The sequence below is a fragment of the Lithobates pipiens genome, unplaced genomic scaffold (genome assembly GCF_037356315.1).
Source record: "Lithobates pipiens isolate NorthernLeopardFrog02 unplaced genomic scaffold, aLitPip1_a1.2 Scaffold_16, whole genome shotgun sequence".
Taxonomy (NCBI): Eukaryota; Metazoa; Chordata; class Amphibia; order Anura; family Ranidae; genus Lithobates; species Lithobates pipiens.
Genome location: NW_027507748.1, coordinates 292,470,884 through 292,615,062, shown reverse-complemented (window position 1 = coordinate 292,615,062; position 144,179 = coordinate 292,470,884). Strand labels below are relative to the sequence as shown.

The 144,179-nt window shown below is 43.4% G+C and overlaps 1 protein-coding gene across 2 annotated transcripts; it reads left to right on the top strand.

Moving 5' to 3' along the window:
* The first annotated feature begins 53,231 nt into the window (after window positions 1-53,231).
* LOC143982648 (protein phosphatase 1H-like) lies at window positions 53,232-141,396 on the top strand. 2 transcript variants are annotated; one of them, XM_077481546.1, is made up of 12 exons: window positions 53,232-53,414; window positions 56,141-56,259; window positions 62,372-62,928; window positions 96,383-96,518; window positions 99,871-100,188; window positions 105,313-105,425; window positions 108,281-108,365; window positions 118,279-118,397; window positions 126,331-126,394; window positions 132,220-132,327; window positions 135,909-136,060; window positions 140,958-141,396. In XM_077481546.1, the coding sequence occupies exons 3-12, from the start codon at window positions 62,675-62,677 to the stop codon at window positions 141,100-141,102; spliced, it is 1,494 nt and encodes a 497-aa protein (XP_077337672.1). In that variant the 5' UTR covers window positions 53,232-53,414; window positions 56,141-56,259; window positions 62,372-62,674; the 3' UTR covers window positions 141,103-141,396. The 2 variants fall into 2 exon arrangements, with proteins under 2 accessions (XP_077337672.1, XP_077337673.1); XM_077481547.1 differs by lacking the exon at window positions 56,141-56,259.
* Window positions 141,397-144,179: the final 2,783 nt, after the last annotated feature.

The following is a 144,179-nucleotide window of genomic DNA, read 5'->3' as shown; positions in this document are numbered from 1 at the left end:
AAAGGAATTCTCCACAACTCTTCTGCTCTGGCCAGCCAGTAATTAAAAATCCTCTTCTCCGGGGTGAGGGTCCTCAGGGGGAATGGCCTCATCACGTGATTGCCCAGACCAAATGCTTCCTCAGCAAGAAAAACAATGGAAGTCCTTCCATGTTCTCTTTCGCAGGTGGCAATCCCAAGCCAACGCTCTGGAGACGTCCGTAGAACTCGGTATGGGCAAAGACTCCACCATCTGACATCCGGCCATTCTTCTCCACGTCCACATATAGAAACTCATGTCGCCGACACCACCGCCATCAACACAATACTATGAAACCCCTTATAGTTAAAATAGTATGACCACGAATGGGGTGGTGGGACGATGTGGACGTGCTTCCCATCTATTGCCCTGCCACAGTTAGGAAAGTCCCAATGATGGGCAAAGTGGGATGCCACAGTCTGCCATTCCTGTGGTGTTGAAGGAAACTGTGGAATCAAAACAGAAAAAAAAATTTGTAATTTTGCACATAAACATTGCAAGCAGATTAGACACATTCTTGGACAACATCAGTATAACATTGATTTTAATGCGTATTTAAAGACAAAAAAATAAGGTCCACTTATCAGATTCTTCACCCATTGTCCAAATTTTAGGGAGTTCTAAGAGTTTGTGAGCCCAAAAAATGCCCCTGACACTCTGCATGAATTTAAGGACAACTAGGCTGTGTATGGTGTGTGTATGGGCCCAGGATAGCATGCTGGGGAGGTTAGTGAAGGCAAATATGCATGTAGGACAAAAAAGGAGAATTAAAAGATTCAAGCATGCATGAAGACAAAAGGGACATTCACAGCATATTACAATCAGGGTAATTATGGAATGATGAAATAAATACAAAACATTAGCAAACATTAAATATATAGAATGTGATGTTAAAGGATACAACTTACCCTAATATAGTCCTTCTGCAGGACCTGAATGATGGCAGAATAGGTCTTTGGAATAATGATCCCCAGAGCCTGGGGGGTGATGCCTGTAGAGAACTTGAGGCCCTGTAGACTTCTCCCAGTCGCCAAGTACCGCAAGGTGGCAAAAGGAGAAAATTCCTGAAATCATCAGGGTTATTCTCCTGGATCTCACGTAGCAGAGGCATATGAGAGAACTGGTCACGCTGGAGTAACCAATTCTTGGTCCATGAACTCCTCCTCGCCCTCTTCATGGACTGAGCTTGTGTCAAAGTAAAAACCCCAACACCAAGCCCCCATATGGCACAAACTCTACGACGAGTACGTAACGACAACATAGTTTCAAAATGGTCGGCTGGTCACAACAAACTAACCAAGCGCACTGAAGAACAGCAAGGTCTGTGAAGAGCGAGCTGAAAAATCAGAAACGAGCGGACAAGAACGCGCTGAAAACCAGATACAAACCCACAAGCACAAATTTAACAGCAGTAAAAAGGGTGGCACACTGGGTCTTGAACTTCCTTTTTCTAGTTCCATTGTACGTGTTGTACGTCACTGCGTTCTTGACAGTCGGAATTTGGTGTGACCTTGTGTACGCAAGACAGCTTGAGCGAAATCCCATTGGAATTCTGTCAGGAAAACCATCAGAGCTTTTTCCGACCAAAATTCCGATCGTGTGTATGTGGCATAAGAGGCCGTTTTGCAGTACTGCACATGCGCCGCCGTTGTGTGCTTGACGTCATTCAGTGACGTCATTGAGTGGCACCTCGGCTCATTGCTGTGATTGTCATTCAGATAGGAATCAGGTGTACATGGCTGTATTTAATGGGAGTTTGTCTCTGTAAACTTTCTCTGTGGCAGTCTGCATGGTGGTGGAGACGTCTTTTGGAGTGGCTTGAATGGTATGCTTAACCCTTATTTCAGCTGTTGATACAATGCTCATATATAAACTATATATCAGCATGCTTGATGGGATGCTTCATCTAATTTAGGTACTTTGCTGGACCTGCTCTGTTCTTGGAGGTGCTGACTGATGGTTTTCATGCTTGCGTTTATTGAGTGCTGGGCCTTTGCTGGAGTCTTTGGCGGTGGGAACTTTATTTATTTGTGACCCCAACACTAAGAAATTGTGATTCCATCCACACCCACATCTTTGAATAGGTGAGTGTTTTTCTGCAGTTATATATTAGATGATTCTGATGTATATGAGCATAGATGTTTTAACAATCCTTGCTCCTTGGTGTGTATCTTTTGCCTATCCCATACAGAAACTCAACGTTGATTTTAGGCAACTGTAATCCACATTGGAATATAGTGCCCTTCTGGACAATCCATACTCCCTGCCTGGCTTGATATTTTTGTAAAGATGTTATAGGTGTGTAATATAAACCCTTTTTTTTCCCTTTGCCTTTTATTTCTATATTTTCTATACATAAGAAATGTTTTACTGTTGATTGCCCTGATAGGAGTGGGTGAGAGATCTTTATTTCTGCCGCATAAACCCCTAAACTTTGGGAATCAGTTCTAATAAGATACACTTGTCTATGTTTTTAACAATGTATGTTTTTGTATAATAAATTCATATTTTTGTAACCCTATTGTGTAAGTCTATACAGCTCCACTTAGTAGCTATACTGTGGTATTTTCCTGAAATACATCAATAAAAAAATAAACACATCATGGCCACCTGATGAAGCTCATGATCTGCTGTCAGTAGGGGATTACTGACTCACAAGTCAGGCAAAATGAGTAGGGGGACTAAAGATAAAGATTTTACATCAATTAATAAAGGTATACAGCGCACATTCACTTTCCAACTTTGCGGAGGACACATTGCACTTTAACTGTCTTTCACTCATGAACTTTTTTTATGGATGTTTGATTGATTGCAAGATTGTGTTTATTATTACTAAGATTTATTTAATTATTTATATATATATATGTATATATATATATATATATATATATATATATATATATACTTTTCAGAGATTTATTTATAAAAAAATTTGAAAAACATTTATCATTTTCCTTCTACTTCACAAGTATGTGTCACTTTGTGCTGGTCTTTCACATAAAATTCCAATAAAAATACATTTACGTTTTTGCTTGTAACCTGATAAAATGTGGAAAATTTCAAGGGGTATGAATATTTTTCAAGGCACTGTACATCCTAGGAGTCTTTATTAGAGGTTGACCGATATGGGTTTTTCTCTGGCCGATGCCGATATTTAAAAATTGCAGTGGCCGATGGCTGATATATGATGCCAATTTTTTTGGGCTGATATGTTAGGCCAATTTTTTTTTCCCTTCATCTCATAAAATCTAACAGTTAGACCCTTTTCACATTGGGGCGTTTTTCAGGCACTTTTGGGCTAAAAATAGCGCCTGTAAAGTGCCTGTAAAATGGCTCCCCTGCAGTATCAGTGTGAAAGCCCAAATGCTTTTATACTGAGGCAATGCGCTGGCAGGATGTTAAAAAAAGTCCTGCAAGCAGCATCTTTGGAGTGGTGTATACCTCTCCTCCACCACTCCTGCCCATTGAAATGAATGCTACACAGGCGCATTTAACCCCTTTATTGACCGCTAGCTGGGTTATAAGCGCCCTGCTAGCTGCCGAATAGCAATGCTAAAATGACGGTAAAGCGCCGCAAAAACTTACAGCATTTTACCGCCAACGCCTGCCCGCTCCAGTGTGAGAGCAGCCTTAAAGTGGATGTAAACCCACACTCATGCTTTCTAAACTAGTGCAATATTGGTTATCTAGACGGATATACATCCCTCCTGCATGTATACTTATCTGTCAAATGTCTCCCCTCTGTCTGCTATGAGACCTGAAAAACTGCAGATTTTGTGGGTGGGTCTGTTTTCCAGGGCTCAGTGGGTGGAGTCGTGATGTCAGTAGACTCCCCGCCCACCTCTACACTCCCCTTATCAACATGCATTTTCTCCTGTGTATTTCTTACACTGAACTTCTGCTATGATCACTAACATCCAATCAAAAACCATGACTTCAGCATGCCAAATCATGCTGAGGTGTGTAACAGCCAATCTTTGCAGAGCATCAGAAGGAAGGAGTGGGAGGGAATTAAAAAATAATGCATGTCTCTTAGGCTAGTGCACGAGATATGTAAATCACCTGTCACTCCCAGCAAGGGGGAGGATTTGACAAAGTTTTTCTCTGTTTGTCAAGATTTATCTCAATGAACAATAAAAGAGGATTGCTCAGAGCTGGATTAACTCTTTGTGGCAAGACTGGGCTCAAATGATAGGAAATCTTATACTCTACATTATGACATCAAAAAAAAAATCAGGTTTACATCCACTTTAAGTAATAAGTGATACAGACAATTTCTTACATTTAAACATTTATTAAACAAAACAAACCTCCAATCAGTTCACTTCTATGTATGATTTTAAAAAAACTATATCTTAAATATTAAATACACAAAAACAGGTAATCAAAACTTTTGGATGAAAAAAAATGGGCTAACTTTACTGTTTTTTTTTTTTTTTTATTCATTAAAGTGTATTTTTTTTTTAAAAAGACCGCTGCGCAAATACCATGTGACATAAAATATTGCTATTTTCTTCCCTAGGGTCTCTGCTAAAAAAATATATATAATGTTTGGGGGTTCTAAGTGATTTTCTAGCAGAAAATACAGGATTTTTATTTGTAAGCAATAAGTGTCAGAAAAGATTTACTCTTTAAATGGTTAAACTGAAAACTCCTACATAGTAGCTTCCTTTCTCAGACTTGACAGGCTGCCCAGATAGGAGAGACAAGTCTCGGGAAGACTTCAGGCAACTTGCATTGACTTTTATACAGAAGTCATTTGCAAGTCACACTGCAGTTTTAAATCTGCCTTTTTTAATAGCACAATCGGCCAATGCCGATTAATTAAAAAATGCCAAAAATTGGCCGATATATCGGTTGACCTCTAGATTTTAAGGTATAGTGCTTACCACTGAAGGAGCTACCTAATTCTTTGGAGCGCTCTGTCCCTGTGCCCATGACTCCGGAAATAGCACCACACTCTCTGACACATCTAGGGGTCTGGATATACACCCCATTGACTTAAAGTGGATCTTCACCCTCAAATAAAAAAAGTCAACCCTGCCCACCCCTCCTCCGCTCCACTTCCTGAATATCGGCTTTGTTTTTATCCTATTTTTATTTATTTCTTCCAGAAAAAGAGTTTGGTCCTGTCTCCAATACATATCAAAGGAGGAGGGTGGGCCTAGCAGCGCATCATGGAGAGGGGCGCAGGCTGAATCCGGAAGAACCAGCATGCTTCCTGATGACCTCAGATATTAACAGGATGGCGCAGGACCCAAGTGGTAGCTGCTGAGAATAGGCTATCAGCAGGACAGTGAGTATCTAAACTGTGTAGAACCTGCCACAAAGTCAGCCACAGTATAAAAAAACAAAAAGAGGGGATTGGGTGGTGAAGATCCGTTTAAGAAGTATAGGCACCCGGAAGAACACAATAAATGGTTAAACAATAGCAAGAAGTAAATTAAAACCAGATAAACAGAGGAAAAAAATGTAACATACCAGGTAAACAGTAAGCAAGTTCTTCTGCAAAGATTAAACAGTTGGCGAAGCACCCTAATATTATTAAACAAGGGCAAAAATGTGCTGCAATCACAATAAGTACGAAACAAAATCCCTTCTGCACTGTATTTCTGAGTAACCCTAACTGAAATGAAGAAATAACGCACAGTCAGTTAAGCAGTCAGTAGTAGCCTACTGTACTCCTTCTGCTGGCTAGCTCGTTGGGGCCAAACATGTTATGTTTTAGCACTGGGGGTAATGTTCCTTTAAGAGCTGATGCCATCAATAACACAGTGTTTCTTGCAGACAGTTTTGCCCCTCTGTTATAAAGGTGAAGTGGGAGGTTGACCAGCCGCCTCTCACCAGTTCCGTGTCAACAGGATACTGCCTTCCTTTCATTAGGCAAGGTGTCCCCTTCTGTCAACATCCTCCCTGTTCTCAGCTCCTACCACTCTCAGGTACCACCATTCATTGCTGCTCCTCAGCAAGATGTCTTTCCCCAGGTACAGCAGGTCTACCCTAGTCTCAGTCTCTCTTCAGAATGAGAGTAGGGGGAGCATACTAGCGCCCCCTACATATGGGAATAGGGACAAGGGAATTTCAGTTAGATTTTTTAACAGTAATTAATTGGTTACTTACCTGGTCACCTGATCAATCCTCCAGAATATTCTACAGTTACATCAGGTGACCCAACGAACCTATGAAAATAAACAGAAGGTTATAAAAGGAAAACGACCAACGAATTTCTTCAGAACGACGGTTGCAGCAGAAGAAAAAGGCACCCCTGCACTGTTCTCTTACCTGCAATGGATTCTCTGCTGCGTCAGCTGATTGAGAGGGCCTCTGCTCCGGACGGCGATGCTTGGATGCGATTCTGTTTATCCTCAGGCCAGTCTCCAGCTTCTTCTCCAGCTTTGCCTCCTCCCTTTCGTGCCATAATTCAGGGCCTTTCTCCTGCTTCCTCCGCTCTCCCCTCTGTCGTTCCGCCGCCATCTGTTTCAATTGCGGAAGATACAGTGGCTCAGCTGTCCTCTCTTCCTTCACAGCCCCTTCCTCCTATGGCTCCTCCTCCTGTGCATCAGATAATTCTCCCCTCCGGAAACTCAGATGTTGGCTTGGTTCCTCTGCAAATGAGTGCCTCCTCCACGGCAGCGTCATCTGTTGCTAGGCAGACTTCGGAAGGCGATGCTGGAGCATGCGCAGTTGCCACTGGACGTCCACAGAGGAATAGACAGAGGCCGGTTCGCTGGATCGAATCCAGGTGCCAGCCTGTGAAGAAAAAAGCAAAGCTTAAGGGTAATAGTAATAGCTCTCAATTTCATTGTAATTCATCTTTTAATAATGACTTTTCTATGCATTCTTTGAGAGTAAATGAGCAGGTTGCTGAAGGGATGGAAAATGTTATTTCGTCAGCTGTTCAGCTTACTAATAATTCATTCGCTGATAAAGGTGATTTATTGCCGTCTGCTAATTTGATTGGTACTACACCTTTGCCGAATATTTCTGTGCATGATGTTCCATCTCCTTCATTTTGCAATGTATTGCATTCTGTTTCTTTACCCTTACCTGATACTTTATCTGCTGTTTCTCATTCCACTCCTTCTGTTACAGAATCGCATAACTTATTAGCAAATTCTGCATCGCTTGCTGATGTACAGCCAGGAAGTTCTGCACAAGTTTCGTCTTTGACGACTGCATCTTCTCAGACTGGTGTACAGCCTGGGGATAGAGGTGAGTCTGAACAATTACGTTCGTTGTTGTCTTCGTTTAATTCCTTTACGGATTATTTCAAGCGTTGCATTAACAATTTATCGGTTAATTCTGACTCTTCATTGTTGCAAGCTTGGAAGGATGTTGCTCCACCTATTTCAAATGTTATGCGTTCAGAAGTTTTGCCTTCGGCGTTTTCTGCGCCGGCTGTTACTCAGTTATCGGTTCCTTCAATCCCTGAGAGTTGCTTTAAAGAAGCATTGGTTTGCGAGTTGTCACCTCTTGGTTTTCATTTGTCAGCAACTGTTAAAGAGAAAATCTGGAAAGGTGATTATGTTGATATTCTTTCCCTTCTCCCTTCTTTTAAAGAGAACCGTTTAGAAAAGAAAGAATCTGAAGATGACAGACGCAAATCGGCTCCTCGTTCTTTTAATAACTGGCTTCAAGCCTTTTGCATTTTTGCGAGCGTTATGGGTGAAAAACACCCTGAATTGTGTTGTGGAATGTTTCAACATGTTGAGATTATTCTTGAAGCTTTTAAAAAATTTTCTGGTCTTGCATGGTTCTATTATGATGAATCGTTCCGTCAAAAGTTGGCAATCCATAAAAATTTGAAATGGGGTTCCAAGGATGTTGGTTTGTGGCTCAATCTCTTGATTCCTAAGAAACAATTGCTTCCTTTTCCATCTTTGCAACCGGCTCCTTTCAGGAAAGGTCTCTGTTTCGGATTTAATGAAGGACAATGTAAATGGCCTAATTCTTGCCGTTACAAACACGAATGTGCCATATGTTCTGGTAATCACCCGTCTTTTCGTTGTTTTAAAAAATCGGCTAGTAATGTCCCATCTAATGTACGGGATAATTTTCGTACTGGCGGCAACTCCAGTGAAGCTAGTCGAAATGTTGCCATTTCTGCAAATTTGGCCAGATCGTCTGACAGCGGATCTCATAATTAATGGTTTTTCTCACGGTTTTCGATTGCCAATTTTTGACGGCTCAGGTTGCATCTGTCATGAAAATCTTCCTTCTGTCAAGCGTTTTCATGGGGTAGTTGCGGAAAAAATAAGTAAAGAAGTCCGCGAAGGCCGTGTGGCAGGGCCGTTTTCTTCCCCACCTTTTACGAATTTTAGAGTGTCCCCTCTTGGTTTAATACATGAAAAAGATAAGGGTAGTTTTCGTTTGATACATCATCTTTCGTACCCTCTGGGCGCTTCGTTGAATGATAGTATCGATCCTCTTGATAGTTCTGTTACGTATTCGTATTCATTTGACGATGCGGTTTCTAGGATTCGTCTGTTTGGTCAATCCGCTTTGCTAGCAAAGGCGGACATCAAGTCAGCTTTTCGTTTACTGCCTATTCATCGCTCTGCATACAGCTCCTTGGGTTTTTGCTTTGAGGGTGCGTTTTATTTCGATAAAAGTCTTCCAATGGGTTGTTCATTGTCTTGTAAATATTTTGAAGCTTTTGCTTCTTTCCTTGAATGGGCGGTTTAGTTTCAAGCTAATTCCACTAATATTATTCATTACTTGGACGATTTTTTATTTTTTGGTCCCGCTGATTCTTTGCATTGTTTTTATTTGTTTAGTGAATTCCGTGTTTTATGTGCACGTTTTGGTATTCCCCTGGCGATGGAAAAGACTGTGTGGCCCACTACCTGTCTGGAATTTTTGGGGATTACTATTGATACTTCTTTGATGGAATGTCGCCTCCCTTCTGAAAAACTTGTTAAGTTGCGTCAGTTAGTTTCCTTGGTTGTATCTAAACGAAAGGTCACAGTGAAAACGTTGCAATCTCTGTTGGGAATGCTTGCCTTCGCCACTCGCATAATTCCTATGGGTCGTGTTTTTTCTAAAAGGCTCTACAAAGTCTTAGCGGATTATAAGTCGCCATTTCATTTTTACATAGTTACATAGTTAGCCAGGTTGAAAAAAGACACAAGTCCATCCAGTTCAACCTTAAAATTTTGTTCGTCTCTCCTCTGAGCTGATCTCGGATCTATTGGTCTGGGATCAATTTTTATCTACCTATAATGGTTGTTCAATTTGGCAAGCCCCGTTTTGTGACTCTTCAGCTATTTCGCTATATACTGATGCGGCTGGGTCGATTGGTTACGCCGCATTTTGGCAGGGTCACTGGTCTATGGCTTTTTGGCCTACTTCTTGGGTCGAGCAGGGTCTTACCAAAAATATAGTTTTGCTTGAAATTTTTCCTATTTTGGTGGCCCTTGATCTTTGGGGCGATCGACTTAGGAATTGTCGCATTCTCTTTCACTCTGATAACAAGGGCGTTGAATATGCAGTAAATTGTTTGACATCTAAATCATTACCAGTGTTGGCAGTTTTGAGGAAGTTAGTTTTTTATTGTTTGAATTATAATTTATGGGTTAAGGTCAAGTATATTCCAGGTAATATTAATTTAATTGCTGATTCTTTGTCACGTTTTCAGCTCGATCGATTTCGCAGTTTGGTACCCGAAGCGGATCCAATTGGTTGTCCTTGCCCGGAAGCGTTGTGGTCAGTGGTTTGCCCTCCGTAGTTTCGTCCATTTCCAATTCTTTGGCACCTTCCACGCGGGCGCAATACAACGCCGTGTGGTCACTTTGGTGTTCCTTTTTAAATTCTAAAGTCATCGATGTGAATCAATTTTCTGAAGCCTTGGTTTTAGCCTTTGTTGAATTTATGATGCTTCATTCTTATTCATATTCTCATATCGTTAAAATATTGGCAGGCGTTTCCTTTTTTAATAAGATGAGAGGGTGGCCTCCTTGCACTCATTATTTTTCAGTCGTTCAGGCTCTTAAAGGATATCGCAAGTTGCACTTCCGAGTTGATGATAGAGTTCCTATTACTTCGATCATTTTGAAACGTCTCTTGGTTGCGTCCTCTGTCATTTGTTTTTCGGATTATGAATCCATTCTTCTGCAAGTTTCCTTTTGCCTTTGTTTTTTCGGTGAATTTCGCATTTCCGAATTGTTGCCTAAATCTTCTTCTGCTTCAGGAGGTTTGTTGTTGTCCGATGTTTTTATGAAGGAGGATCACGTGAAAATTTTATTACGCTTCAGCAAAACTGACCAGTTGGGGAAGGGTCGCTGGATTGTAATTCATAAAATGAGCGATTCCCCTCTTTGCGTCTTTTCTTTGTTGTCGAAATTTTTATTGTTAAGTCCACTACACGGTAGCCTTCTTTTGGTACATGCTTCTGGCATCCCACTTACACAATACCAGTTCAGGGTTATTTTGAAAAAATGCCTGATATTTTTGGGATTGCAGCATTTGAAAATCACCACCCATTCCTTTCGCATCGGAGCGGCAACTGAAGCAGCTGCGCTGGGTTTTTCTTCCACTGCAATTAAAAGTTTGGGTGGTTGGCAGTCTAACTGTTTCAAATCTTATGTGAGACCTAATTTATGTTTTTCTGCTTTGTAGGGGCTCCTTGTGTGGTGTGGATAATCGGACACTCGTTCGTTTTCTGGGCTGAAACCAGGGCGTCATTGCGCTACTACGGCCTCAACCTAGGTCTTGATGATTCCTCCTATAAAGTACTTTGGTTTGGATGCAGAGGAATGTCGTGGTTTGAACTTCAGTCATCAATTCGTGCTCGGCTTTCTTCTCACCCTCACCCTTCTATTATTATTTTACATGTAGCTGGTAATGATTTAGGTTTTGTTAAAACTTTAGATCTGGTTGCGCAAATGAAAACAGATCTTACTCTTCTTCACGATATTCTGCCATCGACTGTTTTAGTTTTTTCTGAAATTATCCCTCGGTTAAAATGGTTGGTTGATCCAATGCATTTCTTTTTAGAAAAAATTCGTAGACGTGTAAATGTATTTCTTGAGAAATTTATGCCTTTGATAAATGGACTATCCTTCCGTCATGTCGATTTGGAGGGTGGTTTGCCTGGTTTATATCGCTCAGATCAGGTGCATTTATCTGATATTGGCAATGATATTTTAAATTTGGATTTTATTACTTGTATTGAATTGGCCGTGGCCCGGGTGGGGTGCCAGGCTCCCTGAGTTTAAGGAGCCTGGCGTGTGGTATAGTGTTTTGTTATTACTTTATGGGTTCGAGCTTTCAAAGCTGAACCTTTTTTGGTATTTTATAATCCAAAGATGATTATAAAGGTTATATCGTCAATGTGTGCATATTTTCAATGTTAAGTTGGCTAATATGTATATCGTCATGCCAATAAAATAAAGGGCCGCGGCCATTCATACCACAGATGTGAGTTATTAGCTTTATTTTATTTAAAGTCATTAAGAAATTAAATTTGTCCTCTAGTCCCATGAGAGTAGGGGGAGCATACTAGCGCCCCCTACATATGGGAATAGGGACAAGGGAATTTCAGTTAGATTTTTTAACAGTAATTAATTGGTTACTTACCTGGTCACCTGATCAATCCTCCAGAATATTCTACAGTTACATCAGGTGACCCAACGAACCTATGAAAATAAACAGAAGGTTATAAAAGGAAAACGACCAACAAATTTCTTCAGAACGACGGTTGCAGCAGAAGAAAAAGGCGCCCGCCCTCCCCTCCCAATGTCGCGGTCCTCCCCTTCCCTCCCCCGTTTTTACTTGGTAGCCATCTTTTATTTTTCATTGTTGGTATAGTGTTTTGTTATTACTTTATGGGTTCGAGCTTTCAAAGCTGAACCTTTTTTGGTATTTTATAATCCAAAGATGATTATAAAGGTTATATCGTCAATGTGTGCATATTTTCAATGTTAAGTTGGCTAATATGTATATCGTCATGCCAATAAAATAAAGGGCCGCGGCCATTCATACCACAGATGTGAGTTATTAGCTTTATTTTATTTAAAGTCATTAAGAAATTAAATTTGTCCTCTAGTCCCATGCCCCTTCTTCCTTTTCTTAGTTCGGGAAATATTTAAAAATATTCATCTTCCTGCCCACCACAGTGTAACTGGGAGTTGGAAGTCCAATAACAAATTATTGTAAGGTTAAGTCTTTTTTTTTGCATTTCCCACAGTCCTTTCCTTTTCTCCCCAGACTTTCCTGCAGCCCATGTCTTCAGTGTGCAAACTAGTGGATGGAGGGCAGTATAATACTAGCTGCTCTCTGTTCTGATACAGCAGCCAGTCCTGCAGCTATACCTGTAAACTGTCTCTTTTCCAAAGATGAGCAGAAACAGCATTGTACACAGAAAACTGGCAGTCGGGTCCTTGTTGTTATTCCACCCCTGCCAGTTCTGCAGACCGGGCCACACTAGGCACTTTTTTTTTTGTTTCATCTTGTGGAGGGAGTTTCTCAGCTAAGGGCACCTTCCTGCCTGCATGCCTTAGTTAGGGCAGATAGATTCCAGGAAGTAAATATTGAATAATCTTCCCTTACTCAAGATGGCCACGGCTAGAAAATACTGGGAGGTGTATTTAAAAGTGATTTTTCAACAAAACAAAGCACGAAGACATGGATGGATGATTGAATTTGTATGAATATAAAATATTTATTAAATAGCACTTTTGGTTTGTGGTGCTCAGATAGCATATAGTTCCCCTTTAAGAAGAAAAAAACAAATGAAATGAAAGCTGCCACCACATCTAAGAATTGGTTAGTTGCGATATAATACATTTTTTGCTTTTGGTTTTAATACTGCTTTCAAAAAATTCTCTGGAGTGAAGCTTAAAAAAAATACACAAAACAGCTAAAATCTATATGCCATATTTTTAAGTACTTCTTTGTCTACCTAAAGAATGTTCATCTAAATGAAGACAAAATAAATATATGATGAACGTAGCCCTAAATTTAGCAGGAAATTTCCGAACCATCTTCAATATCTTCCTGGGCTTTCAGTGGTATTGATTTGCAGTTGTTTCTCTTGTAACACAGCCAATTTCCCTTGAATAAAAAAAAGATGATGCTAATTTTTTCCTTGAAAAAAATATTATATTTACAGTACTAAGAGGTTTCTGCAGCTAAACCCACCAGGTGCTTCATGCAGGCAACCCATGTACATCTATGGGGATGCAGCGGCTGATCGGACACAGCCATTCGTCCTAATTTGACAGGCAGGTGGATACAGGTGAGCACCCCCAAGTGCAGACAGTTGTGTATAAATAAACAGCCAATGTATGGTGTAGAGACCTCAGCGCCCATTTGAATGAGGTCTTGGACAGTTAGCTGTGTGGAAGACCATTTGTGATGCAATCACATTTATTTACATATTTCAGCTAGTTGGTAATCACAACCTTCAGCACTGTCTCTAGTTGTAAATAAAATGGGTTAGTGAAATCCAGATTTAGAAAATGAAAAGGAAACACAGAAAATATTTTTTTTTCTAAATATCTCTGTACAAAATATAACCATATTCCCTGGGATACGGGATACCTCTCTATTACTTGTTTGTCACTTTACCCTAACTGACGAGAGCATAACCCGTGCCACTGTGCGGATGATGTCAATTGAAGCCTCACCATGGAAACCGACACCAGCTCCGGCTCCTGAACTACAGAGTTTCTGAAAATGCTCTTGAACACTGCGTTCACAGTCTCCATTCACATTTTCAGCACTTTAAAAATGGCCACAAGAGCCCAGGCTGACTTTCAGGCCATTCACTGCATTTTCCAAGGAAGAGCGACATGCTTCCGTGCTTGCCTCATCAAGGCCTCAACAAATAGAGAAAGGCAGGCTTTAGATGCTTCACATCGTTATCTCTGAATGGATAGAGCTTGACCATCTTGCTCAGAAGGGAGATATATCTCGCGACCTTCCTCCACTGATGTCCCTTAGTTCCGTTAGGAATGGGAAATTAGAACACTCTCTCTAGAAGTGCTTAAAGAACTTCCTCTTGCTTTGCAGGAGACTCTACAGGTTCTATACATGTACAGTAAATGTCCCCATCATTTCCTTGACCAAAGTCATCACAAAGGCAAAGTGACTCATCTCCCTCTGCCTCACTGTTTAAGGTCATCATAGATGAATGGTTTGGTTGGGACAGTTCCAGATCTTCCTGGCCGTTATTAATGGGAGAAAACCCTGTAACGTCTGTTGGACTTTGTGCGTGGCTTGCAGTGATGTAAGTAACTCAGTTAAAATAAACGGAGTTACTTAACGCAGTTACTTTAGAGGGTAACGAGTAATCTAACTGAATACTCTTCCCCTCATGGTAACTCAGTTCCCATTACTTGGGCGGCGTTACTGCAATTACATCTACCGCACGGGAGGCCTGTGGCCGCGCTGCCTGGCCGTTCGTTCCGCTGCGGGGAGGGGGCTTTCGCCCGCTGAGCTGAGAAGAGACTGAGACTCAGAGAGACTGTCTGGACCGCCCCATCCCGCTCCGCCTATCCAGAGAGAGAGAGAATGTAGGGAGGAAGGGTGGACACTAAAAAATTAAATCAGCTGACCAGCTGACACCAATCGAGTGAAAGGGGAGGGCCTCCCCATGAGGAAAGGCATTCCTGGAGGCATTCAAGTAAGTGACTGTCTGACAATTCAAATTGCAGTGCAATCGATCCATCCCAAGTCCTTCACCACCTCTGCTTCTTACTGATCCTAACCCTATCCACCCACCATCACTTCTACAACAGGGGTGATAGGGGGGATACGGTAGGGATGAGATCAGTGGTGGTGGGGGATGGGATCAGTAAGGGGCAGAGGTGGTGGTGGGAGAGGATGGCACCACCACCGCTGCCTGTCACCCCCCACAAGTACACCACTGCTGACACCCCCCCCCCCAAGTACCACCGCTGCCACCCCTCCAAGTACTGTACACCACCACCACTCCCACCCCCCCAAGTACACTACCACCGCTTCCACCCCTCAAGTACCACTGCTGCCACCCCCTCAAGTACCACCACTGCCACCCCCTCAAGTACCACCGCTGCCACCCCCTCAAGTACCACTGCTGCCATCCCTGTCAAAGTTACTTTGCTGAGTAACTAATTATTTTTCCAATGTAGTAACCGAGTTACTAACGCAATTACTTTTTGGGAGAAGTAATTTGTAACTTAACTAATGACTTTTTTAAAGTAAGATGACCAACACTGGTGGCTTGTACCCCACTCTTTAACCACCTCAATACAGTGCACTTATACCTTCCTGCCCAGACCAATTTTCAGCTTTCAGCACTCTCACAGTTTGAATGACAATTACTCAGTCATGCAACACTGTACCCATATGAAACTTGCGTCCCTTTTTTCACACAAATAGAGCTTTCTTTTATTTAATCACTAGAGGGTTTCTTATTCATTGTGCTATAAATAAAAAAAGACTAACTTTTGTGAAAAAAATGCTTTTTTGTTTGTTTCTGTCAGAAAATTTTGCTAATTAGTAATTTTTCTTCATAAATTTTGGCCAAAATTAATACTGCTACATATCTTTGGTAAAAAACAAAACAAATTAGTGTATATTATTTGGGCTTTGTGAAAGTAATAGAGTCTACAAACTATGGTGCCAATCACTGAAAATTGATCACATCTGATCAGGCCTTCAGTACATCAAGTGCATCTCAATTCTTGAGACACTAACAAGTCAGGAAAGTACAAATACCCCCCAAATTTCCCCTTTTTAGAAAGTAGACATTCCAAGGTATTAAGGAAGTAGCATGGTGAGTTTTTTTAAGTTGTCATTTTTTTCCCACAATCCTTTGCAATATGATTTTTTTTTTTACAAAATTGTAATATTATCAGGTTATTTCTCACACACAGCATATGCATACAACAAATTACACCCCAAAATACATTCTGCTACTCTTCTCGGGTATGGCGATACCACATGTGTGAGACTTTTACACAGCCTGGCCACATACAAAGGCCTAACATTGAAGTGGCACCTTCAGGCGTTCTACAAGCATAAATGACACATTTCAATTGTCAACCACCTATTAGATTTTGAAGGCCCTGGAGCACCAGGACAATGGATTTGCCCACAAAATGACCCCATTTTGGAAAGCAAACACCCCAACGTATAATCTATGAGGCAGAATGAGTCTTTTGAGCTGTTAATTTTTTTCCTGAAGTTTTTGTAAAATGTGGAAAAAAAGTTGTCAATTTATAAGATATTTCTAACAAATAGCCTGTATATAGCAAAAATAACCCGAGTATGGGGATACTACATGTGTGAGACTTTTACACAGCCTGGCCACATACAGAGGCCCAAAATTGAAGTAGTACCTTCAGGCGTTCTAGTAGCATCAATTACACATCTCATTTCATTCCTACCCATCATACTTTTGAAGGTCCTTGAGCACCAGCTCAGTGGAATTACCCACAAAATGTCCCCATTTTGGAAAGCAAACACCCCAACGTATATATTCTATGAGGCATGGGCTGCAGATAGGTACTCGGGTACTCTGATGGGCTGGAGACAGGTACTCAGGTAACTTGATGAGCTGCAGACAGGTACTCAGGTACACTGATGGGCTGGTGACAGGTACTTGGTTACTCTGATGGGCTGGTGACAGGTACTCTGATGGACTGGTGACAGGTACTCGGTTACTCTGATGGGCTGGTGACACGTACTCGGTTACTCTGATGGGCTTGTGACAGGTACTCGGGTACTCTGATGGGCTGGGGACAGGTACTCGGTTACTCTGATGGGCTGGTGACAGGTACTCGGGTACTCTGATGGGCTGGTGACTGGTACTCGGGTACTCTGATGGGCTGGTGACAGGTACTCGGGTACTCTGATGGGCTGGTGACAGGTACTCGGGTACTCTGATGGCCATGTAACAGGTACCCGGGTACTCTGATGGCCTGGTAAAAGGTACTCGGGTACTCTGATGGACTGTGACAGGTACTCGGGTACAGTGTAATTGGTGTACACTGTAGGCGGTAACAAGATGTTACCGCAATCTCCTTCTCATACATGATCGTGTGCGAGGAGGAGAACCCGGTAACATCTTGTTACCGCGGTTTGTTGACATTTAGTGATCGGCTGTGAAAGTATCACAGCTGATCACGTGATAAACAGTGGCTGGCCAATGGCTGTTTACCAGAATTGGTGACAGTGTTCCCGGGAATAGAGATGGACGAACTTCCGACGGGACATTTCGAGAGCGCGAACCGCGAACGCGGCCGAAAGTTTGCGAACCACAAAGTTCGTGGCAGACCCCATTGACTTCAATGGCAGGTGAACTTTAGAAACCTACAGGTCATATTTTCAGCCACAAAATAATTACTAGCTGTGCACACATAGTCCCACCACATGGCCACTGACATAACACATGTATGAAGTGAATCTGGGATCGACAACTACAAGCATTCTTTTTTTATATGTGAAATTTTGACAATTCAGGACTCAGGAGCGCATGAAGGCAATGGAAGAGAGTAAAGGTCAGGATAGGCTATGAAGAGGGTGCAGGAGATGATCACCAGCACCGTGATATAGAGCACTGACACCAGCACCGTGATAGAGTGCACTGACACCAGCACCGTGATATAGAGCACTGACACCAGCACCGTGATAGAGTGCACTGACACCCGCACCGTGATAGAGTGCACTGACACCCGCACCGTGATAGAGTGCACTGACACCTGCACCGTGATAGAGTGCACTGACACCGGCACCGTGATATAGAGCACTGACACCAGCACCGTGATATAGAGCACTGATACCAGCACCGTGATATAGAAAACTGACACCAGCACCGTGATAGAGTGCACTGACAGCAGTACTGATACCAGCAACTCGCTGCTGGGCCCCAAAAATATGACACCGCTTAACCTCTTCAAACAGGAGGGTACGTGCATATAGTACGGTGTTCTTTTTTTGTACAAGAAAGTGAGCCAAATGTAGAAAAAAGGTCTGTGTGCTCGATTAAATAAATAGTTTATAGAGATATACATAGACTACGGTCACATGTGTTGAATTCCTCCGAGATCCATGCCTCATTTATTTTTAGAAATGTGAGGTAGTCAACACTATCGTGAGCTAGGCGCTTATCGGTCATGATCCCCCCTACTGCGCTGAACGTCCTTTCGGACAGGACACTGGATGAGGGGCAAGCCAACAGTTCCATTGCAAATTGGGCAAGCTCTGGCCAGAGGTCAGGCCTGCCCACCCAGTAGTCCAGGGGTTCGTCACTCCTCAAAGCTTCCACATCGGCCATTAACCCGATGTAGTCGCACACCTGTCGGTCTAGGCGTTCCCTGATGCTGGATCCAGATGACACCTGTCGATGGGTCGGCTGAAAGAATGACCTCATATCAGAAGTCACCAACACATCGTAAAACTGCCCTCTTCTTGCAGGTGCTGTTGGATTGGTACCAACTCTTTCTCTGGGAGTGGGAATTCCTCCTCTGCCAGCGCACGCAAAAGCAGAATGCAGCATTTCTCGAAGCAAGGCCTGCATGTGCTCCATTCTGACAGCCCTCTGTGACGGTGCTAACATTTCCGCCATTTTGTGTTTGTACCTGGGGTCTAAGTACGTTGCCACCCAGTAGTGGTCCTTTACCCTTATGCTTTTTATACAGGGGTCCCTGTTAAAACACTGGAGCATGAAGGCCCCCATTTGCACTAAACTGGAAGCGGTGTGGTGGCCTTGCTCCTGCTCATCATCCAGGATAATGTCGTCCTCCTCGTTCTCCTCTCCCCATCCACGCACAACAACAGGGATCCCAGAAAGGTTTAAAGCATGCTCTCCTTGCTCCTCCTCATCCGCCCCGGCACCATCCTCCTCTGGCTTCTCTTCAGACTCCTTTTGTTGACTTGTCTCAGATAGAGTAGCCCCACTGGGAATTCATCTAGCATTGCGACTTCCTCATCTTCCCGCTCCTGCTCCTCCACGGCTTGATCAATGACACAACGCAATGCACGCTCCATAAAGAAGGCATAAGGTACCATGTCACTGATGGTTCCATCGCGACGGGCAATCGCAAATAAGACATCTGACCGGCAGATTGCGTCGCCACTGAATGTCAGCAAGGCGAGCCATGGCCGTGTAAGATCTTCTGAAATGGGCCGAGATTTTCCTTGCCTGCCACAAAATGTCCTGGACCCCAGGGTATTTGACAACGAATCGCTACACGACCAAGTTTAAGACATGTGCCATGCATGGCACGTGTGTAAATTTTGCCCTGTTTCAATGCGCTAAGCTTTGGAGTATCGCTGCAAAACCGCTCAGCAGTCACAATGCTGTACATTGGAATTGCACTATACTATGCTTTCTATATGTGCACGTATTTTATACGTGTACTACACACCTATATACTGCACACCAAATAGTACACCTATACCAGTCCTTACAAGGACCTTTGTGGACCTAGTAGCTAGTGATTTGCAGAATGTACCTCGGTCCCTACACTGATAAAAACTGCTGCAGAAACCAGCAGTAATCTGCAGCACAGCCCTGCACCAGCACCCTATATATTGTACACCTATACCAGTCCTTACAAGGACCTTTGTGGACCTAGTAGCTAGTGGTTTGCAGACTGTTCCTCAGTCACTATACTGATAAAGGACTGCTGCAGAATAGGGAAGTAATCTGCAGCACAGGCCTGCACCAGCACCCTATATATTGTACACCTATACCAGTCCTTACAAGTACCATTGTGGACCTAGTAGCTAGTGATTTGCTTACTGTAGCTCAGTCCCTACACTGATAAAGGACTGCTGCAGAATAGGGAAGTAATCTGCAGCACAGCCCTGCACCAGCACCCTATATATTGTACACCCCTACCAGTCTTTACAAGGACCTTTGTGGACCTAGTAGCTAGTGATTTGCAGACTGTACCTTAGTCCCTACACTGATAAAAGACTGCTGCAGAAACCAGCAGTAATCTGCAGCACAGCCCTGCACCAGCACCCTATATATTGTACACCTATACCAGTCCTTACAAGGACCTTTGTGGACCTAGTAGCTAGTGAGTTGCAGACTGTACTTCAGACCCTACACTAATAAAGGACTGCTGCAGAATAGGGCAGCAGTCAGCAGCAGTGCACCAGCACCCTATATATTCTACACCTATACCTGTCCTTACAAGGTCCTTTGTGGACCTAGTAGCTAGTGATTTGCAGACTGTACCTCAGTCCCTACACTGATAAAAGACTGCTTCAGAAACCAGCAGTAATCTACAGCACAGCCCTGCACCAGCACCCTATATATTGTACACCTATACCAGTCCTTACAAGGACCTTTGTGGACCTAGTAGCTAGTGATTTGCAGACTGTACCTCAGTCCCTACACTGATAAAAGACTGCTGCAGAATAGGGCAGCAGTCAGCAGCAGTGCACCAGCACCCTATATATTGTACTCCTATACCAGTCCTTACAAGGATCTTTGTGGACCTAGTAGCTAGTGATTTGCAGACTGTCCCTCAGTCCCTACACTGATAAAGGACTGCTGCTGAATAGGGCAGTAATCTGCAGCACAGCCCTGCACCAGCACCCTGTATATCGTACACCTATACCAGTCCTTACAAGGACCTTTGTGGACCTGGTAGCTAGTGATTTACAGACTGTACCTCAGTCCCTACACTGATAAAAGACTGCTGCAGAAACCAGCAGTAATCTGCAGCACAGCCCTGCACTAGCACCCTATATATTGTACACCTATACCAGTCCTTACAAGGACCATTGTGGACCTAGTAGCTAGTGATTTGCAGACTGTACCTCAGTCCCTACACTGATAAAGGACTGCTGCAGAATAGGGCAGTAATCTGCAGCACAGCCCTGCACCAGCACCCTATATATTGTACACCTATACCATTCCTTACAAGGACCTTTGTGGACCTAGTAGCTAGTGATTTGCAGACTGTACCTCAGTTCCTACACTGATAAAAGACTGCTGCAGAAACCAGCAGTAATCTGCAGCACAGCCCTGCACCAGCACCCTATATATTGTACACCTATACCAGTCCTTACAAGGACCTTTGTGGACATAGTAGCTAGTGATTTGCAGACTGTTCCTCAGTCCCTACACTGATAAAGTACTGCTGCAGCATAGGGCAGTAATCTGCAGCACAGCCCTGCACCAGCACCCTATATATTGTACACCTATACCAGTCCTTACAAGGACCTTTGTGGACCAAGTAGCTAGTGATTTGCAGACTGTACCTCAGTCCCTACACTGATAAATGACTGCTGCAGAATAGGGCAGCAGTCAAGTATAATATTCTTTCTATATTTGGAAGAAAGTATATTATACGTATACAACCTTATATACTGTACACTTATACCAGTCCTTTAAAGGACCTTTGTGGACCTAATAGTAATAGCTAGTGATTAAACTGACCGTCCCTGCTCCACACAGCGTTCTGTCCCTACACTGACTAAAGACAACTGCAGAATCAGTCAGCAGTGCACCATAACCCTATATACTGTACACCAATACCAGTCCTTAAAAGGACCTTTGAGTACCTAATAGTAATAGCTAGCTAGTGATTAAACTGACTGCCCCTGCTGTACACAGCGTCCTGTCCCTCCCTACACTGACAAAAGACAGGCTGCTGCAATCACCAGCACAGCAGTGCACTGAACCCTATATACTGTACTACACCTATACCAAGGACTTAAAAGGACTTTTGTGGACCTAATAGCTAGCGATTTGTGTCACTACAGTCTCTCCCTGCTGCACACAGCAACCTCTCCCTACAATGACATATGACAGAATGTAAAATGGCCGCCAGATCAGGTTTATTTATAAGGTAGGGGGAATGTCCAATTGTCCATATGCTGAAATGTCTCAATTGGCTGTCCTGTACCCCATGATGGATGTGTCATCATGGCTCAAAGTCCTTTCACACTGTAAACACAAATGTCCGCCGGGCGAACAGCGGCAATAGTCTGCCGATCGGGCGAATAATGAACACGCAAAATTCGCCACAAAACGTCCGCCGGGCGAACACTTTGGCCATCCCTACCCGGGAACACGTCGCCACTGATGTGCATGCACAGCGTGCTCCCAATTGCGCGTATGCACTGTGCAAAGTGGGGCGGTACCACCTGTGATCGGCCGTGCACATTCCCTGTTTAAATGGAGGGACGTCATATGACGCCCTCCCAGAACGAGAGCCGCGCCGCCTGGCCATCATATGACAGCCGGCTGGTGGCTAGTAGTTAAGGCATTCTTACGGGGGAAGCTTTCTATGGGGGCACTTGGCGGGGGGGGGGGGTTTGGGAGCCTAGAGCATGGACGGGTGACCTGAGGAAAAGAGGATTGGGGCTGTTGCATAGATCAGGTAAGTATAACATGTTTATTATTTAAATTTAAAAATAAAGCTTTACAACCACTTTAAAGCCCTTTGAGAAAATTATTTCTGATAAAAAGGGCCAGTTCGGAGCTATGCTACGTGATGTCATCGTGAAACTGAAGTGTCCCCAGAGGCTGAATTTGGCCAACTTGTTATTTATTTATACAGTTCTGCTATATTTTATACCTTATATGTGAGTGCACTTTTTTTTTATACACTATGTGGCGCATGGGTCTCAATTTGTTTCTTTGAGCACATTTCTATGGGATGTTGGAGCAAGGCTAAAACATCTAGTGGTGTCCTGTTTGGTGGCTTTTTGTGGGTATCCTGGCCCATATGTATATATTGCAATTGCAAATCTGAAAGTGATCCTGGGCCCAGCTTATAACCAATTGGCGTTCCTTAAAGCATACCATTTGGGTGAATCTAGGTTGTTCCAACCATCTTGGAATAATATTAACTGCTTTCTCCTCTACCACCATTGTATGGCTTCACATCATTCAGTAAGCAGAGTAAGAAGCAGGGCCCAAGTCCTGCGGGAACGCATGGGAACGGCGTTCCTGTACTTTTTTCACAACAGGAACTCTGTTCCCGTTAGCAGCCGTGTCCTGCAAGACTTTGAAGCATGTGAGCTGTGTGGCAGGTGCTACACCAGCAGCTGCTGACACAGCTCGCAATAGTAAGTGCTGCACACCTGACCATTCAGAGGATGCTGGGACTGTGACATCATAATAGGTGGGGACATCATCCAGCGATGTCCCTATATAAGTTGCCGCACGCCCGGTCCCCGTCATTGTGAGCGGAGGGAGCGACGAGGCAACATCTGAAGAGAAGAACAGAAGGCGGCGATGACAGCAGTGACGACAGCGGCAACAGAAGACCGGGCCACCGCCTGTAAAAGAGCTAGAAGAAGGCGTGGTGGCCCGGCAGAAGAACCGAAGAGGGGGACAAGACCCCCGAAGTCGGAAGAAGAGGGCGGCGGCGGCGAGGAAGAAAGCCGGGCTCCTCCGCTAGCAAAAGAGCTAGAAGAAGAAAGCGGAGGAGTCCGGCGAGATGACCCCCGAAGACGGAAGAACCACACAGCTGTGCAATAAACTATTTTAACCCTTGTGTGTTGTGTTTTTCTTTACTTTTTTTACAGGTGAATGGGTAGGGGTACATTGTACCCCATACTCATTCACATAGGGTGGGGGGCCGGTATCCGGGGGCCCCCTTATTAAAGGGGGCTCCCGGATTCCAATAAGCCCCCTGCCCGCAGACCCCGACAACCAATGGCCAGGGTTGTCGGGAAGAGGCCCTTGTCTATATCAACATGGGGGCAAGATGCTTTGGGGTGGGGGGGCCGCGTGGCCCCCCCTTCCCCAAGGCACATCCCATGTTGAGGGCACGTGGCCTGGTATGGCTCAGGAGGGGGGCCGCTCGCTCGTCCCCCCCTTTCCTGGCCGGCCGGGTAGCGTGCTCAGACAAGGGTCTGATGTGGACCTGGGAGGGAACCCTATGCTGATTTTTTCAGCTTGGGGTTCCCCTTTAAGTTTATACCAGGTGTCGGGGCCAGCGACGTCTCCTTCGCGGGCCCCGCCTACCTGGAGACGTGCTCAAAATGAGTGGACTTTTCTCCACGGCCAGATTGTCCGCCGAAATGCAAGTCCGGCGGGAAGATTGGAGTGCAGAACTACTTTCTAAGTCCGCCATACTTTCGGGTAAAAAAAGTACGCCGGAGGCTACACACGGGGGATTGTCCGGCGGACTTGAGTTTACCGGACTTTTCCACCCGATTGTTTGATCGTGTGCACGTGGCATAAGGCGTGATGTCTTTTCATGTGGAATGAGAACTACATGAAGCACATAGCACAAGAGACGCACCAGAGTGTGGTGTCCACTACATCCCTCAAGGACAAGATAACTTCTAGTGTGCAGTGTCTATACATGTGAAATGAGAAAGGAAACGAAAAACTGCGCTCAGTACACAGGACAAGAGAGGTGCTAGGGCACAATGTCTTTTTATGAGAATGAGTGCCAAGAGCTGCACCAAGCACATAGGGCAAAATAAATACCAGTATGTAGTGTTCATTACACCCAACACAAATGGCAAGAAAACTGCTGGTGCGCAGTCTCCACTACATCCAACACAAAAGGCAAAGAGGCATCATCCATAGTTAGACAATCTGAACCAAGCAGCACTGCTCCAGACACAGATAATCATCCACCACAGCCACTTTGGGTGCCAGAAAGGGAGCCCACCCACTCTTCTAGTCAGTGGCGGCTGGTGAAGTTTTAGGATGGGGGGGCGCAAGACCACGCCCCCTCAGATTTGGCACCTCCCACTTCTCACAAGCCACACCCCTTAGCGAATCAACATCATATACCAGGCTGCACATTATACACTGGGCTCTGCTAAAGCAGATGAATCATGCCTATCTTGTGTATAACCACATCAGGCACCTTTTCTGCAACCTGTAAATCGCACATATTTGAAATCTGCAACCTGTAAATCACACATGTCTGCATTCTGCAACCTGTAAATTGCACATATCTGCATTCTGTAAATCGCACATAACTGCATTCTGCAACCTGTAAATTGCCCATATCTGCATTCTGCAACATGTAAATCGCACATATCTGCAGTCTGTAAATCGTATTCTGTAAATCGCACATATCTGCATTCTGTAAATCACACATCTGCATTCTGTAAATCACACATTTGCATTCTGTAAATAGCACATATCTGAATTCTGTAAATCGCATTCTGTAAATTGCACATATCTGCATTCTGTAAATCGCACATATCTACAACCTTTAAATAGCACATATCTGCATTCTGTAAATCACATTCTGTAAATTGCACATTTCTACAACCTGTAAATCGCACATATCTACAACCTGTAAATTGCACATATCTACAACATGCAAATCGCACATATCTACAACCTGTAAATGGTACATATCTACAACCTGTAAACTGCACATATCTACAACCTGTAGACTGCACATATCTACAGTCTGTAAATCGCACATATCTACAACCTGTAAATCGCACATATCTACAACCTGTAAACTGCACATATCTACAACCTGTAAATCGCACATATCTAGAACCTGTAAATCACACATATCTACCAGCTGTAAATCACACATATATACAACATGCAAATTGCACATATCTACAACCTGTAAATTGCACATATCTACAACATGCAAATCGCATATATCTACAACATGCAAATAGCACATATCTGCATTCTGTAAATCACATTCTGTAAATTGCACATATCTACAACCTGTAAATTGCACATATCTACAACATGCAAATCGCACATATCTACAACCTGTAAATTGCACATATCTACAACCTGTAAATTGCACATATCTACAACATGCAAATCGCACATATCTACAACCTGTAAATAGCACATATCTGCATTCTGTAAATCGCATTCTGTAAATCGCACATATCTGCAACCTGTAAATTGCACATATCTACAACATGCAAATCGCACATATCTACAACCTGTAAATTGCACATATCTACATCATGCAAATCGTACATATCTACAACCTGTAAATTGCTCATATCTACAACTTGCAAATCGCACATATCTACAACCTGTAAATCGCACATATCTACAACCTGTAAATCACACATATCTACAACATGCAAATCGCACATATCTACAACCTGTAAATTGCACATATCTACAACATGCAAATCGCATCTATCTACAACCTGTAAATTGCACATATCTACAACATGCAAATCGCATATATATGTACAACCTGTAAATCTGTAAATAGCACATATCTGCATTCTGTAAATCGCATTCTGTAAATTGCACATATCTACAACCTGTAAATCGCACATATCTACAACGTGTAAATTGCACATATCTACAACATGCAAATCGCACATATCTACAACATGCAAATCGCATATATATACAACCTGTAAATAGCACATATCTGCATTCTGTAAATCGCATTCTGTAAATTGCACATATCTACAACCTGTCAATTGCACATATCTACAACCTGTAAATTGCACATATCTACAGCATGCAAATTGCACATATCTACAACCTGTAAATTGCACATATCTACAACCTGTAAATCGCACATATCTACAAGCTGTAAATCACACATATCTACCAGCTGTAAATCACACATATCTACAACATGCAAATTGCACATATCTATAACCTGTAAATTGCACATATCTACAACATGCAAATTGCATATATCTACAACATGCAAATAGCACATATCTGCATTCTGTAAATCGCATTCTGTAAATTGCACATATCTACAACCTGTAAATTGCACATATCTACAACATGCAAATCGCACATATCTACAACCTGTACAGTGCACATATCTACAACATGCAAATCGCACATATCTACAACCTGTAAACAGCACATGTCTGCATTCTGTAAATTGCATTCTGTAAATCGCACATATCTGCAACCTGTAAATTGCACATATCTACAACATGCAAATCGCACATATCTACAACCTGTAAATTGCACATATCTACAACATGCAAGTCACACATATCTACAACCTGTAAATTGCCCATATCTACAACATGCAAATCGCACATATCTACAACCTGTAAACCGCACATATCTACAAACTGTAAATCGCACATATCTACAACATGCAAATCGCACATATCTACAACCTATAAATCGCACATATCTACAACCTATAAATCGCACATATCTACAACCTGCAAATCGCACATATCTACAACCTGTAAATTGCACATATCTACAACATGCAAATCGCACATATCTACAACCTATAAATCGCACATATCTACAGCCTATAAATCGCACATATCTACAACCTGCAAATCGCACATATCTACAACCTGTGAATAGCACATATCTGCATTCTGTAAATCGCATTCTGTAAATCGCACATATCTACAACCTGTAAATTGCACATATCTACAACATGCAAATTGCACATATCTACAACATGCAAATCTCACATATCTACAACCTGTAAATTGCACATATCTACAACCTATAAATCGCACATATCTACAACCTGTAAATTGCACATATCTACAACATGCAAATCGCACATATCTACAACCTATAAATCGCACATATCTACAACCTGTAAATAGCACATATCTACAACCTGCAAATCGCACATATCTACAACCTATAAATTGCACATATCTACAACATGCAAGTCGCACATATCTACAACCTGCAAATCGCACATATCTACAACCTGTGAATAGCACATATCTGCATTCTGTAAATCGCATTCTGTAAATCGCACATATCTACAACCTGTAAATTGCACATATCTACAACATGCAAATCGCACATATCTACAAACTGTAAATCTTGTTAGGGGGGCAGGTATGGGGGTTAATGCTGCCGACCACGCAGCATTAACCCCCATACCTGCCCCCCAAACAAGATTTAAAAAAGGATTAATATCGGTGGTCGGCAGCATTAACCCCCCACCCCACCCCCCCCGCTAAACAAGATTTTAAAAATAAGGGTTATTATCGGTGGTCGGCAGCATACCCCCCCCAGACAAGATTTACCTTACCTGATCCAGTCTCAGGCGGGCAGGGGAGAGAAGTGCCGTGCCAATGTCACTTCCTTGAGTGACGTCGGAAGCACCGCCCACCGCTCACTCAAGTGCAAGTCTATGCACTTGCTCAGCCAGTCGATCGCGCCGGAAGCTGTGGCGCGATCGGCTGCGCCACAGAGTGCTCCTTTTTTGGGCAAATGAAGTGCCTCGTCTGCAATCTTGTGATTGCATAGACGTGGCGCTTCCTATATTGCACTGTGCCCGGCGCCAGTGCACATAGGGAGGGAAATGTAAAAAAAAGTAAAAAAAATTCTTAAAGGGACATGTTTAAAAAATATATATATATATATATTTTTTTCCTTTTTTTTTCTACTACATAGGAGGGGGGGGGGGGCAGCGCCCTGGCGCCCCCTATGGACGGGCCTCCACTGCTTCTAGTACAAAGACTGTTACAGACTGCAGGCCACACACCAATGATGTCTCTACTTTAAAAAAAACTTTATTTAGCCATAAACAGCATACAGCATGTCCCCACCTGACAGCAACCCCCAAGCATGTTTCACCATGATGGCCACTACTAATAAAGTGGTAGTAAAGACTAGCTATAGACATTTTTCTTGTTCAAAGGTTTTTATTGAAAGATCAACATATGGTAACAAGTATAATGTTTCATTAAAAGGTATTTTAGTAGTTACATGTAAAATAAAGAAGCAGGTTAGAGCATTGTATTAATATAACACACAGATGGTAAAATTAATGTTAGATAATTTCCCTATTTATCAAAATGATACAGAGTTTTCAGACCGTTTCAATATTAGCTTACATTAATATTTAGAGAATCATTATCAGTTATTGTAAGAAAATTAGGTCTATTCGTGTCTGAGTTCTTATTTGTTAAACATTTGTATAAAGTATATGCATCAAACTACTGAGTGTGATATTTTAAATATATTCCATATCACCTGTTGCTGTTAGGTATTTTATGAAATGATAATATGAGAGAAATAAGGAAGAAAGAAGCAAAGAAAAAAGAAAGAAAAAAAATAAGGGTAAGGAAGGGGGGGGGGGCGGGGGTTGAGGGCATGGGGTGTTCTGGAGGCATAATCTATTGTTATAGTTTTATCATTGTTGCATATAAAAATGTTAGTTACCATTTCTAGATTGTAAGCTCTAACGAGCAGGGCCCTCTGATCCCTCCTGTATCGATTCGTATTGTAAGTGTACTGTCTGCCCTCATATTGTAAAGCGCTGCGCAAACTGTTGGCGCTATATAAATCCTGAATAATAATAATAATAATAATAATGACTGTTGGTCAAACGGTCAACAGTCAAACATGACCTGGTGGTCAAAGTTTATAGGTAAACAATGTGTGATACATGGTTTCCATAAACCTTCATATCCTTTCAAATTTCTTTATCTAGGGTTTCCATTTTTGCAACAATGGCCGATTCATACTGTGCTTGGTTTCTGCTATGTTTAGTAAGGGAGTTTTCCATGCTTTAGTTATTGTCTGTTTTGCGGCCGTCATAAGTTGTATGAATAGCTTGAATTGTTTAGGAGTCATGTAATCAGGTTTTATATTTAAAAGGGCAATTTCTAGATCTGGTATTATTGTTATTTCAAACATTTCTGAAGCGAGTAAAAAAAAAAAAAGTTCTTAACTTGAAGGTAACAGAATATTTCAGCCCATCAGACTTGCATAAGTCTGGGAAGGGACAGATTGTTATATTTAGGATCATGTGATATAATGGAAAATTCCTATCAAAATACTTACCGTAATTTTCCTTTCCTGATGGACTCCATGGCAGCAAAGTGTGGGTTAAGTCCCGCCTCCATTACCCTATAGGACATTACTCCCATAAATCTTTGCTCCCTGCCCACGGCCGTAACTAGCCTACTCCAGCCATTTGGGAGGGAACTCCTGCTGCCATGGAGTCCATCAGGAAAGGAAAATTACGGTAAGTATTTTGATAGGAATTTTCCATCTTTCTGACAGACTCCATGGCAGCAACGTGTGGGAAATAACTCGCCATACACACCCGGGTGGGTAAAAATGCTGAACAAAAAAGATTTATTTAACACATAAAAGTTGCTGGCTCAACACAATAGTGATACATAAAAGTATGAATCGATGGCCAGGAGGTTGCTCTGCAGATCACTTAAGGTGCAACATGACGTGAGGCTGCCCATGAAGTTGAGAGACTTCTAGTAGAGTGCTCTGTAACTGCCTCAGGAGGAGCCAAGTCCTTCTCTCTTTAAGCTTATTGGATAGCCTGGATCACCCAAGCAGCGATGGACAGAAGCCTTAGAGCCTTTGTTCTTCCCATCGAACAGAACAAAGAGAAAGTCTGTCTGACGAAAAGAAGCTGTAACATCCAGATATTGTTTTAGAGTAACACCCACATCCAGAGGGTGTGGATCCAGACTTCCAGCAGAATTGAAGGTAGGAGGTGTGATTTCCTGGTTTTCATGGAAGACCGAGGTAACCTTGGGATTTGTTCCTAGCATCAGAATTAGGACCACTCTATCCGGAAAAAAAGTGAGAAAAGGTTCCTTTGAACCTAAAGATTGGATTTCGGAAATTCTCTTTGCCGAAGTTATGGCTATCAGGAAAGAGGTCTTGAGTGTTAATTCTCTAATTGAAAGAGATTTGCCAAGTTGTGAAAAGAAATCCAGAACCAATGGAAGATCCCATTTGGGAAATCTAGGTTTCCTCTGTGGCCTAAGCCCGATTGCTCCTTTGAAAAACTGTTGGACCAAAGGATGATTAGCCCATGCGACTCCAGAGAAGGCTGAAATTGCTGACACCTGAACACGAAGAGAACTGACAGATAGCGATATATACAATCCTGTCTGCAAGAAACTTAAAACGTCCTGAACTGCGAGAGTATTACAGGAGCTAGACCTGGAAGACCTGTGGCTTGTAAACTTCGCCCAAATCCTCTCATATACCCAATTTGTGCTACTTCTCCTTGCACTAAGCAGAGTAGGAATAACCTCTTCGGGGAAGACTTACCACCTCCAACCTACCCCTTTCAAAAACCAAGCCTTTAGGCACAGGTGATCCGGGCAAGGATGTAGCCTCGACCCCTGAGACAGAAGATCTGGTCTGGAAGATAAAGGAATCAGATCCCTGACACTGAGGAGCGTTAGGAGGGGAAACCAAGGCCTGTTGGGCCAGTATGAAATTATCTCTGCTGTTTCTGACTGAAGAATGATAGGAGTTGGCGGGAAGGCATAGGCCCTGTGGAACCACCATTTCTCCTACAAGGTGTCCAACCCGTAGGCTTGAGGATCCCTGTATTTCGAGTAGTACCTCGCAAGTTTCTTGTTGCAGGGGGAGGCAAACAAGTCGAGCTCCAGGGAGAACCTCAACGTTAGGATCCAATTGAATACTTCCTCTTGGAGAGACCACTCATTGTTGTCTAGGAGTAGTCGAGAAAGGAAGTCTGCCTGGACATTCTGAACCCCCAGAACATATGTTGCTGTTAGATCTTTCAGGTTCCTCTGAGCCCAGGTCATGATCAGTTCCACCTCTTGGAGAAGGGATAAGCTTTGAGTACCCCCTTGCCTTCTTATGTATGCCACTGCTGTGGTATTGTCTAGTCTGAGTAGGACCGAGGCTCCTGAAATCAGATGACAAAAGGATAGTAGAGCCTGGAAGGCTGCTCTTAACTCCAAGATGTTTGACAACGTTTTTCTGGAGGGAAGATCCCAGGTGCCCTGTCCCACTTGCACTAGGCAGTGGGAGCACCCCAGCCCCTGTTGCTGGTATCCGTTGTTATAGTTACCCACAAGATGGGAAGAATGGAATGGAAGTTGCAAAGATTTTCCCGCTGGAGCCACCATGGAAGGGAGTTCCTCATGGATGAGGTGATCCGAATCAGATGGGCTTTGCTGCCTGTCCACTGATGAAGGAAACCCTTCTGTAAGGGCCTCATCCTCCATTGCGCCCATCACACCATTGGAATTGTCGCCATCATAGTGCCTATAATTCTCAAGCACTGGAGAACCTGGAGATGTGAGGCAGAGAGGGTCAGATGGATTCTATCTCTGACTATTGACATCTTCTCTTCTGGTAACAAGATGGTGCCTCTGACTGTATTAAATAGGGCCCCTAAAAACACCAGGGACTGAGACGGGTCTAACTGACTCTTCTCCAAGTTCCAGATTCACCCGAATTCCTGTAGGGTGGAGATGACCTGCCCTCTGTGTACTAGGAGTTGCTCCTTGTCTTGAGCCAACAGCAGAAGGTCGTCTAAGTAGTGATGTAGACAAATCCCTTTGGTCCTCAGAAGAGCCACCACTGCCAACAGTACTTTTGAAAATACACGCGGAGAAGCTGATAGCCCGAAGGGAAGGCACGTGAATTGAAAATGAAGCTCGCCCATGGAGAAGCAGAGAAATTGTTGGAAATTTTCTGCAATGGGTACATGAAAATAGGCGTCTTTGAGGTCTATGGAGCTCATCCAGTCTCCTGATTGAACAAACTGTTGAATTGTGGATAACATTTCCATCTTGAACTTTTCTTTTTTGATAAAACGGTTCAAGTGAGTTAGATCTATGACTGGGATCCAGGCCCCACTCTTCTTCTGGACCATAAAGAGAGGAGAGTAGATTCCCATGCCTCGCTGGTTGACTGGAACATGAATAATGGCGCCTTGAGACAACAAAGATTCCACGTAGGCTAGAAGAATTCACCTTTTTTCTTTTGTAGCCGGAAGAGAAGTGGGGACCCACCTGACTCTGGGAGCTTTTTTTAAGGTCCAAGCATGGCCTGAAGAGACCGTCTTGATGGTCCAGAAGTCTTGAATCGAGGGCACCCAGACATGACGGAAGTGGAAAAGACAAGCCCCCACCTGACCTGCAAGCCTCAATTCTTGGATAGATGAGCATTTGGCTGTATCTTTTCCGAGATATTCCTGAGTGTCTCGTCCACATTATCCGCCCAAATCTCCATGGCCTTGGACAAAGCTAAAGCTGGCTTACAGGCCATACCTGCTGTAAGGTACACCCTCTTCAGATCAGCATCGATCCGTCTGTCCAGAACATCCTTAAAAGATACTGTATCCTCCAAGAGAAGTGTCACATGTTTTACCAGCCTCATCATGGTTGCATCCACCAACTGATTCCAAGTGCTTCACTTCTTCCTCCTTAAAGGGATAGAGCTTTGAGATTTTAGAAAGCATGGAATTTTTCTTTTCCACCTTGCCCCATTCACCTGTGATGATTTCGCCAAGTTCAGTGATAAATGGAAAATTAACCCGTTCCTTCTTTAACTGTTTAAAGAATTTTCTCTGTTTGGAGGGAGCTGCAACCGGATCCTCCCAATTCAGTGTTTCTCTAATGGCTTTAACTAGAGGAGGAAGCAGAGTAAAGTCAAATCCCACACAGGGACTATCTTCATCAGAGTCACTGTCAGAGATGGCAACTGAAGGGTGGCTATGCAAAGAGGATTCCCAAGTATCTTGTAATTGTGTCTCCCTCACTGGAGAACATGAAGGCTCTGCAAGAGCAACATAGGACTGATCATTAATATTTCTCAGTGATTCCTTAACAACTCTCTCCACTAGGGATTTCACTTCATCACTACCAATCACAGTTACAGAGGCCATGAAATGTCAAGATAGCACAAAATGACCCCATTCTGGAAAGAAGACACTTCAAGCTATTTGCTAAGAGGCATGTGGAGGAATATTTTATATTTTGCCACAAGTTTCAGGAAACTTACAATTTTTTAAAATCACTAAATGATATATTGTTCAAATATGGCATGGTTATATGTGGAATTACACCCCAAAATATATTCTGCTGATTCTCCTCAGTATGGGGATACCACATGTGTGGGACTTTTTTTTTGGCAGTCTAACCGCGTATAGTACCCTGAAAACCAATCACTGCCTTCAGGCTTTCTAAGGACGTACATTTTTTATTTCACTCCTCACTGCCTATCACAGTTTCTGAGCCCATGAAATGCCCAGATATCACAATCCCCCCCCCCCCCCCAAATTATCCCATTTTGTAAAGTAGACACCCTAAGGAAATTGCTGAGAGGCATGTCGAGCCCATTGAATATTTTTTATTTTTGTCACAAGTGATTGAAAAATTACAAAAAAATAAAAATTACACAAAGTGGTCACTAAATGATATATTGCTCACACATGCCATGGTCATATGTGGAATTACACCCCAAAATAAATTCTGGTGCTTCTCCTGGGAATACCGGATGTGTATGATTTTTTGGGAGCCTAGCTCCATACAGGGCCCTGAAAACCAATCACCGTCTTCAGGATTTCTAAAGACGTAAAATTGTGAATTCACTCCTCACTACCTATCACAGGTTTGAAAGACAAAAAATGCCAAGATAGCACAACCCCCCCCCCCCCCCAAATGACCCCATTTTGGAAAGTAGACACCCCAAGCTATTTGCTGAGAGGCATATTAAGTCCATGAATGATTTTATTTTTTGCCACAAGTTGTGGGAAAATAACAAATTCTTTTTTTTTTTTGCACAAAATTGTCACTAAATTATATATATTACCTAAACATGCCATGGGCATATGTGGAATTACATGCCACATGTGTGAGACTTTTTGGGAGCCTAGCCGTGTACAGGTCTCCGGGAAACCAATCCCCTCCTTCAGGCTTTCTAAGGGCGTAAAATGGTGATTTCACTTCATCACTACCAATCACAGTTACAGAGGCCATGAAATGTCAAGATAGCACAAAATGACCCCATTTTGGAAAGAAGACACTTCAAGCTATTTTCTGAGAGGCATGTTGAGTCCATGGAATATTTTATATTTTAGAGGGCATGGCCGGCAGCCGAGGAGTATGGCCGTGTAGTGGGAGAGCTCCCTCCACTGCAGCTACACCGGAGCTTATTACAGCAATCCTGAGCGGAGAAAAACTGTGTTTTTTACACCCCCAAGGATAGGCACACGTGGGGAACATGTCCCAGCAGAGGAAAGAAGCTAAAAGGCTGAGCAGAATGACGAACTTCTACCGCCATCCCCGCAGCACTCAGGCCCAAGATGGCGCCGGTAAGCAGGAGGACAGAGAGCGTGGCAGACACGCAGTCAATAAGCATACTGTCACACATCAAGCGCATCCTCAGGTAGAGACTTACTTAGGGGACAAGCAATTCTCCCCATCATCATCCTCTACTTCCAGCCCAGTTAAAGCTAAACAGCCACACATGCAGGGGATGGAGGAGGAAGAGACTGGTAATACCTCTCTCAATGACACTAGGGAACTCCAGGACTCCATACTTGAATTCCCCACTAAAAATCAGCCTGTGATTGATACCACCCTGAAGGACATGCTGGTATCGATCCGCAGTACCATACATGCTGACATTATGTCGCTGACAAATCACTTTAAAGAAGAAGTTAAAGCAGTGGACAACAGGGTTTCTCACATAGAGCATAAGATGAGTGAGTTTGCAGGAACCATAAATGAGGTTATTGACGCTCACAATGAGAGGGAGAATGAGCTGTCACTAATGAAGGACAAATTGGCCGATCTCGAAGACCAATCAAGAAGAAACAGTATCAAGATCCGTGGGATACCTGAAACGGTTAAAACACCAGACCTGCATGCTCATGTTCAGAAAATCTTTCAAGAAGCATTGCCAGATGCCTCTCTGACAGATCTTGCTATAGACAAGATCCATAGGTTACCTAAACCCAAACACTTACCAGAACACTTGCTGAGAGATACCATCGCAAGGATCCATTTCTTTCAAACCAAAGAGAGATTTCTTCCGTGTGTGAGAAACCCGGACAATATGCCACCGTTCGCTCAAGGCCTATCCTTTTTTCCAGATCTATCGGCTTTCACAATGCAAAGAAGAAGGAATATGGCTACTATCACCAAGTCCCTGAGGAACCACCGCCTTCCATACAAATGGGTATACCCAGCAAAACTACTGATAACAAGAGATGGGAAAACATTTGCTATCAAGACGGTGGAGGAAGGAATTCACCTCCTACGTGAGTGGCGCATCCTGAAAATGGAAGAAGACTCCCAATCCGTGGCTTCTTCGCCATGACCCCGGTCTCCCGCCTGGCCAAGGGCAATAGCAGACTGACTGCTCAGGTAATAATTACTTACTTTGACTTATAGCTCCGGTGAACCTGTGGAACTATGCTCAGTTCTCTTTTTGCCCCTTGACGGTTAAGGGATTACATCCCTACTGATTCAACTGAATCACCCTTCCTTTTTTAACCTCCTAATCCTCAAAAGTTGCACTTATTGCTGGTTGTTGTACTGCAATAAAAAGGCTGCACGCCTTCAGGAACAGTGCACATTTGCAATCTTCTCAACAGTTTTTTACTTCTCTTTTTTTTCTAATTTTTTCTACTTTTTCTGCTTAGTACTAAGGCAGATTTGTGCATGACTGTTTACTTAGTTACTGGTATAGCTCTAAGGATACAGATATAGTCTAGCCCTTCTACTCGACACCATGGGGTTCAAAGTCACCTCGTTTTAATGTTAGAGGTCTGAACAGCCCTCATAAAAGAAGTCTGCTTTGGAAAGAGGCAAAGAAGCTGCAAAGTGACATTCTGTGTCTCCAAGAAACGCATTTCTTAGACTCTAAACCCCCACATTTGCAGAACAGGTATTTTCCAACAGTATTCTGCTCAAACGCCCAGAAGAAAAACAGAGGTGTGGCCATTCTTACTAGAGACACAATTTCCTTTAAATGTACTCATGTTGAACTTGACAAAGCGGGCAGGTATATTATTCCAGTGGGGGAGATAGACAACACGGTTTACACTATAGTGAATGTTTATTTGCCTAATGTAAAGCAATTGTCTTTTCTGCATAAAGTATGGAAAAAGGTGGATGCAATGCGCAAGGGTTATCTGATACTATGTGGCGATTTTAATGTCATACCTAACCAATCCTTGGATGTGTCATCGAGATCTCCTAAAGCCAGGGACAGGATTACCCTTTCGCGTTTCATGGCCTCAGAAAACTTATATGATGTGTGGCGGTGCCAGCACTCCACAGAACGTGACTATTCCTATTTTTCCAGTGTGCAGAGCACATATTCCAGAATCAACCTGTTTTTGGTGGATAAATTTTTATTACAAAAAGTCAGTATGTCATCCATACATAACATCACATGGTCAGACCACGCCCGGGTGTCCATTGTGGTGGAGGGGTGGCGAACGGAAACCAGGGCTAACAGGTAGAAAAACTACACCTTTCTCTTTAGGCATCCAAAGTTCAACAAAACAATTACTTCTGAGCTTCGGGAGTTCTTTGAGATTAATGCCCAGTCTGTGTCGGACCCCTTCACCCTTTGGAATTGCCATAAGGCATTTATGAGAGGGGTTTTTGTAAAAATGAGTAGCATGGCCAAAAAACAGAGAAACCAGAAAATTCAAGGTCTCATTTCTCAAATTGATAATTTGGAATCCCTGAATAAAAAGGCCCCGAAACCAGCTAACAGCTCTCAACTTGATGGTCTTAGGCACAAGCTCAGACTGATCTCACAACATGATCATTCACTTAAGAAGTGGAGAGCCCGGGGGGCGCATGCGCGGCTTTGAACGAGATGGGCGCCTGAGTCTTTAGCTCCGCTCCGTACGGGACTTTCGTTCAACTCCGAGGGCCATAAACACACTGTTCGGCATCTCCTTTATCACCCCTCGAGCCGCGGAACCTCGGTGCATGCCGGCGAAGAAGAAAAAAGCACGGGGCACCGCTCAAAAGACTCTCACGCAGTACCTCCTCCGTTCGCAAGAGCAATCCAGCATGGCGCAAGATGGCGCCGACAGGAGCGGTCTCTCCCCGGGTCCCGCCACCTCACCAAGGCCATCGCGGCCCCCCTCTCTCACCCCTACATCTGATGGTGAGTACTCTGGTTCTCTCTCCAAAGCGGACCTCGAGGATAGCCTAGAGACTATGTATAACAGGCTAGCTTCTAAATTTCAATCCGAACTGCACAAAACCTCTCATGCTCTGTCCCAGGAGATATCAGCCCTGGGAGCCAGAACGGAGAGATTAGAGACAAAACATGATGAGTTAGCTATTGCACACAATGATCTCAGCAGGGAGCATGAAGCACTATCCTCGGCTTTTAAACTGATTCAAACACAAATCGAAGACCTCGACAACAGAAACAGGCGCAATAATCTGCGCATCCGTGGAATTCCTGAATCTAAAGCCGAACTCATTCCTGCAGTCGTTAGGCTGTTCAAATCCCTGCTTCCTGACTATGACTCAAACATGTTTAAATGTGACCGCATTCACAGAGCGCTCCGTCCCAAGCCCCGAGAGGACAAGCCCCCTAGGGATATCATCCTTTGCATGAAGGACTTTCTGGTTAAAGAGGAGATTCTGAGAGCTGCCCGCAATAAGCTAAGGATAACCCTCGATGACCATTACATCCAGATCTTCCCTGACATTGCTCCGGCAACTTTGGAAAGGAGAAGGGGCCTGAAAGAGATCACCACGGTATTGCAAGCAGCCCGCATTAGATACCGTTGGGGATTCCCATTCCGCCTAGTGATCCCCCACAATGGCACGACCTATTCCGCCACCACTGTCTTCGAAGGACAGGAGATCCTGGTAAAGCTCGGTCTCCTGGATGCTGCTGCGGTTCTCAGGCTACTCTCCACTCCCAGAGCTACACCTATATGGCAAACACCCCCGACCAGGAGAGACAGACGTAGGATCCGTTATGATGTAGGCGATCGGATGGAAGACAGCCCTCGTTAACTGCTCCATACCCCGGCTCACCTCAGGTTTGACATGCGGCTAGCATAGACTTCCCAGAGGAACATTACATCTAATTTTTCTCAAGATAAACTCTTTTTTTTTTTTTGCCTCTTTTTGCTCTCCCCTCTGGGATTTTACCTGTCCCTAGGAGCTATGCTGTTGCTCCCCCTCCCAGTTGCTGGCTGCTTCTCTGGTGGTTGCTATCTACCATTGCGCAGCCTTACTGGGTTAGAGACCTTGTTGTCTCGGTTTTTGTCTTTTTTTCTGGTTTGGGAACTCTCTCCCATAAGTTCCCACCTCCTCTACTAATTTTTATTCTCAGGGCTATGTCTGAGGCTGGGATTGTTTTTTCAATTGTTATTTTTATTCTTTTACTTCCTCTTTCTCTTTTTCAGGTTGGTCAATTATTTTACAGAATATGTGATACCACTGTTATATGTGTTCATGTTATGTTATGGGTCTATACACTTTTCTTACCATTGGGGTTACTAGTCTGCTCTAGGACCCTGTGGTCCTGGGGAAGGAGTGTGGAGGTCCCCCTTCTGAGTTTGGCCTTAATGTATAGTGGGATGATTGTTTCTCCCTTTCCCCTTTTCCTCACTAGCTCTAAGCCCCCCACTATCTCCTCATTGGACCTCACGCCATGGCAATAACGTGTATTTCGCACAATATCAAGGGATTTAACTCCCCCTCCAAACGACGTAAGGCCTTCGCCTTTTATAAACAGCTTGGGGCTAAGATCCTCTTACTCCATGAAACACATTTTTCCCGATCCTCCCACCCCAAATTTTTTCATAAAAATTTTCCTCAGGCCTTTTACTCACTTCACCCATCCAAGGCCAGGGGCACCGCCATACTCCTCCACTCCTCCTTTCCAATGGAGGTTAAACATATGTTCAGGGATACTGAGAGTCGCTATGTAATTGTGAAAGGGATTGTTCACAATAGGGAACTCACTATTGCCAGTATTTATGCACCCAATGACTGCCCGGCCACTTTTTTTAGATCGTTTTCTGAGAAACTTGCTCTCTATCAATCTCCCCATGTGATCATAGGTGGAGACTTTAATTCAGTGGCTAATGCCACCTTAGACCGTTCATCAGCCACTGTTGCCTCTCGAGCCTTCCCAAAAGTCCCTAACCAGTGGTCTGCATGATCTCCAACTCACTGACACCTGGAGAGCGCAAAATATGGGTTGTAAAGAATTCACCTTTTTTTCCCATCCTCACAACAGTTATGCTAGACTTGGCTACATATACACATCCCCAATCATACTCGCCAATTCTTCTATCTATCCCTGTGTATGGTCAGATCATCAAGCCACATCCTTTACCACAGGGTTTATTAGACTTGCCCCTACACCCCACTCCTGGAGATTAAATGAATCCATTCTCTCAGACCCGGCAGTTGACTCCCAAATTGCGCAATATATAGAAGAATACTTTACCCTTAATGCCCCACCAGCTATGCAATCTTCACTTCTCTGGACAGCGCATAAAGCCGTCATTAGGGGTAAGATCATCAGTATATCTGCTGCCCGTAACAGAAATAACAGACTCAGAATAGTGGAGTTAACCAAAGAGCTCGACAGTTTATATAAAAATACATCTTTGTTACACTTAGATTCCACAAGACATACTATTGCACAAAAGCGTTTGGAACTTGATTCCCTCTTATCTGCTAAGGTGGAAAAGGCACTCCGTTGGACTAAGGCCCGCTACTTGTTATTTAACAACTCTGCCTCGACACTCTTTGCCAGACGGCTATCAAATTCGATTCGCCCTCCGCATCTATATAGACTATCTAACAAGGACGGATTAGTATCCTCGCACCCCAAGGAAGTACTTAAAATATTTGAACAATTTTACACCAAACTTTTGGCATCCCCTCACATTCCCCCTTCCCTAGATGATTTAACGTGGCTCCAAAACATCCCTATCCCGACCCTCTCCACCTCACAAATTGATGAACTTAATGCCCCTATCACAGTTCCTGAAATTTTAGGTGTAATTAAAGCCCTTAAAACAGGTTCCGCCCCAGGCCCTGATGGCTTCTCCGCCTTGTATTACAAAAAATACTCAACACTTCTAGCCCCAAGAATGGTCCACCTTTTTAACTCAGTCCTATTAGGCAACCACTTCCCTGAAGAAATGTTGTTGGCCAACATGTCACTAATTCCAAAACCGAATAGGAATCACAATTTGCCCCAAAACTATAGGCCCATTTCGGTCATGAACAATGATATAAAAATCTTTAGTAGAATTTTAGCAGATAGACTGGCCAAATTTATCCCTTCCTTGATATCCCCCTTCCAGTCAGGGTTCATTCCACATCGTTTAATAACTGATAATATACGCTTAGTGACTGATATTATTCAGGATGCTAATCTATTTTCCCGCAAACTCCTTTTGCTAAGCCTAGACATACAGAAGGCGTTTGACAGTGTCTCTTGGGACTATATTGGCGCTCTTCTACCGCGTATGGGCTTTCGAGGGGAGTTCCTAGTAGGCTTTCAGGCTCTTTATTGTAATCCTAAGACTCGTATTAAACTCCCTGGTTGTTGCTCTGAGTTCTTTCCTATAGGTAGAGGCACAAGACAAGGGTGCCCTCTTTCCCCCTTAATTTTTGCCTTAGCTCTTGAAACCCTCGCGATTGCCCTTTTGAGAAATCCTGACGTCACCGGATAGACTAAGGGTGCAGCAATGTACAAATTCTGCATGTATGCAGATAACGTCTTGATGTTCTTAAGTAATGCCCATGTTTCGCTCCCCAACCTTTTTGGGACGCTGTCGAGTTTTGCGAAGGTCTCCGGGCTTTCTATCAATGTTTCCAAATCTGTTGCCCTCTCTGTGGGTTATTCTCCTACTGACCTGGCCTTCATTAAAAGTAATCACTCCTTTACATGAGCCACTTCACATCTGTCATATCTTGGGGTAAACCTACCCGGAGACTTTCGTGAACTCTTTAAGGTCAATTATCCCCCACTGATTTCTAAATTGAAACAAACACTTAAAAACTGGCTTCCCTTGCATATCCCCTTTATAGGTAGGATCACGGCCCTCAAAATGGTTATTCTCCCCAGGCTGTTATATTTGTTTCGCTCCCTACCAGTCAAACTTTCTAAATCCTTTATAAACAATCTCCAATCCCATTTTAATAGATTTATCTGGAAAGATAAGTCTCCCAGATTTGCTAAGGTTGTCTTATACCGTTCTATGAGACTTGGCGGTCTAGGTGTCCCCCAAATCTGGCTGTATTACCTAGCATGTAGATTCACACAGCAAGCACAATGGTCGATCCTTAATCCAAAAGTCCCCTGGGTACGATTTGAAAATGACTCAATAACACCCTTTTATCTCCCTGGGCTTATGTGGTCTACTCACCAACCACACACGGCACTACGCGCAATGAATGGCATAGTGGCAGATAGTCTGCAGTTATGGCACCGCTACAGAAACACGTACAATCTTACCTCTGAGTGCTCTATGGGCGCCTCTTACTTGGGCGACCCGAGATTCCCCCCAGCATATCTTCACCCTGAGACGTTCCAATTGTGGGTTCACTGCAAGCTTACCCAATTAAGGGATTTTGTGAAGGGTTCTGATTTTATCCCTTTCTTGGCATTACAGACCCAGCACCAAATCCCTTGTACTGAACTTTACAGATACCTGCAAATCCGTCACTTCTTCCTCTCCAACTACAGGGTTCGGCACCCGGATCAGATTACCCTTTTTGAGGACTTATGTTTCAACTATCCACGCCAAAAAGGGTTGATTTCCCTGATCTACAAAGCCCTGGAAGGAGTGACGGATTCTCACACCCTGAAATACAGGTCACAGTGGGAAAGTGAACTGGAATTGGGAGCTGATGTTATAGATTGGGAGGAAGGTTGGAATAATATGTGTAAATGCACCAGATCCCTAACCATTAGGGAAACAGCCATTAAGGTTACGACCAGATGGTATTACACCCCAGTTCGTTTACACAAAATGTATGCTCATACTTCCCCTAATTGCTTTAGAGGCTGCAATCATCTGGGCACATACATCCACACCTTCTGGGACTGTGAGCGGATCCGCCCAGCCTGGCAGGAGGTGTTAAAAATTTTAGATAGACTAGCTGGTCGTGCATTATCCCTAACCTATCAGCACTGCCTTCTCTTCCAAACCCCACCGGATATTCCTAAACCTCTGGTGAGGCTGGTGCACTCTATTTGTGTATCTATGCTATGGACGATAGCACTACATTGGAAGTCCCCGTCGGTCCCGTTATCTCAGGTTCTCTCACGAACAGATCAGGGGATGATTACGGAAAAGATTTTTCATACACTGCATGACACGACTCATATATATGACCTAAAGTAGAACCCCTGGTTTCTATTTAGATTACAAACTTGACCACACCTCATGTCTTTGGTTATTTGCTTTTATTTTCCTCTTTTTCTTTCTTGGTTCTTTTATTTTTAAATATTACATAAATGAAAACCATGACATCGCTTTTTTTTTTCTCTCACCAACTTTGTACTGATGTAAGAGTTGTATCAATGTTACCGAGCACTGTATGGTCCTTGAAGTTGTGTAATTTGTCTACCAGTTTTTCGTACTCTTAAGCCGCGTACACACGGGCGGACTGTATGGCCAACTTAGTCCGTCAGACAATCCGACGGACAGTCCGTCCTACTTTCGAATGAACGGACTTGACCACACACGGATGCAAAACAGTCCGTCGAAAGTTTGCGTGATGACGTGTACAGCACGTACGACGGGACTAGAAATAGGAAGTCCAATACACAGCAATGCAACCTTTCGCCGTGTAAATCCTTTCTGAGCATGCGCCATACTTAGTCCGTCGAACTAGCCTACTCACGAGCGGATTGTCCGCTGAAACCAAAGTACGACGGACAATATTACGGAAATTCCGAAATACTTAGTCCGCCAGACTGCACGCTGAAAAAGTCCGCTGAAGCCCACACACGAGCGGACTGTCCGCTGAAATGTGTTTCGACGGACTAAGTTGGCCAGACAGTCCGCCCGTGTGTACGCGGCTTTGCATTCTAATTCTTTATGGATGTCATGTGGATGTCATCTTATTCTGTTGTGGACACTGTCTTCTGTTTATTGCTTTAATAAACTTTTTTGAAAACAAAAAAAAAGGAAGTGGAGAGCCCGATTCTATTATCAAGGGAATCGTGCAGGGAAACTCTTGGCTGGGCAAATTAAGGAGAAAATAATTAAGCAGAAAATCCCCTTTATATATCATCCAACTAGTGGCATCAAGTTGTCCAATCCAAAGGATATAGCCAACGCATTTAGGGATTATTATAGCACCCTGTATAATCTAAAGGATGATACCTCGATCCCACAACCAACTCCAGAATTGATCCAAGGGTTCCTCGACAAAATTTCGCTTCCTGGAGTAAAGCAAGCCCAGTTAAACATTTTAAATGACCCCATAACGTTAAGTGAACTACATAAGACAATTTTAGCCCTGCCACTAAATAAATCTCCTGGCCCAGATGGATTTTCATCTGAATACTACCGTGCATTCTATCCCATACTAGGTCCGCACTTATTAAAAACTTTTGAGAAAGCTACCTCAGTTTCTTCCTTCCCTCCAGAAATGCTAGCTGCCACAATTATAACGCTACCTAAACCCGGGAAATCACCAGACAATCCACAGAACTTCAGACCTATTTCTTTATTGAATGTAGATCTGAAGATCTTTGCTAAAATATTGGCCAATAGATTGTCTGGCATTTTACCAACATTGATTAAAAATGATCAGGTGGGTTTTGTCCCAAGGCATCAGGCGCCAGATTCAACTAGAAGGATTATTAACTTGATCCACGCGGCGGAGATCTCGGGGGTTCCTTCTCTGCTTCTCACGTTAGATGCAGAGAAGGCCTTCGATAGGGTCCACTGAGGGTATTTGAGCCAAGTGCTCCACAAATTCAGAGTAGTTGGTAGAATGAACTCGGCTATTTCGGCTTTATACACCAATCCCTCGGCTATGGTTTACACGGAAGGCATGTTCTCTGATAGTCTCCATATTACGAATGGAACACAGCAAGGGTGCCCGTTATCACCCTTAATATTTGCCCTTTTAATGGAGCCCCTAGCTGAAACAATTCGAACACATCCAAATATCTCTGGCATCTCAACATCCAAACATACCCATTCTATTACATTATTTGCGGACAATGTAATCTTAACCTTAACACACCCTAACACTTCCCTACCAGCTGTACATGATACGTTAGAATACTTTAATAAGATCTCTTACTATAAAGTCAACGCCACAAAATCAAACTTGTTAGCGATTAATATAAAGGTGAAAACGCAATCCGTACTGGCTACACAATTCCTTTATCCCTGGGCAGACAAGCCTATTCAATATTTGGGCATTCAAATAATGTCACCTAGTTCCTGCTTGTTCAAAATAAACTTTCTGCTTCTCCTCACCTCCCTGCAACAAGAGTTAACTAGATTAAAGAATTTCTACCTGTCCTGGATGGGAAGACTGGCAGCATATAAAATGACTATTCTTCCAAAACTTTTATATTTTTTTAGAGCCCTGTCGATTCCCATTCCTGCAACATTTTTCAAATCAGCTCAGACACAACTTAATAAATTTGTATGGGCTGATAAGAAGCCTAGGTGTTCCCAGTCTTCCTTGTCCAGGAGAAGGGAAATTGGAGGAATGGGCTTACCAGTTCTAAGGGACTACTACTTAGCGAGCTTGTTAGATCAACTGAAGTACTGGCTTCACCCTCATGAAGTGAAACAATGGGCTGCGATCAAGAGGTTATGGTTAGATCCTAACTCCTTACGATCCACATTGCTGGCAACCTCCTTTGCCAACACGACTTTTAAGTCTGAATACCCTATTATTCAATTAGTAATGGACACATGGAGGAACTTTTACCAAAATATGGAACTGTACCAAACTTTAACTGAGGTACCAACTCCTCTATCCTCCATGTGCACATACATTGATGATCTGGACCTGTCGTCTTGGGAACAAAAGGGTATTTCTTTGGTCTCAGACTTGATAGAGAGGGGTAGGTTGATCCCCTTCGATGTCCTAGCCCACAAGTACTCTCTTCCCGTAACAGACTATTTTTCATATTTAAGAATTACATCCTTCTTAAAACAACATCATGGCCCGTCTGTTAAAATACCACACCAAGCTTGGGAATTCTGGTCAGACATGACAAAACTTAAAGGGGAATCTCTCTTTTTTACAATGTGGTACAACAAAAGAGCCAATTCTGTAAAATATCTCCACTTCAAAAGTGGGAGAGAGATCTCACTGTATCATTTACAGATGACCAGTGGAAAAAAGCCATACAATGTAATTGCCATTATATTAGATCTGTAACGCATTGGGAAACAGCCCAGAAAATACTTCTTAGGTGGTACTATACCCCCTATATCACAGCAAAATTCTCACAGGGGAGCACCAATGAATGCTGGAGAGGCTGTGGTAAAGTCGGCACCCTGTTACACATGGTTTGGGAGTGCCCTCATCTCAGGAGTTTTTGGGGAGGGGTATTCTCTCTGATTTCTAAAACTACTGGCGTCATCGGGAAAGGTACTCCAGAATTGGCTATACTAAATATACATGTAGACCAGTACTCGCCACCTCTCAGAATGATAGTAGTCCAGATCTTGATGGTGGCTAGATTATTAATTGCTAGGAAATGGATAACCTCTAGCCCCCCAAACATTTGTGAGATTATTAAAAAAGTAGACGAAACTTTTAAATATGAGCAGATACTGGCTACGATGGAAGGGAAGTCATCATGTCTATATGCACAGTGGGCGCCTTGGATCGATACCAGGAAAATTGTATGAATGCATGCACTACCTATTCTTTTTTTTATGCTGCTTTTTGGAAATTTACATTAAGCTGAACTTGGTTAAAGTATATAATATATGAGGCTTGATAATCCTCTGCTGTACAGAGGTTAGGTACGTAAATTACTAATGTGAAATTGACAGTTAATGCTCCTTGAGAATTTTTCATTGATGTATGTTTCAACTGATTACTGATAATTGTATCGATTAAGCCTTTCAATAAAAAAGATTTACATTGGAATATTTTATATTTTGACACAAGTTTCAGGAAACGTAAAAAAAATTAAAATCACTAAATGATATGTTGTTCAAACATGGCATGGTTATATGTGGAATTACACCCCAAAATACATTCTGTTGATTCTCCTCAGTATGGGGATACCACATGTGTGGGACTTCTTTTTTGACAGTCTAACCGTGTATAGTACCCCGAAAACCAATCACTGCCTTCCGGCTTTCTAAGGACGTACATTTTTTATTTCACTCCTCACTGCCTATCACAGTTTCTGAGGCCATGAAATGCCCAGATAGCACAACCCCCCCCCCCCAAATTACCCCATTCTGTAAAGTAGACACCCCAAACCGTTTGCTGAGAGGCATGTTGAGTATTTTGCAGATCTTGCTTTTTGTCACAAAGTTTTGAAAATTGAAAAAAGAAAAAAATAATTTATTTTCTTTCTTCATTTTCAAAAAACAAATGAGAGCTGCAATATAGTCACCATGCCTCTTAACAAATACCTTGGGGTATCTACTTTCTAATATCGGGTCATTTGGGGGGGTCTTGTGCTATCTGAACATTTCAGGGCCTCCGTAACTGTGATAGGTAGTGAGGAATAAAATCACAATTTTACGCCTTTAGAAAGCCTGAAGGCAGTGATTGGTTTTTGGGGTCCTGTACACAGCTAGGCTCCCAAAAGGTCTCACACGTGGTATCCCCGTACTCAGGAGAAGCAGCAGAATGTATTTTGGAGTGACAACTTTGTGCAAAAAAAAAAAAAAAAGAAAAGTTTGCAATTTTCCCCAAAATTGTGGCAAAATATAAGACATTCCATGGACTCAACATGCCTCTCATTAAGCAGTGTTCCCGGATAAGGCAAGCAGGAAAGCCGATGATGTAGGTTGCTGCGTGGTCAGACCCTTTTTCTTTTTTTTTTTTTTTTTTTAGAGACTGACCACGCAGCAACCTACATCGTCGGCTTTAGTGCTTGCTTTACCCAGGATCACCGCTGGAGCTGTGAGAAGCAGTCATAAATATCGACTTGTGATACATTGTTGTTACATTCGCTTTTATTTTGAATCACATTGTAAGTGTGCAATCTTAAGGAAACCTATAATAAATACCTTTTAGTACTGGATTACGCTATGTGTATCTTTGTTCTCTGATTGTAGCGATCAAACCTCTAGATGGATTACATGCAGAGAGCTGCATTGCAAGCCAAGTGTATAACCCAGGATCATCTGACGACGTCTATGCTGTGAGCAGACATCATCCATTGACAGATAAGCAAGTATATAACCCAGTATCATCTGGTAAGTGCATTGCCTAGGGGGATTGTGACACGTGCATTGTGGAGGAGGCGATTGTTTTGAATTACTATCTGCAAAGTTTTTTCTGTAATGGACAATCCTACATTTACATCTGCCTCATTTTATATATAAAGTGGACTTCATACTTATTTAACTATTTTAGTGAATTTTTAAAAAATCCTAAAACGTTTAGATTATTTTAGCAATGCTAATGTTATGGTATTTGTTGCTGTGACATATTTCTGCTTTAGTGTTTTATTATTATAGTATCTGCTCTTGTTATTTTAAAGTAACACACTTTCCATGAGGGCTGAGGGAGAGATATCAACTGAGTGTTGAATTATTTCAAATTTTTCTGCCATTTATGTCACATATCACCCACTCTTCCGGACACTTTCGGACACTTTTTGTGTACATGAAAAAACCCCCAAACATTCTATATTTTTTAAAGCAAAGGCCCTACAGATTAAAATGGTGGGTGTTGCAATTTTTTTTTTTTACACTGTATTTGGGTAGCAATATTTCAAATGCAATATTTTGAGGAAAATAACACTTTTTCTCATTTTAATGCACTAAAACACACTATATTGCCAAATGTTTGATGAAATAAAAAAGATGATCTTATGCCGAGTACATGATACCAAACACAACATAAAATTGTTCACAAACGTGCAGTGGCGATAAACCACTTACATTTTTAAAAGCCTTTAAAATCCTTTACAGGTTACCACTTTAGATTTACAGAGGAGGTCTACTGCTAAAATTACTGCCCTCGATCTGACCTTCGCAGAGATACCTCACATGCATGGTGCAATTGCGGTTTACATATGACACCAGACCGACGCTTGTGTTCGCCTTTGCTTTTTTATTTTTAAACTGTTCCTTTCATTTTTTTTTTTTTTTTTTTTACTGTTATCTCAGGGAATGTAAATATCCCCTATGATAGCAATAAGTAGTAACAGGTACCATTTTTTTTTAAAATTGGCGTCTATTAGACCCTAGAAAAATGGTGATTTCACTTCCTCACTACCTATCACAGTTTTGGAGGCCATGAAATGTCAAGATAGCAAAAAACAAAAACAAATGACCCCATTTTGGAAAGAAGACACTTCAAGATATTTGCTGAGAGGCATGTTGAGTACATGGATTATTTTATATTTTGCCAAAATTTTTTTTTTTATATATTTTTTTTTTACACAAAGTTGCCACTAAATGATATATTGTTCAAACATGGCATGGTTATATGTGGAATTACACCCGTGTCCTGGCCATGGAGGCAGAGAACATGGGCATCTGGTGATTTGGGTCAGTGAACCAATATGACCACAACTCACACTTTTTAGTTATGCCCATGAGGAGGGATAGGCCCAGAAAGATTTTAAATTCAGAGACCGTAATAGGTCTCCAATCTCTGGCAAGGGTCAACTGGGGATTAGCGGCTATAAATTGACCAGCATACAAATTGCTTTGGTCCACAATAGATGTATAGAGATCTTCTGTGAATCCTGGGTTTGCCAGTAAATGGGGGAAGTACGGTGCTGTAGAAGTGGTGGTCTCCCAATTCGGATTGGCCAATGGGAACAGAAAGGGCACTATGGGCTCGATGGGCCTGTGTTTGTCTTCTTGGTGGCTGCGGGACACTAGTTGTGCTAGCCACCTCACCAGCTTGAACTGCACTTATGGGACTCGCCACGTCACCAAGTGTTACTGCAGTGCTGGATGTATGACCAGTATGTACTAGGCCGCTGGTGCTTGCCAGTTCACCAGAAGGATGAATGGCACTAGTACTGGCTCTCTGCTCCATACGAGAGCCCTGCAGTTCTTGCACCTCAATGACAGCAGAAGAACGGGGTCTGGTATGCTTGACCTTGGCAGGGACCACAAATCCATCGTCAGAGCTATCTGTCAGGGTGCCGCTGCTGTCTACAGGTTTGTATTATGAGCCTGAATCTGACAGATGAGTGACTTCCTCTTCACTATCTGTCATGCTCAGAAACATGAAGGCCTTTTCACTAATGTACCTTCGATTTGACATTTTGGCCTCTAAATTACTCACAGGAAAAAATAGCACCTGACTATCAGCGACTGCTTCAAACGATACCAAAAAAACTGTTAGCATTCACAGGGATCAGGTCTGACTCTGCGAATGCTGCAGTTATGTGTTTTGTAAGTGACAGTGATCGATTGATACTGCACTTGGGTGGGCTGGGCTGGGCAGAGGGGCAAAACGCAGGTGCTAGCAGGTATCTGGGCTGATCCCACTAAAGCTGCGTTTTGGGAACCCTAAACTGCTGGGGACACTAGTATAGATCGGATTAGATCAAAGATATCGATCTGTTCAGACACTAAACTACTAAGGGAGGTGTATGGTGCGTGTGTGGGTGTTAATGCTACTGGCACTAATCTGACGCTGTCTGGGGCGACGCAGACCATAACTGATGCCAAGACTTAACTGATATCACCCACCGGGTGATCAGGGATTTAAACCTTTTATTAGGTAATGTACGGCGGGTACCCAGATGCTATAAAAAAAATAAAGAACTAACCAGCATCCCCCGTGACACTAATACAGTGATCGCTGGTGACAGGGGGTGATCAAGGGGTTAAAACTTTTATTAGGGGGGTTTAGTGGGGTCCCTAGGCCTATCTGGGCCTACTTCTAAGTACTCTAACACTGATTAGTGTCATGAATGACACCAGTAAAGTGATAAAAAAAAAATGAACACTGCACTGGGTGACACAGTAACAGGGAGCGAAGGGGTTAACTGGGGGGGGGGGGAGATTGGGGGTGAAATGTGTGCCTATATGTACTGTGTCAGTGTAGTGTTGGTGCAACTTACGTTTGGATGTCCTCTCTCCTCTCTCTGGAATGGAAAAGAATTCCAGAAAGGGAGATGACATCACTTCCCCTGCCTGTAAGTGTAAAGCATTTAATTCATAAGAACTAATCATTAGCCTGGGCTGATTAGACTGATCTGTTCTGAAACAAATCCGATCGTCACGACTGCCGTAAGGTAACGTCGTTTCCCCCACCAGTACCATTCTGCTGTAGTAAAACTGCGGTGGCTGTTCGGGAACCGGCTAAAGTGCACATAGAAAGATGACGTACATCACAAATTTCCCAGCACACTTAGCAGCTAGCCTGCAAACAAACCAAACAGAAACAGAGGGATTTATTGTACACAAATATATGTGTAAGCTGAAGTGCCCACGCCAAGGCTCCTCTGTGAACTGCGGTCCTAAATCTATCATTTTTGGAGCCTCTCAAAACTACAGAATTAGGACCACTGTATACAGAGGAGCCTTGGCGTGGGCGCTGCAGATTCCATTCATTTGCAAGTGTGTGAAACAAAACCCATGAATTGTTACACAGGGTCAGTTTGGTTTGTTTTCAGGTTTGCTGGTAAGCGTGCCATGAAATTTGGTTTCAATATTATTTTATTAAGGTTTTCAAGCATATGAAAAAACATTTTCAATAGATTTTTTTATATTTTGTTTGTTAGTGCTGAGTCACACAGAATCGAATGACAAGGGAGATTACATTATTTTCAATGGTGCCCACTCACAATGCAAATTTATGGTGCGATTTTGAAAAAGGATCCTGTGCTACTTTGGTGCAGTTTCTGTGCAGTTTGGCTCCATAGAATACGCTAAGCGCATCCAAAGTTGCCCTACATAATCACACTGAAAAATTGCATTAAAAGCTTGAGTGTGAACCAAACCTTATGGCCCGCACACACGATCAGAAAATCGTAGAAAAAATACCACTTTAGAAGTGAATGCTTCAATAATCTGATCGTTAGTACACAGCTTTTGAGAGACATTAACGACAGTTCATCTGTTATTATCCGATGGGATAAGCACGAAAATGTTTCCCGTATAACAGATCGTATGGCTTTTGTTTAATGAGTACAGTTGTCTTTTGAATACAAATACACTAGAACACATTACATCACTTCCAATTTTTTATTCTGTCATATGGGAATTTTCATAACATTAGTAAACTCTTAAAACATAAGTACAGCCTGAGCTAATTTGGCTGTACTTCTCCTGTGGATCATAGGAGTGTAGTTCGTTCTGCACTCCTGTGACCCGTTTTCATCAGAGAGCAGGCTAAAATTTGCTTTCTGCTGATGTCACAGAAATCAGTCCAGGCACTGCGTCATTACGACCATATAGTCGGGAACTGCCCAAATGCCAGGAGAGCCTGAGCTGGCCGCATCCACCCCTTTCCACAGCTCAGCACTCCAGTGAGCACAGGGGGGGGGGGGAGCAGAGCAGAGAGCTGACAGTCAGCAGCAGGGAGAACTGAGCGATTGGCAGTGTTCAATCGCTTCGTTCTCAGTTTTACAGGCGCCGGGGGACAGATGAAGTCCACTTAGATAAGTATGAATCTAAAAAAACAAAAAGCAAACATTCTTCTCTTTACATTTTCAATATGAGATAATCATGCAAAAAAAAAAAAAACGGATGACCATTCCTCCGATAATTATTGTGTGTATCAGGCGTTAGGCAAACCATACTTTGTGCAATTTTCTTTCCTTCAACCCGTTATTGTAGAAATACCCCATCAACACATTCAGTGATGATTTGGGAAATCCCTTCCGTTGCGCTATTGTATTCTGACAGTGGGAGGTTTTCCTACTGCAAGAATACAATGATCAATATGGGCAGCTACAGCTGCTGTCAGTGATTGCACAAATGAAGTTAATCGAGAGAGATGGACTTTAGTACCTGCCCATTGATGGATCAAAATGCGTCCAGTAGGAATTTTTGATCCGTCTATGGCCGGCTTTAGGCGCAGTTTTTTAAAGGCAATACAGGGGTGAAGAATGTCACACAATACAAATGCATTTGGCGTTTGAGATAAGCTAGTGCTTTGGATGAGGACATTGGGAAGACCACACACCATCCAATAAAAAAATGTTGAATATATGTTCGTCAAAGGGTATGGCGATGTCCCTCTGTGAGCTGCCAGAAGCAATCAAGGAATATGTTTTCTATGTGAAGGTGAACCGTGTTTGCCAATATTTCTGGTACTTTACAGAAGGTTTCAGCTCAGTTTTCCTGTGCTATCCAACTGCAATTAGCTTGCGAAAGGAAGGAGGAGATAAGAGTGTGTTGGAAGCAGCAAAGCACAGTATAGTGCAGCAGTGGGGGCTGGTTGCTCAGCTCCTCTAGCCCAAGGACAAGCAGAGTGCTGCAGCTCTGCAAGCAAGTGCAGTGTTTTGTCCTAAAGCACTGAGGTCAACGGACATCAAATCAGACAACGCTGAAATCTGGTGGATTGCGTCATCGTGATTCGTCATCAGCCATCTATATTTCTGCTGGAGCTCTAAAAAGTAGGAAGCAGGACAGGGAGGAGAGGACAAGGTGAGTCAATGGGCACAAGCCTTTCCATCTATAGGATATGAGTAGAGTAGGGTTGCCGCCTCATCCCTTTAAAGCCAAACACATTAATTACACAGGTTCTGTGGCTGATTAAGGTGGTAATTAAACTCACTTGGTTCCTTATCTGCATTGAATTAGCCTCAGAACTTGTGTAATTCATATGTTGTTTGGGTTTAAAAGGTTGAGGTGGCAACCCTAGTGTAGAGCCCTGTACAGATAAGCTAGGTATCACCTAGGAGTATATCCAGGTGGCCTTAGGCATGGTGCGTGGTCAGTGCAGCTATGGTCTGCATCTGTGTCAGTTCCCACAATCTGCGCAGGTAAGGTTCTGATCTCTCACACTTCCTAAGCGCTACAGTGGTGAAAATTCACTTTGCAAAGAATACCCAATTGTGTGCGTTCTTCAAAAATAGGATGTTTGCATATGGTTGGATGATTTGGCATAGCTTCACCTTATTCACTAGGCTAAGGGAAAATTCCCTTGCAAAGTGAAAAATTCTCTTTGCAAGATCAATATGCTTTATTTCTTTAGTAATTTGCATCATTTATTCAGACCCCCCCTGCTGTCAGCTCTCCGCTGTGTGCAGTGGGGTCCTGCGACATCAGTGCGTGCTTGTCACTCCTCGCAGCCCTTCATCCCTTCTCCAGACAGGAGATCAGTTAGATACAACAAAGACATCCTCTTCCTTTAGAAAAAGCAGATTTAAAACTTAAAAGCTTTAGTTTAAACACAGCTACGCCTCACACCCGTCAGCCCCTACATGTTTCCTCAATAGACTTTTTCAAAGGCTGTCACGTGACTTTCTCTCCTTCATTTAAAAACCCTTTCAGATGCCCCGCCCTTCTCCATAGAATTAACCCTGTCTTTACTCCTAGCAGTATTGTGTAATACTGACATACAATCACACCCATAGGTTGGACTTGTGTCCTTTTTCAACCTCACCTACTATGTAACTATGTAGCGCACTGCTGTACTGTCTGTGATAGTTGCACAAAGTTAAGCTGGATACACACAACTTTTGTTGTTTGATTTCCTTTAGATTTACCAAAACTTTGTAGTGCAAGGGCCGGCCTGATTGCATACAAATTGAAACTGTTTAGGTTTGACCTCATATTATATGGTTTTGGTAAATCGAAAGAAAAAATCTAAAGAAAATTGTATCGTGTATGGCCCCTTAAAGTGTCTCAACCATAAATGTCTCTTAGTTTTGTCCTTTTGGTCTGGTAACGTCACACCAACAACTAGTGTAGATTAGCGTTAGCCATCTAATGAGGATCACTTTTCATAGGCCATTTAAAAAGGAAGTAAACCCTGATGGGTTTACTTCCTCTTTCATTCCCTGCAAAGGCAAAGCATAATGGACTACTATGCATCGCATAGTAGTCCATTATGTGTCACTTACCTGACACAGGAGCCAGCGAAGTCACCGCTGTCCCCTGTAGTCCGGCGCATCCATCTTCTCGGTGGGTCTCGCTGCTCCGCCGCTGTCATTCGGCGAAGCCGCGATGACGTCACTCCCGCGCATGCGCACGGGAGCCAAAACGCGCGGCAGCTCCGTCATTGGAAATGCCGCGCTCAGTGCGCCTGAGCGCCGCTGTCTACGGCGAATGCGCCGTAGACAGCGGTGCCTGTCTTCGGGCAAATATCTCCTAAACCGTATAGGTTTAGGAGATATTTCTTGGACCTACAGGTAAGCCTTAATCTAGGCTTACCTGTAGGTCAAAGTGTGTTGTAAGGGTTTACAACCACTTTAACAGAGGGTAAGGAGGTGTTATGTCACCTCCTCACCCCCTCTTTAAACCCCTAAAAGCCTGCACCACTGTGCCGCAACTGCATGCATTGCAGCTGGTTGCGGCAGGCCCCATTCACTTGAATAGGTTACGATCAGCAGGTGGTAATTAGGGATGAGCTCAGGCATATTCGCATGGACCACGTGCAGAGCCCGCCAGGAAGTCGGCGCTAATCACAGGCAGTGAGACATTGCCCGATCTCTGCAGCCGCTGCAGCCGCACATCGGGGCAATGTCTCACTGCCTGTGATTAGCGCCGACTTCCTGGCGGGCTCTGCACATGGTCCATGCGAACACGCCTGAGCTCATCCTTAGTGGTAATGTCTGCCATATTCTTGCCACAGCCACGCAGGCATGTTATTTGTACACCCCTATCCATTGTCTCTGTTGCTTAAAGCGGAGCTCTAACACGCCTAACCCAAAAATTTAAAGTCGGCAGCTACAAATACTGTGTCTGATGATCTTTAATATAGGCACACTTACCTGTCCAGGGATCCTGCGATGTCGGCACCCCATCCGATTTTTCATTCCACTTCTCAGGTGCTGCCGCCACCGCCATTCCTTTGTAAGGGAAACCTGGTTCCCTAATGCACATGTGCAAAGCGCATTACACTTTGTGAATGGCCCAGCGGCAGGGGAAGGAGGAGGAGGAGGCCCAAGCTTCCGGGTTCCTGGGGGACCTCGCTGTGACGAAGTGGAGATGGGTACCTGGCAAAAACAGGTGCTCACTCCCCCCTCAACCTCGAAAGGTGCCAAATGTGGTAGTGGGGGGGGGGGGGGAAGGAAGCAAACATGCAGAGCTTCCCTTTTTGGATTGAGCTCCTCTTTAAAGCAGTATTTAACCCAAAATCAAACATTTATTATATTGCAGCTTAATGATTCTTACATGTGATGGCTGCATTTGCTTTCTTTTTTCAGCTTTCTTTCTTCGATTTTCATCTGGTGATCCAGCCAGTAGGCCTGTTGAATTTCAAGCATAAGCTCTCATGCAGAATGTATCAGCTACAGAAATGGGACAAACCACCTAACACTTGCAGGTGTGTTTACAATGATCAGCTTTTATTTAAACAATTATCCCACAAGGAAAATACAGTTTGCTGTAAAAAATAAATACATTAATAAAATAAATAAATTATATATATATATATATATAATGTATATACTTATAAAATATTAACTGAAGTATTGGCTTTAATTTTTTAGTGTACTTAAGTCTGCCAGTCACAGTGCATTTAACACCAAACCCCCCCCCCCCCCCCGACTGACAATTCTACTGCCCAAAGATGCCCCCTGTGCTCCTATGTCCAGAGTGAAGGCAGCACCCCTCCATATTTACCTGAACCCGATCTAGATCCATGTGCAGCAGCTCTCTCAGCTTTCTCCTTCCTCATTGGCTCAGATGCAGTAGCAGGAGCCATTGGGTCCTGCAGCTGTCAATTACAGCCAGTGAGGAGGGAGCAGCAGACAGCACCAACCTGGGTTTTATGGAGCAAGCACACATAAGTGCCCCCATAGCAATCGGCTTAATATGGAGGCGCTCAGTGGGGAGCATAGGGGACCCAAAAAGAGGAGGATTGGGGCTGCTCTGTGAAAAACCAATACACCAAGCAGGTAAGTATAACATGTTTGTTATTTACATTTTTTTTTAAATGTAACATTTTACAATCTCATTATCATTGCTTTAAAGAGGAGAAGTTGCATCTCCTTTCCCCCCTCAGCATGGGCATTCACAGAACTTTTTTCAGGGAGGGGCATCATTTTAGGGTCACCCATGTGCTGCCCTTTTTCGAAAATGTCATTATCACTTAATCATGGTCAGAGACTGCAGACGTAGTACAGTCCCTAGGATAAGTGATGGATAATGGCTGACAGGCCCTCTTACCAGACCCAGGGAAACTACAGCAGTGATGCCTTGAGCTGGTCGATCACTCACTCTGGATTCCCCAGGGGCGATTCTTGTCAGTAGTGTAGCATGTCTGTACCCTGGGAGTGGCTCAGTCTTTCTCTCTATGGTGGTACTGGGCAGCGGGGCTCTCTCACTGGTGGCGCTGGGCAGCATGGCTCTCTTGGGTGGCGCTGGGCAGCGTGGCTCCCTCTCCAGTGGTGCTGGGCAGCGTGGCTCCCTCTTCGGTGGTGCTGGGCAGCGTGGCTCCCTCTCCGGTGGTGCTGGGCAGCGTGACTCCCTCTCCGGTGGTGCTGGGCAGCGTGGCTCCCTCTCCGGTTGTGCTGGGCAGCATGGCTCCCTCTCTGGTGGGGCTGGGCAGCGTGGCTCCCTCTCTGGTGGCCCTAGGCAGCGTTGCTCTCTCTCTGGTGGCGCTGGGCAGCGTTGCTCTCTCTCTGGTGGCGCTGGGCGGCGTTGCTCTCTCTCTGGTGGCGCTGGGCAGCGTGGCTCTCTCTCTGGTGGCGCTGGGCAGCGAGGCTCTCTCGCTGATGACACTGGGCAGCATGACTCTCTCTTTGGCTTCCGCCCAGCACACTCCTCGTTCTTTGTCCTGAAGCACTCTCTCCCTCAGCTTTTTTCCAGGCTGCATTCTTTGATTGGACGTTAGTTATGGCCAATGGGGAAGGAACAGAGCGGGCAGGAAGCTGGATGGGGAACATAGTGAGAGCCACCGTCTCTTCTCCCTGACAGGAAAGGGGGGGGGGGGGCGAGAAGGGGAAACCTCTGACAGCCCGGAGCTTTCCTTTCTCCTGTCACAGCACCGCCGAGTTTACTGCTGGACTGAACGGGGAAAAGAGCCCACAGTCACACTACATACCATAGCGATGCCACTGTGCAGAAATTAACAGTGCTGATCTGATTCCAGGGGGGTACACTTGATTATCCTTGCCCCTACCTGAGGACACCCATGCCCCTCAGTTCTGTTTGTTTGGAACAAGAATGGAGAATGAACATGGCCACCATCTAACAGGAGGTCAGATCACGTCAGGGGGAAAAAAAGGGAAATCGGAGGAGGCTGAGAAGAATAGGCACTTTTTTGAGTTAAGAATGCATACCTGAATATATCTCCACAAGGAAAAGGGTAAAGCCAGCTCTGTATTCCCAACCATAAAAAAAGGGGATACCAACGTCCTGATTATAAGAAGAAAATATGTGTTGGATTTTCAAGGTACCCCATGCACATCAAAATCCCATATAGCTGAAAAGATTATTTTTAACCAAAGTTTCTTGTCACTTTAAATATACCATTGAAAGTATTGTATTATATTGGTTTAACAAGTGCAAAAAAATAGTTGTTCATCCAGCCAGAAACCTTGTGAGGTGATAATTTCCTGTACTCTGCCTATCGACTGTTATCAGTTAGAATTGTTCCCTGATATCTCTGTGGGCTACAAAGCACCTCTCCTGATACTGATGAGAGAGAAAGAGTTATGTAGTCCTAACACACTCCTTGTCCTAGGATGACAACACTGCTTAGTACGATTGTCACCCTAGGACAGGAAGTGAGTTAATTGCAGGATTACCAGGTTACAATGAGACCCCTTTCACACTGAGGACTTTCACTCTAAAAAAGGGCCTGAAAAGCTCATAAAAACCCTTTTTCCATTCAAATCAATCAATGCTTTCACACTGGGGTAGTGCGCTGGCAGGGCGGTGAAAAAATGCCCCTCTCCATTGAAATGAAAAAGAGCCTGAAAAGCTCTTCAAAAGCACGCAGTGTTTTACTGGCGGTTTAGAAAAGCCTCAGTGTGAAAGGGGCCTAAAGGAAAATATGTGTACTAAGAAAACTAATGCAGCCATTAATCAAAGGACCAGTAAACTGCAATGCTATCGATTTTTGTTCTTGGGATTGGATACTGTACACATTTTTGGGCATGCTTGGACCTAAAAAGAATTGGATATGCACCCCAAAAGCTTGTCATGAAAAATGTATTTGTTAGTGCAAACAAAAAAAGGTCCACTGACCCAAAAGTGGAACCCCTGCTTAATTGACTCCCCCCCCCCCCCCCTCCCTGGGGCCATGTTTGGCACCTTTCATGGGGAAGGGAGAATGGGGACCTGTTTTTTTACAAGTACATGTCCCCAGATCAGGGAGCATCCCGGAGCTGTCCCTCTGAAGTTTGGTCCCCTCCTCCTTTCTCTGCCGCCGGGCCAATTAGAAAGCGCAGCACGCTTCACAAATGCACAGTAGGGAATCGGCTGTGAAGGCGAAAGATTTCACTGCCGGGTTCCCTTATTACAAATGGCAGTGGCAGCCCCCCGAGAGCTGATCCGAAGATTGGCTGGGGTGCTAACATCACGGGAACCCTGGACAGGTAAGTGTCCTTAAATTTAAAGTCAACAGCTACAGTATTTGTAGCTGCTGACTTATATTTTTTTCATGGGGGCCCGGAACTCCTCTTTAGATTGTAAGGGTTTAATTTTTTTTAAATAACTGTAGTGCCGGCTCCTGATGAGCATACGCTATATGTTTTTCAAAATTAATATTCCTAAAACCACAGTTGGGTTTTGGGGCTAATTTTGCTAAATTATGGTTTCAGTACCAGTCTGGCTGGATTGCACTGACTTCTTCTTGGCTGCAGGTGTCGCTGTCACCGCCAGCAAGTGGTAGAGCGCAGTCTAGTTAGGTGTATTGAGTATCACGTTTTCTCAGAACAAGCCCAGTGGGAGTGTTCTCCTGCTGTGCACTCTGGGAGGTGGTATTTTAACGTACTGAGATCACGTGCTTCGGGGTTCCGGTCCAGAAGATATTTTCTGTCTATTTGGCCCTGGTCCTCCTGACCAGCCCCCATGGCCCTTCTGGCATGGGGTGCGGATCCATGCAATTCCGAGCCTCGGGGCTGGATAGCTCGAGGCAAAGCAACTGCAGGGACAGGCCTGAATGGATTTGAGGCCCTAATGATCCAAGGGTGGTCCAGTGCCGTCTTATCTGAGGAGAGGCCCAGCAACTGGAGAAGCATCCAGGGGAGGACTCTTTGGGAGAATGCCATGCGTAAGGCTGGTTTCTCTGAAGGAGCCTGGAGGCTCAGTTGAAGGACACTTTATGGATTCACATTCATATGGACCGGCTGAGAGATACTGGTATCGTGTGATAGTTCTCTAAATTTACTGTCTACATCCCTCAGTTATATTCAAGTCTGTGGCAGAGACTTTTCATCAAGTGTTCTATATCCAAGACTGTGGCAGAGACTTTGGTTTACTTAACACCTTATGGGTTGCTAGGCCTTGTGAGAGGAGGTCTATCTAGAGGTTGTGAGAATCCAGCTGTGAAACAGTAATTCTCTGGATTTCTTCTATAAGAGACTTTCTATTTTTGTAGTCCAAAAGTACCTGGACTTTCTTCTTAACCCTCTACCCTCCATATAAGAGACTGTGTTATCTTCTAAATAAATAACCCAAAAGAAGATTCAGTGTCAGTTTCTGCATTTCTTTGGGCCATTTACCACGGGAGGCAAGGTCAAGAAGGTAACGGTAAGCCCATTAAAACCAGCAGCTCCTTGGGGGGGGTCAGTGCTAAATAGCAAACATATAATACTTACCTCCACTGTGCAGCTCATTTTGCACAGAGTGGCCCTGGACATCTTCTTCTGGGGTCCCCCAGAAGAAGCGCTCTCCCGAGGGGGTTACCTTGCAGGCACACTCCCATGTCCAGCATTTGCATCTATAGCCGCCGAATGTATGACTCGGCCCCATCCCCTGGCACCCACATCATTAGATTTGATTGGCAGCAGCAGGAACCAATGGCTGCGCTGCTATCAATCTATTTAATAAAGAGCCGAGAACCCCCCGCAGAGAGACAGCGCATCCCAGCCACGGTCAAGTTCCAGGGCTCAGGTAAGTAAAACGGGCGACTGGGGGGGGGGGGCGGTCACTGCCAGGTGTTTTTACTCTTAATAGTGATAATCGTTACTTTGCTATTTTATTTGTGCAACAAAGTTTCTATATTCAAGCATTGCTTTAGGGACCGGTTCACACAGCGAGGCGCGGCGAGGCGTCTCCGACTTGCCTCGCCGCGACCTGCGGGGACCTCAGCGGCGACTTGCAGAGGACTTCTGTATAGAAGTCAATGCAAGTCGCCCCCGAAGTCGCCCCGAAGTAGTACAGGAACCTTTTTTCTGAGTCGGAGCGACTCGAGTCGCTCCTCTCAGAACGGTTCCATTGTACAGAACGGGGGCGACTTGCGGGAGCGAGGCGAGGCGAGCCGTGTCGCCTCGCATCGCCTCGCTGTGTGAACCGGCCCTTAGGCTTCATGTACACTGCTCCTGGTAAAACATGTTCAGAGGCAGTTGGATGCTTTTTTCAGCTGCCCCTGAACTCATCCAATGCTATCTTATGTGACATGTACACAGATTAGTTTAATGTCGTTTTTAGGAAGTTTATAGGCATTTCTTTGAAGGTAAAAAAAAGTTCAGACGCCAAACGTGTTTCTGACGTTTCAGACGCCAAACGTGGCTAGATATGGTAACTTGTGTTTAGCCATGTTTCGTTTACAGGCGTTTTTAATTTTTGGCAAAATTTTTTATTTTTTTTAACTGCAACTAAATGCGGCATGTAAACACGGGAAAGCGGACATTTTAAACGTGGGTTACTATCTGTCAAATTAAATCGTTCTGGAGAGGTTGTACAAACGTCCCGTGTACATTAAGCCTTATTGTTCATTTCTGCTTAAATGAATAAGTGGATTTTATTAGCCCACACCTCCCATTCCTACCTGCTTACCAGGGCTTACATTACATTTCCCCCGGGCCCTGTCAGGTCAACAGAGGGGCCCAGGGGGTGGAAGCAGAGGAGGGACTTTTTTTTTTCATTTTCCTGGGGTAAGCAAATAAAGTCAGTGCCGCTGTTCTGTTGCCCCCATCTGGGGGGTTGTAGGTAGAGTGGGCATCACCTGGAAGGCTGTACGGGGCGCCGTGGTTTCTAACAGCAGCCCTGTGTATGGGGCTTTAGAGATGAGCATTTAACCCTTGCAGCATTGGTGGGTGTGCACAGCAAGTGTAGTTTTTCTCTTGTGCCCCAATTTAGGCTTTAAAAATGTGCTGAGAAACGGATTGTGTTTATTCGTGTTTTGTGATAGCAGTAGTTGTAGTTCTTCCTACATAAGCATTCCACACACTGCATTGCACACGTGATGATGAATTGTTTCATTTCTGTTTCCTCATCCCCTTTTGAACTGTAATGATCTGCTTGTCTTTACATTGACTTTGCAGGACCTGAGAGTACACAGAGGAAGAGCCCAGGAGCTGACAGAGGAGGAGTTTTGCCAGGCTCTGTATGCTGACACTGGGTGTGCAATCTACTACTGTTTGCTAAGCTCACTTGCTTTGAGCAGTGCGGGAGCATAAGACCTAACCAGCATGACTTGTGAGAATTAACAGTGTGTGCTGAGCTGGGAGCTTGCTGCTGCTGGAGGGGCACTTCATACAGACTGACAGTCCACCTGCGTCCCCACAACACAGCTGGATGCCCCCTTCTGCCCCCAGCCACCCATCTCCGCTCTTACTTGCACGGTGATGATCAGTAAGGTCAAAGCGGCTGTATCAGGGCTGGTGGGGTCGCTGTCCAACAAGCACAGTGCTCTGCCCAGCCCCTGTACCCCTGAAAAGGAGCCCCCCGCGGCTGCTGTTGCAAAACCTCAGCCCCCCTGCAGACCACCATTCTTGAAGTTGTCTTCGGAGGAGATCCACAAATTGGGTGACCACAATAGCAGGATTGTTCTGAGTCTGAAGTCCCCCGAAGAGCTGTACTGGGGCACTGGCTACGCTGAGTAAGTACACCGTCAGTCTAGTATTTTATTTGCTTGTGTTTCTCAGTATTCTAATAGTATGCAATGATATCTGTTTAAGCCAGCCATAGACGGATCGAAGCTGTTAAGTCAAACATCAATCCGTCTGTAGACAAGTTGGTTGTCCTGATATCGACTTCAGTACAACCAGCATGTCGGTTTTATATCACTCAATCACCGCTGGCGGCTATAGCCACCGGCAGTGATCATTTTATTCTGCCGGTGGGGAAGGAATAATGCTGTGAGAGGGATTCCCTCATCAACACTGACCGTGTTGATTGGAGAATCGAGCAACTTTTCTTTCAACCCGGAAAGAAGGAAAGAAAATAGCATAATATATAGCCTGCCTTAGTCATGTCCAAATTGTGGAAATTCGGTGGGCCAAATCTCTCCACATTTTTCGATCTTTTACTTCTATTAGTTGTTTCATGACCTGGTTGGTGTAAGGCTGGCCATAGATGGAACAATTTTCTTTCCAGCAACCTGTGGAATTGCTCAATTCCAACATCAACACAGCCATTGTTTTCTGATGGGAGAAGCTGCTAGCAATAATCGCATGTAATATCCAACAGGCTGGTTTTACCCAAGCTGAATGATCAATTGACTTGGGTACATTCAGCCTGTCTATACAGGGTTCCTACTAAACCATCAAAGATTCAAACCATCTGTGGCCAGCTTAAAGTGGTGTTAAAGGTTCAGCTTTAAAAAAAAATAAAAAATAACATGCTATACTTGCTCTGTGTATGGTTTTGCACAGATCAGCCACAATTCTCCTCTTCTAGGGTTCCCCCGCTGGCGCTCCTGACTCCTTCCCCTTGACCAGTTTTCCCAATAGCAAGCCACGTGCAATGGGGGCACTGGCACATGCTTGCTCTCGAGCCCCGCTCTATGCATCCATAAGGCACATAGAGCCTAAGCTTGACCCTCGTCCCTTTCCATCCTTCTGTCTCTTCACATTGGCTGTGATTGATAGCAGCACCAGCTGCTGTCTCAGCCAATGAAGAGAGGGAGTCCCGGGGGGGGGGAAGCAGCACACAAAAGGTTTTTTACCTTCATGCATTGCTTTTACAATACTACACTATGTACTCCCCTACCCAAAAATACACTAATTGCTCCATACACCCACAAATTATTGTTAGTACATCCTGACATAAGTACAAATAAAGGGAATTTTTACTCCAGGAAATATGTCAGATGATGTGACTGATATCTTCTTTTGAAAATGCTAGTTGCCTGGCTGTCATGATGAACTAGTATTTTTAGTATTATAGTATCAGTATAGTCAGAAAGATGCAGATCAGAAATGTTGACTTTGCTCTGACTTTCTAACTTACATACTTTTGCCTGTTCAGAGGCAGCCAGGGTGATAAGAGTTTTAAGAGGTCAGTAATAAGAGCCTCGCTACTTTTGTCAGTACAGGTAAAGCTGAATTCTGGGAAAACAAAGAGCATTCCCTTGCAATGGGCATCTGCCTGTACTGCAAGGGTTAACTGCTTGTTTATGTTTAGGTGTAGCAGTTTTACTTACCTGATTCAGGCTCCCACAGACTTCTCCACATTGCAGCCTCTTTGACCCTGCACTCTGGTGATCCTCTGATGTCACCAAGACCAATGCAGGTACCATAGCCCTGAATTGGAAGTGAGAATGCTGTTGGACAACCCATTGTTGGAGCATAGGGGATAGGGGAGCATTGTTTGCTGGAGGATCTAGCAATTAAACCACCCCCTAGACCAGGGGTCTCCAAACTTTCTAAACAAAGGGCCAGTTTACTGTCCTTCGGACTTAAGGGGGCCGGACTGTAGTCGCTGGGAGTAGAAAAGGTCCTGATATCAGTGGGAATAAACCCTGCCCATCTTTGGTGTCAGTGGGAGGAATTGTGCCCTGTGATTGGGCCCCATTGTTGCTGTCATTAGGAGAAATTGTGCCGCATTATTGGTGTCAGTGGAGGGAATTATGCCCCATTGTTGGTATCCATGGATGAAAATAGTGCAGCTCCATTGCAAGGGAAGACATTTAAGCTTCATTTGCGCAAGCGGTTACACACACTGAAATTTCCTGCAGCAATATTCAGATTCCTGCAGCTGGTATTGACAGATGTGTGCGAATAGCTGAGCACAAAGTGCCTCCGGCCAAGATCATCGCAGATAATCGCTGGTTGTGCAGCTATTCTTATGCGTTTGTCAATTTCACTTGGAGGAATCCACTGGAAATTGCTGTGTGTGTGTGTGCTGATAGGCGTTTCTCAACCTCTTCTGAACGCTGGAACATCACACCAAGTAATCCACGTTTAAAAACGCATGTTTAGCAGCGTTTACAAGCCGTGTTTAGCCGCGTTTGAGTTCAGACGTGTGTTTGAGTTCAGACGTGTTTACTAAAGATAACCTCAGGAGACCCTCCCAAATGATTAGAAAGCACTAAAAACAAGTATTTATTAACTATTTCAGCCATTCTGTGAGAGAACAGCGAGAGTAGCAGCTTAGAAAGCAGTATGCTTATAGCTAGCTGTTATTTTTTGGTTGGTTTGTTAATATGGATCCCAGGATGAGCGTGTGTGAGGAAACGCTCCTGATGTTGCTTTTTCTGAGGCTCCAAAGACGTAGAAAATTATGTGATAGGACCAGAGTTCGTCACTACTGGACACATCCATTGATGGCTCAACGCATGTCCACAGGATGCTTTTCTAATATGTATGTTCAGCTGCATAATTGCCCAGAGAAGGTGTATTGTACAGCATAATTGGCTGAGGAGGGGAATATCACATCTACAAATGATCTACAAATACTGGGATTGCTAAAGGGGTGCTCACTGCTGAGCTCTGAGGAAGAGGGATGTGTCCCTCGAAACGCGTCAGCTGGCAGGGACTTTTGGGAGTTTTTTCGTGATGCCTTTGAGAAGTCTCATTTATCTGTGACTGGATGCTGCTACTTGTTGACTACTCATATGGCAAGAATCTTTACTATTGTTTGTGAGTAGTTTTCTTCTTATCTTTCTAATAAATATTACTCAAAGATAATGCACATGGCTGGTGCACCCTCTTTGTTTTTCTTTTACTTGGGGAATATTACATGGTATAGCAAGCTTGCATACAGTTATAATTGAGTTTTGGGGGTGTTCTTAGCATTTTCCAGACTCAAAAGTAATAAATAAAATGTTTCCCTATAAAAAACGCTACTAGACGAAAAAGCACCTAAACACGGGTAGCAGCGTTTGAAATGCCTCTAAACACAGCCTCTGACTGCATTTTTTTGGGGGTTCCAAAAAAGCCTCTAAACGACTATAAACTAACATGGTACTGATCAGGAGCACTTGAAAAAAAATGCCCAACTGCTCCTAAATGTCTGTTTACTAGCAGCAGTGTACATGAGGCCTTAGGCCTGCCCCCCCAAGCCCTGACCACCCACATTCTCCAGGGCAGGCACGTTGCCCGCCCCAATGAATCCACCCACTGGTTCTTCAGTGCACCAACTTTAATTCAACACTCATACAACTTAATATATCCTCCATCCCATGTCCTCTTCCTCCTCTAGTGTCCTCTCGTCTTCTTCATCCAGTCCCATCTCGTCATCCTCCAATCCCATCTTTTCCATCCCACGTCATCCTCATCCTCCAGGCCCATCTCCTCCATACCATGTCCTCCTCCAGTCCCATCTCCTCCACCTCCTCCTCCCCTTCCAGTCCCATCTCCTCCAAACCCATGTCCTCCTCCATTCCCATCCCATCCCCTACATCTCATGTTTTCCTCTTCCAGTTCCATCTCCCCTATCCCACGTGCTCCTCTCCCAGTCTAATCTCTCCCATCCGACATCCTCCTCTTCCAGTCTCATCTCCCCATCACATGTCCTCCTTCTCCTGGGCCTCCCCATCACATGTCCTCATCCATTCCAGATGTAAACGCATCTGAGTGCTGTTTAACGCTAGGCGTGTTTTTAGTGCTTCAATGTTAATTCATTTCAATGGGAAGAATAAATTATTATTCTACCCAATGAAATTAACACCCAAGAGCTTGACACGCCTAAACACGTTACACACGTTTATGATGCCAAGGGGGTAAGACATGTAGGAGAGTTGGCAATACATCCAGTGTGCCTGAGGACTGAGGCCGCGTACACACGGGCGGATTGTCTGCCCAACTAAGTTCGTCAGACAATCCGACAGACAGTCCATTCAACTTTTGAATGAACGGACTTGACCACACACGATGAACAGACAGTCCGCTGAAAACTTGCGCGATGACGTGTACAGCACGTACGACGGGACTAGAAAAACGACGTCCAATACACTGCAATGCAACCTTCGGCCGTGTAAATCCTTTCTGAGCATGCGCCATACTTAGTCCGTCCAACTTGCCTACACACGAGCGGACTGTCCGCTGAAACCAAGTTTGGACGGACAAAACCAAGTTTGGACGGACAAAATTACGGAAATTCCGAAAGACTAAGTCCGTCAGACTGTCCGCTGAAAAAGTCCGCTGAAGCCCACACACGAGCGGATTGTCCGCTGAAACACGGTTCAGCGGACTAAGTTGGGCAGACAATCCGCCCGTGTGTACGCGGCCTAACTCTGATGGAGAACATGTGTTATATTCTTCACTATGTAGCTGTGTGCTGGAAAAGGTTACAGAGCACTGTATACATGGATATTCTGAGTGCAGAATGAGTTTTCTAGTTCTATAATTCTACCCTGTACGGATAACAGTGATGTGCGTTATGTGCAGTACATCATGTTACAGTAATAAGACTCAGACAGATCTAACTACACTATAATCTCAGCTTGTCAATTGGAAAGGTAAGTGCAGCATAACAGTACTTGTTTGCAATACATTTGTATTAAATCAGTGTACAAACAAACATTTTCTTTAAATATTTATTAAAAGTAATAAAAATGTAAAAGTATTGCTAATACAAATATTTGCACACAAGGGATTTAATAAAGTCATTCTGCACAAAGGGGATTTATTGAGTATGATTAAATGTAGGTCTGAAATATTTGCTGCGTTAAGCCTAACTATAAAAGGTAGAGTGGTGTTTATTAAATAAGGCTGCGGAATTTTAATGTTGTGCGCATGCGGCTCAACATCTTTCAGGTTTCAGTCTTTATTCAGATAGATGCAGTAACAGTGCCCATGGATTCTTGGAAATCAGAAGCTCAATTTTGGTAGTGTTCCACCATGACGAGCACATCTGGATTTTAGAAAAGAAAATTCTAATATTTTGTGGACTTTAAAAGGCACATAAGTACTATATCTAAAAGGTAACAAAGATTTTTATTTATTTTAACAAAGTGACAAAGTTTAGACAATTGCATGTGCAAAAAAAGAATAAGAAGTAGTACTAATGGGGCCTGCACAGAACTAGATCTGACATCCTCCAATAAGACTCATAATTAGATATACAATACAGAGATGCAATACAAAACCATTGATTTTAACGGTGAGTATAAAAAATTGGTTAAAGGTATGTTAAGTCTAGTCCCGGAGGTATTGTCAGGCGTGTAGGTCCAATTTAGTTGACATGGTGGCTCGACGTGTTCTGCACTTAAATTATTGCTTCTTCAGGAGTGATTCACTCTAGAAAGATATATAGATATATATATATATAAAGATATACATATTTTTACAAATTACAACATAGCATCCATTTTTAATACAGAGATAATCATTTAGAAATAAGTAACAATAAAAACACTTAAAAAATTGCCCAGCGCCTATAAAAAAACCCCGGTGCGGCTGCGGCGGTAGAGGGGAGCACAGAGAGAACCACCCTTAAGGTCCCGGAGGGTAAGGAGCAAAGTGAGCAGATTGGAATCTCAACACAGCAAGCATGCATGCAGAACAGTGCGAAGGCACCAATATAATAATCATGCATGCACTGCTTGTATAGGAAATAAACTGGAAATACATCTGGATTTTAGGCTGAATGTTTGAAGAAAACAAGAACATGAGCTTAAAAAAAAAAAAGAAACTTTAAAAATCTATTTAAAGAATAGCTATTAATAAATCCTGTACCAATCTCATGCTCTCGGGTAGATTGTGTTTCTTGTTTAACCACTTGACCACTGGGCATTTAAACCCCCTTCCTAACCAGACCAATTTTCAGCTTTTGGTGCTCTCACACTTTGAATGACAATTACTCAGTCATACAACACTGTACCCATATGAAATGTTTGCCCTTTTTTTCACACAAATAGAGCTTTCTTTTGGTGGTATTTAATCACCGCTTGGTTTTTTATTTGTTGCGCTATAAATCAAAAAAGGCTGAAAATTGTGTAAAAAAAATAGATTAAATTCTTTGTTTCTGTTAAAATTTATTGCACAGTTTGGGCAGAGTACTGGAAGAGTATTGCACAGTATGGGCAGAGTACTGGCAGAGTACTCTGCCCATATATGCCCAGTATGGGCTGAGTACTGCAGAGTATTGGCAGAGTATTGCACAGTATGGGAAGAGTACTGCAGAGTATGGGCACTGAGCAGCCCACAGCGCTGTTGCAATCTCTCCCCCTCTTCCCTCGCTCTGTACCAAGCGGTACAAAGTGGGGAGTGAGGAACCGGCGTCATGACATTTACAGGTGATCGTGATCACGTGGTAAACGGCCGCTACCAGCAGCGATTTACTGCGAACCGTGATGCGCTGGGTCTTCCGGACCCAGCAGTCACGGATGTGGGGGTGTGTGTTTGTATATAGCATGTAAAAACGATGCTATATATACTGGAATTATTTATTTTTTATACTAGTAATGGCAGTGATCAGCGACTTATAGTGGGACTGTGATAGTGCATCAGGTAATCTGACACTAAATTACATTGGGTGGGAGGTAGGTAAACTGACTAATGCAGGCCAAACATGGTCAAATTATTGAAAATAATTTTCTTTTGAAAATCAGAAAATTTGTGCATTTTGTGATCCGTTAGTACCATCATTGATTTAAAAAATCAGCCAACCAAGCCTTCAATTTCACCTCATGTTGCTACAGAAAAGAATTTTCGTGGCTGGGAATCTTCTTTACTTTCTGGGAATTTTTCTTTTCATGCGCATTTCTTTTTCGATTACATTTCTCGCACGATTCTCCCATCATTGATTAGAAAATCGTTTGTTTTTCAAAAAATTTCCAACATGTCCGATTACTCAAATTTGATTGCCGCACGAAAGTCGTCTGTTGCTGCAGCCCATTAATGGTGCGAAATATGAATGAAAACTCTTAGATAAGATTTTCGAAATTCGGCCCATGTATGGCCTGCCTAACTGACACTGACATCACCAGTGACACGAATACAGTTATCAGTGATGATGGTTACACTATCACTGTACTAATGACACTGGCTGTGAAGGCGCTAACATCTTAGGGGTAATTTAAGAGGTTAAGTGTGTGCCTAACAAGTGTTAATGTGTGCTGTTTTTTTTACTAAAAATCTGTTTGTTTCTTCTCCCTGCTTTGCAGGAAGAGGAAACAAAGAGATCATATTTTTCTGCGCAGAGCACTGTGTGTTTGTCAACACAGAGCGCTGGGCTGTAATTGGACATAGCTGATTGGCAGGGCTCAGCCATGAGTTATTGGCCGGGACCTGCTTCTGCTGTATACAATCACCCAGAAGAAGACCGCAATATACAAGTACGTCACTTTATGAGCCACCCATCTGCAGTACGGTTAAGGTATGTGCTGTTACCTTAATGATAACCTGCTAAAAATACCTTCCCATAAGATTAAAAGAACATCTGACTTAGTTCAGGCTCGAACACCAGTCCCTGACTTCAGGCACCCGCATGTGAACAGCGGCAGCTGCTGTCATTACTTTGTATAGGCTGAGCGGCCAACACTATTTGCATACGCTGGTCATTCCAGCAGCAAGAATCCACTGACTCTGGGTGAAATAGTGATTGGCTGAAAATACCATAGTGCTTATCTAAAACAAACTACAGCTATAACGCAGGGTCGATCAGTAAAATTAATGGGGCTTAGGACAAGGAGTGGTGTAGTGGGTAGCACTCTCACCTAGCAGTAAAGGGTTGCTGGTTTGAGTCTTAACCATGACACTACCTGCCTGGAGTTTGCATGTTCTCCCTGTGCCTGTACGGGTTTCCTCCGGGTATTCCGGTTTCCTCCCACACTCCAAAGACCTGCTGGTAGGTTAAATGGCTTCTGTCTAAAATTGGCCCCAGTATATGAATGTGAGTTGGGGACCTTAGATTATAAGCTCCTTGAGGGTAGGGACTGATGTGAATGTACAATGTATACGATGCGTAGATTGACAGCGCTATATAAGTACCTTTAAATAAATAAATAAGGAGAGGAAGGGGGAAGTGAGGAGAGAAGGAGGGGGAAAGGATTTGTAAAGGTTTGTGAAAACCACTGTAGATGAGCTGCTCCTCTGAAGAGGTCTTGAGTGGTCTATTCGCATGTGGAAATATAAACAAGAGAGGGCTTACATCTGTGACGCCAAGACGTAGGGCAAACGTGTATGTGTTTTCAGGGCTCAGAGACATAAAGCACATAGTATTGCCCCAGGAGCCCTACAGCAGACTGGGGCTTCGCTTGTACCTGCCTTGTTCCAGCAGCTTCCTGGTGCAGCTCTGCCATCTTCAGCCCCATCCCTGCTGACCTCTGCATAGGGTTGCCACCTCATCCATTCAAAACCCGAACACATGAATTACACAGGTTCTGTGGCTGATTAAGGTGGTAATTAAACGCAATAAATCAGCCTCAGAACCTGTGTAATTCATGTGTTCAGGTTTAAAGGGATGAGGTGGCAACCCTAACTGGGCAGCTCCACAGATGGTTCCATTCAGTTTTTTTGTGCCACACTCTTTTAACCCCATCTATGCAGTGAGTACAATTTAACACTTTTATTTCTGTTTTTAATATTTAATCTGCACTTAGATGCTGGTGCCCTCTCTTGTTTATATTTCCATGGTGCTCATCTCATCTGAGAATGTTTGGTTGGGATGTGTGAACTAGTCAGCTTAAATCTATACACGTTAATGCCACACGACCGGACTTTTCGACAGACTGAATTCTGTCTGACTTTTCTACTGAGTTTCGACGGACTTCCATCGAATTGGACTTGTCTACACACAATCACACCAAAGTCCGATGGATTCGACCATGACGTACGACTGGATTAGAATAAGGAAGTTTATACAGTAGCCTATAGCTGCCCTAGCGGTTTTCGTCCAACGGACTAGCATACAGACGAACTGATTTTTCGACTGGACTCGAGTCTGTCGGAAAGATTTGAAACATGTTCTAAATCTAAAGTCCATCTGATTTTTTCAACAGCAAAGGTCCGATGAAGCCCACACTTGATCAAATTGTGCGATGGATTTGTTCCATCGGACCTTTGCTGACGAAAAGTCTGGCCGTGTGTACACGGCATAAGATTATCTTCGATGCGTTCATGCCTCTGGAGGTTTTTAATTCTGATCAGCTAGTTTTGTGGTTTGATCACCACTGCCATCACTGCATAAGCAGATAGGAGTCTTTGTATCCTGGGTAAGGTTATACATTTCCTTCCCTTTCCAGACTGTTACTGAATAAGCATCACTACACTGCCAATTCATTTCAGATCTAAATAGGAAAAAATGCTCTAATGTCAATAAAGTGCTCCAGAATAAAAGTGTAAAACAAAATAACAGTGCAAAGCAGCGACTTAACCGTGCGATAGTCGCGCAAACAAACCCAGAAATAGCTACATATATTGCACGCTGAACACTCAAAGCCAAAAAACACAACACCTCAAATACAAATATTTAAACAGGATAGTGCAGCTCAGTTTTCAAAGAAGTCCATGCACAAATATATAAAAGTCATAAGAAACAAAGTCTATATAATGGTGAAACCAATACACATCAGCCACTGTAAAGGTGTATTTCCAAATGAAACATGCAGGTGTTCAAATAAGTGCAGTACCTCCATCACCGACCTAACTGGCCTCTCAGCTTAAAGATATGACCCCTGAAATCAGGATGGTCAATATATGAATTTTCCCCGATGGGGCAATAAGGGTCCTCTGATGGTGAACAGCAGTCAAAAGTGGCAGTTCCTGCATGGTATATATAAAACAAACAGAACCACCTATAGTTCTCTCTGCTAAAATTACTTTTTAATGTAGGATAAAATAAAAAACTCACAGCTTCGACACTTGTCACAAGGGCATAACACAAGCTCTCTGTTTACCTCTAAAATATAAAAGATGGCTTTGGGTGACTTCATGCATGGATCCTCCCCCGTACATGTTACGTCCTGGGCGGGACTTCGTCAGCGGGATCAGACAGTCATAGCGCTCAAATGTCCGCGATTTCCCAAGGGACTGTCCCTGATTTGAAACAATGTCCCTCTGTCCCTCTTTCCTCCTCATGAGATACTCATTTTGGTCTGATCTATATAGTTGTATATAAAATGCATTTATTTATCTTTCAAAAGGTGTTTCCCAGTGCTAAACTTTTAATCCAATTTCTAAATTGCTGCATTTGTAAGTTTCAAAAGCCAATGGATTAGGAGTAATAAAAAAAGCTCTTATGCTGTGTACACACAACCAGACTTTCTGTCAGACTTGTTCCAGCGGACCGGAATCCGTCGGACAATTTGATCGTGTGTGGGCTCCAGCTGACTTTTTTTCCCCCAAAAGTCCGATGGACCTAAAAATAAAACATGTTTCAAATCTGTCTGCCGAACTTGGCTTTCTAGCGTGCAAACCGTTTGTCTGTGTGCTAGTCCGACGGACCAAATATGATGCAAGGGCAGTTATTGGGTACTGGCTATTGAACTTCCTTGTTTAGTCCACTTTACGTCATCACATTCAAAACTAATGGACTTTCGAACGGACTTAGTCCAGTCGCGTGTGTCCAAGTCCATTCGTTCAGAAAGTCCATCAGACCTCTGCTGAAAGTCCATCGGGAAGACCATCGGACCTAGTCCGTTGAAAAGTCTGGTCGTGTGTACGCTTCATTATGGGTTTAACACATTTTTTTTTGTTTAATTCTCCTTTAAGGGGGCATGGCAGGGGGTGTGTTCTATGCCTAAATACCTTTGCTTATAGGTGTCCCTCGTTCTCATCTCAAAAATTTGGGAGGTATGGAGATTGGACAGTGCATTTGGAGCCAACCACTTGTGCGCCTGTTAAATTAGGCTGAGCGACAGCCGCTGCATCCCCATACATTTTTGCAGCATTTTTTACCTTGCTAAAAACACAATAAAAATATTTCCCTGTAAATCCTATGGGACTATTCACACCACTACGCTGCAGGTATGATGCATTTTGCAAAGTCCTGCATGCTGTATCTTTGGTGCACTTTTCAAAACCGCAGCTCCTTATTTAAACAAATAGAAAAGGCATCAAACACATTTTAGTTGTGTTTTTGGTGTTTTTTGAGTCACATGACCATGTTTCATAGGGGCTTGCCAACCAGAAACACAAAAAATACTTATATGCATTTTAATGTTTTTTTTTTTTTTTAATGGAGCACCTAACAACTCAGGACCCATAAACAAACAGCTCATGCACAGTGTACAGGCCTCAACACCTGTATAAATGAGGCCTTACTGCTTTTTTTTTTTTTTTTAAGACATAGGGGGTTATTTACGAAAGGCAAATCCACTTTGCACTGAAAGTGCACTCGGAAGTGCAGTCTCTTTAAATCTAAGGGATAGATTTGAAATGAGGGGAAGCTCTGCTGATTTTATCATCCAATCGTGTGCAAGCTAAAATGCTGTTTTTTATTTTCCTTACTTGTCCCCCTCGGATCTACAGCGACTTTACTTCCAAGTGCACTTGCAGTGCAAAGTGGATTTTTCCTTTAGTAAATAACCCCCCATAGTTCCACTTTCATTGACGTTCCATGCGGAAGAAGGCGGAAGTAATTTCTGCCACCAAAACATTTGTAAAGTTTATATATACTCAATTCTGTTGTTCTGTTATTTTGAGCTTCCTCTTTGGGTTTACTGTATTTGTTGACTTATACAAGCAAAAGTCTCTAATACAAAAACTCTGTTGTGTTGTTCATTCAGGACAAAGTGACAAAGGTGTCAACTAGAACTTGTGCTTCAAGTGCTCTGCAAGTGTACAACTTGCCAGTGAAAATGTGCAGCAAGTTAACAAGACTTACCGTTCAATAGGGATGAGCCGAACACCCCCTGATTCGGTTCACACCAGAACATGTGAACAAACAAAAATTTTTTGCGAACACCCTTAAAGTCTATGGGATATGAACGTGAAAAATCCAAAGTGTTCATTTGAAAGGCTAAAGCCCCATACACACTATCAGATTTTCTGCTGATATTTTCCTTCAGATTTACCAAAACCATATAATATGAGGTGAAACCTTAGGAGTTCAATGTGTATGCAGTCAGGCAGGCCCTTGCACTACATGGTTTTGGTAAATCTGAAGACAAAAATCAGCAGAAAATCTGATAGTATGTATGGGGCTTTATATGCAAGTTATTGCCATAAAAAGTGTATGGTGACCCGGGTCCTGCCCCAGGGGACATGTATCAATGACCCCTATAGCCCAGTGTGGATATATCCAACAGGCATTACCAGTGCTAAAGTAGAGAAAACTGGGGCTTTCAGAAGAAGCATAGAAAAATGTCCCCACTAATTTTCCATAAAACATCACAACTTAGCGAGAGAGAGAGAAGGGGGGAAAAAAGAGTATTACCACTAATGGGAACAGAAAACAATTCTAATCTTTTAAAAATCAATGCTTATTCATAGGGATAGTTTTTTTTTTTTTTCGTTCAACCAAGAAAACTCTGCATCAACATAACCATGTGTGATGCAAGGATCTCTCCTGATGTGTTACTGTATTCTGTCCCACCAGAATACACAGATCAGAGCTTGCAGCTATTGGCTGAAAGCACTAATCGAATGCTGGTCTTCCAGCATGCCCACTCCACAGAAGCAGCTGGTCATCAGACCGGCTTCGATTAAACTTACAGGGGTACACACAGACTGAAATTTTAGTACGTGTGTACTAGACTTAAAGCGGGAGTCCGCCGGGACTCCGCGTTTTTTTTTATTTTTTAAAAGCCAGCAGCTACAAATACTGCAGCTGCTGACTTTTAAAATAGTGACACTTACCTGTCCAGCGCGCCCGCGATGTCGGCACCCGAAGCCGATCTGTAGATCGTTTCTCGGGTGCTGCCGCCGCCATCTTGGGTATGGGAATCAGGAAATGGAGCCTTTCGGCTTCATTTCCCGGTTCCCTACATACTGCGCATGTCCCTGCTGCCTCTGGGATCTGTGTGTTTTCCCAGCAGGCAGCGGGGCACTTGCGGAAAGGGGCGGGCACTTGCGGAAAGGGGCGCAGAGAGCTATCCCGGAAGTGGGTGCAGTTAACTGGATTATCCAGGTAACTGCACCCCCCTCCCCCCTGAAAGGTGCCAATTGTGGCGCCGGAGGGGGGGAGGATTCCGATGAGCGGAAGGTCCATTTTAGGGTGGACCTCCGCTTTAAAATCCCATGTCCCCTCTCCTCCAACTACACGTTCATCAGCACCCAACACAAAGACAGATGTATGATTGAACAAAAAATAAATAAAAAGAAGCTTTGGCACCAAGTGCTCCTTCCCCATCATCACCTTTCCTGACTTTAAGTTTGCCACGGGCACCACGACTACCATTACAAATGTTTAAAGTGGAAGTAAACCCTTCTATCATTTTCAGTCAAGGAAGCTGCCATCTTGGCCTCTAATGATTCTTCAACTGCCATAATGCTGCACATGTGATCAGTTATGAAACCAGCCATTGGATGGTTTGAAAGTTTGGTTGAGAGCACAACCAATGTGAAAGTTACATTCCCGGCATTTCGAAAATGCTAAGTGTTTTTTTAAACTGGGTTTACTCCCGCTTTAAAGCTTCTTGGTGTGCTTTGTGTATTTCTTTCAGGTCAGTGCAGTAAAGTGAAACTTTGCCAGACTTCTTGTATTAAAGACCAGCCATATCTCCTTGTGTAGGGTGACTGGTATCTGCCCCCCTGTAGTTTTTTTGCTGGTAGCGGGTGGGCTTCCCAAAGCTCTGCTGTCTGTGCCAGCTATGTGCAGCACATATTGATACTTTTACATGGTTATAACTAGGTTTAGAAAGACTTTAGTTGTACACAAAGTTACATAGTTGCATAATTAGCGTGATTGAAAAAGCCTGTCTAGTTCAAGTAATAGAGAAACACACACACACACACACACATGTAGCCTCCATATGCACAATCCTACAGCTGATCCAGAGGAAGGCCAATAAATTTGCACTCACTGGTAAAGACGACCTTTTCGTGGGAAGGAAGAGAATTGATTGGTACTTTGACTTAGAGAATCATATTCATAAACCTGCTAAAGTTGTGAAAATGAACAAGCTTTTCAGGGGGAGCAAAGTCAAATGTTTGACTGATCTGGTTGATGCAGTCTGCCAAATTGAAAAACAGCTATTGGTGTCGAAATCAACTGACCCCTGGATTGTGCCTCATTGAATTTGGTACATTAATAGAACTACATGAACACAAGGAAGGAGAAATGTTTGTTACTTGGAAATATTTTATGTTATGACAGGTAAACTATTTGCAAACCATTTGCATCTTGCAGTTGTAGGCCATATCGTCCGATGGCAGACACATAATGCAAATAATGCAAAGCTACTGTAAATATACTGTCCACAACTCTCCTTCTATTCAGCTGCTGGGAATTAAAGTGCTTTGTAAAACCTAAACTTTTTTTTTTTTACCTTAATGCATTCCCCGCATTAAGGTGAAACATTTTTCTGTATGTGTATCGCCCCCTGCACCCCTCCTGTATATTTAGCTGAACCCAATCTCAATCCAGCGCTGTGCCGGTTCACAGCATCTCTCCTCATTTTCCGCTCTCACAGACTTTGCCATTTGCTCCTGCTGCTGTCAGTCAAATCCTGTTTCAAGGGAAAAGGGGAGGGGGGCATCTTTGTCTGTGTCTATAGACACAGACAGCACTGCTCGGAATCAAGCCTGCAGGTGTGCCACCATAGGAAGTGGATTCCTATGGTGACACGCTGAGAAGAGGAGGTGCCAGGAGCACTGCTGGGGGACCCGAGAAGAGGATTGGGGCCACTCTGTGAAATACCATTGCACAGAGAAAGTAATTATAACATGTTTGCTATTTTAAAAGAAAAAAATATTTGACTTTACTAATGCTTTAAGTAACTATTATGTGAACCACAAGTCACAATTTGAAACTTGCTATTTGTTGAATACTCTCTCCCAGCCCAAATATGATAATGCTGGGTATTTGAGTGACAAAGCTCCCCATTACTGGAATGACCAAATATTTGTCTTTGATAAAGGTGCTAACCCAAGTGGCAGGGGAGATAAAAGAAGGTAAGGAGATAGAGGGCAGTATGTACAACTAGGGAGGGAGGCAGTTAGGAAAACCTGCATTGTCAAAGCACTATTTCACTGCAAGGTAAGTTCAGCTTTATAAAAATCACCTATGACATCAAGTGCATACAACGGAGTACATCCCGCAGTGGTGAAGATGCCTGTGCATCCTGCGGTGGTGAAGACGCCTGTGCATCCTGCGGTGGTGAAGACGCCTGTGCATCCTGCGGTGGTGAAGACGCCTGTGCATCCCGCGGTGGTGAAGACACCTGTGCATCCCACGGTGGTGAAGATACCTGGACATCCCACAGCGGAGAAGATTGCCCTTCACATGGATGTCTGGATTGGTACACCTGTGTGAATGAGGCCTTTCGGTGGCATTATTCATTGGAAAATGTTTTAAACAGTGTATATATCTGTGTTAATGCAGGAGTCTTAGGGTTGCCACCTTTTCTTCAAGTTAAACCCGAACACTTTAGCAGCGCACATTTTTTTAAATTCTTTTTTAATTATCTTACACTGTAAGGGGGGACTCTGCAGACTCTGATATAAGGGAGAACTCTGGGGACATAAGGGATGTTCTTGATACCCTGATTTAAGGGGGAGCACTGAGAACTCTGATATATGGAGAGGACTCTGCTGTAAGGGTGGCTTATGATGTAAAGGGGAACTCTGATATAAGGGGTGCTCTGAGAACCCTGATTCTTTTTTTTTTTTTGTGTACTCATTCAGAGGCAGGAGAGAGAAGGGGGAGACTTCAGTCACAGATGGGGAGGGATGCTGAGCTCTCTCACCTCTTGGCAGTCAGCACCTATCATCCAGATGTATCTGAGGCTGCTAGACTTCAAATTTCCGGCACCCTCTTTTCTGAGGCACAGCCCAGGGATTGGAGTGTGGGCAGACAGAGGGGTAGAGGCGGGCGAAAGAGGAGTGGATCGAGCCCTCTCTCCTCTCCCGTCTATGTGTGTGTGTGTGTGTGGGGTTGCTAGTGCTGGCTTAGGACAGTGTGAAAAAGTGTAATAGACACTCTCGGCTTCAACTGCAGCCAGAAACCCTGCTGGGAAGCCATAGTCCAGTCTGAATCATGTGTCTGGGTTTCAGGCAGTTTGAAACCGGGACGCATGATTCCAAACCCGAACTGTCCGGGTGAATCCTGGACAGGTGGCAACCCTAGGGAGTGTCAAGCAGGTGATAAATCTTTAAGCAGCTATAACTGTGATAAAAAGACCACCAATCAATATTATGAGCTTTAGTGGTTAACTGTTAGTAAATATTAAAAAAACGTTCTTGCTAAAAGAAGGAAGCTGGTGTACAGAATCATCTGTGAATACCAAATGGTACAAGAAAGCACAGCCAGGAATGAAATACATTTGTTTTTCAGCGTTCACAGAAACCTCAAACATCACTGACCTCATTGTTTGTTTCAAACTGAATGTACATTATGTTTTTCTAACAGTCTAGAATCCTCTTGCAAAGTGCTTTATAAATCTATCACAAACTGCTTCTCATGGGTATTCCAAAGGCAAGATCTCACTATTGTAATTCATTTTCTTTCTGATATATACTGTTCATGAATGATCTTTCCTCTGAACACTTAATGTAGGACTATAGGCAAATTTTTTATTTTTTTCATTTTGGATAGAGCAAGGAAGGGTTATAACCCCTGCCATATTTTATTTTTCCCCCATCTGTGTCCCATTCTGAAGATTCCCCCCTCACTATTGCATAGCCAAACAAGAGGTGAGAGGAAATTCCTGCAAGTTAAAGGAGTTTCTTGGGGACCCCCAGGTCACCAAAACTAATGTCCCAATTGGAAGATTGCCCCTCTATTACTTTTCTGGGGACAACCCAAAATGTGGAGTTTTTTTACTTTCACTTTCAATGATAATGGTAAACAGGACAAATAGACAGGGTGAATCTCCATAATGGAGGCAAAACTTGACCGATGTTCCAATCTTATCCAAAACGAAAAAATAAACTTTTCCTTTAGTTATACTCAGGGCCGTCTTTAACCACTTTTAAGACTGGGCCTCTTTTTTAGATGTGGTGTTTACAAGTTAAAAACTTATTTTTTTTCTAACATCCTAGAGAATAAAATAGCGGTTGTTGCAATACTTTCTGTCACACTGTATTTGCGCAGCGGTCTTAAGCCGCGTACACACGGGCGGACTGTCTGGCCTACTTAGTCCGCCGAAACACATTTCAGCGGACAGTCCGCTCGTGTGTGGGCTTCAGCGGACTTTTTCAGCGTGCAGTCTGGCGGACTAAGTATTTCGGAATGTTGGAAATACTGTCCGCCGGACTCGCATTTCGGCGGACAATCCGCCCGTGTGTGTGCCAGTCCGCCGTACTTTTGAAATGAGCGGACTTTTCCCGCCCGGAGAAAAGTCCGCTCATTTCGAGCGGGTATCCAGGTAGGCGGGGCCCGCTGGCCCCGCTGCCTGGTATGGACTTAAAGGGGAACCCCAACGCCGAAAAAAATCGGCGTGGGGGTCCCCCCCAAGTCCACAACAGACCCTTGTCCGAGCACGCTACCCGGCCGGCCAGGAAAGGGGGCGAGCGAGCGCCCCCCCCTCCTGAGGCCACGTGCCCTCAACATGGGGGGGTGCCTTAGGGAAGGGGGGGCCGCGCGGCCCCCCCACCCCAAAGCACCTTGTCCCCATGTTGATGAGGACAAGGGCCTCTTCCCGACAACCCTGGCCGTTGGTTGTCGGGGGTCTGCGGGCGGGGGGCTTATCGGAATCCGGGAGCCCCCTTTAATAAGGGGGCCCCCGGATACCGGCCCCCCACCCTATGTGAATGAGTATGGGGTACAATGTACCCCTACCCATTCACCTGTGAAAAAAAGTACAAAAAAAACACAACACAGGGTTAAAATATTTTATTGCACAGCTCCGGGGGTCTTCCGTCTTCGGGGGTCTTCTCGCCGGACTCCTCCGCTATCTTCTTGTAGCTCTTTTGCTAGCGGAGGAGTCCGGCTTTCTTTCTCGCCGCCGGCCTCTTCTCCCGACTTCGGGGGTCTTGTCCCCCTCTTCGGTTCTTCTGCCGGGCCACCGCGCCTTCTTATAGCTCTTTTACAGGCGGTGGCCCGGTCTTCTGTCGCCGCCGTCGCCACCGCCTTCCGTTCTTCTTCTTCTTCTTCTTCTTCTCCAGGAGATGTTGCCTCGACGATCTCTCCGGCCGGAATGCCAGGGACGCGCTCCGCTGCCACTTATATAGGGACAATGGGGCGGTGTCACATGGCTTTATGTCACATGGGTCACATAAAGCCATGTGACACCCCCCCATTGTCCCTATATAAGTGGCAGCGGAGCGCGTCCCTGGCATTCCGGCCGGAGAGAGCGTCGAGGCAACATCTCCTGGGGAAGAAGAAGAAGAAGAACGGAAGGCGACGGCGGCGACAGAAGACCGGCCCACCGCCTGTAAAAGAGCTATAAGAAGGCGCGGTGGCCCGGCAGAAGAACCGAAGAGGGGGACAAGACCCCCGAAGTCGGGAGGAGAGGCCGGCGGCGAGGAAGAAAGCCGGACTCCTCCGCTAGCAAAAGAGCTACAAGAAGATAGCGGAGGAGTCCGGCGAGAAGACCCCCGAAGACGGAAGACCCCCGGAGCTGTGCAATAAAATATTTTAACCCTGTGTTGTGTTTTTTTTGTACATTGTACCCCATACTCATTCACATAGGGTGGGGGGCCGGTATCCGGGGGCCCCCTTATTAAAGGGGGCTCCCGGATTCCGATAAGCCCCCCGCCCGCAGACCCCGACAACCAACGGCCAGGGTTGTCGGGAAGAGGCCCTTGTCCTCATCAACATGGGGACAAGGTGCTTTGGGGTGGGGGGGGCGCGCGCCCCCCCCCTTCCCCAAGGCACCCCCCCATGTTGAGGGCACGCGGCCTGGTACGGCTCAGGAGGGGGGGCGCTCGCTCGCCCCCCTTTCCTGGCTGGCCGGGTAGCGTGCTCGGACAAGGGTCTGTTGTGGACTTGGGGGGGACCCCCACGCCGATTTTTTTCAGCGTTGGGGTTCCCCTTTAAGTCCATACCAGGCGGCGGGGTCAGCGATGTCTCCTTCGCGGGCCCCGCCTACCTGGAGACGCGCTCGAAATGAGCGGACTTTCCTCCGCATGTGTGGGCGAGTCCGTTCATTTCAAAAGTAGGGCGGATAGTATGACGGACTTAGTCCGCCGTATTAGTCCGCTCAAAAAGTGCCGTGTGTGGGCAAGTCCGTTCATTCGAAAGTATGACGGACTGTCCGTCGGATTGTCTGACGGACTAAGTTGGCCAGACAGTCCGCCACGTGTGTACGCGGCTTTACAAGCAAATTTTATTTTGAAAAAATCAAATTTTTTGAATAAAAAAATAGGACAACAGTAAAGTTAGCCCAATTTTTTTTTATATTGTCAAAGATAATGTTATGCGGAGTAAATTGATACCCAACATGTCACGCTTCAATATTGCGCCCGTTCGTGGAATGGTGACAAACTTTTACCCTTAACAATCTCCATAGGCGACATTCTACCGGTTGCATGTTTTGCGTTACAGGTCTAGAGCTAGAATTATTGCTTTCACTTTACCGATCGTGGCGATACCTCACATGTGTGGATTGAAAACTGTTTTCGTATGCGGGCGCTACTCACATATACGCTTCCTTCTGCACACGAGCTCGGCGGGACGGGACGCATTTAAAAAATGTTTTTTTTTTTTTCTTATTTATTTTACCTTTTACTTTTTATTTTTACACTGCTATACAAACTGTTTAAAAAAAAAAAAAAAAGTATCACTTTCATACATATTACAAGGAATGTACACATCCCCTTTAATAGAAAAAAAGCATGACAGGACCTCTTAAATATGAGATCTGGGGTCAGATCTCATATTTACACTAAAATACAATTAAAAAAAAGTGACGCGACGATCGCACTCCCCCCCTACAACGCCGGAAAGCCGAGAACGTCATATGACGCCCACCCAGGATGGCAGAGCCACTCTGGGGGCATCATATTACAATGGCTGGGATGGGAAGTGGTTAATGTCGAAACCACTGGCAACAAAATTGGGTACACCCCTAAGTGAAATGTCCAAGTGTCAATATTTTGATCAGATGCCTCAGTATGTCACAGTACACGTTGGCATTCATAAATGAGAGAAACTGCGATAGAATAGTCCCAATTGATGCATCAGGATGTTTGATTGAATATCATGGTGCAATACTTTTTCTTACAATTAAAAAAGTCAGATAATATTACCCTATGGCTAGTCTTTATTGTTGGGTCCATTGCTGAATGAGACGATCACGGACTTTATAGTGGTGCCGGAGTGTGAGAATCCTTGCAGCCATCTATCCAGTGTTAATCGCTTTTAAGGTCTTCTGTGCAAGTAAAGGCCTTGTCTGGGCTATAGCCCCATGCATGGTTTTGCTTGCTATCTGGTAAGCAAGTTTTTCTTACGGTGGCGGTGCACTTCTCGATGTGGATCAAGGTGGTGTCATTGTCATAAGGATTTATTCCACCATTTTCAACTAAGGAAACAAATTACCATGATATTCAATCAAACATCCTGATGCATCAATTGGGACTATTCTAACACAGCTACTCTCATTTATTTAACATGTTGTGTATCTCACTTTAAGTGCTGCATTTTGACTTTTTCTTGACACACTATCATGGTTTTAGACTATTTAATGTTGGCATTCATGGTTCCCTCAATGAACTGTAGCTCCCCAATGCCGGCAGCTCTCATTTAGCCCCAGAACATGACACTCCCACCACCATGCTTGACTGTAGGCAAGACACACTTGTCTTTGTACTTCTCACATGCTTGACACCATCTGAACCAAATAAGTTTATCTTGGTCTCATCAGACCACAGGACATGGTTCCAGTAATCCATGGCCTTAGTCTGCTTGTCTTTTTTGCAGGATTTCTTGTTCATCATCTTTAAGAAGAGGCTTCCTTCTGGGATGACAGCCACACAGACCAATTTGATGCAGTGTGCGGCGTATTGTCTGAGCACTGACAGGTTGACCTCCCATCCCTTCAACCTCTGCAGCAATACTGGCAGCACTCATACGTCTATTTCCCAAAGACAACCTCTGGATATGATGCTGAGCACGTGCACTCAACTTCTTTGGTCAATCCTGGCAAGGCCTGTTCTGAGTGGAACCGGTCCTGTTAAACAGCTGTATGGTCTTGGCCACCATGCTGCAGCTGGGTATTGGCAATCTTCTTATAGCCCTGGCCATATTTATGTAGAGCAACAATTCCTTTTTTCAGATCCTCAGAGAATTATTTTGTCATGAGGTGCCATGTTGAACTTCCAGTGACCAGTAAGAGAGAGAGAGAGTGAGAGGGTTAACATCAAATTTAACACACCTGCTCCCCATTCACACCTGAGACCTTGTAACACTAACGAGTCACATGACACTGGGGAGGGAAAATGGCTAATTGGGAAATATTTGGACATTTTCACTTAGGGGTGTACTCCCTTTTGTTGCCAGCGATTTAGACATTAACCACTTGGGATCCGCGCTATTGACAAATGACGGAATTAGCGCGGACCTACATTTCCGGGACTACGTCTATTGACGTCGTCCCGTGTACGAGCGGCCTGCGCGCCCCCTGAGGGGCGCGCGCGCGTCGCGCTCTGTGATCGGCGAGTCCATGAGACTCGCCTGATCACCGATCCGTGCAAGGGGTCGATCCCGACCCCTTATCACGTGATCAGCTGTCAGCCAATGACAGCTGATCATGTGATAGAACGGAGCCGGTAATCGGCTATTATTCCTCCTCGCGCTGACAGCGCGAGGAGAAGAAAAAAAGCCGATCACCGGCGGCCGTGATCGGGACATCAGTAATGCTGATCACGGCCAGCAATACAAGCAACCACCTGCCCCCTGCCAGTGCCCACCTGCCCCCCGCAGTGCCATCCTGAATAAAAGTAAGTGCCCCCCGTCAGTGCCCATAGTGCCCACAGTGCCACCCACAGTGCCACCCACAGTGCCACCCACAGTGCCCACAATCTGCCTCAAAGGTGCTGCACCCCAGTGCCGCCCATCAGTGCCCAGCAGTGCCGCCCATCAGTGCCCAGCAGTGCCGCCCATCAGTGCCCAGCAGTGCCACCTATCAGAGCCACCTATCAGTGCCACCTATCAGTGCCCATCAGTCCCATCTATCTGTGGTACCTATCAGTGCCCATCCGTGCCACCCATCCGTGCCACTTATCCGTGCCACCCATCCGTGCCATCTTATCTGTGCCCATCTTTGCCCATCAGTGCCGCCTTATCTGTGCCCATCGGTGCCGCCTTATCTGTGCCTATTAGTGCCGCCTTAACTATGCCTATCAGTGCCCACCAGTGCAGCCTATCAGTGCCCACCAATGCAGCCTATCAGTGCCCACCAATGCAGCCCATCAGTGCCCACCAATGCAGCCTATCAGTGCCGCCTAATCAGCGCACTTCAATGAAGGAGAAAAATTACCAGTTTGCAAAATTTTATAACAAACTATTAAAACATGATTTTTTTTTTTTGCATCTTTTTTTGTTTGTTTAGCAAAAAATAAAACTCCGAGCTGTAACTAAATACCACCAAAAGAAAGCTCTATTTGTGGGAAAAAAATGATAAAAATTTCATTTGGGTACAGTGTTGTATGCCCGCGCAATTGTCATTCAAAGTGCATCAGCGCTGAAAGCTGAAAATTGGTCTGGGACTGAGGGGGGTTTAAGTGCCCAGTAAGCAAGTGGTTAATGGCTGTTTGTTGAGTTATTTTCAGGGGACAGCAAATTTACACTGTTATACAAACTGTACACTCACTACTCTACTACACTGTAGCAAAGTGTAATTTCTTCAGTGTTGTCACATGAAAAGATATAATAAAATATTTACAAAAATGTGATGGGGTGTACTTACTTTTGTGAGATACTGTAAGTTATTATAATGCATATTTTTTATAAATGAGATCCACTTAATGTTATATAACCGAGGGAACTATAATAGGAAAACATTGATATTTTTAGACAAGAGGGGAGGATCGTGGAGTGGATGGAGCTGACAAGCAGGCAGGGAGGAGAGGTGGAGAGGTGGACAGAGGAGACACAGGAGACACAGGAGAGCAGACAGCAGAGAGCTGATGACAGAGGCACGTAAATGTACCACAATGTCAGGGCTCATCAGCCATGATATACTGTGGTCAGTTTACAGGGGGGAAGGCAGAAACTGGTTGGATCAGCCAGGTATTTCAGGTGATACGGGGGACCAAATAAGGATCACATTTTTTTCTTTTTTTTAGGTAACAAACGCTTTAAGGCAGCATGCACCCAGGGACAAATGGCAGAACACAGAATTCTTTGTCCCTGGGCACATGCTGCCCTAAATGTTTGCGTTTTTTGAACGTGTTTTACGTTTTTGTTTTTTCTCTTTAACTACCTGTGTATGGCTGGTTGTTATGCCGCATACACACGATCGGAATTCCGGCCAGAAAAAGATAGATGAGAGCTTTTCATCGGAAAATGCGACCAGGTGTATGCTCCTTCAGAATTTAGCTGTCCAAATTTCCGCCAGCCAAAAATTGATAGCATGTTCTCAATTTTCCCAGCGGAAAACCTTTCTATCAAAAATTCCGATCGCGTGTATGCAATTCTGACACGCCAAAAATCACGCATGCTCAGATTCAACTACGAGACAGAAGCTATTGGCTACTGGCTATTGAACTTCCTTTTGCTAGTTTTAGACTATTTAATGTTGGCATTCATGGTTCCCTTAATGACCTGTAGCTTCCCAGTGCCAGCAGCACTCATGCAGCCCCAGACCGTGGCACTCCCACCACCATGCTTGACTGTAGGCAAGACACACTTGTCTTGGTACTTCTCACCTGGTTGCCACCACACACGCTTGGCACCATCTGAACCAAATACTTAGTTTTTTCTCTTTAACAAACTGTGTATGGCTGGTTGTTATGCCACGTACACATGATCGGAATTCCATCCAGAAAAAGACTGATAAGAACTTTTCATCGGAAAATGCCACCGAGTGTATGCTCCATTGGAATTTAGCGTCGTACATGTTGTACGTCACCGCGTTATAAACGAATTTGATGTGACCGTGTGTAGGCAAGACAGCTTGAGCGGAATTCCGTTGGGAAAACCATCAGAGCTTTTTCCGACGAGAATTCTGATCGTGTGTGCGTATCATTAAGGATGCGGCTGGGAAGCCGGCTACTGCGTTCTTAACAACCAATGAGTCATCAGCGTGTGGCCTGGTATGGTTCGTCCCCTCCCTTCCCTGACCTGCTGGGTGTATAGATGTGAATGTGTACCTTAAAACGGGGTTCCACCCTAAAGTGGAACTTCCGCTCATCGGAACCCTCCCCCCCTCCGGTGTCACAATTGGCACCTTTCAGGGGGAAGGGGGGGTGCAGATACCGGTCAAAGACAGGTATTTACACCCACTTCCAGGCATAGACTTCCACGGGAGTCTGTCTCTTCCTGTCCCTGCACGCTGTCTGCTGGGACACACACGGGTCCCAGAGACAGCGCGGACAATTCTTATTGCGCTGCGCGACTCGCGCATGCGCAGTAGGGAACCGGGAAGTGAAGCCGCAACGTTTCACTTCCTGATTCCCTCACCTAGAATGGTGGCGGCAGCAGCCGAGAGCCGAGCGATCGATCGGCCTCGGCTGCCGACATCGCTGGACCCCGGGACAGGTGAGTGTCCATTTATTAAAAGTCAACAGCTGCAATATTTGTAGCTGCTGGCTTTTAATATTTTTTTTCACAGTGAAATCCCTCTTTAAGAAACCATGTTAAATGGACTGTAGTACATTTCTGCAAACTGTAAAACACACTAAAAAACAAATATGTGTGAACCTAGGGTTAAATCATATTACATCAACTACTGTGAGGCCGCGTACACACGGGCGGATTGTCTGCCCAACTAAGTTCGGCAGACAATCCGACAGACAGTCCGTTCAAAATTAGCATGAACGGACTTGACCACACACGATGAGCAGACAGTCCGCTGAAAGCGTGCGTGATGACGTGTACAGCACGTACGACGGGACTAGAAAAACGACGTCCTATACACTGCAATGCAACCTTCGGCCGTGTAAACCCTTTCTGAGCATGCGCCATACTTAGTCCGTCCAACTTGCCTACACACGAGCGGACTGTCCGCTGAAACCAAGTTTGGACGGACAAAACCAAGTTTGAACGGACTGTCTTACGGAAATTCCGTAAGACTTTGTTCGTCAGACTGTCCGCTGAAAAAGTCCTCTGAAGCCCACACACGAGCGGATTGTCCGCTGAAACACTGTTCAGCGGACTAAATTGGGCAGACAATCCGCCCGTGTGTACGCGGCCTCACTCTTATCAAAGATGAGCTGGTTATTTGTATCATTTTGAAATTATATATATAAATTTTATTTTATTTTTTGTTAACCTATGGATCAACTGAGGGAGAATTTGAGGTTCCTAACATCTAGTAAGCTGATAGTAAAATAAAAATAATACTTTCAGAAAAATGTTTGGGTTAGGAAAAAACAGTCATCATCACACTATAGAGCTGCAATAGTAAACTTTCTATCTGAAAGCAAAGCCCATCAGACTTCCTTTGTGGGTAGAAGGGAAGCAACATGTATCTGTACTCGGTATTACACATACAGTCTTGTGACTCTGAGCTAGGAGGCCCGGAATTTTTTTTCAGTAGAACATGTTCCTGTAATCATTAACTTCCCTGCTCTTTGGTTGTAGTATGCAGAATTACCATATCATTTGTGAAATTGTATAGCACTGACCATTTACTCAGCACTTTACAAAATATACATTCACATTATACATAGAATGCATTAAGATCATAAACTTTCTGACTTTGCAACCGCTTTAAAACATATTTTAGGCCTGAATATTAGTTAAAAGCACAAAATATATTATATATATATATATATATATATATATATATATATATATATATATATATATATATATATATATATATACTTTGCAAAAGCAAAGACCCTTGAGAATAAAATACTGTTAGGCCGCGTACACACGGGCGGACTGTCTGACGGACTTGGTCCGCTGAAACGTGTTTCAGCGGACAATCCGCTCGTGTGTGGGCTTCAGCGGACTTTTTCAGCGGACAGTCTGGCGGACGAAGTCTTTCGGAATTTCCGTAATATTGTCCGTCCAAACTTGGTGTCAGCGGACAGTCCGCTCGTGAGTAGGCTAGTTCGACGGACTAAGTATGGCGCATGCTCAGAAAGGATTTACACGGCCGAAGGTTGCATTGCAGTGTATTGGACGTCGTATTTCTAGTCCCGTCGTACGTGCCGTACACGACATCGCGCAAGCTTTCAGCGGACTGTCTGTTCGTCGTGTGTGGTCAAGTCCGTTCATTCAAAAGTAGGACGGACTGTCTGTCGGATTGTCTGACGGACTTAGTTGGACGGACAGTCCGCCCGTGTGTACGCGGCCTTAGATTACATTTTTTTTAATATCATACCATATTAGCGAAACTGTTTATTAAACATATATTTTATATAAGAAATGCACTAAGTTAATGTTAGGGAAATTTTAGGGATATTAAAAATGTTATATATAACCAGATAGCATGCAATTGAAGTGCACGTTTGAAAAATACTTGATAAACTATTGCTAGACTTGCCAGGCTTCAAAATTTTGTTGCAGAATTGCAGCAAGTCTGCATTGCATTACTCCAGATCAACTTTCTTTGCACACATTCTGCAAGTCTGCTGCAAGTTCTGGTTCAGTTATGTTGTGAAATAGTCATGCCACCACAGGGGGCACTGTGGCTGAATTTTCAGCCAGAAGCGACAGTGGTGGACCCCAGAAGAGCTGAATCAGGGCTACTCTGTACAAAACCATTGTACACAGCAAGTAAGTATGACAAGTTTGTTTTACACCCCTTTCACACTGCTGGAGTTTTTCAGGCACTACAGCGCCTGAAAAAAGTGGCTCCATTCACTCCAGTGTGAAAGCCCGAGGGTGGCAGGGCATCAGAAAAAAGTTCTGCCCGCAGCTTCTTTGCAGCGGTGAAGGAGACCTATTGAAATCAATGGGGCAGCGCTGTGATACCGCCGGCAAAACACCACTCCCCGGATTTAACCCCTTTTCGGCCGCTAGTGGGGGGGTTAAAACCGCCCCACTAGCGGCTGAATAGCACCGCTAAAATCATGGTAAAGCTAAAAATAGCGCCGCTTTACCGCTGGTGCCCTAGGCGGTTCAGTGTGAAAGCCCTCTTAAAAAAACAAATACAAAGGGAGTCGCCCTCATTTACTCCACACTGCAGGAAAAACGCACATTTCACAAATTCAAACCCCTCCTTGACTGGGAATCTGACTTACAACTCCAATTCTCAGACCAACAATGGATTACTGCAATAAACTCTGTATACAAGGCCACTTCATGCACCACACTCTGGGAACTCTCCCAAAAAACACTTATGAGATGGTATCTGACCCCCCATAGAATTGCCAAATTTCATCCACCCACCTCTCCAAATTGTTGGAGAAACTGCGGTGACTCTGGTACCCTACTACACATTCTTTGGTCCTGTCCCCTAATTCGCTCGCTCTGGGATGACATTCAAGCCCTGCTCAGGGAACTTTTACATTTTTCTATTGCTCTATCTCCCCAACTAGCCATTCTTAACCTAACGATTGAAGACCTGATTCCAGCCCATAGGCATGTGCTCACTCATGTCCTCTTAGCCACAAAACTCCTTCTCAAGGAACTGGAAAACAAATAACATCCCACTTCGAGCCGAAGTTATCAATCTAGTCCAAACTCACTTTATATATGAAACCACTCTTGCCAGAACTACGACCAAACACTACACATCTTTGGTACCCATGGTCCTCCTGGTACAATGCCAACTGTAAATGTTGATGATTCAATTGTCCATTGCTGGTGATCTTGCTACTCCTCCTTCCCTCTTCCCCCCCCCCCCCTTCTATATATATATATATATATATATATATATATATATATATATATATATATATATATATATATATATATATATATATATATATTTATTTTTTTATTTATTTTTCTTTTTTTTACCACCCCCCCTTCCCGAGTTACACCCTTGTCCTTCTTTCTCTACTGTTGTGCATCAAAGACACTCCTTCACATAGTGGCTTCCTTTGAAGCTGTTTTTCACAAATTGTATTATTGATTGTTATTTTAACCACACTTTCATTCCCTGTACGTACTGTTTTGGTTAATTGTGACTCATGTCACTCTTTCACATATAGTTTGGGTTACGTACTTGCTATTCATACATCTACTTTTCTGCCACTGTATGACTTGTTCACTGTGATAATTCAATAAAAATTATTTTTGAAAAAAACAAAAAAAACAAATACAAGGTTTAAAATCACTTTAAGGGCTCTGTGCAGGGAACAAGCCGAAGTTAGAAGCTTATTCACTACAATGCACAGCTCTGCACCAGATTAGTAAATCAACAGAAAAAATTAAAATGCTTATGCGCATTTGTAGTAGAAATTATTTGAAAAACGACGCTGCCAGCTGCCGCAAACACCATAAATGTGAGTTCATCACAAATCTCAATCTAAATTAAAATATGTACGTGTTGTCATGTTAAATGGTAATAAATTGATAATCTTTGACATTATGATACTCAAAATTGTGTCACAAATAAATACAAAATTGACAATTGATTCATTTGAACATAGAAACCAATCCAATCAGCGTGAAAAAAGTCCCCAGCACTATTCATACGGTCTTCAAAATATTCATGCCTTCACACATTTAATTCTTCCTACTAAAAAGTTTAACCAAAATCCTGGAGTTGCTAACTGCTTGCTTATTGTAGACGCAGCCTTCAAAGTTCAGTTCCTCTTTAAGAGTCCATTCACACAGGAGCAACTTTGGATCCGACTTGAAGTCGTCCCAAGTTGCCTCAAGTCGCGCAACATGATAAAATCAATGTAAGTGAATGAGAGCCGTCTTAATGCACACTACTGAAGTCGCTCCGACTTCAGAAAAGGTTCCTGTACTACTTCAATCTGACTTCTAGGCAACTTGTATCCATTGATTTCAATAGAAGTTGCCTCCAAGTCGGATCCCCTGTCTTAACTGAAGCAACTTTCCAGGAAGTAAAAATAGTTTTCTAGGCAAACCCCTCCCTCCCACAGAGCTGATTATTATGTGATTGGCCACTGGTAAAGTCTCCTCTCCTGGAAGCAACTTCAAGTTGCCTTGTAAGTTGCCTCAAGTCGTGCTGTGATTCATACTCAAGTCGTGTCCAAGTTGCCTCCCAAAGTCTCGCTCAAAGTCGTGTTGCCCCTGTGTGAACGGACCCTAACCGATCAAAATCTACTAACAGCAGAAAGATTAGACCTAGAGCAAATATGCTCCATTACATCAAAAACCTTTTTTTATCTTTTATCGAGAATAAAAACCCTACTTGCAGGGGTGTAACTACAGATCATGTATCATAGCAAAATTTTGAGTTGTCAATATAGTCAGTACAGCACTAGGGGATCAGAACTGAGGATAAAAGGGGGGAGGGGGTCGGCATCAGTGCAGGAAATTAACTTTTAACATTAAAAGATTAGTTCACTTATTTTTTTTAATAATAAAGGCACATATTTTGCTAAATAAAAAAATGTGCATTTTCTTTTTTCAAGAGCCTTTACATTGCACCCGTGATCAGCTGATGGCGGGTGCAATGTCAGCCTCCTGCAGACTCTCAGTACAGCTGTCTGCCTTCCGTACAGGCAGATAATTACTGATGCGCAGGAAGAATCAATGAACTACAACCTGTCTGTCACGATGGTACTTGTAATTCCTTCATTCACAAAACTCCAGTGAATCCAGAGTGAACACAGAGGACTTTATTTCATCACAATATTTATTGAATGATTTATTGTACATGATTTTTCACACTGAATATTTCATACTATTAAATCAGCGCTGTAATAATTTTTTTATATACAGTATCTCACACAAGTGAGTACAACCCTCACATTTTTGTAAATATGTTATTATATCTTTTAATGTGACAACACTGAAGAAATGACACTTTGCTACAAATAAAGTAGTGAGTGTACAGCTTGTATAACAGTGTAAATTTGCTGCCCGCTCAAAATAACTCAATACACAGCCATTAATGTCTAAACCGCTGGCAACAAAAGTGAGTACACTCCTAAGTGAAAATGTCCAAATTGGGCTCAAAATGTCAATATTTTGTGTGGCCACCATTATTTTCCAGTACTGCCTTAACCCTCTTGGGCATGGAGCTCATCAGAGCTTCACAGGTTGCCACTTAAGTCCTCTTCCACTCCTCCATGACGACATCACGGAGCTGGTGTAGGGCTTAGATCTGGAGACATGCTTGGCCAGTCCATCACATTTACCCTCAGCTTCTTTAGCAAGGCAGTGATCGTCTTGGAGGTGTGTTTGGGGCATGGTTGCCACCTCATCCCTTTAAACCCGAACACATATTACACAGGTTTTGTGGCTGATTAAGGTGGTAGTTAAACTCGCTTGGCTGCCTTATCTGCATTTAATTAGCCTCAGAACCTGTGTAATTCAAAGGTGTTCGGGTTTAAAGGGATGAGGTGGCAACTCTAGTTTGGGGTCGTTATCATGTTGGAATACTGCCCTGGGGCCCAGTCTCCGAAGGGGGGGGGGGTCATGTTCTGCTTCAGCATGTCACAGCACATGTTGGCATTCATGGTTCCCTCAATGAGCTGTAGCTCCCCAGACCATGACACTCCCACCACCATGCTTGACTCCTCAGAGAGTTCTTTACCATGAGATGCCATGTTGAACTTCCAGTGACCAGTATGACAGAGTGAGAGCGATAACACCAAATTTAATACACCTGAGACTTTGTAACACAAATGAGTCGCATGACACCGGGGAAGGAATATGGCTAACTGAGCCCAATTTGGACATTTTCACTTAGTTGTGTACTCACTTTTGTTGCCAGCGGTTTAGACATTAATGGCTGTGTGTTATTTTGACGGGGCAGCAAATTTACACTGTTATACAAGATGTACACTCACTATTTTACATTGTAGAAAAGTGTAATTTCTTCAGTGTTGTCACATGAAAAGATATAAAATATATACAAAAATGTGAGGGTTGTACTCACTTGTGTGAGATACTGTATATTAGGCATAAATAATTTTAGTTCTTGCCTGGATGACCAGAAGCTCAAAGGGAAATCCATCTATACTAAGATAACCAAACATATTCTTACTGCACAGCCTGCAATGTGGATCTGTGATTAGCAACAATGATTTTAAAGCAGTGTTTCCCAACCTTTTTTCAGTCAAGGCACTCTTTAAAATTCAATATCTTGAGGCACCTTATTCCAAAATGTAGGACACCCAACATTACAGGCGATTTATTCTTACAAAGCATACAGTATATCATTTTGCACACTGATGCTGACTAATATTCCACTGTTTCTCTTCTCCATCGGTTTCTCTCCCTCATCCAGCTAATGTGACCCCAGTGCTGATGGAGAGGGGCAGGGGGGGGGGGGGCAAACAAGGACATCCCCAGGCATCTGATGTCCTCCTCATCATTAGTTGTAGTTGGCCCACACATTCCCCAAGGTTGTAATGCTGCACAATAAAAACTTTTGTCTTTTGTGTAACAAAAAAAGGCAGACTTGATCCACCCTTTGGCTTGATAAAAATTTTTGGGCAATTTGAGGCAATTTGTAGGCATTTTGCTAAGGCACCCATGAAGAACCCAGAATGCAACCCAGGGTGCCACAGCACCGCTGCCGAAAAAATGTTGTTATAAAGTCTCATCCTGTAGATCTGATGTCAACTCTTCTTGATTGAAATGTCACAGGTGGTAAAGGGTCAGTGTTGGCAGCTACCTCGGCAATCAATACTACAGTGATGACTATGCCCTGATGCCACATGTACACCGATTTTCTGTGTTTAATTTGTTTAATTAGTCCTGCTTTTCGCCCATCTATGGCCTACTTCCTACAGATATATTGAAGGGTTCACTAATCGAAATTATTCCTAATATTTTGCTGGTGTCAGTTTATGTTTAATCTATATTTTATTATTATTTTTTTCGAGGAATGATCTACTTGCATGCCACAAAACATACATAAGATTTATCTGTTATGCTGATGTGATGAGTACAGACAGGAATATTGGAAAAATATGGTTCCTCTTAACATGGACAGTAGTAAACTCTAGAAAACAGCAAAACTTCAACTTTCACAGAAGATTAACAGAAAGTTAAGCATGTACATAGTACAGATGTGCATTAGTTTATGAACAGTCAATATACCAGTGATCAGGAAATAAAATATATAACTTAATATTAGGGAAGGAACCACACAGAGAATGATTTACAATATCTATAAAGTTGCACACAAAAGCACTCCAATTGTAGTCCCCTGGGATAGTATGAAGATCGGGAAAGGAGAAGAAGGAGAAAGCAGATAACAGGGCAGGAATTGGTAGGGGGGAGGTAGGAAATGAGTAAAAATTAAAGAGGAAGAGGAGGGGGTGAGCCAATGCAGAAACCCATGGCCTTCCTGGATGCTACATAGGCGGTAGGTACATAAAGACCTCCCACAGTAGAGTTTTACAGATATGAGATAAAGTCTGATGAATATCTGAAGTGACACCATATCGTCCAGGTAATTTTAAGGGCTTCTGATTTTTCTTCTCATTTACCCAAGTGACCATTTGCTACAGGTCACATATGGCATTGAGTTCACAGGCCCACTCCACAAGTGAAGGATTGTACCGTTTACGTCAATATCTGGCAATGATGGCCAGTGCTGAGTTAAGAATTGATTTGTCCCAGGTACCAAAGAGATTAATCAGTTGGGGTGGTTCCTGATCTTGTCATCTGCTATTTTCTGATTTATCCCAAGTATTTTATCCAAGAAAGGGGGAATCAGAGGGCATGTACTTCATATGTGAGTCATGATACCAGGGGCAGATGTGAATCTCCAGTAGGTGTCCATGATAGATGAATCTATGGCATGGAGTAATGTGGGGTATCTATACCTGCTGGTGTCAGGTTATTGTAAAATACTTTACTCTTTATTTATTTCTTCTCTTTCCATTTTCTATTTCCCTTTTATATAGAGTGATTAATGCTGGGAAGAGTCAACACAATGAAGACCAGGCTTGTTGCGAATTTGTGACTGTAGAAGAAAGAGACCGTGGATTAAATAGCAAATGCAATGAATCAGAGAACTCTGATCTGCATACAGATACTAAGGTGTGTTGCAAACATAAATTATATGGCTGAACTCTCAAGGATTGAAGCTTTTAAATGCCAAATGTATTTTGATTAAAATTGCTGAAAGGTACCAAGCAGAACACATACAGTTAAAAGCTGGGTATCTGATGACTGACATAAGGTACAGAAGGGATAGGGATGTCCACAGTTACTTCATGCATTTTTTTTTTCATAGATCAAAATCCCTTCAAGGGCTGGCTTACACCATATGCAATCCAGTGCGTTTTTTAATCTGCATCAAAAACGCATGTTCAGTGTTTTTTCTCTGTATTCCAATGAACCTAGTTTACACCAGTGCAGTTCAATACACTGCAGTCAACAAAAACAGAACATGCTGCATTTTTTATGTATGAACTGCATCTGGAACACAATAAAACACATTAAAAAACACACTGAAATGCATTAAAAAATGCACCGGACTGCACATGTCCTGAAATGAGATGAAGGAAAAAAAGAGGGTGAAGAACACATCAGGGCACTGATGAGGAGGCACTGATATGTAGAATTAATGGGCACTGAAAGGCGGAACTGATATGCAGCACTGATGGGTACTGACTGGCTGCACTGATGGGCACTGACCGGTGACACTGATGGGCACTGAAAGGCGGCACTGATGGGCACTGACTGGCAGCACTGATGGGCACTGACTGGCGGCACTGATTGCCACTGACTGGCGGCACTGACCAGCGGCACTGATTGGCACTGACAGGTGGCACTGATTGGCACTGACAGGTGGCACTGATGGGCAGCACTGATTGGGCAGCTACTGACAGGTATTAATGCTGGGCACTGATTGGCACTGTGATGGACACTGGCACTGTGGTGGGCTCTGATTGGCACTGTGATGGGCACTGACAGACTTTATTATTGGGGCACTGATTAGCAGCTGATTGGCACATCTGATGGGGCTGTGCTGATAATCAATGTGCTGATTTTCAGCGCAGACCCCCTCTCTGACAGGGAGAGACAACGATCGTCTCTCCCTGTCAGTGCGAACCGAGGAATGCCGTTTACTGGCACTTCCTGGTTTTCGCGATGATCAGCTGTGATCTATCAGAGGCTTCTTATCACAATTGGAGATGCGGCGTGTGATCAGAGATGTGTGCACCGGCATGTTATCCAGCTGGACGTCATATGACACCCAGTCAGGATAACAGAACCACTTCCCGGCCGTATCTGTCTCTAAGCAGCCTCCCCAACACAAATTTCCAGCTGATTTTATCTCCTGTGTGTGAGAACTTGTCAGAAGTTGTCATGCTGATGACAGAGGAATGGAGCAGCAGAGACAAATGGCACTCAGAGTTTTGGAGAGAGATAAGTAAACACTACAGATATATGTGCCTACGTCTGATTTCATGAATGGGGTTTACAACCACTTTAAGTGAAAATAACATCTTAAACATAGGTAGAAATGTGGGCAGCTAAACATGTACACACATGTAAAAAGTTGCACTTGGCTCAGCCTGTTCCACATCCTTAGCATCCAGATTGGCCAGTGAAGCTACCCATCACTAAGGTAACCAATAGGAGGTTTTGAAATCAGGGGTGGGTATAAACTTTTACTGGAAAAGTCAAGATATGCACATACAGTGCCTTGAAAAAGTATTCATACCCCATGACATTTTCCAAATTTTGTAATGTTTTTGTCAAAAACGTAAATGTATTATATTGGTATTTTATGTGATAGACCAACACAAAGCATCACATAATATGGAAGGGAAATGATAAATGGTTTTCCAAATGTTTTATAAATAAATATCTTAAAAGTGTGGCATGCATCTTTATTCTGCCCCCTTTACTCTGATACCCCTAACTAAAATCTAGTGGAACCAATTGCCTTCAGAAGTCACCTAATTAGTAAATAGAGTCCACTTGTGTGTAATTTAATTTCAGTATTAATATAGCTGTTCTTTGAAGCCCTTGGAGGTTTGTTAGAGCACCTTAGTGAACAAACCACATCTTGAAGGCCAAGGAACACACTAGACAGGACGGGGGATAAAGTTGTGCGGAAGTTTCAAGCAGGGTTAGGTTATAAAAAAAATCCCAAGTTTTGAACATCTCACTGAGCACTGTTCCATCCATCATCTGAAAATGGAAAGAGTATGGCTAAACTGCAAACCTACCAAGACATGGCCATCCACCTAAACTGACAGACTGAGCAAGGAGAGCAATAATCAGAGAAGCAGCCCATGGTAATTCTGGAAGAGCTGCAGAGATCCACAGCTTAGGTTGGAGAATCTGTCGATAAGGCAACTATTAGTCATGCACTCCACAAATCTGGCCTTTATGGAAGAGCGGCAAGAAGAAAGACATTGTTAAAAGAAGTCCCGTTTGCAGTTTGTGAGAAGCCATGTGAGGGAAACGGCAAACATGTGGAAGAAGGTCTGGTCAGAGAAGACCAAAATTGAACTTTGTGGCCTAAAAGCAAAACGCTATGCGTGGCAAAAAACTAAAACTACACATCCCCCTGAACACACCATCCCCACCGTGAAATATGGTGGTGGAAGCATCATGTTGTGGGGATGCTTTTCTTCAGCAGGGACAGGGAAGTTGGTCAGACTTGATGGAAAGATGGATTGAGCCAAATACAGGGCAATCTTAGAAGAAAACCTGTTAGAGTCTGCAAAAGAATTGAGACTGGGCCGGAGGTTCACCTTCTAGCAAAACAACAACCCTAAACATACAGCCAGAGCTACAATGGAATGGTTTCAATCAAAGAATATTCGTGTGTTAAAATGGCCCAGTCAAAGTCCAGACCTAAATCCAATTGAGAATCTGTGGCACGGCTTGAAAATTGCTGTTCACAGATGCTCTCCATCCAATCTGACAGAGCTTGAGCTATTTTGCAAAGAAGAATGAGTAAAAATTTCACTCTCTGGATGTGCAAAGCTAGTAGAAACCTACCCAGAAAGACTTGCAGCTGTAATTGCAGCGAAAGGTAGTGTCTACAAAGTAATCAGAGGATACAATACAAATGCACCTCACACTTTTCACATATTTATTTGTAAAAAAAAGTTTGAAAACCATTTATCATTTTCCTATCACTTCACAATTATGTGCCACTTTGTTTTGGTCTATCAATAAAATACATGTACGTTTTTGGTTGTAACATGAAAAAATTTAGAAAGTTTCAAGGGGTGTGAATACTTTTTCAAGATGCTGTAAATGCAACTGACTTTATCTTTGAATCTTCTATTGATTTAACTTGTACATTTCACTAATGTAAACCTCCTGAGTATGTATTTTCACTCCGTTTGGGCCAGATATATTATAAGGGTGTATTTCTACATGTCTTGTTAATACATTTCTTTTGTGTTTTGCCGTACTTTAGATCAGCAATGGATTATCTTTCTATTACTGGGGACTTTTTGATGGTCACGCAGGATATGGATGCTCTTTGACAGCATCAAGGCTTCTTCACCTTCACATTTGTGATCAGCTAAGAGACCTTGTGCATATTCTCCAACAACCTACAATTGCTGCTCCTCTGTGTCTAGAAAGTGACACAAGGAATGAGAGTGCTTCAAATACGCCGACTCAGGAGAAAACAGAACCCCCCCTTGAGACTGCATTACGTTTCCACCTCGAAAAACAAGTATTTCCTGAAAGTCTTGTAATTGGTGCACTGGAAAATGCTTTCAGGCAAATGGTGAGTAGAGCCAGGCTGACATTTGTACTGATTAATGTTACGGTACATTATCTGAAATGCAATTTTTGAAAATGCAATTGTCAGGCGACACTCATTGCAGTCATACTGTCAGGTTCATTAGAAATAGTTCATTCATTGCTTTCATATTACAATACTGCCTATTTAGTGCCACCAGAGAAGTTGAAAATTTTCCTCTATACATTCTCAGCATCATAGATCAGCGTTATTCTTTGGCCCAGGAATCGTTTTTCTCCAAAGTGTTTTTGAACAACCGTTTGTTTTAGGACTAGATTGTTCATTATTATGTTAAAGTGGTTGTAAAGGTATTCTCTGCATTAAGGTACAAAACATTTCCCAAGCTGCTCCGCCCAGCCCCTCTTAAATCATTTTCTGAGACCTATCTCAATGCAACGCTGTGCCTGTCTATAGCAGCTCTTCTCACAAGAAACTTGGCAGCAGCAGGAGCCATTGGCTCCTGCTGCTGTGAGTCCAATCCTGTAAGAAGGGAGCAGGGCTGAGCCACGCTGTGTATGTCTATGGATTTACCCAGCCAAGCTCCGGATCGAGCCCACATGAGTGGCCCATAGCAAGCGGCTTGTTATGGTTTACTTGGAGAAGAGGAGGAGCCAAGATTTCTGGCGGGGGACCCCAGAAGAGGAGGCTCAGGACCACTGTGTGCAAAACCATTGCACAGAGCAGGTAAGTGTAACACGTTTATTATTTTTGGGAAAAAATAAACTTTCCAACTGCTTTAATATTTACAATACTATTAGCATTACTGAGAATGGTACCAATACCAGTATTTCAACCCAAAAAAACTAATTAGATCCAAAAACTAAATGATTCCACCTTAAAGGAATGATAACTAAATAAGGTACCATTACCCTGAACCAAAAACTCAAACACAACTGTGAACTTAAATGTAAACCATAGTCTAAATATTAAAGCGGAGGTCCACCCTAAAATGGACCTTCCACTCATCGGAATCCTCCCCCCCTCCGGCGCCACAATTGGCACCTTTCAGGGGGGAGGGGGGTGCAGTTACCTGGATAATCCAGGTAACTGCACCCACTTCCGGGATAGCTCTCTGCGGAAAGGGGCGTAGATTACGCCCCTTTCCGCAAGTGCCCGCCCCCTTCCGCAAGTGCCCCGCTGCCTGCTGGGAAACACACAGATCCCAGAGGCAGCGGGGACCGTCCTTATTGCGCAGCGGAACTCGCGCATGCGCAGTAGGGAACCGGGAAAAGAAGCGGAAAGGCTCCATTTCCTGATTCCCATACCCAAGATGGCGGCGGCAGCACCCGAGTGACGATCTAAAGATCGGCTTCGGGTGCCGACATCGCGGGCGCACTGGACAGGTAAGTGTCACTATTTTAAAAGTCAGCAGCTACAGTATTTGTAGCTGCTGGCTTTTAAAAAAAAAAAAAAAACGCTGAGTCCCGGCGGACTCCCGCTTTAACCTAAATATCTATAAACTAGTGGTGCTTCAGGTTTTGGTATAATAATCTTGTCTTTAGAACAAGTGACCATAACACATATGCTGTAAAATATCCCCCAACACTAAAACACACCCTAGCAACCCCCTTCATACCTAAATTGACCCCTAAAAGGAGTCTTTAACACATAATCTAACCCCGCCCAATCTGGCTCTTATGCTTAACCAGACCTTTAAAGGAGAAGTACAGCCAAAGCTTGTTTTGGCTGTACTTATACGGATCACGGGTGTGCAGTTCATTGTGACCAGTTTTCAGCAGACAGCAGGCTGAAGTCTGCTGTTGGCTGACATCACAGATGGTCCAGGTTTGAGAAAGATCAAAACCATATAGTTGGGATCTGCCCAGGAGCTTGAACAGGCACCTGGCTCAGCCTGGTGAGAGCCGCTGAGAGCCAGAGACAGCTGCTCCAGCCCCTTCCACAGCCCAGCACACCAGTGAGCTTGGGGAGATGGCAGAGCAGACAGTGGTGACTGACGTTCACCAGCTCTCTGCTTATGGAGCCCTGAGAACAGAGCAATCAGAGTTGTTTGATCGCTCGGTCCTCAGACTCAGAGCCAGCAGGGGGCAGATGGACCAATGCTGCATCCATCTAGGTAAGTATGATTAAAAAAAAAAAAAAAATGACATAACTTCTCTTTCAAAGTAAGCCCTCAATGTTGAATCCTAAACCCCCAACACTTAAAGTGGAACTTCAGTAATTTTTTCATCTTTCCATCTATTAAATCTTCTGCCCTTGTTATTTTAACTTTGGATAGTAAAACATTTTTTTTTTCTGCCAGTAAATGCCTATACGGCCCACTTCCTCTTTCTTCTTTGGTCATTAGCCTATGAGCTTATGACATCGTGCACAGCTCTTTCTCTCACTCTCATGAGAGTTTGCCAGGAAGGGCGGGTGGATGAGTCATAAGATAGCCAATGAGAGCTGCAGAGCTGGAGGTGTGCCTGTGCAAATCCAGGAAGTGAACAGGCAGTAGCTTCAGTGACCCACAGTTAAAATGGTTGCAGCCAGACTTAGTGGAGGGAGATTTCTGCAGCATATTTGACAAGTACAGAATCACAGTATATATAAAATAAAATGCAAAGTGGTTGGAGGAAGCTTCAGAATGGCAAAGATGTATTTATTACAAATTATATCAGCAGACTGCTGTTCCTCTTTAACCTTCTTGCTGTCCCTTAACCCTTCTCGTCTAAGCCTAACCCCTAAACTAAGATAACCTTTCCTTCTGCCTGATCATTTCAATCCGATAGATACCTCTGTGCCAAAAGTACACAGTGCCCATGCAGAATCCTCAGTCAATATTTTATTGCTGAAAATTACCTGGCTTCACTATATAATGCTAAAGCCTAACTAAGCCTAATGCTGCGTACACGCAATCGGAATTCTCGTCAGAAAAAGCTCTGATGGTTTTCCCGACGGAATTCCGACAGAATTCGGCTCAAGCTGTCTTGCCTACACACGGTCACACCAAATTCCGATTGTTTATAACGCGGTGACATACAACACGTACGACGGGACTAGAAAAAGGAAGTTCAATAGCCAGTAGCCAATAGCTTCCGTCTCGTAGTTGAATCTGAGCATGCCTGATTTTTGGCATGTCGGAATTGCATACGCACGATTGGAATTTCCGATAGAAAGTTTTTCCGTCGGGAAAATTGAGAACATGCTATACATTTTTGGCTGGCGGAAATTCAGACAGCTAAATTCCGATGGAGCCTACACACGGTCGCATTTTCCGATGAAAAGCTCTCATCGGTCTTTTTCTGTCCGGAATTTCGATTGTGTGTACGCAACATAAGCCTAAATCGAGCAAAAATCATTTTGACACAATTAACTGGTTCCCGACCAGCGCACGCCCATGTACGTCGGCAGAATGGCATGGGCAGGCATATTGGCGTACAGGTACGTCCAATCTTCAATGCAGCCCTGCCATCACGAGCGGCGCTCGCGTGCCGGTCGGGACCCCCGTGAGTCCGGTCGTGGGTCCTGCGGACTCGATCGCCGCGGGCATACCTGCGATCGTCTCACGGGGTGGCTGAATGGGGAAATGCCATTGTAAACAGCATTTCTCCATTCTGCCTAGCAACTAGTGACGCTGATCTCTGCTCCATGTGATTGGAGCAGAGATCAGTGTTCACTAAATGAAAGCCCAACCCCCCACAGTTAGTAACACACCCCTAGGAATACTTAACCCCTACACTGCCACCCACTGGTTAACCCCTTCACTGCCAGTGTCATTTACACAGGAATCACTGCATTTATATAGCAGTGATTGCTGTATAACTGACAATGGTCCCAAAAATGTGTCAAAAATGTCCGATGTGTCCACCATAATGTCGCAATCACAATAAAAATCGCTGATTGCCACCATTACTAGTTAAAAAAAAAAAACGAACCCCTATTTTGTAAACGCTATAACTTTTGCACAAACCAATCAATTATCGCTTAATGCGATTTTTTTTTACCAAAAATATGTACAAGAATTATGTATCGGCCTAAACTGAGGGAAAAAAATGTTTTTTTATATATTTTTGGGGGATATTTATTATAAAAAAAAGTAAAAAATAATGCGTTTTTTTCAAAATTGTCGCTCAATTTTTGTTTATATCGCAAAAAATAAAAACCGCAGGTCAAATACCACCAAAAGAAAGCTCTATTTGTGGGAAAAAAAGGATATCAATTTTGTTTGGGAGCCACGTTGCACGACCGCACAATTGGCAGTAAAAGCGACGCAGTGCCGAATCGCAAAAAGTGGTCTGGTCTTTGACCAGCAAAATGGTCCGGTCTGCAAGTGGTTAAGGAAGAGTTTACGTTTCTTTTTTTTGTGACCCCCTATCAGAACAAAAAGATGCAGACAGCAGCAAAACATTTCAGACATTGTAAGGCCGCGTACACACGGGCGGACTGTCTGGCCAACTAAGTCCTTCAGACAATCCGACAGACAGTCCGTCCTACTTTTGAATGAACGGACTTGACCACACACGACGAACAGACAGTCCGCTGAAAGCTTGCGCGATGACGTGTACAGCACGTACGACGGGACTAGAAATACGATGTCCAATACACTGCAATGCAACCTTCGGCCGTGTAAATCCTTTCTGAGCATGCGCCATACTTAGTCCGTCCAACTTGCCTACTCACGAGCGGACTGTCCGCTGAAACCAAAGTTGGACGGACAATATTACGGAAATTCCGAAAGACTTAGTCCGCCAGACTGTCCGCTGAAAAAGTCTGCTGAAGCCCACACACGAGCGGATTGTCCGCTGAAACACGTTTCAGCGGACCAAGTCCGTCAGACAGTCGCCCGTGTGTACGCGGCCTAAGTCTTCATTGTTCTATTAAAAATGTGTTTGTGTTTTTGTCTGCGTTCCCATCCAAGATATTTTCCATCATTATCTGCCTCAACAAGAAATGCAGGGAACTTTAAGCTTGAGCTATTAAGCTCTGTAAACATAAGGCTTTGAACAGAACAGCAAGAATAGACAGGTAAGTCTAACCCAGGGGCTGCAAAAAAAAAATATTCATATTTTCCTGGAAGAAAAAGAAAATGGTGTACATTACTGTTAAGAGTTCACACTTCTACCAACTTCCTGTCAGTAATACGTTTTATGTTTGTCTTTTTAATTACAGGATGAACAAATTGAAAGAGAGAGAACCACAAATAGCATAGAAGGAGGCTGCTGTGCACTTGTTGCAATCTGTTTGCTGGACAAACTGTATGTAGCCAATGCTGGGGACAGCAGGTATGATTTATTTAAAAGTATGAAGGCTGAATAAAGGAAGGGCTATCCATTTCTTCTTAGAAGTCACAACAACATCCACGCAATTGGGCTGATTTCCGAAAGGCAAATTAGACTGCAGTGTTAATTTAGTTGATGAAAATATTTTCATCATTTTCGTCAGCGCCATGTTTCCAGTGACGAAAACTAAACGAAAATTACCCCAAATTTTTATCAATTGACGAAAACTATGATGCAAATCAATTCCAATTTATGTCAACAAAAATGTGAGGGAGGGACATTTTAACCACGTGAACTCCGCCTGTAAAGCCAGTAAAACTCTTTCCCCTCCCAGCGAGCAAGGTAGCAACCATAGTGTGCTTAGTGGTGTGGCATGCACTGTGCAGCATTACAGGCCTCCTTTGATTAATTGTCCTGAGCATTGTGCAGCATTTACAGGCCTCCTGAGAATCCCGACTATCCGACCGCTGCTCTATGGGCAGCCGAGTGTAAATGGACTCTACTGATCGATCACCCCCATCTGTCCTCTCATCCGATCTGCCTAGTGTGGTGAGGATGAATCCCCTGCAGATTTTTATAGCGGACTTGTTCAGGGCAAAAAAGGCTTTGGCCATGCTTCTCCTTTTAAATAAATACAGTTTTTGCTCCCTTCACTGTGTACATTTTCTAGTCTCATTTTACAAAATTCCTGTGGATGTGTACACACTGCAGCAGAGGCTGAACACCACAACTTTACTGTAGAGAATTTTCCCTTTTCCCTTTCATGGTTTGTAGGTTTGTTGGGGAATCCCTATTTAGCAGGATGTCCCCATCTCATGTACTTTTTTACAATCCGTTTCAACCCCTTCCTCGATATTGGGATTTATGGCAAACACCAAGTTGGTCTTTGGCCCAAGATTTCCCAAACATTATTCACTGGTCTCTGGCCAGGGAAGCAATGGTTCAATTTCCCCATCCCGTGAAGAACCCATAATAGGCATATCCTCTTGTCCTCTTGTCTGGCCCATGAGTCTGGAACAGACATTTCCCGAGTCAGGAGATTATTGTTGGTCGTCTTCACACATCTCCTTCACTGGATATTATTTGGATGCTGAAGGACCTTCACCTCTAGAAAGGTTTGGGAATTGGTGACCTACCCTCTAAGCTCAATAGTGTTACATGTGTCTTTCCAAGAGTCAAGGTATTGGCTTTCAGGATCCTCTCAAATGATGGTCCCCACATTGAAGTGTTCAGCATCTGAATACAGCTCCTTTTTTTAATTATAGTTAGCCCTAGGCTCCACCATATGAGAACAGACTTTCTTCCTACATCCCTAATCCTAACTCAGGCTGTGTGCTACCCCACCATATTTGCAAAGGCCCTTGTGTAACAAAGGAATTCCATCAGTGGCATTCTCCGGTGGCTGGTATCTTCGGGGGCAAACCCCACATCTTAATGACCTCCTACATCACGGTAGTTGCAGTAGCAAGTGACATTCTCTCACCCCTCATGCTGCTCTCCAACTCTCCCCTTTGGGCTAAACAAATAAAACGCGCCAAAACCAAAGAAGTGGAAAAACCTTACCCCTTACCCTCCCATTTGGGGCAGCACCTAACTAGCTACCCACTTATAAGTCTGTGCCAGTTATATAAATCTGTTGTACTAGTCTCAGGCTGAGAAAAAAAAAGCACAAAAAACTTTCATGATTTCTAGGTAGCACAAGGTAACTAGGTTATATGGTGCTTCCCATTCATCTGTGTTTCACTAAACTTTAAAGAAGAACTGCAGACAAAACCTTTTGTTAATACAGTTTTTTTTTTGTGATTCGTGTCCCATTGGTGCGATTTCTCTTCAATTCCTGCCTCATAGTCACAACAGGAAGCGAGGGGAAATTCCTTCAAATTGAGGAAAATCCCTGGTAGTCACCAGGTTCACCAGAACTAGTGTCCACATTAGAAGATTTCTCCTCTGTTCCTGTTCCAGTGACCACTTAAAATTTGTGATTTTCTTTTACTTTCATTTTCACTAGGACAAATAGGATGAATTTCCCTAACATGGCACAGACATAAATAAAAACCTAACCGGTGTTCTAATTCCCCTCTACTCCAAACTTAAAAAATGTTTTCCGTTCAGTTGTACTTTAATTTTGAATTCTAAGCCCACGTACACACGGTCGGAGATTTTGCCAACCAAATCCGTCGGATTTTGCCCGTCGGATTTAGTCCGACGGATTGTGTCCGAAACTGTTGCATACACACGGTCGGGCCAAGTTGGCGAAAAATCCGATCTTTCAGAACGTAATTTCGTTACGATGGGACTACATTCAGGCTAGTAACCAGTAGCTTTGATGTAGGAATTTTATCTGAGCATGCGTGGCACTTGGTCCCCTGAAAATGCTCTACACATGATCGGATTAGGTCCGACCGGCCCAGTTGGTCGGGAAATATTTTCCACATGTTGGAAAATTGGGTCGGACGGAGATTCGGACGGAATCAGTCCGCTGCATATCACACACAGTCGGATTATCTGACGACACGGTCCGATAAGACTCATTCCGACAGATTCTCCAACCGTGTGTACAAGGGCTTAGATGGATCCCCATGTTTACTAAAATCCATCCAGGGCTTTTACACTCAGAACCAAGGCCATAATAAATATTAGAAAAAAAACATCTGTCTTAGCTAGATGAATTTGGTATATTGTTTTTATGAAGCAGTTATATAGTGTAATAGCATTAATGTGTGGATTTATGTAATGAACGCAGAACATGTTCAGCGTTTTCAGGAAAAACGATGTGACTGTTGTTTTACTACTGCTTTATTAGCCCTTTTCAGATAAAAGCTATACTATTCTGACTTTGACATTTTATGCAATTTTAGAGCCATTATCATCCAACAGGGGGAAACCATTCCGATGTCGCAAGAGTTTACGCCGGAAACAGAAAGGCAAAGATTGCAGTTCCTAGTAAGTAATATTGTATGTTTTTTTTAAGGCTGCCTTCTTCCTCACTGATTAGTCACAAAAACTGTAAAACACAGAGTTAAGGCTATTTGTTTAATACATGCCCGTCACAAGCTGTAGTTGATTTTGTTTACCAGGTTATATTAAAATATATCATAAATTGATATTAATATTTATCATAGACTTTGTTCTTCTTTAAATATCTGTGCCTAAGTAAGTTTAAAAAAAAAAACATAATACTTCTATTGCACAAAATGTAAGAAGACTGTATCAGAAAGTTCATTGTGTTCAGTAAAGTTGGCCATACAATATACATAGGGGGTTATTTACGAAAGGCAAATCCACTTTGCACTGCAAGTGCACTTGGAAGTGCAGTCGCTGTAAATCTAAGGGCTATATCTGAAATGAGGGGAAGCTCTGCTGATTTTATCATCTAATCATGCGCAAGCTAAAATGCTGTTTTTTATTTTCCTTGCGTGTCCCCCTCGGATCTACAGCGACTTTACTTCCAAGTGCACTTTCAAATGCACCTGCAGTGCAAAGTGGATTTTACTTTAGTAAATAACTCCCATTGTATTATTATACAATTTTTTTATTCGATCTCCTTTAGATTTAACTTCAACTATGTAGTGCAAGGGCCCGTCTGATTACATACAAATTGAAAGTGTTTAGGTTTGACCTCAAATGATATGGCTCAAAAATGTACAAGACAATTGTATAATGTATGGCCAGCCTAACCCATACATTCTTTTCAGGGATACTGTCACTGTTAAGTCTTCCATTGTTTAGTAATTGCATGAATAAAACACATGAGGTATGTCACCTCGATATATGCACTTTTCTATGTTTTATCCCTTGAAATATCCTGCAAGTTCAGAAAATGACCCACTGATGTGGCAGAAATGCACTCGGCTCCTAATTACTGTTGTGGGCTGACAACACAGCATTTTTGTGTGCTGGATTGTGTCAGCCCTGCTCTGTTGTCTTTTGCTAAAAAAGAGTTATTTTTTAGGATTTACATACACTATTAAAAATATATATATATTATTTATTTGAGGGAAATGGGGAGGTTAGCCATGTTATTCCCTTGCCACCGCCTGCACACATACTGTATATCCATATGTGCCTTCTGATCCCTGTAATAGCCTCTGATTGGCCATCACAGTTAGTCAAAGGCCCACCCTAGTGTTTTTTTTTTCTCTTCTGAATGGAGAAAAAGATACATTGTATCTCTCTCTCCTTGCTAGGGGAGAAAAATGTAAACAAACAAGTATGTGAATAAAAATAAAGAACAAAATTTGAAAATAAAAAATTGATCAAGGTTTGATTTAGATCAGTGTCAGTTAGTGTTATAGTCAAAGATCAAGGTCAGAGTCCAAGGTCAGGGTCAGTATAGTTTAAACAACTGGCCACTGTCCCACCTATAACTGGTCTTCGCAGTAAGAAGCACATGGAAGGATGACGCATGTCAAACAAAACCAAAGACAATTCCCAGATCAACTTACCAGCCAGCCTGCAACCAACCGAATTCTCCTAACAGTTGCGTTAAAAACAGGGGTTTAGTTATTACACATTTGCAAATACACGAGTAAGCTGCAGAGCCACTTTACGGCACCCCGGTATTATCTGAAAGTCTCACCATGTAAATTTCTGAGAACCTCCACAGTAGAAGCACATGCATTTTAATGGATAGAAGGCTGGTGAGCCTCGGAGGGAGCCCACCCCTCTTTAAATGTACAGGCGTGCACTGGACCCCGGCAAATAGCACAATGGCAACAAAGGTGTCCATTGGGTCCCTTCACCAGTATTATATCAGTACAAATAACTGGCCACTGCCCCCACCTATAACTGACCTTCACAGCAAGGAGCACATGGAAGGGCGACACATGTCAAACAAAACCAAAGACAATTCCCAGCTTAACTCACCAGCCAGCTTGCAACCAACCGAATTCCCCTGTCTAACAATTTGTGTTAAAAACAGGGGTTTAGTTGGAACACATTTGCAAATACATATATAGGCTGCAGATCCTCCATAGTAGAAGAACATGAATTCTAATGAATACATAAAGGGCAGGTGAGCCTGGAGGGAGCCCACCCCTCATTAAAGGCACACTATAGTTTAGGTAGGATTTAAAAAAAAGCATTTATTAACCACTTACAGACCGGACCATTTTGCTGGTCACAGACCAGACCACTTTTTGCGATTCGGCACTGCGTCGCTTTAACTGACATTTGCGCGGTCGTGCGACATGGCTCCCAACAAAATTGAAGTCCTTTTTTTCCCACAAATAGAGCTTTCTTTTGGTGGTATTTGATCACCCCTGCGGTTTTTATTTTTTGCGCTATAAACAAAAATAGAGCGACAATTTTGAAAAAAACTCATTATTTTTTACTTTTTGTTATAATAAATATCCCCCAAAAATATATAAAAAAACAGTTTTTTCCCTCAGGCCGCGTACACACGCGGGGACTGTCTGCCGAAACTAAGTTCGTCAAACAGTCCGCTCAAACTTTTGAATGAACGAACACGCCCACACACGGCACTTTTTGAGCGGACAAATACGGCAAACTTTGTTCGTCGTACTAAGTCCGCGCAACTTTTGAAATGAACGGACTCGCCCACACACGAGGCAACAGTCCGCTCATTTCGAGCGCGTGTGCAGGTAGGCGGGGCCCACGACGGAGACGTCACGGGCTCCGCCGCCTGGAATGTACTTAAAGGGGAACCCCAACGCCGAAAAAAATCGGCGTGGGGTCCCCCCAAAGTCCACAACAGACCCTTGTCCGAGCACGCTACCCGGCCGGCCAGGAAAGGGGGGCGAGCGCGCCCCCCCTCCCGAGCCGTACCAGGCCGCGTGCCCTCAACATGGGGGGTGCCTTGGGGAAGGGGGGGCCGCGCGGCCCCCCCACCCCAAAGCACCTTGTCCCCATGTTGATGAGGACAAGGGCCTCTTCCCGACAACCCTGGCCGTTGGTTGTCGGGGTCTGCGGGCGGGGGGCTTATCGGAATCCGGGAGCCCCCTTTAATAAGGGGGCCCCCGGATACCGGCCCCCCACCCTATGTGAATGAGTATGGGGTACAATGTACCCCTACCCATTCACCTGTAAACTAAAAGTACCCAAAAAAAAACACAACACACGAGATAAAATATTTTATTGCACAGCTCCGGGGGTCTTCTGTCTTCGGGGGTCTTCTCGCCGGACTCCTCCGCTATCTTCTTGTAGCTCTTTTGCTAGCGGAGGAGTCCGGCTTTCTTCCTCCCCGCCGCCGGCCTCTTCTCCCGACTTCGGGGGTCTTGTCCCCCTCTTCGGTTCTTCTGCCGGGCCACCGCGCCTTCTTATAGCTCTTTTGCAGGCGGTGGCCCGGTCTTCTGTCGCCGCCGCCTTCCGTTCTTCTGCCGGGCCACCGCGCCTTCTTATAGCTCTTTTAGAGGCGGTGGCCCGGTCTTCTGTCGCCGCTGTCGCCTTCCGGTCGCCTTCCGTTCTTCTTCTTCTTCTTCTTCTTCTCCAGGAGATGTTGACACGTCGCTCTCTCCGTCCGGAATGCTAGAGCCGCGCTGTGCGGCCACTTATATAGTGACAATGGGGCGGTGTCACATGGTATATGTCACATGGGTTGGTCACATGGGTTGATGTCACATGGGGACTATGACATCGTAAGGGGGCGGGGTCACCATGTGACCAACCCATGTGACATATACCATGTGACACCGCCCCATTGTCACTATATAAGTGGCCGCACAGCGCGGCTCTGGCATTCCGGACGGAGAGAGCGACGTGTCAACATCTCCTGGAGAAGAAGAAGAACGGAAGGCGACCGGAAGGCGACAGCGGCGACAGAAGACCGGGCCACCGCCTCTAAAAGAGCTATAAGAAGGCACGGTGGCCCGGCAGAAGAACGGAAGGCGGCGGCGACAGAAGACCGGGCCACCGCCTGCAAAAGAGCTATAAGAAGGCGCGGTGGCCCGGCAGAAGAACCGAAGAGGGGGACAAGACCCCCGAAGTCGGGAGAAGAGGCCGGCGGCGGGGAGGAAGAAAGCCGGACTCCTCCGCTAGCAAAAGAGCTACAAGAAGATAGCGGAAGAGTCCGGCGAGAAGACCCCCGAAGACAGAAGACCCCCGGAGCTGTGCAATAAAATATTTTATCTCGTGTGTTGTGTTTTTTTTTGGGTACTTTTATTTTACAGGTGAATGGGTAGGGGTACATTGTACCCCATACTCATTCACATAGGGTGGGGGGCCGGTATCTGGGGGCCCCCTTATTAAAGGGGGCTCCCGGATTCCGATAAGCCCCCCGCCCGCAGACCCCGACAACCAACGGCCAGGGTTGTCGGGAAGAGGCCCTTGTCCTCATCAACATGGGGACAATGTGCTTTGGGGTGGGGGGGCCGCGAAAGTGTGTAGGCCACTTTCGAAAGTGGCCTACACACGGGCGGACTGTCCGCTCAAACCAAGTTTCAGCGGACAGTTTTTCGGAATTTCCGAAAAACTTTGTTCGTCAAACTGTCCGCTGAAACTGTCCGCTGAAGCCCCACACACGAGCGGACTGTCCGCTGAAACACTGTTCAGCGGACAAAGTTGAGCGAACAGTCCGCCCGTGTGTACGCGGCCTCAGTTTAGGCCGATACGTATTCTTCTACATATGTTTGGTAAAAAAATCGCAATAAGCGAGTATTGATTGGTTTGCGCAAAAGTTATAGCGTTTACAAAATGGGGATAGTTTTATAGCATTTTTATTAATAATATTTTATTATTTTGTTTTTTTACTAGTAATGGCGGCGATCAGCGATTTTTATTGTGACTGCGACATTGTGGGGGACCCATCGGACATTTTTGACACATTTTTGGGACCATTGTCATTTATACAGTAATCACTGCTATATAAATGCAGTGATTCCTGTGTAAATGACACTGGCAGTGAAGGGGTTAACCAGTGGGTGGCAGTGTAGGGGTTAAGTGTTCCTAAGGGTGTGTTACTAACTGTGGGGGGGTTGGGCTTTCATTTAGTGAACACTGATCTCTGCTCCAATCATATGGAGCAGAGATCAGCGTCACTAGTTGCTAGGCAGAATGGAGAAATGTTTACACGGCATTTCCTCCATTCAGCCGTCCCGTGAGACGATCGCGGGGATGCCCGCGGCGATTGAGTCCGCGGGTCCCGCGACCGGACTTTCCGGGGCCCCGACCAGCTGGCGGCGCGCTCCCGATGGCAGGGCGGCATTGAAGATTGGACGTGCCTGTACGCCAATATGCCTGCCCGTGCCATTCTGTCGACGTACATCGTCGTGCGCTGGTCGGGAACCGGTTAAATTAGTATCAGTGTCAGTATGGTTTTTAGGTAGGATCAAAAAGAAAAATGTTCACTATTGTTTCTGGGTCCTACTACAAGTACAAACAACAAATAACATACACGTATGTGGTCTAAAGAGGAACGGATTGCCGCTACTCCTGACCAGTTCAGGTGAATAAATGATGAGGAGCATTTATTCTTTTGGGTTGGTCAGGAGTAGCCGCAATACTTACTTTTATACATTTACTAGCCCTCTGGATTGGTATCAGGACAAGCCTGCACCCCATGCTCTGGGACACAGGGACATGCTTTCACCTCTACTTTAAACGGCACCAACAGTAAATTGTTAAGGTATGGTAGCAGCAAGAAATATATGGCTAAATTTAGAAAAAATACTTTTTTTACTATTTTGGACCAGTTTTTCTTTGATAATACCACCAAATAAAAGCCCAGTTTGTCCTGGAAAAAAAATCAAGGTATAATTAATCTGGATACACAAAGTAATTGGGGTGATATGTACAGTTTTACTAAGACATGTCAAAGTTGCAAAATTGTGTTTAGGTGTTAGGATTTGTTTTACCCTCCATTATAAACAGGTTAAAGATATGAATACAGAGGATAAATAGCGGTGCACAAAAAGGGTAATGTAAATTTCTGAACCACAGACTCTGAAAGTTCATCAGTAAAAAGTCCATAAACAGTCCATGGGGCACGTCAGGCATAGGGGTAGTGGTTCCCAGAGTAAGCCAGCTCTGTATAGAAAAGAATAAGAGAAAAAGGGAAAGCGCCCACTAAGTGCAGTATTAAAAGAAGACTCCTAGGCCAGCTTGGAGTGCACACATGGACAGGATGTGGCATCACAGAGGAGAAGGATAGGTGCGGCAGATGCTCAGAATTTCACTACTGATTCTACAGGCTTCTAGAAGGAGCAGTGAAGCTCCGAAGGTGTAGTCTGTCTGCTGCACATATTCTTTCCCTCTGTGACATCACATCCTGTCCATGAATGTCTATGTCTGAGTTGTGCACAGACCTTTATACAGTGCCTTGAAAAAGTATTCCTACCCCTTGAAATTTTCCACATTTTGTCATCTTGCACCCAAAAATGTAAATGTATTTTATTGGGATTTTATGTGATAGACCAGTGATGGCGAACCTTGGCACCCCAGATGTTTTGGAACTACATTTCCCATGATGCTCATGCACTCTGCAATGTAGTGGAGCATCATGGGAAATTTAGTTCCAAAACATCTGGGGTGCCAAGGTTCGCCATCACTGTGATAGACCAACACAAAGTGGCATATAATTGTGAAGTGGAGGGGAAATGATAAATGATTTTACAAATAAGTATGTGAAAAGTGTGGTGTGCATTTGTATTTGCATTTGCAGCCTCTTTTACTCTGATACCCCTAACTAGATTCTAGTGGAACCAATTGCCGTCAGAAGTCACCTAGTTAGTAAATAGAGTCCACCTGTGTGCAATTTAATCTCAATATAAATAATGCTGCTCTTTGAAGCCCTCAGAGGTTTGTTAGAGAACCTCAGTGAACAAACATCATCATGAAGGCCAAGGAACACACCAGGCAGGTCAGGGATAAAGTTTTGGAGAAATTTCAAGCAAGGTTAGGTTATAAAAAAAATATCCTAAGCTTTGAACATCTCATGGAGCACTGTTAATCTGTCATCCCAAAATGGAAAGAGTATGGCACAACTGCAAACCTACCAAGACATGCCTGTCCACCTAAACCGACAGACCGGGCAAGGAGAGCATTAACCAGAAAAGCAGCCCAGAGGCCCATGGTAACTGTGGAGGAGCTTCAGAGATCCACAGCTCAGGTGAGAGAACCTGTCCTGAGGACAACTATTAGTTGTGCACTCCACAAATCTGGCCTTTATGGAAGAGTGGAAAGAAGAAAGCCATTGTTAAAAGAAAGCCATAAGAAGTCCTGTTTGCGAGAATCCATGTCAGGTACATAGCAAACATATGGAAGAAGGTGCTCTGGTCAGATGAGACCGCAATTGTGTCAGGGTTGGGCTGGGCTTAGCCCTTCCTTCACTGAGCTGGTTGCTCAGCTGTTGGCTAATTGCCAGCTCCTATCTCTCCACAGTGACTCACATGTTGATGAGTAAGCACTGATTCCAGTGCAAAACACATCAGAATTTTTGTACCCTTTTCTTTGCTGTGGATTATTTGATGTGATGTGACCCCCGATTTTTAATAAAAACACAGGATTTTAAGCCTTTTTCCGGTGTGCGGCTATCCAGAGTTTTTCTGATATTGCCTGCCTATTGCATATGTATCAGCCAGCACCTGGGGCTCCTCGTTAGGAAGAAGGACATCCGCCCTGGAGGGCTATCCTGGTGCGGTGGTTTTCTTTCTTTATCTGACTCACATGTTGATGGTATCCTGCTCGTCAGTCCTTCCTACTTAAGTCATCCAGTCCAGATGACCTCTGCCTTTTGCCTTGGGCACATCTCTAGAGACGCTCTCCTGTGTTCCTGTTAAAGACTTGTTTGGCTGACATTCATTCTGGTTTCAGATCCCACTTGCTATTCTACTTCACTGTTCTCTGGCTCCTTGACATTTTGGCTTGTCTGACTATCCGTTCTGGTTCCTGAACTCTGGCTTTGTTTTGACTACGTTTACTCTGTTTACCTTTATTATTATTATTAAGTGTGATTTAACTGTACTTCTGTCTCAGTCTGATTCATGGTTTCTGACAGTATGGCAAAAAACTAATACTGCACATCACCCTGAACACACCATCCCCACCGTGAAACATGGTGGTGGCAGCTTTTCTTCAGCAGGGACAGGGAAATTGGTCAGAGTTGATGGGAAGATGGATGGAGCCAAATACAGGGTAATCTTAGAAGAAAACCTGTTAGTGTTCACAAAAGACTTGAGACTGGGACGGAAGTTCACCCTTCAGCAGCTCAACGACAATGGATTTAGATCAAAGCATATTCATGTATTAGAATGGCCTGTGGAAAGACTTGAACATCGCTGTTCACGGATGCTTTCCATCCAATCTGACAGAACTTGAGCTATTTTGCAAAGAATGGGCAAACGGGTCACTCTCTAGATGTGCAAAGCTGCTAGAGACATTCCCAAAAAGACTTGCAGCTGTAATTGCAGGGAAAGGTGATTCTACAAAGTATTGACTCAGGAGGGCTGAATACAAATTCACTCCACACATTTTTACTTGTAAAATATTTGGAAAACCATTTATCTTTTTCCTTCCACTTCACAATTATGTGTCACTTTGTGTTGGTCTATCACATAAAATCCAATTAAAATACATTTACCGTATATACTCGAGTATAGGCCGACCCGAATATAAGCCGAGGCCCCCAATTTACCCCCAAAAAAACTGGCAAACTTATTGACTCGTGTATAAGCCGAGGGTGAGACATGCCTGTCCATCCCTGTGTGTGTGTCCGTCCATCCCTGTGTGTCCGTCCATCCCTGTGTGTCCGTCCATCCCTGTGTGTCCGTCCATCCATCCCTGTGTGTGTGTGTGTCCATCCATCCATCCATCCCTGTGTGTGTGTGTCTCCATCCATCCATCCATCCATCCCTGTGTGTGTGTGTCTCCATCCATCCATCCATCCATCCCTGTGTGTGTGTGTGTCTCCATCCATCCATCCATCCATCCCTGTGTGTGTCTCCATCCGTGTGTGTGTGTGTGTGTGTGTGTGTGTGTGTGTGTGTGTGTGTGTGTCCAGCCTACCTTTGTCCCGAGCCTCCGTCCCGTGCCTTGCCTCCTTGCCTCCGTCCCGTGCCGTGACTTGCCTCCTTGCATCCGTCCCGTGTCGTGCCGTGCCTTGCCGCCGCCGTCCCGTCCCGTCCCGTGCCGTGCCTTCCCTTGCCTCCGTCCCGTGCCCTCTTCGTCGGCGGCCATTGTAAAGTTCAAAAGCTGCGCCGCCGCCTTCGCCTGTGATAGGCGGAACACTGAATTTCCCAGCAGCCTGTGTTCCGCCTATCACAGACGTCGTATCATCCTCGTCCGTAGTACGAGGATGATACGATGTCCGTGATAGGCGGAACACAGGCTGCTGGGAAATTCAGTGTTCCGCCTATCACAGGCGAAGGCGGAGCCGGAGGCGCGGCTTTTGAATAGAATGGCCGCTGTCTGTCTGCTCGACACGCTGATCGAGCGGGCAGACAGCGATGACTCGAGTATAAGCCGAGGGGGGCACTTTCAGCCTCAAAAAAGAGGCTGAAAATCTCGGCTTATACTCGAGTATATACGGTATGTTTTTGGTTGTAACATGACAAAATGTGGCTACAAAATGTAAGGTTACCCTTACCCGAAATGATGGTGGCAGCACCCAACAGCCGATGGAAACATCAGCTGCGGTGCCGACATCGCTGGACTGCAGGACAGGTAAGTGTCCTATTGTTAAAAGCCAGCAGCTGCAGTATGTGTAGTTGCTGGCTTTTCTTCTTTTTTTTTTTTTGTTTTGTGGGTGGAACACCGCTTTAGGCAAGATATTGAGTCATTTTAACTAGTTGACTATACAGTTACGTTTTTGTACACTGAAAAGGACAGACAGCACGTTATCTTTATAAATGCATACCATCTACATACAAATGCAATACATACAATACTATCTTTTCTATCATAGGCTTCCTTAAAGCCAGATCTGTTGGGAAATGAATTTACATGCCTTGATTTCCCAAGAAGAATACAGCAGAAAGAAATCAGGAAACGGATTCTTTATCGAGACCACACCATGACAGGCTGGTAATATACAGTCTATCTGTCTGATTTTAGAATAAACTATAAAGAGTCATCAAAATGTTCTTTTTGTTATACAAATGAATGGATAAGAACCATACTCCAATCTGTGTTCTTTTCTGGGTTACCTTATTGGATCATCCATAATAGATTTACAGCCATGGTGTCTCCACCCAACAACAAACAAACTCATCTTTAACATGTTTCAGCACATTGTGGCTTCATCACAGGCCACACTGTGGTGAAATGTCTTCAGGAGGAGTTGTGTTTTTTTTTTTTTTTTTTTCAGTGGAGATGTCACTGTCTGTAAGTCACTGGTTGTATATCTAATAATGGATGATCCAATAAAGTAACACAGTTTGGAGTGTGGTTCTTATCCATTAAATTTCATCTTATGATAAGCAAGGACGGACTTCTTGAACCTGCACCGAGAGTACGGAGATCAAATTAAGGAGCGATTCTAGAATGGTGCACTGAGATGGTTAATTTTGTTATATTTTATCTGGATAAAAATAATACAATTTCTATATTTTCTTATGGTTTTCCTCTCAACCAGCCTCATGTTACAGAGAAGGAGTTATAAGGATAAATTATTTGTTCAGCTTCTTATTAGCTGTAAAGGCTCAAACATTTTGCAGGATTACAGGAGGCTAGCCTTTGTGCCAGAAGACATTGCACCTTTGCACCAGAAGGCGTTGCACAGGCACAAGGGCATTGATGCCCCACCATGTGCCGCAACTTTAGCAATGTTTTTACCGTGGGCACCTTTTATACTAGGTTGTGTTCACTTTAAGCTTTTTTTAGATAAATCTACTGAATCTGCTGAAAAACATTTTTTTTTCTAACTGTCCTGATAGTGCCTATGTATTTTATAGCATGGTCAATGATCTATTTCCAATTTAAAAGATTTATGTTGTACTTTGGCAACATTTTTACAGTGCCTGTTTTTTTTTTGGCAGCATATGTTTTTTTTTTTTCTCAGTATAATCTAATCTATGTCAGGAACATTGTAAATCACATTCTAATGCTTGTAGATGTTTTGGTAATGCACGTATAAGAATCTGCAACATAAGGCCACTTAAACTTTACCTATAGTAAATACAACTTCTAACCATAAAAAAATTGTGCTGAAAGGAAGGTATTTTCAAAATGAAAAACAGTGTCAGCGGGTGCTGTTACTATTTGTCATTGAAGAGATCAGCAATGTCCATGCTAACTTGCATTTTGTGGTCTGGTGACCTCATCAACTGCTGACAGCGTGTACGTGCCCTTCTGTAAATTTACATTCGAAATACTGTATATCCTAAATCTCATATATTATCCGTGTCATTTTAAAAAGCTCACATCCTATGCAATGGTCACCAAAGGACATTTTATTAGAATTTAAATCCCCACTCTTGAATTTTTATAATAGTGCAGTTTTAGACCTCACCTCATTGACAGTTATACACTTGTTTTCTCTACTTCTTAAGGTGTTACTAAACCCACAACAGTAAAATCAATCTGTATATGCAGTAAAACATGTTATAGTCACTGTGGAACCTAAGGGGCTAATCCTCTGCATTGTGTAAAAAGGCTGTTTGAGCCTGTATTCTCTGATCCTCCTCTTCTTTAACCACTTAAAGTGGAAGTAAACCCATCGATTTAAACAGTTAAAAAAAAAAGGCATGCCGGGAATGCTCACTGCACATTGGCTGTGCTCTCAGCCAAACTATCAAACCATCCAATGGCTGGTGTCATAACGAATCACATGTGCAGCACCATAGCAGTTGAAGATTAAACAGAGGCAAAGATGGCGGCTTCCTTGGCTGAAAACGACAGGGGAGTTCACTTCCACTTTAAGGACCAAGCCAATTTCTGAAACTTGTTGCTTACAAGTTAACACCTGTATTATTTGCTAGCAAATTACTTAGAACCCCCAAACATTAAATATATCTTTTTAGCAAAGACTCTGGAGAATAAAATGGCGGTCGTTGCACTATTTTATGTCACACAGTATTTGCACATCGGTCTTTCAAATGCAATTTTCTTGGAAAAAATACACTTCATTGAATTTAAATAAACTAAACAGTAAAGTTAGCCCAATTTTTTTGTATATTGTGAATGATGTTACGCTGAGGCCGCGTACACACGGGCTGACTGTCTGACGGACTTGGTCCGCTGAAACGTGTTTCAGCGGACAATCCGCTCGTGTGTGGGCTTCAGTGGACTTTTTCAGCGGACAGTCTGGCGGACTAAGTCTTTCGGAATTTCCGTAATATTGTCCGTCCAAACTTGGTTTCAGCGGACAGTCCGCTCGTGAGTAGGCAAGTTCGACGGACTAAGTATGGCGCATGCTCAGAAAGGATTTACAGGGCCGAAGGTTGCATTGCAGTGTATTGGACGTCGAATTTCTAGTCCCGTCGTACGTACCGTACACGTCATCGCGCAAGCTTTCAGCGGACTGTCTGTTCGTCGTGTGTGGTCAAGTCCGTTCATTCAAAAGTAGGATGGACTGTCTGTCGGATTGTCTGACGGACTTAGTTGGACGGATAGTCCGCCCGTGTGTACGCGGCCTTAGTCAATAGATACCTAATATGATACAGTTTAAAATTACGCACACTCGTAGAATGGCAAAAAACGTAAAAATCTCCATAGGCGACGCTTTTAAACATTTTTTAAGATTATCTATTTTTTCTACACTATCTATTTAGAGTTTCAGCACTGTCCCTGATATAGGGTCGGGGGAGAATGAAAACACCTCCTATACGCTTTATTATTAACTGATAGAAGTCACAAGACTGCTATATACTGCTGATGGGAAAAGGTATTTAGCAGTTTATATTAAAGATAATTGCATTTTCCATGTTCTGTGTGTACTGCGGGGGAACAGATACAGTAAATGCAGATTCTGGGTTTAGTAACACTTTAAAGCGGGCCATTTCAGGGTCCGATTGTAAGGCCACTATGGAGAAAGCCATATGTTCTCCTTTAGTCACCGGTAATAAGCTGAAAAACAGTCAAATATAACTGTGCTTTTGAAATTACATGAAGGAAAATTGATGACACTGATAATATGTATACAAAGCCAAAAGTTTTTGATTTTCTTGGGTTTAAAAAGTGTTAAAGGGTTATTACCCTATTGAGCTGAAATAGTGTTTGTGTCCACTTTAGGGACATTCATTCTCTCAATTGGCCCTGGTTACCACAGTCCTAGAAAAAAAAGGGGCCTGACAAAATGAAGGAAAATGATTCTAAGCTTTCAACAGACAGTACTTTTTAGTACAGTATCCACAAGTTTTGGATAAAGTATAGATGGGTTAACAACCCTGTCAGGTTTATTTTGTTGTGTCCCGGCTTGGGAGATTCACCCCCTTTATGTGCCCTGGTGGCCATTGTCACCAGAAATTAAAGTAAGGGAAAATACTAAATTTTGAGTTGTCTGTAGAATTTCAATAGAGGAGAAATTTTTTTAATCTGGTGATAACTGTCTAAGCCCTTGTACACACGGTCGGAGATTCCGACCGAATGTGTCCTATCGGACCATTTTGACGGATATTCCGACTGTGTGTGGTCTGCATCTGACTGTTTCCATCGGAATATCCGACGGACCAAGTTTTCCAACTTGCCGGTAAAATTTTCTGACAAAATGCTCCTATCGGACATACTCCGACCATGTGTAGCCTACTCCGACGGACAAAGTGCCACGCATGCTCAGATCAAATTCCTAGACCAAAGCTATTGGCTACTAGCCTGAACGTAGTCCCGTCGTAACAAAATAACGTCATCACGTTATGTACAATCGGATTTTCCGACAATTTAGTCCGACCGTGTGTATGCAACATCACTTCCAGACCTCTTCCGGAATTACTCCGACGGATTTGGTTGTCAGAATCTCCGACCGTGTGTACAAGGGCTAAGAGGGAATCTCCTTTTTCCCATTAACCTGCTAAATGGAACACGGAAAGCTAAAAAACAAAAAAAATATTTCTAGTTACAATTTTACTTATCAGCATAAAGAGAGTATGCAGTTTTAGTACTGGTGTGCGTTTGGAGACAAAAAAAGCTACTGTGGGGGTCTTGAGGCCTGACCCAGAAAGAAAGAAAGCAAATGATTAACAATATAATCATCTGTTGTAGCACTACCCCTGCAGGAGCTGCTTGGTAGATTGGGTTACCTGTTCTTCTGTCTTGACTCTGAGAACCACCTCCGCTCCACTGACACACCAGGTTAGGCAGATACTGCACTGCTACAGGGAGCACAAATACTAAGGTTCAGTATCAAAAAGCAAACATTAGACTGGTTAGTGGTAAAAGAACCCAAAATATTTTCAAGGGTTGCAGTAAATAGTAGTATGTACATAAATGAATATGTAAAGGATTAGGTTAATTTCAGTTCTTTAGACCAGCCTTTTTCTACCAGGGTGCCTTGGCAAAATGCCCAAAAATTGTATACATGAGTGGGTGCATAAAACCTGCCTTTTAATTACACAAAGCCACAGGATTTCATTGTGCACCATTACAACCTTCTAACCACCAAAATCCTAACAACCAATGATGTCATTGATCAATAAGGAGGATATTAGGCCCCTGCACAGAATGCAAAGAATTATTTTTTTTGCCCCTACCTGGACCCTTTTCTGTCAGCACTGGGATCACATTAGCTGAGTGTGGGGCGAGAAACACTGAAATAATAAGGTGTATTGCTTTGGGAGAATAAATCACCTCTAATGTTGGTTGTCCTACATGTGTGGATGTTGCTGAATTATGTAAAAATATTAGTTAAATTTCTTATACTTTAGAATGGGATGCCTTGAGATTGTGCATAATTTAAAGGATGCCTTGACTGAGAAAAGGTTGAAAAACACTGCACTTGCCAATGGTGGTTATTTACTAAAGGAAAATCCAACTTTGCACTGCAAGCGCACTTGGAAGTAAAGTCGCTGTAGATCCGAGGGGGACATGCAAGGAGAATAAAAAACAGCATTTTAGTTGGAATATGATTGGATGATAAAATCAGCAGAGCTTCCCCTCATTTCAGATCTACCCCTCAGATCTACAGCGACTGCACTTCCAAGTGCACTTGCAGTGCAAAGTAGATTTGCCTTTTGTAAATAACCCCCAATGAGTTAACTAAACTATAACAGCTAAATTAGAGTAAACCTGGTCATCCACAAAAATCAGCAATAGGTAATGGCATTAGAAATGCCAGCAATGATAATCGAAACTGTGATAACTCCTTTGTAAACAATAGGCTATATCCACTTGAGAGTGTATTCTAATGGCAGCGATGACATTTTAAGACTTCCTAAAAAGATACCTTCTACTATAAACAATAGGCAAAGTTCTTCTGAAGCAGCTATTTAAGCTATTATCCTTTACGCTAATGCACATGAGTGCAGTCCCAGTAGAGTCTGCATGCGGTAGATAATGTCCTCCCACCAGTCCCAGCGATACAGTAACAGGGGTCTCACCGTGTAGATGTCAGCTCACTTCTGGTCTGCCTGGAGCGACTCCAGTCCTTAGCACATGGCCACAGGTTTTTGGCAGGTTGATGTACACACGGGAGTAGCGATGTGCACACCTTGGTCTCCTCATAGCAAAGAGTCCTTCAGTATAGAGTAAGAGTGGGTTAAAACTGCTCTGTTTTTTTGTTGCCACCTGTATGATTTCCCTTCACTTCCTGGCCTGTAGAATGAACAGGAAGTGAGAGGATTTCCAATGTGAACAAAATATCCTCTTATGCCTCGTTTCCACTGAGCGGAACGGTTCGGGTTGGTACAGTTTGGAAGGGTTAGAATGGTCTGGCCTATTCAGGTGAGCGTTTCCACTGAAAGTCAGACCGCCAGTGGCCATACGGGGTTTAGAAAAAAGGCCTTTGACGTGAGCATTGACGTTTTTTCTGTCTGCCAATCAGTGGAATGTATTGTGTGATGCCAGTAGCTCCGCCCTAATTGTACCATACCATTTTCTATGGCCCCACATCTGAAACAGGACCATGAATGGTGCAGTATGGTTCGGTTGTATGGGCTGATTTCATAATGGAAACACTCAAAATAACGTACTGTACCGAACCAACCCGAACCATTCTGCTCAGTGGAATTGAGGCATTAGACACTTGAGTTTTCAAATTGATTGATTTTCCCTTTAATTATGTTCTGGTGGCTACTCAATATTTTGTTATTCTGTCACTTTCACTCTTGGTGACATTGGTGATAAGGACAGTTAGAGATAGAAAATCATCCTTATGGGGGCACAGACAGCCTTAAAACCTGATATTGGTTCTAACCCATGGTCATCCTATCCTATTCCTATGCTAAGTTCCTAAGTGAAACATTTTGCCTTTAGTTATACTTAAAAAAAAATAAAAAATACATCTGCTCTCATTGATTGAAGGCATTTTTTTCTTAACTCAAAATTTCAACGGCCCACCAGATGTCTCAAAATAATCTGAGAAATGATTTTCAGCATAGCATGTTCAGACTAACTTAGGGGTGCACCGAATGGATTTTTTTCCTGAAACCGATACCAAAAATGAAAAGTACACTAGGCCAAAAACTGATACCGAAACTGACCGATACTGAAAATGACTATTTAAAAAAAACATTTTTTATACAGGAGATGATCAGAGACTGGGGACATGGTACAGGAGATGGTCAGAGACTGGGGACATGGTACAGGAGATGGTCAGAGACTGGGGACATGGTACACGAGATGGTCAGAGACTGGGGACAATGTACAGGAGATGGTCAGAGACTGGGGACATGGTACAGGAGATGGTCAGAGACTGCAGACATGGTACAGGAGATGGTCAGAGACTGCAGACGTGGTACAGCAGATGGTCAGAAACTGCAGTTCCTATGGACGTTAGTAGATAATGGCCCATCGGCCCTCTCACCTGACCCAGCGATACTCCCCAGGACAAACCAACCCCCTTCATTAGTACAGACTCCCCCCCAGGACAAACCACCCCCCTTCATTAGTACATACCCCCCAGGACAAACCCCCCCTCCATTAGTACAGACCCCCCCAGGACAAACCAATACCCCTCCATTAGTACATATCCCCCAGGACAAACCCCCCCTCCATTAGTACAAACCCCCTCCATTAGTATAGACCCCTAGGACAAACCACCTCCCTCCATTAGTAAAGACCCCCCCAGGACAAACCAACCCCATCTCCATTAGTACAGACCCCCCCATGGCAAGCTCTCCTTCCATTAGTACAGACCCCCCCAGGACAAACCATTCCCCCTCCATTAGTACAGACCCCCCAGGACAAACCAATCCCCCTCCATTAGTACAGACCCCCCAGGACAAACCCCCCCTCCATTAGTACAGACCCCCCCCAGGAAAACCCCCCTCCATTTGTACAGACCCCCCACGACAACTCCCCCCTCCATTATGGTACATAAAAACAGATTTGAGAACAGGTGCAGAACAGATTGCAGCAGGCTGGAGTTAAGACAGAGAGGAGGAGGAGAAGACATGTCACTGACAGGAGGAGGGAGGGGGGACGGGCTTGGGAAACACATCGGCGGTGGCGACCAGTGGGAAGAGCCGCCTCTCGACATGGACAAGGAGAGGAGGAGGAGGATGAAGGGGAGCACTCTGGCGCTTCAACGCCCCAACCTCTGTGGCGCCCGGGTGAACTGCACCCGCCTAGGATCGGCCCTGACGACGCCCCCATAATGGGCTGCACCTGGGGCTGGCAGGAGGCATAAGTATGCAATCATTGAATAGCAGTAAATATATTAATGTATCTATATACATTTATTATTTTTGTTATATTATAAGGGTGCATTGAAAGTCTACTTGCACATTTTCAATAAACTTTAGTTATTAATGTTATAAGGGAATGAATAATTATAAAATGATGCACTTAACTGTATAAACCCAAAAAATGTATAAATCAAAAAAATACACTTTTTAATATTTCCTATTCTCCTTTTTTAAACCAGGGCTTATAAAACAATTGAAGAAGATGATATGAAGTTTCCTCTTGTTTATGGAGAAGGCAAAAAGGTTTGGGGATTTAAATGTTAGCAATCACTTCCTTTTCCTTTTTCACTTTTAATAAAAATTATAGGAAATCTCCTTTCCTTCCTGGAAGTCATGCTCAGAATTCATGAACCTCTGCTATTTTGTTGGTCAGGGTGCACTTGTCTGTGCTTTTTGAATCATTAGCCTACTTTATATAGACTTAGAAATTCTACATCTTCTGTTCACCCCAAGCAGCTAAAGTGGGTCTTACAACAGAAGCTCTGGAGGGATTTGGTGTCCACCTCTGCATGACTACCAGGATGTACTGGCATTTAGATTTTCAGTGAAGAGTAAATTAAGTAAAGTATGTACCTATGTTGCCCTGGTTCCTGTGTATAATGAGAAAACCTTCCTAATATTGTATGACACTTGGTCTCTCATTAAACTAAAGCTGGACATAGATGGGTAGAATTTTGAACCAAAATTCTCGGGAAAAGGAGGTTCTTCGTTATTGGTCAAATTGACTTTAATTTTCGACTGCAGTGGAACTTTTTTTCAAGCAAACTAGATGTGGTCTTCATTCAGTAAAGTCCATTCATTCCAAAACCAAATGTTAAAAGCAAACAAAATCTTTTGAACCACAAATGAATGTTCTTAGAATTTTCATATGGATTTTCCAAAGAATTTTCATTAAAAAAGCTATCTATCCATTTTATCCATCTATCCATTCTATCTACAATTTACTCCTTTTTTTTTTTTTTTTTTATCAGCCAGCGGGCTGATCGAAAAAAGATGAATGGATTCCTCCTTCCACACAAGTGAGGTAGATGGAGGAATCAACTCTTACTCTTCCGCTGTTAGAATATACTGATCAATGACTGCAGCCGGCTGATCAAGAAGAAATTTCCAACAACTCTGTTCAACATATGCCAATTGTTTTAGATCGACTTCTGTTGTGTGGGAATGGCCATATATGGATCAAAATTCAGCCTATTCCTGCTGAACCAACCAAATTTTGATCCATCTATGGCCAGCTTAAGTAATCAAAGACTGAACAACCAACTTATTCATTATTATTAGTTATCTTATTCTATGGAATAGCACAAAGGTAAGCAATTAGTCATATTCAGCCAACCAAAAACTACTCTAAAAGATAAAGTATACCACAGAAAGCAAAATAGAATAAAACATTTTTTTTTATATATTCAAGGAATAAGTGAACAAAAGTACATAAAACACATAAAATAACATGGCACTTTATTTATAGTCACTGAACATTGTAGGAATAGCAAAGCAGAAGCAAGCTTGATAGTGCACTATTCTCTAAAGTTAACATTTTATCATCCCACACAGGATGCACCTTTTAAAGTGGTTCTAAAATCTGAAGGTGTTTTACCTTCATGCATTCTATGCATAAAGGTAAAAAACCATTAGTGTACAGCTCCCCCCTCAGCCCCCCATAAACATTTACCTAAGCCCGATCTCCATCCAGCGATGTTCTCAAGAGCAGCATCTCTCCCAGGTCTCTTCTTCCTTATTGGCTGAGATGCAAGAGCCATTGGCTCCCGCTGCTATCAGTCACAGCCAGTGAGGAGGGAGCGGGGGTGGGGCTGAGCCATGCTCTCTGTGTCTTATGGACACACAAAGTTGGCTCAGGAGTGAGTATGCATGAGTGCCCCCATAGGAAAATGACTTGCTATGGGGGCACTGGGCAAGGGGGAAGGCCAGAGCATCAGTGGGCCCAGAGGATTGGGACTGCACCGAGCAGCAAACCATTGCACAGAGCAGGTAAGTATAACATGTTTGTTTTTGTTTTTTTATTCCTTTAAAAGCACACTTTAAAGGATAAGTTCCCCTTTGTACCCTTTTTTCTTTCTTCTAAAGTCCAGCTCCCCTTTGCACCAATATAGCATTCATGTACTTTTTTTGCAAAAATATCAAAGCTTTCCATTAAATCTACAGTCACGTACTTTTCTTGTCTAAATCTACATTTCCAGACATTTCCATTAGTAATGTCTTCTTCCTGATCACACTTTAGGTCATGACACAGGAAAGAGTTGACCAGCTGACCTCATTAGCACACACCCTGCATCATCCACCCTCCCATTCCCAGGTGCATGTTTTTTAAATGAAATGCAATCAATCAGTGATCACCCTTCTCACTAAATACACAATCAGATTGCATAGTGTATGGCCATCTTTATACATGTACATAGGAGGGAGTTGACAGAAACACTCAGCTAGAGTGCAGCTTGGTGTGTTTTTACTGCGATTTTCTGAAATGCAAGGAAATGCACAGATGTGAATGGAGCCTTATTGTTCTTGTGTTACCGCACCAAATTCACTTTCAGGCCCCATACACATCTAGCATAGTGGGAGCGTACATTTTGTGTCTCGTTTTTCCTGTGACACGCATAGGGCAGCCTGTTGATTTAAATTGGCTGCACTACATGTGGTTAATGGTACATTTTGGTGTTTTGTGGGTTGTGTGTTTATAAATGTGCGTTTTGCAGCATTTTGCTCCTCGTTTTTTCACATGGCAAAATGTGTGTTTGCTTCTGTGTTTGGTGTGTGTTTAGGTTTAGAAACATGGCAATACACTATGCTTGTATATTGTGTATTTAGTGAGAAAGGTGATCACTGATTGCATTTCATTTAAAAAACATGCACCTCGGAATGGGAGGCTGGATGATGCAGGGTGTGTGCTAATGAGGTCAGCTGGTCAACTCCTTCCTGTGTCATGACCTAAGGTCTAATCAGGAAGAAGACATTACTGATGGAGACATCTGGAAATGTGGATTTAGACAAGAAAAGTAAGTGACTGTAGATTTAATGGAAAGCTTTGATATTTTTGCAAAAAAAAGTACATGAATGCTGTATTGGTTTATAGGGGAGCTAGAATTTAGAAAAAAAAGTGTACAAAGGTGGACTTAAACTTTAAAGTAAATTTGCAGTTAAAAAACTCTTCATGCGCTTTAGTCTTAGAGCCATTTCCTTTCTTTCCCCATTGAAATCAGACCTATATTTAACAGGACTTCTTAGGAAAATAATAAGTCTAGGTTCACATCTATGCGGGCTGCACTTGATTTAGCTTTTTTTTGTGATGGCACGTGACATCACAAGGGGTGTGTTCTCCGGGTGATGTCACTGGATGGCCATGTCCCATGGTAAGAACTGGCAGACAGCGTAGCTGATACAACAAAGGGAGCCAACATCGGAGGACCTTCTTTCTTCTTCTTCTTCTTCTTCTTTTTTTTTGTGGGTCAGCAGCACCAGTGGGAGAAGAAACCACCGGAGGGAGAAGATAGCAGAGGGAGAAGGCCCCCCCATGTTGAGGACATGTGGCCTGGTATGGTTCTGGGGCTGGGGGCGCTCGCTCATCCCCCTCCCTTTCCTGATTTGCCAGGCTGCATGCTCGAAAAAGGGTCTGGTATAGCTTTTTTTGGGGGGGGCCCATGCCATTTTAAAAAAAATTGACATGGGCCTGGTATGAATTTGGGGGGACCCCACACCATTTTTTTTTACATTCAGCTGTTAGCAGGGAACCCCGCTGGAAGCTGATGACTCATCAGTTGTTAAGGACACAGCCGCCGGCTTCCCGGCCTGCTTCTTAGCTATATATAGTGTTTTTGAAGAATAAAAAACACAAAATGCATCACCTAGAGGCGATTCAGTTCGCATTGTGCGCTATACAAGTATTTCATCCATTCATTCATTCATCAAAAATCACATTGCAAACTCAACACATGCATTTCTGGTGCAACTCCAACATTAGGGCAAGATTCCATTGAGGTGTTTGCATAACAAAGTCACAGTTTTGACTTGCACAAATTCTGCACAACAATGTGAACACTTATTTGAGTGTCTGCATGTTGGGATTCAAGAACTAATGGACCCCATACACCTTTGCAGCAGATCACTTGTGATATTGATCTACATGTTTGTGTTCTTAGTCACCAATAAATCATTATTGAATTTTTATAATACTGCAGAGAGGGCAATGTAGAAATGGTGCAGCTGTCTAAGCATGGCTGTTGGAGCTCCTTCTCTTTAAGGTTTATATCAGGGAAGTATATAAAAAAAAAAAAATATATATATATATATATATATATATATATATATATATATATATATATATATATATATATATATATATATATATTCAGTTAATCTCTGCAATACAGACACATTTCCAAAGTGTTATGCCTTTAAAGGCTCTGAAAATACAGCACAATACCAGTTAATCTGCCAGAAAAGCACTCCTATTTCTTTGCAGTGGGCTGACAACACACAGCCTTTTTGTTGACTGAATGGTATCAGCCCTGCATAGATGTCTTTTGCTAAACTACTGAATCCATCTCTCTCTTATCATCTCCACAACATAAAGACAAATTGCAATGTAGTAAAAAAAAAAATGTGAATGCTACTTCCTAAAGAGGAGCTTCAGTGGTTTTTGTGTTTATTAAAAGTCAGCAGCTGCAAAAATTGTAGCTGCTGACTTAATAAACACACTCACCTGTCCCAGGATCCAGTAATGTGGTCGCCCGAGCCGCCGCTTCTCTCCCTCTCCTCTCACCTGTGTCGGCATTTCAACTGTGGGCACCCGGCTGTGACAGCTTGCGGCCTCACAGCCGAGTGCGCACTGTGGATGCGCGAGTTGCGCTGCACCTGCTGAATGGTTTGTGTGACCTGTGATGTGTCCCACAAGACTGCATGGAGGGAGGAGGAAAGGAGAACTGTTAAAACTAGGTAACTACTCGTCCCCAAAGTAAATTACATGCCAAATGTGGCAGGGGGGGGGGGAGGATGCTAAAGTGTAACTTCCCATTTTTTGCACTTACTGTATCAAACTGATATAAGGCATTTTCAGTGGTGGATTTTACAGGTGTACAGGACACTGGGAGTGTGTCCTGGACAGCAGGTATATTCTCCAAGTATTTGAGTTGTGGTGCCTTTAAGGGGGCAGTTTAAAGACTGGGCAGAGTACTTAGGGGTTTTCACCCATGCAGGGTTAGGGGTGCCGGGGTGATCTGGTTAAAAGGGAGAAATGATTGCCTGCTCTGTGCAATGCTTTAGCACAGAGAAGCCCCAATCCTCTTCTTCTGGGGTCCCCTGCCAGCACTCAAGGCCCCTCTTCTTTGGCGGGTGCCCCCACAGAAAGCTGCTATCCATGGGGGCACATGTGCGCGCTCTCTCCCGAGCCCCGCTGCTGCGTCCATTGACGCTCCCGTGTCACAGCATTTGATTGAGAGCAGTGGAAGCCAATGGTTCCTACTGCTATCAATCTGCCCATTGAGAAGCAAGACAGCAGTGGGGGTCGCTGCACTCGTGCACACCGCTAGATCGGATTGGGCTCAGGTAAGAAAAAGGGAGGTCAGGGGAGAAGCTGCAGCACAGAAGGTTTTTTACCTTAATGCATTCTATGCAAAACCTTAAGGCTTTAGAACCACTTTAAATGATTCTCCTGGGCTTAGTGCTGAATGATTCCTGCAATAATGCCCCGTAGAGAAACTGAGACCAGGCACCATTTAAAATCAGCCCTGCGAAAAATAATTGTAATTATAGTGTGTTTTTTAAACCAGTACCTAGGCCTAAGTGGTTAATCATACCTTACTGGAGAACACAAAAAGAAAAATGGGTAACATCTTCATATCATCTAAAAAAATCACCCTTTCAGCCGAGTGTTTCATATTATATATGGCTGCTTTGTTCATTAACACTTCTGTAGAAATTAAAAAATGGAAAAAATAAATATGAAACTTTAACCTGATAAAATAGATTATACAGACACAGAAGGAAGATGGTTGAACAAATTCATGTGAAATTATGAGCTGTGCATCTTCATATCTAATAGTCATTTCTTGCAGGCTAGGGTTATGGCTACTATTGGAGTAACACGTGGTTTTGGAGATCATGACCTTAAAGTATATAACTCAAATATCTACATCAAGCCATTCTTATCTTCTGTGCCTGGAGTAAGTATATTATTCTCACCTTGTACAACATATGTGCATCATACATGGTTATTCCTCTGAGTCTTGCACAGGCTTTATACTGAAAATAGAGTTTACTGGACTCTAGGGGGAAAGTGATAAAAATACCTAATGTACGTAAATTGCTAAAGCTAATTAAACCTGTCATTAAGCATTGAACAGGCACCAGGATGACTTTCACTGACATTTTGTATCCTTTGATAATTTTTCTAGTGTTTGATAAAAAAAATGATTCACATTAAAGAAAATCTTAAAAAAAAAAAATAGCTGTCACGTACTGAGCCAAGAAGCATAAACTGTACTTTAAACTGTCCATAGTAATTTTACATGGATCTGTCTTTGAATAAAGATTCACTGTACTTCTAAAGGAGGCTGGGAACAACTTGTGGGGGATTTGTGTGGGGGAATATAGGTGGCCTTAGTCATAGGGGTATAGATGTCCATCTGTTCAGTAGTGAACACATGAAATTACATTAACATTTTTAATTTTGGGTGTCATTTTGGGATTTTGGGTGGGTATTGGTCAACCTTAAGGGCCCTTTCACGCAGAAATTTTTGCGTTTAAAAAGAATTGCCTGAAAAGCTTGAGAAAAATGCTTCCCTTTAAAAATCAATGAATCAATGAATGTGTTCACATTGGGGCTGTGCGCTTCCTTTGTGGTAAAAAAAAAAATCCTGCTTGCAGCATCTTTGGAGCATATTTGGGGAGTTAAAAAAAACACACCATTGAAAGCAATGGAAAACGCAGTAAAAACCGCATCAGATATGTGTTTTTGGTGCGGTTTATGAGTCACATGACCTTTTTAAAACCGCACCACAATCATGGTAAAATGTTTGCAGCGGATCTGTGTGAAAGTGCTATTTGAGTGGTATAGGCAGATATTAGTTTCTGGAATAGAGTGGCTGGAATCCCAGGAGGGTGACTGCACATAGGTGTTTGTAACTCAGGGAAAGGAGTAGCTCTATGGCCATTAGTTCCTACTGAAGTTAACTCCTCAGTCCAGGGGAATGCAAGTGAGTGCCTGTCATTTTCTCTGGAAGAAAGGATGGTAAGGTTCACCATCATTGCCGTTGTGGGCAGGTTTGTGTTTTATGGGTGGCTGTGTGTCAGTTCCTGGTGAAAAAGAATAATGGTCAGTTGAGGCCCAGATAGCAAGGCTAACTTGCCACAAACTTGTGGCAGTGTTGAATTGTAAGTCTGTTAACTTGCTGCACCTTTTCATTGGCAAGTTGTACACTTGCAGAGCACTTGAAGCACAAGTTCTAGTTGACACTTTTCTAATTTGTAGCAAATTTGCGTGGCAAGTCTCTAGCAAGAGCAAAGTTTTAGTGGTGAGTCTACAGCAAGAGCTCTGAAAGCCCACAGCATAAAAATTCAGCCACAGTGACCCCTGTGGTGGGATGACTATTGCACAACATAATTGCACCAGAACTTGCAGCAGACTTGAATAATGTTTGCAAATACAGTTTATCTGGAGTCATGCAATGCAGACTTGCTGCAATTGTGCAACAAACTTGTGAAGTCTGGCAAGTCTAGCAATGGCTTAGCAAGTAATTTTCAAGATTGCAGCTCAATTGCTTGCTATATGGGGGGGAGAAGTTCCACTGTTTTTAGGAGAAAGAGTGGTTTCTAGTCCAAGGTGATGTGAATGGTACTCTAGTGAGACTGTAGGGTTTTTCAGGTGGAACCAAAGGTGGTCATAAGCCAATGGGGACATGGTCAGGAACTTTCCATTTGTATCTGGGGTAGCTATCATGATGGGTGTCCTGTAGCAGTAGAGTGTTGAGCCTTGAAATCCTAGATTACAAGGGGGTTAGGATGGTATTTATTTGTAGAGGATATGCAGTCTGTAGCAATTAACTCCTGGTCATTAGTCCAGGAAGATGAAGAAAGGTGGCAGTTTGTTGCTGGGACTAAAAGTTATCATGGGTATAAGGTAGAGGTATTGGCAAGTCTTGCAACACTTATTTGTCATGGTTTAAAAGGGCAGACAGACTCAAATGGTGGTAGCTAATTGGTCAATAGGATTACATCAGGGTGAGAGAAACAGCTGTTGACATGAGTACTGTGCAAATTTGCATGCATCATTGTGCTTAATGCTCTTCTTTCACAACTGCAGATAGACCTGTTTTTCAGCTCCCTTTGCAGTTCACATAACATGTCCTTAACATATGAATCTATTTAACCGTGTTTCCCAGGGACTACCCCCATTTTAAGAAGTGGGTCCCTGGGAAACAAGCGTGCGCCTCCTGGTGGTGCACTGTAATCACTGCTCAGCCACCAGCTGATTTGCAAAATGCAAGGTCAGCCTTTTTCTTTAGGCTGGGTTCACACTAGTGTGAATTGGATGCGAGTTTCCCTGTATCCAATCTGCATGTCAGGAGACTATGACCGGCTCTCAATGGAGCCAGTTAACACAGCTTTGGGACGGCTGTGGAGCAGTTGGCAGAAGAGTCCCGTGCTTCTTCTGGTCTGTTTCAAGTCCGAATCAAGCCACAAATTTGGGCCTGATTCGTCCCTGAAACAGATAACAGTGATTCACTGGACCCCTGCTGTGAGCCGCACACAACCCCTGCTGTGAGCCGCACCACATAGCAGTGTGAACCCAGCCTTTAGCCTCATACACACGATCTGATTGATGGTCAAAAGAGCGGCAGACTTTTGTCCGAAGGGCATGTGCCGGGAACTTTTTGTCAGCCAACAAACATGAATGTAGTGACATACTACGTGGAATTTCAGCTCTTGAGTGCCACCCTTTGGGCACCTTCTGCTAATGTCATGTTTGGTGAGCATTGATTCTGAGCATGCGTGTTTGTACTTTGGACTTTTGTGTGACGGACTTGTGTATACACAATAGGAAAATCTGAAAACAGACCGATGTCCGCCGAAAATTTACTAGCCTGCCAACCAACATTTGTTAACCAAAAGTTGGACAACAATTGTCTGATGGAGCGTACTAACGGTCGGATTTTAGGCAAACAGTCTGTGATCACACAATTCCCTGCTGAAAATCTGATCGTGTGTATGAGGCTTTAATCACATGACCCTGTGTAAAAATGTGGAGTTAACTATTATTCTAGTTACAAAGAAAAGCGATCATATACTTACTCACACACACAACTCTAGCTTCTTCCCACGGCATCTAGGCAACAGTGACATCACACCCTTTCTGGAAATATCCTGGGTAGGCTGGAGATCTCAAATCTCAAGAGAAGATGATCCTACACTGTGCTGAAGCACCATTTCTGAAGATTTGTGATCCTCAGCCAGACCTTCAAATATGATGGGATTTGTACAGAAGCCAATATAAATGCCACCTAGGTTGGATGCTGCAGCTTCCACCCCACCTGTGGTCCTGGTGCACACCGTGGAAGACACAGATATTGTAGTCACATGAACACTGAATAAATATTTATAATATATAAAAATCTAACCATATTTTAAGTATTTAGCTATGTTTTTAACAATAAATAATTGTAATTGCCTTCATTACCTGCCTCTTTATAAACTTTAGTCTATAAATATGCAACTCTAAATAGCTTTTTTTACTTTCACTTTGTAGGTAGAAGTCTATGACCTCTCAAAATGTGAGCATGGTCCCGATGATGTTGTGGTAATGGGTACCGATGGACTATGGGACGTCATTACTGACAATGAAGTGGCAGAAATTGTTCAAAGAGTGCTTGCATCTCATGGGCCTGATGAGCCAAGCAGGTAAGTTGGAAGTTTACACGTAATTTTCACAGTGAGGTACTTCTCACTAGAGGCTGGGCATGCCCGTGTGGAGTTTTGTAAGATTGGTGGTCGTCTGTTTGTCATTAGATTTGATCAAAGTATGTTAGCAAAAAAGATGTACTTTTGAAGTTAGAAGGTCACATTTTGAGCTCATGGTCTGTTTGATAAGTTGCTTGGCATCTAGCTTGTGTCGTTAAAAAAAAAAAATGATAAAAATGTTTTTTTTTTCTTTTTGACCAAAAAAAGGAAACTACATATTCTCATATTCCATCACACATTACTGTTTTTTTTGTTTTGTCTTTTTTTTTTGTTAATAGAAAGATGTTAAGATTGAAATATTACTGAAAATTCTATTTCGCTAAAGAAGTTGTTAAATTATCATATCCGTTATTTATTTTTTATTGGGGGGGGGGGGGGGGGGGAGTGCAGTATTCAAGTAGGTGCTTCATTTGGCTGGATACAGAAAACAACAATAAAACAAATAAAAACTAACATTTTTGTGGTGGTGGGGTTAGGTCAACTGTGGTTGAACTTTTAGAGAATAAAACTTGTTTTGAGGATTTAAAATAGTACCAGAAACATAATGCTAGCAGTGAAACCAAAGATAAAAAGAAAGGAATTGGCATTTGGTTGGGTACGTGTAGTACTTAGGCTGCAGCAAGCAGGGTAGAGAACATTTTTAGGGGGGTAGTAGTTCCTTGGGCAGCAGCAAGCTGTAAAAAGCACAGGTTTCAGTAAAAAAAATAAGGTAATATATTTACGCCTTCAAATAAATTTGAAAGCTGTGATATAACCATGCAAGTATTGTGATGGGGTGTTAATGGTCAATGTCTTGTGGTGGTCTATATTTTTTCAATTTTCACTCCTGTTGTGGAGAGGGGCAGAAAAATCTTTTAACCAAGATCAATATATTTTTGCCAAAAGTTTTTGTCTGATGAGTGTCGTGGAAATTTTTTTGCATTTTTTTAGAATTTTTGATATAGACAATTTAAAAGATGGTTATTTTAAACAACAAACTGAGCAAGTTCATGCCACTGATTCAGTTTGTATACCCAGTGATATGTTGGATTAAGATTGAGACTTTTTGTGTTTCATCAAGTTCCCAGTCCTTGGTGTGAGATGGTTGCAAAAAGTTTCCAAACGTGTCCAGTAAACTATACTTTAGACATTAGAGTTGTTGGCTAACTAATTATATAGTGGGAAGCAAAGAGAGGTGTCATTATTCAAGTTGTAAACTGTCTGAATCATGATATTTACTGTCATCCAAAGGCAGAGCGTAGGCGGAATTTCTGATATCTGATATCTAGGTTCAGGTTTTTGCTATGAGACACTAAACCACATGATTTTCAACAACTGCAAGTGAAAAAAAAGTATTTTGAAAGATATAAATCTAGTCGCAAAATCTAAAATTACAGCCCTGGTCTTGTCTCTTCTAAAGTAGAGAAAATATTAGAACAAAAATCTCTTTTATGGCAATTTTTCCTAATTATCAAAAGCTAGATATTTTGGAAATATTTCAAAAAGACAAAGATCAATTCACCAATGTTTATTGCATGTGATATTTGTGCTGTATATGAATACTGAATGCAATATTTATAATGCCAACACGCTAAAGTTAAAGGATAGGTTCACTTTTTGTAACATTTTACACCTGTATATAGCGTGCCGATGAGCGCTCTCATAATTCATTGATTCCTGCAATTCAGTAACTGTCTGCCCATACAGGAGGTACAGACAGCTATACTGAGTATCTGCAGTGTACAAAAATAATAAATGCACATTTTTTTACCTGCATGTGGGTGGGGCTTAGGCATCTGTGTGGAGACAAGTGGAACTGCACTCGCTAATGCCTGAACCCCAGGCTGGGAGCTGCGGTCATGTGAAAGTCAACATTAAGGCAGGCGTCCTGGACTTAGAAGACAGCTGCAATGACACTGTTAAAATTAACTGTTAACTCACTCCCTGTGCTGACTCTGTTTTACTGATGACACATAAAGTGATACTAAAGCCTCATTCCTGCGGCATCACTGGATCGAGATGGGCTCAGGTAAGTATTAGGGGGGTTTGGTAGGGGGTTGCTGCACACAGAAGTTTTCTTCTCTAAAAGCAGTTCCAGCTGCAAAATTTTTTTTTTTAAAGTCAGCAGCTACAAACACTGCAGCTGCTGACTTTTAATAAGTGCACTTACCTGTCCAGGGAGCCTGCAATTTTGGCCCCCCGAGGCGGATCCATCCATCGGATCGGGTGCAGGCACCACCATACCAACTAAGGAAACCCAGCAGTGGAGCCTTCAGGCTCCACTGCTGGTGCTTCCTGAATGGCCCTGTCATCTTCTGGACACAGTAAGGTCCCAGAAGGCAGCGGGGGGAGAAGAGGACGTGACAAACTGGGCTGTGGTGATGCTGGGACGGACGTACACAAGATACTTCATAAAAGGTAAGTAAGAAAAAAAACTCTCCAAAATCGAGTGGTGGAGGGGCTGTCATTCCTTTAAGATAAAGTTGTAAAAGTGGGTGGAACTCCACTTTAATGCATAGAATGCATTAAGATAAAAAAAACCTTATGACTTTATAACCCCTTTAGGCACTGCTTTGTATACAGGACACAAAACCCAGCTGTGCAGCATTTAGAGACCAGTACCACTGAGCCTGTATCGGGCTCCACCAATCCAGCAATGCAGGAAACGCTCTCTCTCCCTTTCCAACCTCCATGCTTGCTCTCTTCTCTTGGGGCCCCTCTACATACTCTCTTCCGTAACTCCAGGCTGGATTCCTAGGCACTCTGTGCCGTGGATCTAGTCCAAAAGAGTGAGGAACCAGCCACTAGTGGGTGTGCTAAGCACTTAACCCCCTCCACTATCAGAGGAACCATCACCCCTGCCAGTCACCTGTCTCCTGACTGATTGGCTGCCTTGCATGTGACACAAATACATTGTCCTTAGCAACAACACATTAACTTCCAGTGGAAGGTACTCTGTGTGTTAAACTTATGTATTGTATCGTCCTCTTTCTCTAGTCATTGCAGCTGTCTTCTAGTGTTGCAAGCCCTGTTCTTTAACTACACTGTGCATGCACCCCTTTAATAGAGTGGGTGTTGTTCAAAATGATGAGAATTTGTATTGCTGGATTAATCAGGCCAGGGTTGTAGGGAAGAGGCCATGGTCATCATCAACATAGAGACAAGGTGCATTACCAAAAGTGTTTCCCCTGGCAAGGTACCCCACTCATTTTGAAGGCATGTGACCTGGTATGAACATTTCTTCCTTAAAGTGGTTGTAAACCCTTACAAACCACTTTGACCTACAGGTAAGCCTAGATTAAGGCTTACCTGTAGGTCCAAGAAATATCTCCTAAACCTATACAGTTTAGGAGATATTTGCCCGAAGACAGGCACCGCTGTCTACGGCGCATGCGCCATAGACAGCGGCGCGCAGGCGCACTGAGCGTGGCATTTCCAACAATGGAGCTGCCGCGCGTGTCGGCTCCCGTGTGCATGCGCGGGAGTGACGTCATCGCCGCTCCACCGAATGACAGCGGCGGAGCTGCGAGACCCCACCGAAAAGATGGATGCGCCGGACTACAGGGGACAGCGGTGACATCGCTGGCTCCTGTGTCAGGTAAGTGACACATAATGGGCTACTATGCGATGCATAGTAGTCCATTATGCTTTGCCTTTGCAGGGAATGAAAGAGGAAGTAAACTCATCAGGGTTTACTTCCTCTTTAAAATCAATAGCATAAACAAAGGGTCTGGTATGGAAGATCGATGGAGGAGGGACCCCATGCAATTTGTTTTTTGAAGGCATGTATGAATATTGGGGGGGGTCCAATACTTTTTTTGCGTGGGGTTCTCCCTTAGAATCAATATAAGAAACAAGAGGTCTGCTATAAATGTTGTTGGGGAGTGGGGGCCATTTTTTATTTATTTATTTTTACACATTTATCCCCTTTTGTTTTCATTCAACGGTCAGCCAGGTTGGGATGAGTTATGGTTGTTAGAATGATAGTGACCACCAACTCCCTAACAACCAGTAACCCTGAGCAGGAGCTGTTTTATTAATACGAGTAATGAAAGTTAGTGTTTCAGCTGTGTTAAAGAGAAAGTTCACCATTTCAGCAAAAAAAATGATAAATTGAACTAACTCCAAATGTTCTTGTTACCCTTCCGGACTCTGCTGCACATTGCGGCTATGATATCCTATGCTGTCAGTGTAGCAGTCCATATACTGGCAAGTAATTAGCAATGACAAGAGTTCATTGGTCAGTTCGAAAACATGACCATGCCAACCTATTAAAAGTGCTTCCTACTTCTGGGACACCTTGCCAGAAAAAAATGCCTCAGTTGCTGTTCTTATTGGTCAGCATGGTCACGTGGCTGTGCTGACCAATGAGTGCTTGCCATTGCGAGCACGATGATGAATACTTACTCTGGGTTAGTGCCTAGAGGGGCCGCCAGGATATTTGGAGTTAGTTAAGGAAAACTTACTGTTTAAGGAAATTGGATGGACAATAGGTAAAGTTTAGTATTGTGCTTAGGCCAGATTTCATGAACTTGTGCACTGAATGGTTTTAGTTCCTTGCTATAAATAATTAAACATAAGGCTCCGCTATACAAAAGTCACATGCATAAGATATTTGTTTCACTGGCTTGAAGGACAGTCAATAGTAGAAAGCACATTTGGAGTCAAGTCAAGTCAAATTTATACATAGCAACTTTATATATGTGTTTTGTTTTTTTTGGTTTGTATGAAATGGAATTGCTAAATATGCATGTACTAAATATTTAACTTTAATAATGCACTATACTTTTTAAAGCCAAAGAGATCATTACATTCTGGAAATAAATGCTTAGGCTTTACATGGCTGTATGTGTTACAGATATAACCTTGCTGCACAAGAGCTTGTTCTTCGAACAAGGGGAGTTCGGAAAGAGAGTGGCTGGAGGCTACCAAATGGAAAACTTGCCTCTTTGGATGACATTTCCGTCTTTGTTATTCCGCTGAACGGTGATCAGAGCAACTGAACCTAGGAAAACATGTTTATAATGATTACAGTGGGCACATGGACGGTGCATTACCTCGATGGCATATTCTGGAAGCACAGCAAATGCAAAGCACTTTAACGTAAAACCCTTTTCCCAAAGACTCAGTTTATCAAGCTTATATTTTTTTATTTAAATGTATGTTACAGGTTTGCAACTGCTTGCAGTCAGCCTTGTTAAAAGCTCATGGATTACATGACAAATGTAAGTAAATTCTAAAAAGTAAAGAACAAGCTGACTTCTTAATAAAGAATCATCATGTTTATAGTAAAATAATGACTGACTTCAATGATTTTGTATCTAACTTAAAATGTCAATATGGAATGTTTCTACTCAAAAAAATATTTTTGGATATTAAATCAAACTCCACCTTTTACTTTAAATAGTTACATAGTTGGTCAGGTTGAAAAAAGACGCAAGTCCATCTAGTTCAACAAAATAAAAAAATAAAAAAATCATACAATCCCATAATTCCGAAAACCACCAGCAAAGCATGATCCAATTGGCTACAGCAGGGTAAAACATTTGTATATGAATCCCCGAGAGGCAATTTAATTTTCGCTGGATCAACTTTACTTATAAATATTAGTACCCAATTATATTATGCACATTTAGAAATTAATCCAGGCCTTTTTTAACACAATCTACTGAACTAGCCAGAACCAGCTCTTGAGGGAGTCTATTCTACACTTTTACAGCTCACTTTTACACATGGTCGGAATTTCGGCCAGCACAAGACCGATGAGAGCTTTTCGTTGGAAAATGCGACCGTGTGTATCCATCGGAATTATGCTGGCCGAATTTCCGCCAGAAAAAAATTAAGAGCAGGTTCACAATTTTTCAGATGGAAAGAGTTTCTATCGTAAATGCCGATCGTGTGTATGCAAGTCCGACATGCAAAAACTCACACATGCTCAGATCCAACTACAAGATGGAAGCTATTGGCTACTGGCTATTGAACTTCCTTTTTCTAGTCCTGTCATACATGTTGTAAGTCACCGCGTTCTTGGCGGTCTGAATTTGGTGTGACCATGTGTATGCAAGACAGCTTGTGCGAAATCCTGTCGGGAAAACCATCAGAGCTTTTTCTGACCAAAATTCCGATCATCTGTACGCATTACTGTGAAGAAACCTTTCTGCATTTGGAGATTAAATCTTTTCCTCTAGGTGAGAAGAGTGCCCCCTTGTCCTCTTTGATAGCCTTAAAGTGAATGAGTCAACACCAAGTTCACTTTATGGACTGTATTTGTACATGTTGATCATATCCCCCTTTAATCTACTCTTCTCAAGATAGAATAAATTCAGTTCCTCTAATCTTTCCTCATAGTTGAGCTCCTCCATGGCTCTTATCAGTTTGGCTGCCCTTCTTTGCACTCTCTAGTTCCCCGATATCCTTTTTGAGAACTGGTGGCCAAAACTGAAAAACATATTCCAGATGAGGTCTTACTAATGATTTGCACAGGGGAATAATGATATCTCTCTCTCTCTGGAGTCCATACCTTTCTTAATACAAGAAAGAACTTTGTTCGCTTTAGAAACTGCAGCTTGGCATTGCATGCTATTATTAAGCTTATGATCTACCAAAACCCCCAGATCCTTCTCCACTATGGATTCCCCCAGTCGTACTCCCCCTAGTATGTATGATGCATGCATATTCTTAGCCCCCAAGTGCATAACTTTACATTTATCAATAGGGATGAGCTTGACGTTCGGGTCAAACATAAGTTTGACTCGAACATCAGGTGCTCGACCATTCGCTAATCAGCTAACAGTATGGGGCGTTCACAGCAAATTCAAGTGCCGCGGAATGCTCCATAATGCACTGTGATATTGCAGTGCATTAGTGTCTGATAATTGGCCAAACAGTTCATTCGGTGGTGCACATTATATAATACACTTCAGGCGGTGTATTCATATATATATATATAAATACAGTCTAGTGTATGTGTGTATGTATATATGTGTGTGTGTGTGTGTATGTATATATATATATATATATATATATATATATATATACTCTGCTGTATGTATATATATATATATATATACTCTGCAGTCAGTCGAGCCTATAATATACAGTGCATTCGGTGGTGTATCGTTTCTAATACACTTCAGGTGGTGTACACAGTATATAATGCAGTGCAGCCTGTGTACCGTTTCTAATACAGTGCAGGCGGTGTACACAGTATATAATACAGTGTAGTGTGCTGTGAAAAGAAAAAATCCCCATCATGTGCCAAAGGCCACCAAGGAGAGGCAAACGCTCACATCCCACTAAAAGAGGGCAAGCAGCCTCTGTGTCTACAGTGGTGGTCGTGGACATGGTGCATTCTCTGCAGGTGGCTGTGAGTCACGCTTGTCCTTTTTTTTATTTTCTGTTGCTGCTGGCCATGTTATTGAGCCACAACATGCAGAAGAGTTGGTGGAGTGGATAACAAAGCTGTCCTCATCATCCTCATTCTCTGTCTCCCAGGCTCATGGTAGTTTGCCTTCCAATGCAGCTGTCAAAGTGGCGTGTTCCACCGACTCCTTGTCCATAGTTACTCCTTCTGTAGCATCACCATCCTGCACGGAGGAGTCCCCAGAATTATTTGACCCTGCATCAATAATTAGATAATAGCTAAACTGCTGCAAGCACTGAAGGGTTAGACCAAAACCACAAAAGCTATAAATGTGAAGTGAACAGTGTTGCGCTGTATTAAATCTAAACATAAATATCCATAATAAAATTAACTGAAATCCATACGCAGTAAAATAACAGTGTGCTACATATTAAACAACCATAATTATACTATATAACGAGTAACGTAACAGTGTGCTACATATTAAACAACCATAATTATACTATATAACGAATAAAGTGACAGTGTGCAAATATGCAAGTGATAAGATGGCCTGGGTACTAGAAGCCCAGAAAGAAGAGAGGATGCAGATCAGGGAAGAGACAACAAAAAGGATAAAATGATAGGGCATTTATAATCTTAGTGGTCAATTATTGACACAAGAAGAGATTGGAGTGTTAGATAAAGGCCTGAAATATGCACCTATAGAGAATCTCG

Coding starts and splice junctions, on each gene's coding strand:
- LOC143982648 (XM_077481547.1), top strand. CDS start 62,675: ATGATCAGTAAGGTCAAAGCGGCTGTATCAGGGCTGGTGGGGTCGCTG. Junction 62,929..96,382: donor TGGGGCACTGGCTACGCTGA/GTAAGTACACCG, acceptor CCTTTTATATAG/AGTGATTAATGCTGGGAAGA. Junction 126,395..132,219: donor TTTATGGAGAAGGCAAAAAG/GTTTGGGGATTT, acceptor CATTTCTTGCAG/GCTAGGGTTATGGCTACTAT.